Source organism: Hordeum vulgare, chromosome 3H (genome assembly GCF_904849725.1).
Source record: "Hordeum vulgare subsp. vulgare chromosome 3H, MorexV3_pseudomolecules_assembly, whole genome shotgun sequence".
Lineage (NCBI taxonomy): Eukaryota > Viridiplantae > Streptophyta > Magnoliopsida > Poales > Poaceae > Hordeum > Hordeum vulgare.
The window spans coordinates 148,632,154-148,776,332 of NC_058520.1; positions in this window are offsets into that span (position 1 = coordinate 148,632,154).

Here is a 144,179-nt window from a genome sequence, read left to right on the forward strand (position 1 = left end):
CAGCAGACTAAAGATCTTCCAAGGAAATTGCATGTGCGTGATGTTGACTTGCGATCCACACGGTCACCAGCATAATCAGAATCAGAATATCGAACGAGGGTTAGATTTGCGCCCTTGGGCACCATAATCCTAGTGTTGGTGTGTGAGCTAGATATCGAAGAATACGTTTCACAGCCTTATGGTGTGATTCCTTCGGTTTTGCTTGAAAACGAGCACACATGCAAAAAATAAGCGTAATATCTGGCCTAGATGCAGATAGATACAATAAGGAGCCAATCATAGAATGATATACCTGTTGATCAAAATCTTTACCATTTTCGTCAGTGCAGAGGTGGCCGTTGGTAGGCATAGGTAACTTGGCACCTTTGCATTCATGCATGCCGAAGTTCCTCACAACATCCTTGAGGTATTTCTCTTGAGATATGAAGATGCCATTGCGTAGTTGATGAATTTGCAATCCTAAGAAGAATTTCAACTCCCCCATCATGGACATTTGATATTTTTCACCCATCATGTAGGCAAATTCATCACTGTAATGTTTGTCAGTACAACCAAAAATAATATCGTCGACATATATTTGGCACACAAATAGTTCATTGTCATAGGATTTTGTGAAAAGAGTAGGATCAAGTGAACCGGGTTTCAAGCCTTTCTTCATGAGGAATTCCTTCAATGTATGATACCACGCCCGAGGGGCTTGCTTGAGGCCATAGAGTGCCTTTTTGAGTGTGAAAACTTTGTCAGGGTGCTTCGGGTCCTCAAAACCTGGGGGCTGAGCAACTTATACTTCTTACTCAAGCTTACCATTGAGGAATGCACTTTTCACATCCATTTGATATAGATTAATATTATGATGATTATCATAAACAAGTAGTATTCGAATAGCTTCAAGTCTAGCAACAGGTGCAAAAGTTTCATCCAAGTCAATTCCTTCAACCTGTGTGTAGCCTTGGGCTACAAGCCGTGCCTTGTTCATCACTACCCGACCATCCTCATCTTGCTTGTTTTGGTAGATCCACTTGGTGCCGATGATATTGTGCTTGCGAGGATTTGGTCTTTTGATGAGTTCCCACACGTCATTTAGCTTGAACTGAAGAAGTTCATCTTGCATGGCTTGAATCTAGTCAGGTTCCATGAAGGCTTCAGAAACTTTTGAGGTTTCTGTGATAGACAAAAAATAGGAATGCCCACAAAAGTTAACTAAATGTGAAGCTTTTGAGAAAGTGAGAGGACCTGGCGCATTTAAGTCATCGAGGATTTTCCAAGTTCCACTTCATTTGCAATCCTTGGATGAGCTGGTTGAAGACTTTGGTTGGGCTAAGGAATTTGATCTGGAGCATTTTCCTCAAGTACAACTTCTTGAGTTTCATCAGTGTTGGGTACGATTTCTTCAACAAGGGGTTGTTCCTCAGTAGGAATGATATCTTCAATGGCTTTGATCTTGATGGCTTCCTCAGGAGTCAATTTATCTCGCACAGGTGGCAGTTGCTCTCTTTGCAAGCCGTTAGTTTCATCGAACCGCACATCTACTGTTTCAACAACCTTGTTGCGATAGGTGTTGAAGACTCTGTAGGTGTGCGAGTCCTTTTCGTAACCAAGCATAAAAACCCCATGTGCTTTTGGTGCAAACTTTGAGCTATGACGAGGATCTCTAATCTAGCATCTTGCACCGAAGACTTTGCAATAACTTACATAGGGTTTCTTATCAGTGAGGGTTCATATGAGGTTTTCTTGAGGAATTTCTGAAGATATACCCTATTGATCATGTGGCAAGCAGTGTTGATTGCTTCAGGCCAGAAGCAACGAGGAGTCTGATATTCTTCAAGCATAGTCCATGCCATTTCAACCAGAGTCATGTTCTTGCATTCAGCGACGCCATTCTGTTGAGGAGTATAAGGAGTCGACAATTCATGAGTAATACAAAGTTCATCAAGATAATCATCAAGACCATTATTTTTGAATTATGCCCCATTATCACTCCTGATGTGTTTGATCTTGATGCCGAAGTTTGTTGAGGCCCTTGAGGAAAATCGTTTGAAGACTTCCTGCACTTTAGTTTTATATAAAATGATGTGTACCCAAGAATAGCGAGAATGGTCATCAACGATGACAAAGACATGTAGTGATGATGCATTGGTTAGAGTAGCATAATGAGTAGGTCCAAACTGATCCATGTGAAGCAATTCAAATGGACGAATAGTAGTCATGATAGTCTTCAGGGGTGTTTGGATCTGGTTATTTTTCCAGACTCACAAGCATCATAGAGATAGTCTTTGAGGAATTTCATAGATTCGATGCCAATGACATGTTTCTTCTTTGCCAGTGTGTGCAAATTCCTCATGCCTGCATGACCAAGTCGTCGATGCTATAGCTAGCCTTCTGAGCTTTTTGCTAGGTTCAGGTCTTGTAGAAAAATCAACAATATACAAATCTCCTCTCCTAGAGCCTTCGAAGACTTTGGATTTGTCATATTCCATGATGAACACACATCTATATTTTCCAAAGATGACAATCATATCAAGATCACGAAGAATTGAGACTGGCATGAGGTTAAACCCAAGGGATTCGACAAGCATGACTTTGTCCATGTGCTGGTCCTTGGAGATAGCCACTTTACCAAGTCCCAATACCTTGCTTTTACCTTTATCAGCATAAGTGATTTGCTTGAGTGGTGATGGACTCAGTGGGATATTCATCAACAAGCTTTTATAACCAGTCATGTGATTTGTCCAACCACTATCAAGAACCCACTCTGTATTCTTGGGTTTGTCATCCTGCAGATGAATTAGTACAGCTTACCATCTCATATGCTTTAGATTTGAAGAATATGATATCAATGTCATCACACAAGAATTTCATCATAAATAGTAAATTTGAGGACGAGTGAAATGTTATCATTTCATCATTTTAGCTTGCGTCCAATCAAGCAATTTCCTCAGGTCTCCAGCAAATTCTTCAGATGATGATTTTCATCTGGAGACCTGACCTCAGTAGTAATTAGTTCAATTTCTTCACCACCCACATTTGAAGGGGTGGCAAAGAGTTCATCATCCTACGAGCACCATATGAGAATGGAGGCATTGAAGCTAATGCACTTCTTTTCACAGTGGGGGGTTAGAGTACTCAAATGAATAGGCAGAGAAATTCTTTGAGGACTTATGAACAAAATGATTTGAGGAATAACGCTCATATTCATGTCCCTTGTAGTTTCCCTGCATATCAGAAGCATTAGTGCGAGAACGACCATAATATTGACCATTTGAGGAATTTGATCCTCGTGAAGACTTTGGTCCACCTGACGAATTTGGTCTGGGGTTCTGGTTCTTCACAGGTGGTCTCATGAGGACATTCACGTGAAGAATTTCCAAGCAACTTTTGGGGACCCAGATTTTCCTCAGGGGCGGTCCATTCCTGGAGTTAGTTCCAATAGATCGAGCAAGTACTTCAAGAGATTGATTTTTGATCAGTTTGTAGTTGGAGTCAAACGACTCATTAGAGGAATAGGACGTTTCACATGCAAAGCCTGTTAGAGTGGATAGATCAATGGGAGTGCCTTTAGCAGCGACCCATGAGGTTTTGGGGTACTGCTCAGGTTTCGAGTATGATCCATCAAATTTCAATTTCCTCTCGAAGGCAATGCCTTCTTTCCTCGGGTTCCTGTTCAGAATCTACTTTTTGAGCACATCCCAAAGGGTTTGATGCCCTTTGAGACTTTGGTATATGCCTGTCACATACAATTCCTTCAACTTTGCATTTTCATGAGTAGCATTTGTGGTTTCTTCAACTAAAGAATTTGATACCACAAGAACAGTTGAAGAATTTGTAGAGATAGAAGCATTTGATAATTCTGGTGAAGAATTAGCAGTTTCACGCTCGATGCATTTCATAAATGGTGCAATGAATTTAACTTGAGCGGTACTGATATGTTGAGCAAGCAATGAATCATTTTCCATTCGAATATCATCATGAGACATTCTTAACTTTTCAAGATCATCCTTCCTTTGAAGAAATTCATATGAAATTTTCTCATGATCAGCCAAGAGTGAACCATAACGATCTTGAAGACTATCAAATCTAGAGTAAAGACTTTTTACGTCTCGAGTGAGGACTTGAGTACGATTCATTTCATCGTTCAACAGATCATCGCCTCTGTCAAGCAGTTTCTGAAGCTTTTCAATGGCACTTTGTTGCTTAGTGGAAATGTTGGCAAGTTTATAGTAACTCGGTTTTTGATAATAATCAGGTTCAGAGTCACCAGTATCATAGGAGGAAGTATCGTTTGGTACCTTCGAACCTTTTGCCATGAAGCAATAGGTTGGAGCGAAGTCATCAGCATATTCATCAGTGTAGATAACATTGTCATTTTCTTCAAGGTTGAAGATTGACTTGTGGACGAATGTGGTAGGGAGTGCAAGACTTGCCACACCAGACTCTAACTCCACTTCAGAACCTTCCTCTTCATCACATTCCTCAGATTCTTCTTCAGAATCCATTTCCTTGCCAATAATTTCCCTAGCCTTTCTGAAACTGGTCTTCTTGTGCGATGAGGACTTGAAGATGAGGATTTTAAAGATTTCTTCTTCTTCTTCGAGTCATCAGAACTTTCATCCTTGTATTTCTTCTTTCTTCATTCTTTGACCCAGCGAGGAAAATCAGCAATATAGTGACCAGATTTCTTGCATTTGTGGCAGGTTCTTTTCTTATAGTCCTCAGATGAAGATTCTAATTTCCTCGTATCCTTTCTTTAAGATTTACCGAACTGGCCATGTTTAGTGAACTTCTTGAATTTCCTATTGAGCATTGCAAGTTCATGTCCAAGTTCTTCAGGGTCACCAATGTTGCAATCTGAGTCTTCTTCTTCAGATGAGGAAATAGCCTTAGCCTTCAGCACACGAGGTCTTGAGTAGCTTGGTCCATACATATCTTTCAAGTATATCAGCAGGGTCAAGCATCTTGTAGTCTCTCTGTTCTTGAATCATCAGAACCAGTGTGTCAAATGATGCATCAAGAGATCATAGCAGTTTCTTCAAAACTTCATGGTCAGTGATGTCTCTAGCTCCCAGTGCTTGCAGTTCATTTGAGATGTCAGTGAGGTGATCAAAGTTATCTTGGCAGCTTTCGTGCTCAAGCCTCTTGAAGCGATTGAAGAGATTGCAAAGAACATCGACACGAGAGTCGTGTTGTGTTGAGACACCCTCACTGACTTTGGACAGCCTATCCCAGATAATCTTTGTTGTGCCCAAATCACTCACTCTACCATACTGACCTTTCTTCACATGGCCACAGATGATAATCTTCGCTTGCGAGTCAAGTTGCTTGAACTTCTTCAAATCAGCGACAGAGATAGTAGCAGTGATGGAGGGAATACCATTTTCCACAATATATCATAGATCATTTTCAATTGCTTGGAGATGCATTTGCATCTTGGTCTTCTAGTAGGGGAAGTCCTTTCCTTCAAAGGTAGGACATCCTGCAGTAAGCTTGATCAAACCTGCGGTCGACATAACTAAAACTTCACAAGGTTAAACCAAAATCACACAGAACAAGGGAATACCTTGCTCTGATACCTATTGAAAGTGCGTTATATCGACTAGAGGGGGGTGAATACGAGATTTTTATAATTTCATCACTGAGGAAATTCCTTGTGAGGAAAGTCCTTAGTCATGAACTGAGTGCATCAGAAATAGTACAGCCGTAAAGGATCAGGTGTGCAAAAACATCTACACCAAAGTACTCGATGACATTGCAGAGACTCGGTTTGCACAGTTCGCAAGTATAGAGTAAGCAGGTGAAGATTAACTCAAGTGAAGAATTTGAGGTTGAGGAAATTCACAGAAAATCTTCACACAAATTCTTCAAACAATAAATATGAAAGTCTTCAACATACAATTGAGGAAATGAAAGAGTTGAAGAAATAGAACTCGTAGCTCGATGAAGACAGTTGTTGATGACCCAGTTCCAACTGTTGTGACACTTGTACGTCTGGTTCGGAGTGGCTTGGTATTGAAACCAAAGGACACACAGTCCCGGAACCCACAGCCCCTGTCGTATTCTCCATGATATAAGTACACACAGTCCTCGCCCAACACTCGTGGTAAGTCTTCAGGGCATACTTCCAAACCCTCACAAACTCGGTCACCCGGCGATCCATAATTGAGTGTTGGATGCTCTAGACCATGACGCCTAACCGTTTGGAGGATACACAGTCCACAAAGGTAATAAGCCTCGGTTCCACACATGAACAAATTCTTAAGTGATGCTCAATCACTTGGGTTTTGGTTTGGGTTTGGTGTTTGGGGTATTTTCTCACTTGAAGCTTTTCTCTTGAAGGCTCTGAGGAACTTGGGTTTCTCTAAATGACTAGCGTTAGTTTATCTCGGAGCAGCCAACCAGCAAGTGGTTGTGGGGGGCGGCTATTTATAGCCTGGGAGCATCCCGATATGATTTGACATAAATACCCTTAAATAATATGACCGTTGGGTGGATAAGATCGGTGAGGTGGTGCGTGGCGCGGCAACGGTCGGAACTTTCAGCTGTGGAAGTCCTCATGTCTCACGTATTCCTCACTTTGAGGCTTTGGTATATTTAGGGTTGGGTTGAGAATCATGAGGAAAATCATTCCATTGTTTAACCTCGACCCCCTTTAACAATACAGCGTTCCTATGACTCAAGTGTAAAGAAAATGAAACACAAAGAGTAAATCTTCAAGCTTCAAAGTCTTCAGAGTGTTTTTCTTCAGGGCACACTGAATTCCTCATCTTCAGTATCTTCATGAGGAATATCAATTTCTTCACAATTTCTTCGCCATCAAAGTCTTCAAGGAATGACCAAAGTCTTCACCCGAAGACATTCCTTTTTAGGGGTCGATATTCATCAAATAACTCAAACTCGTCATCGACTTATAGAGCCTGTGTATACTTACGAACATATCAGCCTCTTAACCTATAAGTCTTCAAACCACCAAAGTCACTAAGGGGCACTAGATGCACTTACAGTCATGTAATTTATAAATTTGGTATGTGCAACCTCTTAATGTAAAGGAACGTCACTTTATAGTGCCCCTTATATTTGCAACCTTTACTATGCGGTCTGGACTTTTATTTCTTTGCCATCACAGGGTCGTACAACGCTTATTTTTCCTTACAATAAAAGATCATACATATTTAGGAGAATTTTTTATTGCTTTTTGCACCGATGAAAACTTACTTGAAGGATATTATTCAATCCAAAGGTTGGTATGGTGGACGCTCATGGCAAGAAACTGGGTTTAAGGGTTATAGATTAACAAGTAGTATCTCGACTTAGTGAGAATTATTGGGCTAGAAAAAGATCCTAGACAAGCACCACATGTTAGAGGATCCATGACAATATAACTTCTATTTGAATGTAAACAAACAAAACTCATTACGGTGTCTTCCTTGTCAACATCAACTATTTGACCATGGAGAAAATATTTGATGGGGGCTCACAATCATAAAAGATGTCCAAGATAGTGTATTATTATGTGAATATTCTCTACTCTTTCATAATTTTTCATGAATTATATGAGTGACTAACACTATGTTTGTTAACTCGGATAATGTTCAACAAGCATACTTCTTTTTATGTGAAGTCATTACTCCCCATGGGATTAGCACATGATCTTTTTATTTCTTTATGTTTCATTACTATGATTTATGCATGAGAGTAAATCAAACAAATTCCAACTAATATTTATTATATAAATCTCACACTCGGTTACACAGATAGATAGATCACAAAGCAAACACTCTAAGCAAAACAATGCTAAACTTTCATTGTTATAAATCATGAAAAAGCTAAGGATCAAAATTAGATAGACGATGATGTAAGAGTGATGGTCATACGATACCTCGGCATGTCCCCCAAGCTTGGAATAAGCTAGGGTTGGTGCCCATATCGATATACTCAGGTGTCCTTGTTAGGTGATGGTGGTGATAAAGTGATCTTCTTAGCAATGATGTTATTTTGGATATGGATCTCCTCCTTAAGTTTATCAACCTCTCGCTTAAGGTATAAGTTCTCCTTGTGAAGTTTGTTGGTGACAATCATTGTTCCTTCCATCAAAGTATGGACTTTACTAGTGGAGGCAGCAGTGGAATCTACCTGCATATGATGATAAGGGGTAAATCGATTGACCACCCATAAGGATCTGAGACATAACTCTCCCCTTCTGAATTTTGCAATGACATATTGCTTCTAAATCAGTCACAAAAATAGAGTGAAACAAGAACACACGGAAAACTCGCTATGCGGTGGTCAAAACATACGAGGTTATATATAAAAAATCAAGGTTAGAATATGAGTCTAGGAAGGAAACGGAACCGGGGTGGCACACGAGGAGCTTCGAAGCCATCAGGGAGCGCCCACGGGGTGGTAGTGCCATGTTGCCTTGGGACTCCCTCATGGGTCCCCTCGACAGGTTTTTATTTTTGTAATTTTTCTAATATTCCAAAACTGACAATCGAATGTTTGGAGTCGGTTTACTTATGGTATCACATACATATCCCTTTCCAAGGTTTTGGAGTGTTCTGGAAGGTCTCATGTATTCTTACGATATCATCACTTGGATAATATTAGTTTCAACATTAATGGGCATACCTGAGATATAATATTCAATTTTTTCATCATTAAGCACCACTACTGTAGGATGGTCGAAAGACGCACATCAATCGGAGACCCTTCGACGAAACTATGTGGGATGCATGAATCACAAACAATATAGTTCAAGCTCCGTCCCCAATGACATGAACTATGTGCGACAGCGGATCCATCAAACATGATTTAGAAAATATTTGCATGTGTGATATGTCTCCAATATATCTACTTTTCCAAACACTTTTCCTCTTGTTTTGGACTCTAATTTGCATGAATTGAATTGAACTAACCTGGACTGATGTTGTTTTTAGCAGAACTACCTTCGTGTTATTTTTCTGTAGAAATAAAAGTTACTGGAGTTGAACAAAGTTGAGTTTAACTTTTCTAGTAATTATAAGGAATTATGATGCAAATATCCACCATTGGGGTGTCCCTATAGACCACGAGGCAACATGTCGCTACCACCCCCCTAGCCGCACCCTTTTGTGTCGTGGGACCCACGAGGCTCCCTGACCCTATTTCCAATCCTATAAATTCACTTATACAGAAAAAATAGGAGAGTAGTTTTCATTGCGATCTACAAGATCGATCCATCACCCCCTCCTGTTCTTCCTCGGGAGGGCTGATCTGGAGTCCGTTTGGGGCTCCGCACAGGGGGATTCGTCACCGCCGTCATCACCAACCCTTCTCCATCAACTACTCCATTATGCTCACCACTGGTATGTTGGAAATATGCCCTAGAGGCAATAATAAATTAGTTATTATTATATTTCTTTGTTCATGATAATCGTTTATTATCCATGCTATAATTGTATTGATTGGAAACACAATACTTGTGTGGATACATAGACAAAACACTGTCCCTAGTAAGCCTCTAGTTGACTAGCTCGTTGATCAAAGATGGCCAAGGTTTCCTGGCCATAGGCAAGTGTTGTTACTTGATAACGGGATCACATCATTAGGAGAATCATGTGATGGACTAGACCCAAACTAAAAAACGTAGCATGTTGATCGTGTCATTTTGTTGCTACTGTTTTCAGCGTGTGAAGTATTTGTTCCTATGACCATGAGATCATATAACTCACTGACACCGGAGGAATGCTTTGTGCGTATAGAACGTCGCAACGTAACTGGGTGACTATAAATATGCTCTACAGGTATCTCCGAAGGTGTTAGTTGAGTTAGTATGGATCGAGACTGGGATTTGTCACTCCGTGTGACGGAGAGGTATCTCGGGGCCCACTCGGTAATACAACATCACAAACAAGCCTTGCAAGCAATGTGACTTAGTGTAAGTTGCGGGATCTTGTATTACAGAACGAGTAAAGAGACTTGCCTGTAAACGAGATTGAAATAGGTATGCGGACACTGACGATCGAATCTCGGGCAAGTAACATACCGAAGGACAAAGGGAATGACATACGGGATTATATGAATCCTTGGCACCGCGGTTCAAACGATAAGATCTTCGTAGAATATGTAGGACCCAATATGGGCATCCAGGTCCCGCTATTGGATATTGACCGAGGAGACTCTCGGGTCATGTCTACATAGTTCTCGAACCCGCAGGGTCTGCACACTTAAGGTTCGACGTTGTTTTATGCGTATTTGAGTTATATGGTTGGTTACCGAATGTTGTTCAGAGTCCCGGATGAGATCACGGACGTCACGAGGGTTTCCGGAATGGTCCGGAAACGAAGATTGATATATTGGATGACCTCCTTTGATTACCGGAAGGTTTTCGGAGTTACCGGGAATGTACCGGGAATGACGAATGGGTTCCGGGTGTTCACCGGGGGGGCAACCCACCCCGGGGAAGCCCATAGGCCTTGGGGGTGGCGCACCAGCCCTTAGTGGGCTGGTGGGACAGCCCAAGAAGGCCCTATGCCCCATAGGAAGAAAATCAAAGAGAAAAGAAAAAAAAGGAGGAGGTGGGAAAGGGAAGAAGGACTCCACCTTCCAAACCAAGTTGGATTCGGTTTGGAAGGGGAGACCTTCCCCCCTTGGCTCGGCCGAACCGCTTGGGGGTCCTTGGACCCCAAGGCAAGGCTCCCCCTCTTCCCCCTATATATACGGAGGTTTTAGGGCTGATTTGAGACAATTTTGCCACGGCAGCCCGACCACATACCTCCACGGTTTTACCTCTAGATCGCGTTTCTGCGGAGCTCGGGCGGAGCCGTGCTGAGATAAGATCATCACCAACCTCTGGAGCGCCGTCACGCTGCCGGAGAACTCATCTACCTCTCCGTCTCTCTTGCTGGATCAAGAAGGCCGAGATCATCGTCGAGCTGTACGTGTGCTGAACGCGGTGGTGCCGTCCGTTCGGCACTAGATCGTGGGACTGATCGCGGGACGGTTCGCGGGGCGGATCGAGGGACGTGAGGACGTTCCACTACATCAACCGCGTTCACTAACGCTTCTGCTGTGTGATCTACAAGGGTACGTAGATCGAATATCCCCTCTCGTAGATGGACATGCGACGTAGGTCTTCGTGCGCGTAGGAAATTTTTTGTTTCCCATGCGACGTTCCCCAACAGTGGTATCAGAGCTAGGTTCATGCGTAGATGTCTTCTCGAGTAGAACACAAAAGTTTTTGTGGGCGGTGATGTGCGTTTTGCTGCCCTCCTTAGTCTTTTCTTGATTCCGCGGTATTGTTGGATCGAAGCGGCTCGGACCGACATTACTCGTACGCTTACGAGAGACTGGTTTCATCGCTACGAGTAACTCCGTTGCTCAAAGATGACTGGCGGGTGTCAGTTTCTCCAACTTTAGTTGAATCGGAATTGACCGAGGAGGTCCTTGGATGAGGTTAAATAGCAATTCATATATCTCCGTTGTGGTGTTTACATAAGTAAGATGCGATCCTACTAGATACCCATGGTCACCACGTAAAACATGCAACAACAAAATTAGAGGACGTCTAACTTGTTTTTGCAGGGTATGCTTGTGATGTGATGTGATATATTGGATGTATGAGATGATCATGTTGTAACAGTTAAGATCGACTTGCACGTCGATGGTACGGCAACCGGCAGGATCCATAGGGTTGTCTTTAAACTAACGTTTGTGCTTGCAGATGCGTTTACTATATTGCTAGGACGTAGCCTTAGTAGTAATAGCATGAGTAGCACGACAACCCCAATGGCGACACGTTGATGGAGATCATGGTGTGACGCCGATGACAAGAAGATCGTGTCGGTGCTTTGGTGATGGAGATCAAGAAGCGCATGATGATGGCCATATCATGTCACTTATTAATTGCATGTGATGTTAATCCTTTTTGCACCTTATCTTGCTTAGAACGACGGTAGCATTATGAGGTGATCTCTCACTAAAATTTCAAGACGAAATTGTGTTCTCCCCGACTATGCACCGTTGCGACAGTTCTTCGTTTCGAGACACCACGTGATGATCGGGTGTGATAGACTCAACGTTCACATACAACGGGTGCAAAACAGTTGCGTACGCGGAACACTCGGGTTAAGCTTGACGAGCCTAGCATGTGCAGACATGGCCTCGGAACACATGAGACGGAAAGGTCGAGCATGAATCGTATAGTTGATATGATTAGAATAGAGATGCTTACCACTGAAACTATTCTCGACTCACGTGATGATCGGACTTGAGATAGTGGATTTGGATCATGTACCACTCAAATGACTAGAGAGATGTACTTTTGAGTGGGAGTTCTTAAGTAATATGATTAATTGAACTAATTGTCATGAACATAGTCTAATGGTCTTTGTGAATTACGATGTAGCTTGCGCTATAGCTCTACTATTTTTATATGTTCCTAGAGAAAATTTAGTTGAAAGTTGATAGTAGAAAACTTTGAAGAGGATTGTCCTCGTTGCTGCGCAGAAGGCTTATGTCCTTAATGCACCACTCGGTGTGCTGCACCTCGAGCGTCATCTGTGGATGCTGTGAACATCCGACATACACGTTTCTGATGACTACACGATAGTTCAGTGCAAAATACTTAATGGCTTAGAAGCAAGGCACCGAAGACGTTTTGAAACGTCACGGAACATAAGTGATGTTCTAAAGAGATGAAATTGTGATTTCATGCTCGTGCCCTTGTTGAGAGGTACGAGACCTCCGACAAGATTCTTTGTCCACAAAGTAAAGGAGAAATGCTCAATCGTTGAGCGTGTGCTCGGATTTTCTGAGTACGACAATCACTTGAATCAAGTGGGAGTTAATCTTCCAGATGAGATAGTGATGGTTCTCCAAAGTCACGGCCACCAAGCTGTGAGAGCTTCGTGATGAACTATAATATATCAAGGATAGATACAATGATCCTTGAGCGATTCGCGATGTTTGACACTGCGAAAGTAGAAATCAAGAAGGAGCATCAATAGTTGATGGTTTGTAAAACCACTAAGTTTCAAGAAAGGCAAGGGCTAGAAGGAATACTTCGTGAAACGGCAAAACAGTTGCTGCACTAATGAAGAGACCCAAGATTAAACCCAAACCCGAGACTAAGTGCTTCTGTAATGAGGGGAACAGTCACTGAGACGGAGCAACTCTAGATACTTGGTAGATAAGAAGGCTGGCAAAAGTCGAAAGAAGTATATTTGATATACATGATGTTGACGTGTACTTTACTAGTACTCCTAGTAGCATGAGGGTATTGGATACCGGTTCGGTTGCTAAGTGATTAGTAACACTAAATGAAAGCTACGGAATAAACGGAGACTAGCTAAAGGCGAGGTGACGATTCGTGTTGGAAGTGTTTCCAAGGTTGATATGATCAAACGTCGCACGCTCCCTCTACCATCGGGATTGGTGTTAAACCTAAATAATTGTTATTTGGTGCTTGCGTTAAGCATGAACATGATTGGATCGTGTTTATTGCAGCACGATTATTCATTTAAAGAGAATAATGGTTACTCTATTTTCTTGAATAATCACCTTCAATGGTTTATTGAATCTCGATCGTAGTGTTACACATGTTCATGATATTGGTGCCAAAAGATACGAGGTAATGATGATAGTACCACTTACTTGTGGCACTGCCGCTTGAGTCATGTTGGTATAAATTGCATGAAGAGGCTCCATGCTAATGGATCTTTATACTCACTTGATTTTGAATCACTAGTGACATGCAAATCATACCACATGAGCTAGGCCTTGTTTTCATTGAGATGAAATAAGATAGTAACTTGTTGGAAGTGATACATTTTGATGTATGCAGTCCAATGAGTGCTGAGGCACGCAGTGGATATCATTATGTTCTTACTTCAATGATGATTTGACTAGATACCAGAGTATTTGCTTAATGAATCACAAGTCTGAAATATTGAAAAGTTCAATTCTGTTTCGAAGTGAAGTTCGTCGTAACAAGAGGATAAACTGTCTACGATATGATCATAGAAATGAATATCTGTGTTACGAGTTTTGGTACGCAGTTAAGACAATGTGGAAATTGTTTCGCAGTTCATGCCACCTAGAACATCATAGTGTGATGATGTGTCTGAACGTCATAGCCACACACTATTTGGTATGGTGCATGCTATGATGTCTCTTATCGAATTACCACTATCGTTTATGGGTTAAGCATTAGAGACAACCGCATTCACTTTAAATAGGGCACCACGTATTTCCGTTGAGATGACACAGTATAGATCGAGGTTTAGAGAAATGTAAAATGTCATTTCTTGAAAGTTTGGGGTTTCGACACTTATGTGAAAAAGTTTTAGTCTGATAAGCTCGAACCCAAAGCGGATAAATGCATCTTCATAGGATATCCAAAAAAATTGGGTACATCTCCTATCTCAGATCCGAAAGCAAAGTGTTTGTTTCTAGAAACGGATCCTTTCTCGAGGAAAGGTTTCTCTCGAAAGAATTGAGTGGGAGGGTGGTAGAACTTGATGAGGTTGTTGAACCATCACTTCGACCAGTGTGTAGCAGGGCGCAGGAAGTTGTTCGTGTGGCGCCTACACCAATTGAAGTGAAAGCTGATGATGGTGATCATCGAGCATCGGATCAAGTTACTACAAGCCTCGTAGGTTGACAAGGTCGGGTACTACTACAGAGTGGTACGGTAACCCTGTCTTGGAGGTCATGTTATTGAGCAACAGTGAACCTACGAGTTATGGAGAAAGCAATGGTGGGCCCAGATTCCGACAAATGGCTGGAAGCCATGAAATCCGAGAGAGGATCCATGTATGAAAACAAAGTGTAGACTTTGGAAGAACTGCTTGATGGTCATAGGACTATTGAGTAAAGATGGATCTTTAAAAGGAAGACAGGTGATGATAGTGATAAGTCACTATTAAGAAAAGCTCGACTTGTCGCAAAGATGTTTCCGACAAGATCAAACAGTTGACTATGATGAGACTTTCTCACTCGTAGCGATGCTAAAAGTCTGTTAGAATTATGTTAGTAGTTGCTGCAGTATTTATGAAATATTGCATGTTGGATGTCAAAACATTGTTTCCTCGACGGTTTCCTTGAGCAAACATTGTATGAGATACAACCATGAGGTTTTGTCGATCCTAAAGATACTAGCAAGTATGCAAGCTCCAGCGATCCTTAAATGGACTGGTGCAAGCATCTCGGAGTTGGAATATACACTTTGATGAGATGATCAAGGATTTTTGGTTTGTACAAGGTTTATGAGAAACTTGTATTTCCAAAGAAGTGAGTGGGAGCACTATAGAATTTCTGATAAGTATATGTGGTTGACATATTGTGGATCAGAAGTAATATAGAATTTCTGTAAAGCATACAAGGTTGTTTGAAAGGATTTTTCAAAGGAATACCTGGATTGAGCTACTTGAACGTTGAGCATCAAAGATCTATGGAGATAGATCGAAAGCGCTTAATGTAAGTTTCAACAAGATGCATGCCTTGAGAAGTTTTGAAGGAGTTCAAAATAGATCAGCAAAGAAGGAGTTCTTGGTTGCGTTGTAAGGTGTGAATTTGAGTAAGACTCAAAACCCGACCACGGCAGATAAAGAGAATAGACGAAGGTCGTCTTCTATGCCTTAGCCATAGACTCTAAAGTATGCCACGCTAAGTACCGCACCTGATATGTGCCTTGCAGCAAGTCTGTTGAGAGGTACAGAGAGTGATCCATGATTGAATCACAAGCAGCGGTCAAAATTTATCCTTACTAACTGATGGACTAAGGAATTTTTCTCGATTATGGAGGTGGTTAAAGAGTTCGTCGTAAAGGGTTACGTCGATGTAAGCTTTGACACTAATCCGAATAACTATGAGTAGTGAAACGGATTCTTATAGTAGAGTAGATATTTCGAGTATTTCCGAATAGCACATAGTAGCAGCATCTATAAGATGACATAAAGATTTGTAAAGAACACATGGATCTGAAAATTTCAGAACCGTTGACTAAAACCTCTCTCATGAGCAAGACGTGATCAGACCCCATAACTATATGGGTGTTCGATTCGTTGGAATCACATGGTGATGTGAACTAGATTATTGACTCTAGTGCAAGTGGGAGACTGTTGGAAATATGCCCTAGAGGAAATAATAAATTAGTTATTATTATATTTCTTTGTTCATGATAATCGTTTATTATCCATGCTATAATTGTATTGACTGGAAACACAATACTTGTGTGGATACATAGACAAAACACTATCCCTAGTAAGCCTCTAGTTGACTAGCTCGTTGATCAAAGATGGCCAAGGTTTCCTGGCCATAGGCAAGTGTTGTTACTTGATAACGGGATCACATCATTAGGAGAATCATGTGATGGACTAGACCCAAACAAATAAACGTAGCATGTTGACCATGTCATTTTGTTGCTACTGTTTTCTGCGTGTCAAGTATTTGTTCCTATGACCATGAGATCATATAACTCACTGACACCGGAGGAATGCTTTGTGTGTATCAAACGTCGCAACGTAACTGGGTGACTATAAAGATGCTCTACAGGTATCTCCGAAGGTATTAGTCGAGTTAGTATGGATCGAGACTGGGATTTGTCACTCCGTGTGACGGAGAGGTATCTGAGGGCCCACTCGGTAATACAACATCACCCACAAGCCTTGCAAGCAATGTGACTTAGTGTAAGTTGCGGGATCTTGTATTACGGAACGAGTAAAGAGATTTGCCGGTAAACGAGATTGAAATAGGTATGCGGATACTGAGGATCGAATCTCGGGCAAGTAACATACCGAAGGACAAAGGGAATGACATACGGGATTATATGAATCCTTGGCACTGAGGTTCAACCGATAAGATCTTCGTAGAATATGTAGGATCCAATATGGGCATCCAGGTCCCGCTATTGGATATTGACCGAGGAGTCTCTTGGGTCATGTCTACATAGTTCTCGAACCCGCAGGGTCTGCACACTTAAGGTTCGACGTTGTTTTATGCGTATTTGAGTTATATGGTTCGTTACCGAATGTTGTTCGGACTCTCGGATGAGATCACGGAAGTCACGAGGGTTTCCGGAATGGTCCGGAAATGAAGATTGATATATAGGATGACCTCGTTTGATTACCGGATGGTTTTCGGAGTTACCGGGAATGTACCGGGAATGACGAATGGGTTCCGGGTGTTCACCGGGGGGGCAACCTACCCCGGGAAAGCCCATAGGCCTTGGGGGTGGCGCACCAGCCCTTAGTGGGCTGGTGGGACAGCCCAAGAAGGCCCTATGCGCCATAGGAAGAAAATCGAAGAGAAAAGAAAAAAAAGGAGGAGGTGGGAAAGGGAAGAAGGACTCCACCTTCCAAACCAAGTTGGATTCGGTTTGGAAGGGGAGACCTTCCCCCCTTGGCTCGGCCGAACCCCTTGGGGGTCCTTGGACCCCAAGGCAAGGCTCCCCCTCTTCCCCCTATATATACGGAGGTTTTAGGGCTGATTTGAGACAATTTTGCCACGGCAGCCCGACCACATACCTCCACGGTTTTACCTCTAGATCGCGTTTCTGCGGAGCTCGGGCGGAGCCCTGCTGAGATAAGATCATCACCAACCTCCGGAGCGCCGTCATGCTGCCGGAGAACTCATCTACCTCTCCGTCTCTCTTGCTGGATCAAGAAGGCCGAGATCATCGTCGAGTTGTACGTGTGCTGAACGCGGAGGTGCCGTCCGTTCAGCACTAGATCGTGGGACTGATCGCGGGACGGTTCGCGGGGCCGATCGAGGGACGTGAGGACGTTCCACTACATCAACCACGTTCACTAACGCTTCTGTTGTGCGATCTACAAGGGTACGTAGATCGAATATCCTCTCTCGTAGATGGACATCACCATGATAGGTCTTCGTGCGCGTAGGAAATTTTTTGTTTCCCATGCGACGTTCCCCAACATGGTAGTGAGTAATTACTTTGTAATCTCGTTGGTCGGTGATGGGTGTGGGTAGAATTGATCATGTAATCGAATTAATTTGATAGACTTGTTCCCTAGTATCCACTATGTTATGAGATTAATGTTGCCATGACTTTTCTATGCTTAATGTGTGTCACTAAGGCCCAACTGCCATGATCTCAGATCTGGACCTATTATGTTTTCATGAATATAAGAGTGATTTGGATCCTATCTTGGAATTTGTATGCACCTATTACGTTTCTTGGTCCGCATACCCCAAGGTGACAATAATTGGGATTCTTTCCGGTGATTGCCGTAGTTTGAGGAGTTCATGTATTCATCGTGTGTTAATGCTTCGATCCGGTTCTCTATTAGTTGGAGAACTTAATATCGCTTAGTTTACAATAGGACCCCATTGCCATGGGAGGGTAGGACAAAGATGCCATGCAAGTTCTTATCACAAGCACGTATGACTGCATATGGAATACATACCTACATTCTGTTGATGAATTGGAGCTAGTTCTGTGTCATGCTAGTGTTTAACTATTAGATGATTGAGGTCATCCATATGTTTCCATCATTGCACCATTGCTTACACTTTACATATACTAAATCCTGCTAAGTCACTATTGTTGCTGTCAGTGTCATCACTACTATCAAATTGCTGATGTTACTACTGTTACAAAACTGCTCCTATCACTATTACTGCTACTACTATAATTTGTCGTGCTATTAAACCATTGCTGGAGAGAGATATTCTAGGTGTGGTTGAATTGACAACTCAACTATCAAGGCTAATAAATATTCTTTTACTCCCATTGTGTCGAATAAATAAATTAGGGTGAAATTCTACCCATGAAGACTGTCACGATACCAGATACTTGTGGCACCGTTGCCGAGGAGCATAGCTATATTTATTGTGTTAACTTGAGGATACCAATTGATACTATGAAGAACCTGAAATATACTTGAACTAAGATCGTTCCCTCTCGTACGAGAGGAGGTAAGGAACTGCATCTAGCTCTTCTTTTGATACACCTACTATTTTGAATCAGTTTATTACACCACCGCATGTTGCTTGTTTTGATATATCGCTTGAACATGATGATGTCACTTCTAAAATCAATGATATTGTTGCTATATTTGATGAAACTGAAACAGTGCCACTGAATTAATTACTTGATGCTCATATTGCTAAGGCTAGAGAACTTGAAAATGCTGAAACTGATGAGGACTTTGAATCACCTACTAAGCTCACTTCTATTTATGGGCCTACTAGGAGCAACCTGAAAGACTCTTTCTTCCAAGAGCTTGTGAGTCTCAAGCACCAACAGGGTACTCGGTGGCTTGTGTCGGGCGACTTCAACCTAGTTTATCGGGCCCGAGATAAGAACCGTGTGAATGTTGATCGCTCCCTCTTGGTGCGCTTCTGAAACACACTCTCTTCGTGTGAGCTTAAAGCGATCCATCTACAGAACAGGAAATATACTAGGAGTAATGAGCAAGCAAACCCGACTTTGAGCAAGTTAGACACATTTTTCTGCAATGAGGATTGGGACCTAGATTCCGGCACACACATTCTTCATGCTCTATCATCCTCTGTTTCAAACCATCATCCACTCCTCTTGGCTAGCGCCAGGGAACCAAAACGACCCATATCTTTTCGATTGGAAAACTTCTAGATTAAAATGCCTAACTTCAAGAAGGTTGTCCATGATGCTTGGTCTCAGGACATGAGCCACTAATGACCCACAAGCGTATGGGATCGCAGCAGTTTTCGAGGGTAGAGTATTGAACCCAAATTTATTGATTCACTCACAAGGGGAAGCTAAAGAATATTCTCAAGTATTAGCAGCTGAATGTGTCAGTTTCAACCACACCTGAAAGATTAGTGTCTGCAAGCAAAGTATGAGTAGCAAGGTAGTATGATAGCAACGGTGCCAGAAAAATGCCTTGGTTGACGGGATGTTAGTACCACTTACCTAGCCTCGGCTACGACGCCAACAAAGTCTTGCAACAAGTAACAGCGGAGTAGTAAGGAACAGTAGTAGTAGGAGCAGCAAAGTAACAAGTAACATCAGTAGTGACAGCAGCAGCAAAGTGGCCCAATCCCTTTCGTAGCAAGGGACAAGCCTAGCCAAAGTAACGTAGCGAGGACCATTAGTAAAAGACTCGTAGGCAGTGGATCGGTGATGGACGAGTATGATGGATGTGATTCATCATGTAACAACTATAACACGGAGAGATATGTGGCTAGCTCCCATTCGTCAATCTAATGTAGGCATGTATTCCGTATGTAGTCATACGTGCTTAGGGAAAAGAACTTGCATGACACTATTGTCCATCCCTCCCGTGGCAGCGGGGTCCTAATGAAAAGTACGGGATACTAAGGTTCTCCTTTTATAAAAGAACCGGACCAACGCATTAACACGCGGTGAATACATGTACTCCTCATACTATGGTCATCTCCGGGAGTGGTTCCGGCTATTTTCACTCTGGGGTTGCCGGGTCATAACACATAGTAGGTCACTACAACTTGCAAGATAGGATCTAAAACACACATATATTGGCGGCAACATAATAAGTTCAGATCTGAAATCAAGGCACTTGGGCCCTAGTGACAAGCATTAAGCATAGCCAAGTAGTAGCAACATCAATCTAGAACACAATGGATACTAGGGATCAATCCCCATCAAGAACTAACTCGATTACATGATAGATCTCATCCAACTCATCACCGTCCAGCAAGCCTACGGTTAGATTACTCACGAACGATGAAGAGCATCATGGATTGTCGATAGAGAAAGGTTGATGATGACGATGGCGACGATTTCCCCTCTCCGGAGCCCGAAACGGACTCCAGATCTGCCCTCCGGATGAAGAACGGGATGTGGCGACGCCTCCGTATCGCAAAACATGATGAAACCTTCTCCATGATTTTTTTTCCAGGCGAAACAGAAGACATAGAGATGAGATTGGGGGCGGTGGTGCCACGTGGGCCCCATAAGCCTGCATGGCACGGCCATAGGGGGTGGCCACGGCCTGTGGGCTTGTGGCCCACTATCACGCCTCCTCCGGTGGATCTTTGCGCAGGTATTTTTATTTTATTCCCCAAAAAATCTCCGTAAATTTTCAGGACATTCTGAGAACTTTTATTTCTGCACAAAAACAACACCATGGCAATTCTGCTGAAAACAGCGTCAGTCCGGGTTAGTTCCATTCAAGTCATGCAAGTTAGAGTCCAAAACAAGGGCAAAAGAGTTCGGAAAAGTAGATACTACGGAGACGTATCAACTCCCCCATGCTTAAAGCCTTACTTGTCCTCAAGCAACTCAGTTGACAAACTGAGAGAGACAAAAGAAAAACATTGAAGAACTATGTTTGATCGTGTTGTTGCAACTATTTCTAACTCACAACCAGAATTTCAGCAACATCACAATCAAACACATAAGCAAATGACATCTAGGTCTCACGATAAACTCATATCAATGGCATAATCAACAAGCGAGCAAATAATAATAAGCCTCAAGTGTCAACACTTCAATCAAAACAACATGAAGCAGTACGAATAGATGGTATCTCGCTAGCTCTTTCTGAGACCGCAAATCATAAATGCAGAGCACCTTAAAAGACCAAGGGCTGACTAAACATTGTAATTCAAGGCAATGAAGATCCAGTCATAGTCATACTCAACACAGTTAAAAGCAAAGCATAAAAATGAAAGAGGTGCTCTCTAATTGGTGCTTTTGTAAGAGGAGGATGACTCAACAGGAACATAAATAGACAGGCCCTTCGCACAGGGAAGCATTGATTTGCAGAGGTGCCAGAGCTCAAGCTTTGAAAACAAGGATAATAATTTTGGGTGGCATGCTTTCATTGTCAACGCAATGACTAAGAGTTCTCAACATCTTCCACGCTACACATGCTATAGGCGGTTCCCAAACAGAAAAGTAAAGTTTTGACTCCCCCACCACCAATCAATCACACTCCACGGCTAGCCGAATCCTCGGGTACCGTCCATACCAACATCAATCCTGGGGGAGTTTTGTGTGCAATTATCTTTTCGATTTGAGTATGGAACTGGTAATTCAAATTACCGGCCCCTTTCTCGTGCATGATAGTGACTAAACACATATCGAGGATAAAACGCCTAGCATGGAAGATACCAATAGCCTCCTGTCACCACATGAGTGGTCCGGGCATGCAAAACAGATTATTTCTTGAAGATTTAGAGAGTGGCACATGCAAATTTACTTGGAACGGCAGGTAGATACCGCACATAGGTAGGTATGGTGGACTCATATGGCACAACTTTGGGTATATGGAAGTGGATGCACAAGCGGTATTCCCGCTGAGTACAAGTGAAGGCTAGCAAAAGGCTGGGAAGCGACCAACTAGAGAGCGACAACGGACATCAAAATGCATTGAGATTAACTAACATTGAGTGCAAGCATGAGTAGGACATAAATCACCATGAACATGAACATCATAGAGGCTATGTTGAATTTTTTCAACTACATGCGTGAACATGCGCCAAGTCAAGCCACTTGAAACATTCAACGGAGGATACCATCCTATCATACTACATCATAGTCATCTCAACATTCATGTTGGCAACCAAGACAAACCATTATGAGCTCCTAGCTAAATAAGCATGGCATAAGAAACTATGATCTCTAAGTTGTCATTGCAAACATGTTTCTCTCACAACAAAGCTGAATCAGGCATGATGAGCTAGTCATATTTACAAAAACAAAATAGATCGAGTTCATACCAGCTTTTCCAAGCTCAGTCACTTCATCATATATCGTCATTATTGCCTTTCACTTGCACGACCGAACGATGTGAACAATAATAAGTGTGCTCGTGCATTGGACTACTGTTGAAATCTACAGGCAAACACAAAGGAGAAGACAAAGTAATATGGCTCTTTGAAAGCTAAACAGGTATGCATGCAAGAGCCACTAAACATTGTAACCAATATCTTCTACCTTGACCCAAAGAAAAAGAAAACTATCTACACGGGAAAGCTCCCAACAAGCAAATAGAAGAAAAGAAAATATTTTTGGGTTTTCTCAAACTAGACAGACACACGAAAAGAAAATGAGAAAAATAAAAATAAACTAGCATGGATGATACAGTGGCAAAGTGTGAACACCGACTAACAAAGTGAAAGCATAAGCAAGAATGTAAAGTTGGTGAGAAACACGTACTCCTCCAAGCTTAGGCTTTTGGCCTAACTTGGTCTACTCCCAAGGATGGTCCTGGCGAAACCCAAAATCATAATCGGGGTTATACGGGAGCGCTGCAGCCACTGCCTGAATAGCTGCCTCATGGAGACGAGCAGCCATCGCCTCCATCTCATACTCTTCTGCCTCTCCTCTGGTTATGTAATATCCTTGTTTTATCTGAAAGTCAAAGAAGGCAGGAGCAGGAAGGGTAATATGGAAAACACGCTATCGGTTAAATATCAATCAGTATAGGAGGAATTCATCATCCCTCTCAAGGAACTGGTAGCGTGTCATAGCGACGCGGTCAAGGAAAGGTGTATGGAGCGGGGGATCTCCTTTGCGGATGGGTACTCCAAGGAAATTTGCTATGCGAGTGGCATAGATCCCACCAAAGAAATCCCCTTCAATAGCATTCTTATTCAGCCTCCTTGCTATAATAGCACCCATGTTGAAGCTTTTGTCACCCGTCACTGCGCTCTTAAGGATACTAAAGTCGGGTGCGCAGAGCTGACAATGCTCAATCTTGCCATTAATTCATCTGCATATGAAGAGGGCAAAGCAACACAAGGCAGGAAAATGAATACTCCCCATGGTAGCTTGTGTAATGTCTCTAGTTTCTCCAACCGTAATACCAGCGCAAAAATCTCTAACCGAAGATTTAGGAGGATCATTGAGGTTACCCCAAATAGGTATTTTGCAAATTCTACTGAAATCCTCTAAATCCATAGTATATGATTTATCATAGAGATCAAACAGTACCGACGGCTCACGGTTGACCTCAATGATAGCAAAAGAGGCAGTGGGAGCAACATATTGTTCACATTTATCGGAGATGAATTCTTCGAGTCCGACATTGCGAACAAATGCATCAAACTCATCTTTGAAACCTGCCTCAATCATAAATTCATCGGAAGGTCATTCACATGGTTGTACCTGCGCGTCCCTAGGTTGGTAAGGATTAGGCTGCCAAATCGCAAGACGGGGACCTCTCTTTCTTGAGGAACCACCATGATAGTTTCTCCTGAACATCTTCCTTTTCTAAAATTTTCAGTGACCCAAAGGAAAGGCGAACAAGGTTCAACTAAACTTGTAGCAACTACTCCCACAAGTGCCTAGAGACCATATTACGCATCAAAACTACTTGGGACCAGCTAGAATCAGCATGCAAAGCTTAAGAACATGGTCACCAAGGAAGCAAAAATACGCGGAGTATAAGGCACTAGAGAAAAAACTAATTGGACCAATGGAGGAGTCACTTACCAAGGAGTAATTTCCCCAAAACAGTTCGGAGAATGGTGATTTGACCAAAGAGCTCGAAAATCCTAGCAAGAGTAGCAAGAACACGGGTTTGAGCTGCAAAACAATTTTTTTCGGAGGTAGGAGAAGCAGATGGGAGCAAGAATGAGTGGAGGGGGTGCCTGTGGGCCCCACAAGCCTGGGTCGCGCGGCCAGGGGGTACCCGCGCCCCTAGGGCTTGTGGCCCACTGGTGTGGCCCCAGACAGACTCTTTGTCCCAGTATTTTTCAAATATTCCAGAAAAAATCGTACTAGATTTTCATAGCGTTCGTAGAACTTCTATTTTCGGGGTATTTTTCCACCGGACGCTAAAATAGAAAACAAGGAAAACTAAACTAAACCTATCATTTTTCTTCTAAGCAACCTAAAGTGAAAGCTTGGAACAGAGGTTTGTGACTCCTCGATTCATCCATCTCATCGTCATCGAAAGAAATCCGTCAATGGGTTGATCAAGCCTCCTCGACAAAAAAAAAATCGAATCGCCACAGAGAACGGAGAATTTTTGAAAAGTCACTAGGTCACCTCAATGGGGATGTGTATCTCCCTAACAAGCAAATCATACTTCATCTTGACATGAGGAACAGGGCATTCAAACCTCCCGATAAGAACCGATGAAGTTTTTTCGATAGCATTGATGCAATGTACTCGATATTGTTTCTTTGGAAAGTGCACCTATGCTCATTACCGTTGACATGGAAAGTCACATTGCCTTTGTTGCAATCTATAACAGCCCCTCCAGTGTTTAAAAAGGGTCTTCCGAGGATGACAGCCATGGCATCGTCATCGTGAATATCCAAGATCACAAACTCTGTTCAAATAGTGGTGTTAGCAACCACAACAGGCACATCCTCGCAAATGCCGATAGGGAAAGTAGTTGATTTGTCGGCCATTTGCAGAGAGATTTCAGTGCGTTTCAACTTATCCAGTTCAAGTCTACGATAAATAGAGAGAGGCATAACACTAACACCGGCTCCAAGGTCGCATAAAGCAGTTCTAACATAGTTACCTTTAATGGAGCAAGGTATAGTGGGCACACCAGGATCACCTAGTTTCTTAGGAGTTCCACCCTTGAAAATGTAATTGGCAAGCATGGCGGAGATCTCAAGATCAGGTATCCTCCTCTTATTAGTCACAATATCTTTCATGTACTTAGCATACGGAGACATTTTGAGCATATCTGTCAAACGCATCTGCAGAAAGACAGGTCTGATCATCTCAACGAAGTGCTCGAAATCCTCATCATCCTTTTTCTTGGATGGTTTGGGAGGAAATGGCATGGGTTTCTGACCCCATGGCTCCCTTTCTTTACCATGCTTCCTAGCAGCGAAGTCATTCTTATCGTATCTCTTATTCTTAGGCTGTGGGTTATCAAGATCAGGTTCAATCTCCACATCCTTATCGTTGCTAGGTTGATCATCAACATGAACATCACTATTGATATTATCATTAGGCTCATATTCATCACCAGATTGTGTTTCAGCATCAGAGACAGAGGCATCGTTTGGACTCTCAGGTGTACCGGCAACAGGGTTGCTAGCGTGCAGGTTCCGATCATCTTTCTTCTTCTTTCTAGGATGACTAGGTGCATCAGTGCTAACTCCTTGAGACTCTTGTTCTACTCTCTTTGGATGACCCTCAGGATACAAAGGTTCCTCAGTCATTCTACCGCCTCTAGTAACGACTCTGACAAAATTGTCATTCAACTCATTGAGCAAGTCATTCTGAGCTTTAAGTACTTGTTCTACTTGAGTAGTAACCATAGAAGCATGTTTACTCAGAAGTTTAAGATCATTGACATTTCTTTCCACACAAGCACTTAAATGACTAAGCATACGAGCATTCTTTTCCAATTGTCTGCTAACATAATCATTGAAACTTTGTTGTTCGGCAACGAAGTTATCAAATTCATCCAAGCATAAGCTAGCAGGTTTATCAAAAGGAATATCACTCTCATCAAACCTACGCAGAGAATTTACTTCTACTACCTGTATTGGGTTATCGAGACCATGGATCTCTTCGATAGGTGGTAGATTTTTGACATCTTTGGATTTAATGCCTTTCTCTCGCATAGATTTCTTGGCTTCTTGCATATCTTCAGGACTAAGGAATAAAATACCTCTTTTCTCCGGAGTTGGCTTAGGAGGTGGTTCGGGAATAGTCCAAGCATTCTCATTGCACATGATATTATTCAATAGAATCTCAGCTTGTTCTATGGTTCGTTCCCTAAAATCACTACCGGCATAACTATCTAGGTGTTCTATAAAAGCATCGGTAAGTCCATTATAGAATATATCAAGTATTTCGTTCATCTCAAGAGGGTGATTAGGCAAACATTCAGTAGCTGGATGAGCCTGCAGGGTAACGTAGCATAAATTCAAAAAAATTCCTACGCATATTCAGATCTTCCTATGGAGAGACCAGCAACGAGAGAGGGGTGAGTGCATCTTCATACCTTTGAAGATCGCTAAGCGGAAGCGTTACTAGAACGTGGTTGATGGAGTCATACTCGCGGCGATTCAGACCGCGGTGTGACTCCGATCTAGTGCCGAAATACGACACCTCCGCGTTCAACACACGTGCAGCCCGGTGACGTCTCCCGCACCTTGATCTAGCAAGGAGGAGGGAGAGGTTGGGGAAGAACTCCAACAGCATGACGGCATGGTGTCGATGGAGAGACGAGGTCTCCCGGCAGGGCTTCACCAAGCACCGGCAGAGAGGAAGAGAAAGAAGGGCAAGGCTGCGCCGAGGGAGAGGGAAAAGTCTATCTCCAAAAGCCCAAAAGTTCCCACTATATAGGAGGAGGGGAGGGGGTTCCACCCCTAGGGTTCCCACCCTAGGTGGTGCGGCAGCCCCCCAGATGGGAGGTGCGGCGGCCAGGGCAGGGAGGAGGGGTGGCGCACCCCTCTGGTGGGCCTTAGGCCCACCTGTGCTAGGGTTCCCCCCCTCTCCTCTCTTCCTGCGCCATGGGCTGAGTGGGGGGGCGCACCAGCCCACCTAGGGGCTGGTTCCCTTCCCCACTTGGCCCATCTAGCCTCCCGGGGTCGTTGCCCCCTTTCGATGGACCCCCGGGGCCACCTCCGATGGTCCCGGTGGTCCTGATACGTTACCCGTGACGCCCGAAACACTTCCGGTGTCTGAAACCAACCGTCCTATATATCAATCTTTACCTACGAACCATTCCGGAGCTCCTCGTGACATCGGGGATCTCATCCGGGACTCCGAACAACTTTCCATAACCTCGTATAGCAATTCCCTATAACCCTAGCGTCATCGAACCTTAAGTGTGTAGACCCTACGGGTTCGGGAGACAGGCAGACATGACCGAGAAACCTCTCCGACCAATAACCATCAGTGGGGTCTGGATAACCATGGTGGCTCCCACTTTCTCCATGATGATCTCATCGGATGAACCACGATGTCAAGGATTCAATCAATCTCGTATACAATTCCCTTTGTCTGTCAATATAGAACTTGCCCGAGATTCGATCGTCGGTATACCTATACCTTGCTTAATCTCGTTACCGGTAAGTCTCTTTACTCGTTCTGTAGCACGTCATTGTGTGACTAACTCCTTAGTCACATTGAGCTCATGATGATGTTTTACCGAGTGGGCCCAGAGATACCTCTCCGTCACACGGAGTGACAAATCCTGATCTCGATTCGTGCCAACCCAACAGATACTTTCGGAGGTACCCATAGTGCACCTTTATAGTCACCCAGTTACGTTGTGACGTTTGATACACCCAAAGCACTCCTACAGTATCTAGGAGTTGCACAATCTCACGGTCGAAGGAAAAGACACTTGACATTAGAAAAGCTTTAGCATACGAACAATACGATCTAGTGCTACGCTTATGATTGGGTCTTGTCCATCACATCATTCTCCCAATGATGTGACCCCGTTATCAATGACATCTAATGCCCATGACCAGGAAACCATGATCATCTATTGACTAACGAGCTAGCCAACTAGAGGCTTGGTAGGGACACATTGTGATCTATTTATTCACACATGTATTATTGTTTCCCGTTAATACAATTATAGCATGAACAATAGACGATTATCATAAACAAGGAAATATGATAATAACCATTTTATTATTGCCTCTAAGGCATATTTCCAAGAGTGTGCCACTTTCACTAGAGTCAATAATCTAGTTACATTGTGATGTATCGAACACCCATAGCATTGTGGTGTTGATCATGTTTTACTCGTGGAAGAGGTTTAGTCAACGGGTCTGCAACATTCAGATCCATGTGTACTTTACAAATATCTATCACTCCACTCTAGACATGGTCCTGGATGGAGTTGTAGCGGCATTTGATGTGCTTCGTCTTCCGGTGAAACCTGGGCTCCTTGGCTATGGCAATGGCCCCAGTGTTATCACAGAAGAGTGTCATTGGACCCGACGTGCTTGGAACCACTCCAAGGTCGGTGGTGAGCTCCTTCATCCAAATTCCTTGATGAGCCACTTCTGAAGCAGCTATGTACTCCGCTTCACATGTAGATGCTGCCACGACTTCTTGCTTGCTGCTGCACCAGCTCACTGCCCCAACATCCAAAACATATACGTATCCGGTATGTGTCTTAGAGTCATACGGATCTGTGTCGAAGCTGGCGTCGGCGTAACCCTTTACGACGAGCTCTTCCTCACCTCCATAAACGAGAAACATTTCCTTAGTCCTTTTCAGGTACTTAAGGATATTCTTGACCGCTGTCCGGTGTTCCATACCGGGATCACGTTGGTACCTCCCTACCAAACTTATGGCAAGGTTTATATCAGGTCTGGTACACAGCATGGCATACATTAGAGAGCCTACGGCTGAAGCATAGGGGACAATACTCATCTTTTCTCTATCTGCTGCCGTGTTCGGCGACTGAGTCTTACTCAATCTCATACCTTGCAAAACTGGCAAGAACCCTTTCTTTGAGTTTTCCATATTGAACTTCTTCAATATCTTGTCAAGGTATGTACTTTGCGAAAGACCTATGAGGCGTCTCGATCTATCTCTATAGATCTTGATGCCTAATATGTATGCAGCTTCTCCAAGGTCCTTCATTGAAAAACTCTTGTTCAAATAGGCCTTTATGCTCTCCAACATTTCTGTATTGTTCCCCATCAATAATATGTCATCCACATACAGTATGAGGAAAGCTACAGAGCTCCCACTCACTTTCTTGTACAGACATGCTTCTCCGTAAACCTTTATAAACCCAAACGCTTTAATCACCTCATTAAAGCGAATCTTCCAACTCCGAGATGCTTGCACCAGCCCATAGATGGAGCGCTGGAGCTTGCACACTTTGTTAGCACCCTTAGGGTCGACAAAACCTTCTGGTTGCATCATATACAACTCTTCCTTAAGGTTCCCGTTAAGGAACGCTATTTTGATGTCCATTTGCCAAATTTCATAATCATAAAAGGCGGCAATCGCTAACATGATTCGGACTGATTTCAGCTTCGCTACGGGAGAGAAAGTCTATTCGTAGTCAACTCCTAGAATTAGTCGAAAACCCTTTGCGACAAGTCGAGCTTTATAAACGGTTACATTACCGTTTGCATTAGTCTTCTTCTTGAAGATCCATTTATTTTCTATGGCTCGCCGGTCATCGGGCAAGTCCACCAAAGTCCATACTTTGTTCTCATACATGGATCCTATCTCGGATTTCATAGCTTCAAGCCATTTGTTGGAATCCGGGCCCGCCATCATTTCTTCATAGTTCGAAGGTTCACCGTTGTCTAACAACATGATTTCCATCACAGGGTTGCCGTACCACTCTGGTGCGGAGCGTGCCCTCGTGGACCTTCGCGTTTCAGTAGTAACTTGATCCGAAGCTTCATGATCATTATCATTAACTTCCTCTTCAGTTGGTGTAGGCACCACAGGAACAACTTCCCGTGTTGCGCTACTATCCTGTTCGAGAGGGGGTGTAATTACCTCATCAAGTTCTACCTTCCTCCCACTTACTTCTTTCGAGAGAAACTCTTTCTCTAGAAAGGATCCGTTCTTGGCAACAAAGGTTTTACCTTCGGATCTAAGATAGAAGGTATACCCAATAGTTTCCTTAGGGTATCCTATGAATACGCATTTCTCCGCTTTGGGTTCGAGCCATTCTGGTTGAAGTTTCTTCACATAAGCATCGCAGCCCCAAACTTTAAGAAACGACAACTTAGGTTTCTTTCCAAACCATAGTTCATACGGTGTCGTCTCAACAGATTTAGACGGTGCCCTATTTAAAGTGAATGCTGCAGTTTCTAATGTGTATCCCCAAAATGATAGCGGTAAGTCGGTAAGAGACATCATAGATCGTACCATATCTAATAAAGTGCGATTACGACGTTCACACACTTCGTTGCGTTGCGGTGTGCCAGGCGGCGTCAGTTGTGAAACGATTCCACACTTCCTTAGGTGTGTGCCAAACTCGTGACTCAAATATTCACCTCCACGATCAGATCGTAGACACTTAATTTTTCTGTCACGTTGATTCTCGACCTCACTCTGAAATTCCTTGAACTTTTGAAATATCTCAGATTTGTGCTTCATCAAGTAGATATACCCATATCTACTCAAATCATCAGTGAGAGTGAGAACATAACGATAGCCACCGCGAGCTTCAACGTTCATTGGACCACACACATCAGTATGTATTATTTCCAATAAGTCGGTTGCTCTCTCCATTATTCGTGAGAATGGAGTCTTAGGCATCTTTCCCATGAGGCACGGTTCGCATGTGTCAACTGATTCAAAGTCAAGAGACTCTAATAGTCCATTTGTATGGAGCTTCTTCATGCGCTTAACGCCGATATGACCAAGGCGGTAGTGCCACAAGTATGTGGGACTATCATTATCAACTTTACATCTTTTGGTACTCACACTATGAATATGCGTAACATCACGATCGAGATTCATCAAGAATAAACCATTCACCAGCGGAGCATGACCATAAAACATATCACTCATATAAATAGAACAACCATTATTCTCTGACTTAAATGAGTAGCCGTCTCGCATTAAGCAAGACCCTGATACAATGTTCATGCTTAAAGCTGGTACTAAATAACAATTATTAAGGTTTAAAACCAATCCCGACGGTAGATGTAGAGGTAACGTGCCGACAGTGATCACATCGACCTTGGAGCCATTCCCGACGCGCATCGTCACCTCGTCCTTTGCCAGTCTCCGCTTATTCCGCAGTTCCTGCTTTGAGTTGCAAATGTGAGCAACAACACCGGTATCAAATACCCAGGAGCTACTATGAGCGCCGGTAAGGTACACATCAATAACATGTATATCACATATACCTTTAACGTTGCCGGCCTTCTTGTCCGCTAAGTATTTGGGGCAGTTCCGCTTCTAGTGACCCTTTCCCTTGCAATAGAAGCACTCAGTCTGAGGCTTGGGTCCATTATTTTTCTTCTTCCCGGCATCTGGCTTACCGGGCGCGGCAACGGCTTTGCCGTCTTTCTTGAAGTTCTTCTTACCCTTGCCCTTCTTGAAACTAGTGGTCTTGTTGACCATCAACACTTGATGTTCTTTCTTGATTTCTACTTCTGCAGACTTGAGCATTCAGTACAACTCGGGAATGGTTTTCTCCATCCCTTGCATGTTGTAGTTCAGCACAAAACCTTTGTAGCTTGGTGGGAGAGACTGGAGGATTCTGTCAATTATAGCATCATCCGGAAGTTCGACTCCAAGTGAAGTTAGACGACCGTGTAACCCAGACATTTTGAGTATGTGCTCACTGACAGAACTATTCTCCTCCATCTTATAGCTAAAGAACTTATCGGAGACTGCATATCTCTCGACACGGGCATGAGCTTGAAAAACTAGCTTCAGCTCTTGGAACATCTCATATGCACCGTGTTGCTCAAAACGCCTTTGGAGCCCCGTTTCTAAACTGTATAGCATGTCACACCTAACCAAAGAGTAGTCATTGCTCCGCGTTTGCCAGACGTTCAGAATGTCCTGGGCTGCTGCGGGAGCGGGAGGGTCACCTAGCGGCGCATCAAGGACATAAGCCTTTTTAGCTGCTTCAAGGATGAGTTTCAAGTTGCGAACCCAGTCCGCATAGTTGCTACCATCATCTTTCAGCTTGTTTTTCTCTAGGAATGCATTGAAATTGAGGTAGACCTTGGCCATCTACAATATTTATAAAGACAACTTTTAGACTAAGTTCATGACAATTAAGTTCATTTAGTCAAATTAAGTATGAACTCTCACTTAAATCGACATCCCTCTAGTCATCTAAGTGATACATGATCCATGTTGACTAACCCGTGTCCGATCATCATGTGAGACGGACTAGTCACCATGGTGAGCAACTTCATGCTAATCGTATTCAACCATACGACTCATGTTCGACCTTTCGGTCTCTTGTATTCGAGGTCATGTCTGTACATGCTAAGCTCGTCGAGTCAACCTAGGTGTTTCGCGTTTGTAAATCTGGCTTACACCCGTTGTATGCGAACGTTAGAATCTATCACACCCAATCATCACGTAGTGCTTCGAGACAACGATCCTTCTCAACGGTGCACACTTAGGGGAATACGTTCTCGAAATTTTAAGAGGGATCATCTTATTATGCTACCGTCGTTCTAAGTAATAAGGTGCAAACATGATAAACATCACAATGCAATCATATAGTGACATGATATGGCCATTATCATCTTTACTCTTTCGATCTCCATCTTCAGGCATCGCATGATCATCATCGTCACCGGCGTGACACCATGATCTCCATCATCATGATCTCCATCAACGTGTCTCCGTGAAGTCGACACGCCAACTACTACTATCACTACTACTATAGCTAACCGTTAGCAATGAAGTAAAAGTAGTAAGCACATGGCGTTGCATCTCATACAATAAATTAAGACAACTCCTATGGCTCCTGCCTGTTGTCATACTCATCGACATGCAAGTCGTGAAACCTATTACAATAACATGATCATCTCATACATCATACATGCAACATCACAACTTTTGCCATATGACATCACATGTCAAACCCTGCAAAAACAAGTTAGACGTCCTCTAATTGTTGTTGCAAGTTTTACGTGGCTGATTTGGGTTTGTAGCAAGAACGCTTTCTTACCTATGTGACAGCCACAACGATTATATGCCAAAGCTATTTACCCTTCATAAGGACCCGTTTCATCAAATCCAATCTGACTAGAGTAGGAGAGACAAACACCCGCTAGCCACCTTTATGCACGGTGTGCATGTCTGTCGGTGGAACCAGTCTCACGTAAGCGTACGTGTAAGGTCGGTCCGGGCCGCTTCATCCCACAATACCGCCGGAAAAGATTAAGACTAGTAGCGGCAAGCAATTGAAAAATCATCGCCCACAACCTTTTGTGTTCTACTCGTGCATAGAATCTACGCATAGAAAACCTCGCTGTGATACCACTGTAGGGTAACGTAGCATAAATTCAAAAAATTTCCTATGCATATTCAAATCTTCCTATGGAGAGACCAGCAACGAGAGAGGGGTTAGTGCATCTTCATACCTTTGAAGATTGCTAAGCGGAAGCGTTACTAGAACGTGGTTGATGGAGTCGTACTCGCGGCGCTTCAGATCGCGGTGTGATTCCGATCTAGTGCCGAACTACGGCACCTCCGTGTTCAACACATGTGCAGCCCGGTGACGTCTCCCGCACCTTGATCCAGCAAGAAGGAGGGAGAGGTTGGGGAAGAACTCCAACAGTACGACGGCGTGGTGTCGATGGAGAGAAGAGGTCTCCCGGCAGGGCTTCGCCAAGCACCGACAGAGAGGAGGAGAAAGAAGGGCAGGGCTGCGCCGAGGGAGAGGGAAAAGTCTATATCCAAAAGCCCAAAAGTGCCCACTATATATAGGAGGAGGGGAGGGGGGTGCCACCCCTAGGGTTCCCACCCAAGGTGGTGCGGCAGCCCCCCCAGATGGGAGGTGCGGCGGCCAGGGCACGGAGGAGGGGTGGCGCACCCCTCTGGTGGGCCTTAGGCCCACCTGCGCTAGGGTTCCGCCCCCCCCCCCTCTCCCCTCTTCCTGCGCCATGGGCAGAGTGGGGGCGCACCAGCCCACCTAGGGGCTGGTTCCCTTCCCCACATGGCCCATCTAGCCTCCAGGAGTCGTTTCCCCCGTTCGGTGGACCCCCGGGGTCACCTCCGGTGGTCCCGGTGGTCCCGGTACGTTACCGGTGACGCCGGAAACACTTCCGGTGTCTGAAACGATCCGTCCTATATATCAATCTTTACCTCCGGACCATTCCGGAGCTCCTCGTGACGTCCGGGATCTCATCCGGGACTCCGAACAACTTTCTATAACCTCGTATAACAATTCCCTATAACCCTAGCGTCATCGAACCTTAAGTGTCTAGACCCTACGGGTTCGGGAGATAGGCAGACATGACCGAGACACCTCTCCGGCCAATAACCATCAGCGGGGTCTGGATACCCATGGTGGCTCCCACTTGCTCCATGATGATCTCATCGGATGAACCACGATGTCAAGGATTCAATCAATCCCGTATACAATTCCCTTTGTCTGCCGGTATAGAACTTGCCCGAGATTCGATCGTCGGTATACCTATACCTTGTTCAATCTCGTTACCGGTAAGTCTCTTTACTCGTTCCATAGCACGTCATCGTGTGACTAACTCCTTAGTCACATTGAGCTCATGATGATGTTCTACCGAGTGGTCCCAGAGATACCTCTCCGTCACACGGAGTGACAAATCCCGATCTCGATTCGTGCCAACCCAACAGATACTTTCGGAGGTACCCGTAGTGCACCTTTATAGTCACGCAGTTAAGTTGTGACGTTTCATACACCCAAAGCACTCCTACGGTATCCGGGAGTTGCACAATCTCACAGTCGAAGGAGAAGACACTTGACATTAGAAAAGCTTTAGCATACGAACAATACGATCTAGTGCTACGCTTAGGATTGGGTCTTGTCCATCATATCATTCTCCCAATAATGTGATCCCATTATCAATGACATCTAATGCCCTTGACCAGGAAACCATGATCATCTATTGACTAACGAGCTAGCCAACTAGAGGCTTGCTAGGGACACGTTGTGATCTATTTATTCACACATGTATTACCGTTTCCTGTTAATACTATTATAGCATGAACAATAGACGATTATCATGAACAAGGAAATATGATAATAACCATTTTATTATTGCCTCTAGGGCAGATTTCCAACAGAGCCTCCCCCAAGCTTGTGGGAGACTCTCTTCCTCAGCTTGAGCAAAGTTGTATATTTCCTGCAAAGTAGCTTGCTTCTTATGGGCAGGGAAATATTTCTCAGAGAAGTAGTAGACCATATCCTGGGGGCTACGCACACAACCAGGAGCAAGAGAAGTGAACCAGGTCTTAGCATCATCCTTTAGCGAGAAAGGAAACAGCTTGAGTATATAGTAGTGGCGGATCTTTTCCTCACTAGTGAATAGGGTGGCTATATCGTGCAGTTTGGTAAGATGGGCTACAACCGTTTCAGATTCATAACCATGAAAAGGATCAGATTCGACCAGAGTGATTAACTCAGGTTCGGCAGAGAATTCATAATCCTTATTGGTCACAAAGATAGGCGAAGTGGCAAACTTCGGTTCGTATTTCATCCTAGCATTCAGATATTTTTCTTTCCACTTGAGGAGAATTTTATCAACATCATAGCTATCCTTACATGCAAGAAAGTCCTCAGCTATCTCTCCCTCCATAACATAGCACGTATCAGGCATAATAGGCATAGTAACAGGTTCTACTTCGATAGTATCAGCAGTTTCAGAAGTATCATCACATCTAGCAGCAGCTCTAGCAATACGTGCATCAAGGAATGCACCAAGTGGCAAAGCAGTATCATGCATAGCAGGCATAGTATCAAGCATAGCATCATCAGGCATAGTATCAAGCATAGCATCATCAGGCATAGTATCAAGCATAGCATCATGGACCGGAGAAGTAGCATCATCAAGCACAGGCGACATATCAAGATTTCTAGCAGGAGGCGAAGTCGCAAACTTACTCAAAACTGAAGGTGAATCAAGTGAAGAGCTAGATGGCAGTTCCTTACCTCTCCTCGTAGTGGAAGGCAAGATTTTAGTTCTTGGATCTTTCGGATTCCTCATAGTGATCAGCAGACATCAATCCCAAGTGACTCAGAGAATATAGTTGTGCCTCCCCGGCAACGGTGCCAGAAAAAGCCTTGATGACCCACAAGTGTATGGGATCGCAGCAGTTTTCGAGGGTAGAGTATTCAACCCAAATTTATTGATTCGCTCACAAGGGGAAGCTAAAGAATATTCTCAAGTATTAACAGTTGAACGTGTCAGTTTCAACCACACCTGAAAGATTAATGTCTGCAAGCAAAGTATCAGTAGCAAGGTAGTATGATAGCAAAGGTGCCAGAAAAAAGCCTTGGTTGACGGGATGTTAGTACCGCTTACCTAGCCTCGGCAATGGCGCCAACAAAGTCTTGCAACAAGTAAAAATGGAGTAGTAAGGAACAGTAGTAGCAGCAGCAGCAAAGTAACAAGTAACAGCAGTAGTGAGAGCAGCACCAAAGTGGCCCAATCCCTTTCGTAGCAAGGGACAAGCCTAGGCAAAGTAACGTAGCGAGGACCTGTAGTAAAAGACTCGTAGGCAGTGGATCGGTGATGGATGAGTATGACGGATGTGATTCATCATGTAACAGCTATAACACACAGAGATATATGGCTAGCTCCCGTTTGTCAATCTAATGTAGGCATGTATTCTGTATGTAGTCATACGTGCTTGGGGAAAAGAACATGCATGACATCTATTGTCCATCCCTCCCATGGCTACAACTTAGTAGGTGACTACAACTTGCAAGATAGGATCTAAAACACACATATATTGGCGACAACATAATAGGTTCAGATCTGAAATCATGGCACTCGGGCCCTACTGACAAGCATTAAGCATAGCCAAGTAGTAGCAACATCAATCTAGAACATAGTGAATACTAGGGATCAATCCCCGTCAAGAACTAACTCCATTACATGATAGATCTCATCAAACTCATCACCGTCTAGCAAGCCTACGATGAGATTATTCACGAACGATGAAGAGCATCATGGAGTTGACGATGGAGAAAGGTTGATGATGACGATGGCGACGATTTCCCCTCTCCGGAGCCCGAAACGGACTCCGGATCTGCCTTCCAGATGAAGAACAGGATGTGGCGGCGCCTCCGTATCGCAAAACGCGATGAAACCTTCTCTCTGATTTTTTTTCAGGCGAAACGGAAGATATACAGGTGAGATTGGGGGCGGTGGTGCCACGTCGGCCCCACAAGCCTGCATGGCGCGACCATAGGGGGTGGTCGTGGCCTGTGGGCTTGTGGCCCACTGGCATGCCACCTCCGGTGGATCTTTGCGCAAATATTTTTCTTTTATTCCAGAAAAAATCTCCGTAAATTTTCAGGACATTCCAAGAACTTCTATATCTGCACAAAAACAACAACATGGCAATTCTGCTGAAAATAGCGTTAGTCCGGGTTAGTTCCATTCAAATCATGCAAGTTAGAGTCCAAAAAAAGGGCAAAAGAGTTCGGAAAAGTAGATACGACGGAGACGTACCAGCCACTCAGAGCCATACCAGGTCCTTTTCCATAAGGTTAAATGAACAAGTCAATGCCTTCGCTAATGGAGCAAGTCCATTTTCTCTAACCATAAAATCCAACTTCACATGGCTCTTGAGATCATAAAAATAGGATCATGTCGATGGGCGAGCGAAATCTGAGAAAGGACCTTAAGAGGAAGGTGGTGTACTTGGCGGTCCCCGAGCGGGCGAGGAAAATACAAAGCTCGAGAATCAAATTGCTCAAAGAAGGGGATGCAAATACACGTTTCGTTCACCTTCGCATCAACCATAGATGAAGAAAGAATTTCATCCACCGTCTTAAACAAAATAACGGTTGAGTCACAAGTCATGATCACAAGAAAGATATTGTCCACGCCCATTTTATAAAAGCTCTTGGGAAGGCCCCCGCGCTCCAGGGACTTCAACTAGGACTGCATCTCGCCAACTACCTGCGACCTCTTGGAGCTCGGAACCGCTTTCATTGAGGTGGAGGTTCGTGTTGCGATTAACGAGCTACCTGGAGACAAAGCACCAGGCTCGGATGGATTCATCGGAGTTTTCTTCAAAGAATGTCGGGTCATCATAAAGCCAAATATCATGCATGCGATCAATAGTTTTTCAAATCTACATGTGAGCAACCTTCACTCGCTCAACTCGGCCAACATCGCTCTTATCCTGAAAAAATATGGTGCGAAGGACATCACCGACTTTCGGCCTATCAGTATCATCCACGCGATTGGTAACATCATTGTCAAGATGATGGCCACTAGGTTGGCCCTCAAACGCCCGTACTTGTCTCCCACACGCAAAGTGCTTTTAGCAAGAAAAGAAGTATTCACGACAACTTTATGTATATGTTCGCAACTTGGCACGGCGCTTCCACCATACCAAATCCCCAATTCTCCTTCTAAAGTTAGACATCAAGAAAGCCTTTGACTCGGTTAGATGAGATCACCTCATGGATTTTCTGCGCCATCACCACTTTTGGATCCGGTTCTGTGATTGGATATCCTCCCTCCTTTCCACGGCATCCTCCAGAGTCCTTCTGAACGGTATTGCGGGAGACCCTATCAAGCACGGTTGCGGGCTGCACCAGGGGGGCCCTCTCTCCCACTTATTCTTCGTCTTTGACATTGACCCCCTCCACCGGATTCTTGCCAAGGCTACCGCGCAAGGCAATCTGCATCCTCTCTGTGGCAATCCTATCCGGGCCTCCTTATATGCTGATGACACGGCCATTTTCGCCGCTCCTATCAAAGATGATATCCAATTCCTGGCTTCAATGTTGGCTGCCTTTAGTGATGTCACTGGATTAGTCACCAACTATAGCAAGAGTTTGGTCGCACCCATCCGTTGTGCCAACATTGACCTTGACGACATCCTTCAGGCATTCCCAGCGGTCTGGTCCACTTTTCCGGTGAGGTACCTTGGCATCCCCCTGTCAGTCACAAGGCTCGCGCATATTAACTTTGAGTACCTCGAGGAAAAAATTGCAAGCAAACTCCCGCCTTGGCCGGCCCTACATGTGGCTGCCCCCGAACACATTGTGCTGGTCAAATCCGTCCTCACGGCCATTGTGATATATCACCTCACCCCTCTGGAGCTCCCTGCTGAAGTTTGGAAAAAGATTGATAGTCTACGATGTGCCTACCTCTGGGCTGGTTGTGACAAGCTGTCCAGTGGAATGTGTAAGGTCAACTGGGAACTGGTGTACAACCCAAGATTTTCGGTGGCCTGGGTGTGCTTAACCTCGAGAAATTTGCGACTGCCCTACGCCTTCACTGGCTATGGTTTGAATGGGCGGACCCTCCCAAAACATGGGCGGGGATGGAAATAGCCCTGGGAATCATCTTGGCTTAATGATCTTAGACCTAGAGATGTGGCTCGAGAGATCATCAAGACATATAAAAAGAAGGCGTGCTTGGTGAGCAAGGCTCTGGATAACAACTTCTGGATCCGGCAAATTGACACTAGTGAGGGGCTCACTTTGACTTATATCCAGCAATTCCCTTTGGAAAATAGTTGAGGGTGTGGCTCTCAATCCTGATAGGAAGGAAACTATATCATGGAAATTCACTTCCGATGAAGAATATTCTACGGCTACAGCGTAAATGACGCAATTTGCGGGCCTCGTTCACAACCGAACTTCGCCCATGATATGGAAGAATTGGGCCGCTCTGAAGTGCAAGTTCTTCGCGTGACTTATCATACAAGACCGTGTGTGCATAGTGGATGGACTACAACGGCAAGGATGGCCAAATTATGATCTTTGCCCTCTCTGCAAGCAAAGTCAAAAATCAACCGTCCACCTACTATTCCAATGTATATTCACGGCCCATATATGGAACGAGGTTGTTTCTTGGCTTGACATGCAAGACCACTCGCCACTGACTAGGTGCAATGAAGGCACTGTGCATGACTGGTGGCTGAAAACGATCAACGCGGGAGGGCATATCAAGAGAGCAATAGCCTCCGTTTTGATGTTGGTCTCGTGGGGAATTTGGAAGGAGCGGAATGCTAGAATCTTCCGTAACACGGCTTCACCAATCACAATGGTTGTCGACAAAATCAAAGAGGAGACCCATGTTTGAACGGTGGCGGGAACCCAAACACTTGAGAGTAATCTTGTAATTTGCCGCTCTGCCGCTTATGTCTCTAACTCATTCTTAATTAAGAAAAATGATAAGTCTTTTGTCTTGTTTAAAAAAAAGCTTGAAAAGCTAGATTTAACCCCTTGCTGGAGTAGTATTTTGTTTGATATAGTTTGGAGTATTGTGAACGGTTTAAATAGATTTTAAGCTAGTGCAGTAGTTTACAACTTATCGATTTGGTTAATCATGTTCCCCGCAAAAAAAAAAAGATCTGGTTAATCGTGCTCGATTTGTCATTTCATCTCTACACAAGCAACGATCAATCCGAGTCAACGGCGACCTGAACGTGTCGTGTCGGTCCTCCTAACGTTCCAAGGAGAAGGGTGTCATGTGTAACGAGGATCTTCTTACTTAGCCTCTGTTCGGCAGCCCGCCACCAAGCGGAGCACGCAGAGCGTCCTGTTAGCAGCTTCTCAGAATATAACTAGATGTCACTCCGCTCCGATGTGGAGTTGCGGAGCGGAGAGAGTCCGAACAGTCCCGCAAGGCATAATTTCCAAGTTTGACGAAGAAGGTCCTTGGTTTGCAGTCGGCTCGAGCGCTTTGAATTTTATTTTTCTTGTCTGGACTCAACGCCAATCGAGCGTGCATGTGGACCGCAATCCAAGCTGCTGAGAGGCAAATATTCTCGCGACAATCCTCGTCGCCTTGCTTTACAGCTGCTGTCTGTGTCATTCTTCGCGCATGACCCATGTGCCCGGAATCTACGTGCGAACCGCAACGCATCACGGCGAGGATAGACACCGCTAATTGGAGCTGGAGACGTTGTCGTGCCCTGTCTGCCAGGTCCTTGCTTGGCCATGTGAGGGAGTGCATCGATCAGTTTGGATGCGTTAGGTTCTGTGATGCCGTGGCTACGGTTTACACACTGCTTTGTCGACTTATTATCGCCCGATATTCTTGGGCCTAATAACATCATCCAATGTTTTCTTTTCGTGGGAATTCCAAAAAAAAAAAAAACAAGAGAACTCTCCATCCATTCAGCAAGCCAGGACAATAAGAAAACATAGGAATAACAAAAAATAATCCATATTCATAAAACTTAACGACGGCTACAAACATTAGAGCAAGCCGAAGGAGAGCCTCCATCATCGCCCCTTCAGAACGGATCCATCCGAAACTTGTTATAGTAGATAATTAGAAAGTTGTGGTGTTAAGATCTCACAGAACCAACACTCCAGAACACGCAACTGTCGCCAATAAAAAAAAGTATATATTGAAAAAATACAACCTGCAGATGCATGAACCAAGACGAACAAAAACTAGATCCAAACATATTCACGAACACCAGAACCGACCGAATCCTGTGAGATATGTGGGAGACGCACTTCCAAACGCTCTCCGACGACGCCAGACGCATCATCGAAACGAGGACTAGACGGGCACGATCTTATTTCATCTTCAGAGAACTATCGTTGTCTTGAATAGAACACAAACGGTAAACAAAGTTATAAAAACAAAGCAAGATCCCTCCAGTCGGCAAGGATCACGGTCATGTGCCTCCATCTAGGGCCACCGGAGATGATTCGGACCTACGCGCGGATGAGAGGCAAAGGAACCATATGCTTCTTTTGCTAGAGGGAGCGGCAATTGATTCTCTTCTTGGCAAATGTACAGGAATTTCATTTGTTAGGGCATGTATAACGATTGCTAAGATAGTTTTACCTTAAATCTGAAACTTAATCTATACATGAGAATAAAAAACCAATGTACAATGAGTTATCTCCTATTTTTATCTTTATTAACTAGATATATTTAAATATGCGGTGAGAGATGTTCGAGTGAGATACATAAAAGCATCACAATTGTGTAGTCATTAGCAAGAAAATAATCACACCTTTTAAAAATTAGCAGAAAACTACCATATAATGAGCTGAAAACACTATTTTTGCATAGAAAACATTGATCTCTCGCTGAGCGCGTTTTGACCTTGACTATGTCAGGTTGGACCGGCTTGTGAGGCCGAGTTGGCAAAATATCTGCATGGACAATTGACTTGGTCTTTCTCCTCCTAGGCAACACACGAAATCCCCAACCCACGAGGGCATGACCCCTCCAACTCCTGCGCAAAAATGATAGACTCAGGGGCGCCAGATTTCGGTGAGACTCATCCCCGACACGCTTACCCCACAAACCCCTGCGCAAATCCGGCGAGCTGGGACGCCCCCCTAATCATTTCACCTGCAGCGGTTGCGAGGGGCCAACCGATATTGGTCAATTACTATTTTATGGGTCAATATTGGTCGAAGTTCATGAAAACATCAACTAATTATGCCCTAGAGAAACATAACAATTTTGTTCGTCATATGATAGTAACAGAAGGTCAAATTTGAAGTTTTGGTGTTGCTGACAACAACAAACTTTAATTGAGTTGGTTATTGGGGTATATAGTGATCACCACGACTTGTGTTTGAGTTCCTATTCGTGCACTAACCAAAGTATCAACATTAGCGATCATCCAGGCATAAAAGTCCACGGATAGAAAATCACAAGAGACAGAAGAAAAAAATGGACGTGGAAGGGTCAAGAAGACAAATCGGGAGAGAGAAAGAACTAGATGGGGGGAAGAGCGGGACAGGGAAGAGAAGAGCATGACATGGAAGAAAATAATTCGTAGGGCGACTCATGCGCACGTCTGATCTAGATCGTCGGGCAGTCGAAACGTTCAGAGGTATGACTACAATCATAACATTCGCCATTTACTATTTTCATTGAGATAATTATCTTTGATAGGATATGTCATATCAAGAAGTGGAATTGGTTGAATCAGGTTGTGCTTGAGTGTGTTCCTTCTTATAGCTCCTTCTACAATTTTTCATAGTGGGTGCTAATACCCCCGGATCTCGGGTATGATGTCCCGGTCTGGGGAACGGAGGATGATAATGAACAGGAAGTACAAAGACACAGATTTACCCAGGTTCGGGTCCTTTCAAAGAGGTAAAACCCTACATCATGTTTGTATTATATTGATTGTGGATGGGGTACAAAGTACAGATGATCTACCTCGAGGTCGTGTTCTAAACTCTAAACCTGTATTTGTGCCTCCCATGACTAAACCGCTCGGCTTATATAGGCACTGGGGGTATCTAGGGTTTACATATGGTCGGTTATGAGCTAGAGATTTCTTTTTCCAGTGCGCCATGGTCTACTGCCTCGGGAGTGCTTCCTTCAATAGTTGATGGGTCATCGGCCCCACCCATAGACGAGAGGCCGACCTGGTGAGCAGTCCTTAATCCCGGATATAGTCAGTAGCCTCTGAACTGGTCTTCGAAGTTAAGGACACTAGTGCCCTCCTCGGAATAGCTTCTCCTTCTTATGGTCTTTGGCTTGGCAAGCGAGTCTCCTCCTCGTTAGCTCGTATTCAGATCCGGGGCCTGCCTTCGTTATCTTCAGCAATTTGTATGGGTCTAAGAATTAACATTTCTTGGACTAGCAGGTGTTTTATAAACATGATTTTCTAGAAGTCCTAGTGGTGGGCTATATTAGTAATTCATAGCAAGGATCCACCATGTCACCTTTGTTCACACCTTTAAGTATTCCTCAATTTGTGTTACTCAAGCGCTTGGGGAACAAACGGACTAATGGTTGGATACTCAAATGTCCCTGTTCTACAATGGTATATATAACTAGCAACAAGAGTAATAGGCTTCTTTCATCATCGAGTGCCTTTTCGCATCCTATATCAACACAACTCTTTCTCGGTTGCCTGTTCGAGACGATCAACAATGGTTGCTGCACCTAGTTCATCAAAGCATCCAAACAACCCTCTCGAAGGTGACTCGATGAGTTGCTTTGTCACCTGTTCTGCAACCAAATCGGCTCGCAACACAAGGGTATTTGCCATTTCCGGATTTCGCGCCAACCCGCTGAGGGTTAGTGTCTATAGACAACAAGGTGCATGCGGATAATTACCCGATGCTGCATTGGGAAAAACAAATGTGCTTCGTCCCCTTTCTCCTTCAGGGTCTTGGTTTTCCAATTCATCCCTTCCTGAGGTGTCTCTTCGAGTTTTATGGGATCAAGCTCCATCACCTCTCTCCAAATTTGATTCTTCATATCGCTAGTTTCGTCACTCTTTGTGAAGCTTTCCTGGGTTGCGAGGCTCACTTTGGACTATGGCAGCAATATTTGCCTTATCCCCTCATTCCCGAGATGGTTCCTTTCACGAGGTTGGAGGAGCCGAAGTGTGCAAGATTACCACGGCCGGATATCTCCATCGCACCCCCAAGGAGGACATCAATGCGTGTGCGTCGGAGTGGTTTTATATGGACATTATATTACTTGAAGACCCGGGCCGACCAGGGCTCCCCTCTTCTCCGTCATGGTGCCAAAAAGCGGTATAACTAGCGATCGGGGAATAATTCTCCAGAAAAACACACCGAAGTGACTCGACTAGCCGCTCAAGTCTTATGTCGTGGTCATAACAAGATTACCATCATCAACGTGATGCCAGTGACCATTAGCCGAGGAGCTCAACCACTCTAACAACACGTTCATCCCTTGTGTAAATTCAACGGGTCTGACAACGCCACCATAGCCGTGAGGAAAGGCGTCAAGAATCACACAACCCTGGCTTCTGCATTGGAGGGTATATACAAGGGAGAAAAAGAGGATTTTGCCCGACGGCGATTTTTCGATGGCATGTCCTCCCACAAGCCCGTCGAAGCGGTAAAGCTTTCTTACTTACACACCTTGTCAAACCAAACAATAGGTTTATACTTCTGACTAGTTTCAAGATATCCGAACAGGGGTGGAGACATTGGATCACGACGGTGAGCTTTCTAGATCCACAACCGGAGTCTTATGTTCGTGAAGATGATCATGGGTTTGATGAGGACCCGTAATTATCACTCTTTTTTAAGGATGGGGTTTTCTTCAAAGGGAGCATCGATGGTTCCCTCGTGGCGCTGCTCCTTGATCCTTTAGGGATGCTATAGTTGGAAAAATTACCTAGAGGCAATTATAAAGTGATTATTATTATATTTCCTTGTTCAATTTAATCGTTTATTATCCATGCTAAAATTGTACTTATTGGAAACTAAAATACATGTGTGGATACATACACAACACACTGTCCCTAGTAAGCCTCTAATGGACTAGCTCATTGATCAAAGATGGTCAAGGTTTCCTGTCCATAGACATGAGCTGTCATTTGATAATGGGATCAAATCATTAGGAGAATGATGTGATGGACAAGACCCAAACTATAAACATAGCATATGATCGTGTAAGTTTACTGCTACTGTTTAATGCATGTCAAATTATCTGTTCCTATGACCATGAGATCATGCAACTCCTAGACAATGGAGGAACGCCTTGTGTGTATGAAACGTCACAACGTAACTGGGTGACTATAAAGGTGCCCTACAGGTATCTCCGTGGGTGTCTGTTGGGTTGGCATGAATAAAGACTGGGATTTGTCACTCCGTATGACGGAAAGGTATATATGGGCCCACTCGGTAATACAACATCACAATAAGCTTGCAAGCAATGTGACTAAGGAGTTGATCACGGGATCTTGTATTACGGAATGAGTAAAGAGACTTGTCGGTAACGAGGTTGAGCTAGGTTGTGAGATACCGACGACCGAATCACAGGAAAGTAACATACCGAAGGACAAAGGGAACATCATACGAGTTTGATTGAATCCTTGACATTGAGGTTCAACCGATGAAATATCTTTGTAGAATATGTAGGAGCTAATATGGGCACCCACGTCCCATTATGGGTTATTGACCGGAGAGTGTCTCGGTCTTATCTGCATAGTTCTCGAACCCCCAGGGTCTACACACTTAAGGTTCGGTGACGATATAAGCATAATTGAGTCATAGTGTTGGTGACCGAAGGTTTTTCAGAGTCCCGGATAAGATCCCGGATGTGGCGAGGAACTTCAGAATAGTTCGGAGGTGAAGATTGATATATAGGATGAAGATCATCGGAGTCCAGAAGTGTTCCGAGGCATACCAAGGTATTCATGGAGTGCCGAAAGAGGTTTCAGGAGGCCCCGATAATTGTTGGGGGGGCTCATGAGACAAGGAGTGGGGGCACCGCAGCCCACCAGGGGGATGGGTGCAGCCCCTCTCCCCATCCCACTTTGGCCAAAGTCGGGGCGGTGGGCCTCCTGGGGGCGTAGCCAACCCAACTTTGGTGGCAAGGCACCCAAGTGGGGGGGGTCGCCCTAACCCTAGTCGCCGCCTCCCCCTTCCCTTGGCCGGCAGCCCCTAGGGGGTAACCCTAGGGCACCCTCCCTTCTCCCTTCCTCCTATATATAGAGAGGTAGATAGGAGGCAGACACACGACAATCTTGTCGCGCCGGTGCCCCTCCTATCCCTTGCAGTTTCTCTCCTCCATAACCCCACGGCGAAGCCCTGCTGAGCTGTCACCACGAACACCTCACCACGCTGTCGTGCTGTCAGAGGACTCGGGCTACTACTTCACCATCGCTCGCTGGATCGAGGAGGTGAAGGCATCACCAAGTTGTACGTGTATTGAACGTAGAGATGCCATCCGTTCAGCACTTGATCAAGAGATAGCGGGACGGTTCGTGATTGGATCGCGAAGACGTACCACTACATCAACCGCGTTCTTGAACACTTCCGCTTAGCAATCTACAAGGGTATGCAGATCCAATCTCTCCACTCGTAGATGGTCATCACCATGGATAGATCTATTTGCACATAGGAAATTTTTTTGTTTCCCATGCAACGTTCACAACAGTGGTATCAGACCTAGGTTTGTGCGTAGATGGAATCTCGAGTAGAACACAAAGGAGTTTGTGGGTGTTGATATTCAGATTGCTTCCCTCCTTTGCCTTTTCTTGATTCCGCTATATTGTTGATGAAGCGACCCGGAGCAACTTTACTCGTCCACGTACGAGAGACCGGTTCCATTGACAGACATGCAACTTGTTGCAAAAAGTTGGCTGGCGGGTCTGTGTTTGTCCTACTCTAGTTGAAACGGATTCAACAAAATGTGGTCCTTGTAGAAGGTTAAATATCAACTTGCATATCATCGTTGTAGTTTTGCGTAGGTAAGAAACGTTCTTCTTAGATACCAATAGCAGCCACCTAAAAATTGCAACAACAAGTTAGAGGATGTCTAACTTGTTTTTGCAGGGTATGCATCTGATTTGATATGACCAATGACATGATGTGATATATTTGATGTATGACATGATCATGTTGCAATAGTTAATATCGACTTGCATGTCGATGCTACGGCAATCGGCAGGAGCCATAGGGTTGTCTTTAATTATTGTATGACCTACGTGTCACTCATTAAGCGTTATGTGATGCTTTGCTTTATCGCTAAATGGTAGCAATAGTAGTACAACCATGGTTGGCACGACAACCTCGATGGCAGCACAATCATGGAGATCATGATGATAATGATCATGGTGTGGCGCCGGTGATGATGGAGATCATGCGAGAGTTTTGGAGATGGAGAGCAAAACCACAAGATCATGTCCATATCATGTCACTTATTATTTGCATGTGATGTTAATCATTTTATGCACCTTGTTTTGCTTAGGACAATAGTAGCATTATAAGGTGACCCCTCACTAAATTTCAAGATAAAATTGTGTTCTCCCCGAGTGTGCATCATTGCGGGAGTTCATCGTTTTGGGACACCACGTCATGATCGGGTGTGGTAAACTCTACGTTCACAAACAACGGGTGCAAGACAGTTTTGCACACGTGGAACACTCGGGTTAAAATTGACGAGCCTAACATGTACAGACATGGCCTCAGAACACAAGAGACCGAAAGATCTAACATGAGTCCTATAGTTGATATGATCAACATGAAGATATTCACCCTTGAAACCAGCTCGTGTCACGTGATGATCAGACTTGGGCTGGTGAATTTGGATCATGTGCCACTCGAATGACTAGAGGGATGTCAATTTTAGTGGGAGTTTTTAGTAATATGATTAACTAAACTCATTATCTTGAACAATAGTCTAATTTTTTTTTTGCAAATTCATGTTGTAGATCAATTGCTCGCACAGTAGCACCCCTGAATTTTAATGCGTTCCTAGAGAAAACTAAGCTGAAAGATGATGGGAGGAACTTTGTTGACTTGGCCCGTTATCTGAGGCTTGTCCTCATGGTTTCCCAAAAGAACTATGTCCTTGATACACCGCTAGGTGACATGCAACCCCAACCGGCGACCCAGATGGCAGTCGCGTCTGGATGACTTCTCAGTAGTTTAGTGTGCGATATTGTATGGCTTAGAACCGGGACTTCAAAGACGTTTTGGATGTCATGGAGCATATGAGATGTTCCATGAATTGAAGTTTATCTTTGAGAAGAATGCCCGGATCGAGAGGTATGAGACCTCCGATAAGTTCTATGCTTACAAGATGGAGGAGAACGGGTCTGTCAGTGAGCATGTACTCAGAATGTCTTGGTATGCGAACCATCTGGATGAGTTGGGAATTGCTCTCCCGCCAGAGGCGATCACTGACAGAGTTCTCCAATAACTGCCACCTAGCTACAAAAGCTTTGTGCTAAACTACAACATGCAAGGGATGAATAAATCAGTCACCGAGTTGTTTGCGATGCTGAGAGTCGCTCAGTCAGAAATCCAGAAGGAACATCAAGTGTTGATGGTCAATAAGACCACCTGTTTCAAGAACAATGGAAAGTGCAAGAAAGGGAACTTCAAGAAGAGTGGCAAAGCTGCTGCCTCTCCCGTGAAGAAACCCAAGGGTGGTACCAAGAAAGAAAGAGAGTGCTATCATTGCAAGGGGACTGGTCACTCGAAGCGGAACTGCCCCAAGTATCTAGCGACAAGAAGGCGACCAATGCCAAACAAGGTATATATGATATACATGTTATTGATGTGTACCTCAACAACCCTCGTTGTAGTGCCTATGTATTTGATACCGATTTGTTGCTCACATTTGCAACTCAAAACAGGAAATGCAGCATCGACAAAGGTTGACAAAGGATGAAGTGACGATGAGCATGGGAAATGTTTCCAAGCTCAATGTGATCGTCGTCGGCATGCTCTCAATTCGGTTACCATAGGGTTAGTGATGAACCCGAATAATTGTTATTTTGTGCCTGCATTAAGCATGAACATTATATCTGGATCTTGTTTATTGCGAGATGATTTCTCATTTAAATCAGAGAATAATGGTTGTTCTATTTATATGAGTAATATCTTCTATGGTCATGCACCGGATGTGAGGGGTTTATTTTTATTGAATCTCGATAGTGATGACATGCATGTTCATAACATAGATGCCAAAAGATGTAGAGTTGATAATACCAATTTCTTGTGGCACTAGCGCTTGGGTCATGTTGGTATAAAGCGAATGAAGAAACTCCATGTTGATGGACTTTTGGAGTCACTCGATATTGAATCACTTGACACATGTTAACCATGCCTCATCGGAAAGATGACCAAAATTCGGATCTCCGGAACAATGGAGTGATCAAGTGACTTATTAGAAATCATATATACTGATGTGTGCGGTCCGATGAGCGTTGAGGTGCACGGTGGATATCATTATTTTGTCACCTTCACTGATGATTTGAATAGATATGGTTATATTTACTTAATGAAACACAAGTCTGAAATGTTTGAAAAGTTCAAGCAATTTCAGAGTGAAGTGGAGAATCATCATAACAAGAAGATCAAATTCCAACAATCTCATCGAGGAGGACGATATCTGAGTTATGAGTTTGGCACTCAGTTAAGACAATGTGGAATTGTTTCACAGTTGACTCCGCCTAGAACACCACAGCGCGATGGTGTGTCTGAACGTTGTAATCGTACTTTATTGGATATGGTGCGTTCTATGATGTCGATTGCCGCTTTGCCATTATTATTTTGAGGCTATGCATTCGAGACACCTGCATTCACTTTAAATAGGACATCGTCAAAAACCGTTGAGGCGACACCGTATGAACCGTGGTTGGTAAGAAACCAAAGATGTCATTTATTAAAGTTTGGGGATGTGATATTTATGCCAAAAAGCTTCAGCTTGAAAAGTTGGAACCCAAATCGGAGAAATGTGTCTTTCATAGGGTACCCAAAAGAGACAGTTGGGTACACCTTCTATCTCAGATCAGAAGGTAAAGTGTTTGTCGCTAAAAACGGAACATTTCTTGAGAAAGACTTTCTCTCGAAAGAATTGAGTGGGAGGAAGATAGAACTTGATGAGGTTGTTGAACCTTTACTTCAACCAGAGAGTAGCACAGCGGGGAAAGATGTTTCTGTGGAGCATGCACTAGTTGAAAAGGAAGCCAATGATGATGATCATGTAGCTTCAGATCAAGTTGATATCGAACCTCGTAGGTCAACGAGGGCACACACCGCTCCTGAGTGGTAAGGTAACCCTGTCTTGACGGTCATGTTGTTGGACAGCGATGAGTCTACAAGCTATGTAGAAGTAATGGTGGGCCCGGATTCCAATAAATGGTTAGAGGCCATGAAATCCAAGATAAGATCCATGTATGAAAACAAAGTGTGGACTTTGGAAGAATTACCTTAAGGGATAAAGGCCATTCAGAATAAATGCATCTTTAAGAACAAGACGGATGCTGATGGTAATATCATTATCTATAAAGCTTGACTTGTGGCAAGGGGTTTTTAACAAGTTCAAGGAGTTGACTGTGATGAGACTTTATCACCCATAGTGATGCTTAAATCCGTCAGAATCATGTTAGCAATAGCTGCATTTTTTATTCTGAAATTTGGCAGATGGATGTCAAAACAGCGTTCCTTAACGGTTTCCTTAAGGAAGAGTTGTATATGATGCAACTTGAAGGTTTTGTAGATCCAGAGAATGCTAACAAAGTGTGCAAGCTCTAGTGGTCCATTTATGGACTGGCGTAAGCATCTCGGAGTTGGAATCAACATTTTGATGGGGTGATCAAGGCGTTTGGGTTTATACAAGTTCATGGAGAAGCTTGTATTTATAAGAAAGTGAGTGGGAGTTGTATATCATTTCTAATATTATATGTGGATGACATATTGCTGATTGAAAACAATATATAATTTTTGGGAAGCATAAAAGATTACTTGAACAAGAGTTTTTCAATGAAGGACCTAGGAGAAGCTTCTTACATATTAGGCATCAAGATCTATAGAGATAGATCGAGGCGCTTAATAGGAATTTCACACATCACATACCTTGACAAAGTTTTGAACAAGTTCAATATGGAACAATCCAAGAAAATGTTCTTGCTTGTGTTGCAAGGTGTGAAGTTGAGTAAGACTCAATGCCCAGAGACCGCAGAAGATAGAGAAAAGATGAGTGTCATCCCCTATGCTTCAGCTATAGGCTCTATCATGTATGCAATGCTGCGCACAAGACCTAATGTTAGCCTTGCCGATATATGGCGGGAAGGTTTCAAAGTGATCCACGAATGGAACACTAGATAGTGGTCAAGAATATTATGAAGTACCTAAAAAAGACTAAGGAAATGTTTCTCGTGTATGGAGGTGATCAAGAGCTCGTCATAAAGGGTTACGTCAATGCATGCTTTGAAACTGATCCGGATGACTCTAAGTCGCAAACCAGATACATATATATTCTCAATGGGGGTGCACTAAGATGGTGCAGTTCCAAGCAAAGCATGGTAGCTGATTCTACATGCAAACTGGAGTATATAGCTGCCTCGGAGGTGGTTAAAGAAGGTATCTGGATGAAGATTTCATGACAGATATTGGAGTTGTGCCAAGTGCATTAGATCCAATGACTCTCCTCTGTGACAACACTAGTGCCATTGCTTTAGCCAAGGAACTAAGGTTTTCACAAGAGGACCAGACACATAAAGCGACGCTTCAATTCCATCCACAATTACTTCAAGGAGGAGGACATAAATATTTGCAAAGTGCACATGGATCTGAATGTTGCAGACCCGTTGAGTAAACCTCTTCCACGAGCGAAACATGATCGACACCAGAACTGTATGGGTGTTAGATTCATTATAATGTAAATCACATAGTGATGTGAGCTAGATTATTGACTCTAGTGCCAATGGGAGACTATTGGAAATATGCCCTAGATGCAATAATAAAGTGATTATTATTATATTTCCATGTTCAAGATAATCGTTTATTATCCATGCTAGAATTGTATTGATTAGAAACTAAAATACATGTGTGGATACACAGACAACACACTATCCCTGGTAAGCCTCTAATGGACTAGCTCGTTGATCAAAGAAGGTCAACCTTTCTTGACAATAGACATCAATTTTCATTTGATAACGGTATCACATCATTAGGAGAATGATGTGATGGAAAGACCCAAACTATAAACTTAGCATATGATCGTGTCAGTTTACTGATGTTGTTTTATACATATCAAAGTATCTCTTCCTATGACCATGAGATCATGCAAATCCTGGACACCGCAGGAATGCCTTGTGCGTATCAAACATCACGACGTAACTAGGTGACTATAAAGGTCCTCTACAGTTATCTCCGAGGGTGTCTATTGGGTTGGCGTGAATCGACACTGGGATTTGTCACTTTGTATGACGGAAAGGTATCTCTAGGCCCACTCGGTATTACAACATCACAACCAGCATGCAAGTAATGTGACTAAGGAGTTGGTCACGGGATCTTGTATTACGAAATTAGTAAAGAGAATTGTCGGTAACGAGATTGAGCTAGGTATGGAGATACCGATGATCGAATCTCGAGCAAGTAACGTACCAAAGAACAAAGGGAATAGCATACGGGATTGATTGAATAATTGACATTGAGGTTCAACCGATGAAAGATCTTCGTAGAATATGTAGGAACTAATATGGGCATCCAGGTTCCGCTATTGGTTATTGACCGGAGAGTGTCTCGGTCATGTCTGTATAGTTCTCGAACTCGTAGGGTCTACACACTTAAGGTTCAGTGACGATATAAGCATAATTGAGTCATGGTGTTGGTGACCTAAGGTTGTTTGGAGTCCCGGATAAGATCGTGACGAGGAACGCCGGAATAGTTCGGAGGTTAAGATTGATATATAGGATGAAGGTCATCGGAGTCCAGAAGTGTTCCGGGAGTACCAAGGGATTCACAGAGTGCCGAAAGAGGTTTTGGGAGGCCCCGACAATTGTTGGAGGGGCTCATGGGCCAAGGAGAGTGGGCACCACAGGCCACCAGGGGGCCGGGCGCAGCCCCTCTCCCCATCCCACTTTGGCCGAAGGCACCCAAGTGGGGGGCCACCCTAACCCTAGCCGCCGCCTCCCCCTTCACTTGGCCGCCGGCCACTAGCGGGTAACCCTAGGGATCCCTCCCCTCTCCCTTACTCCTATATATAGAGAGGTAGAGAGGGGGAACTACACGACAATCTTGCCGCGGCGCTGCCCCTCCTGTGTGTTGCAGTTTCTCTCCTCCATAACCCCATGGCAAAGCCCTGCCGAGCACTCACCACGAACACCTCACTATGACGTCGTGCTATAGGAGGACTCGAGATGCTACTTCACCATTGCTTTCTGGATCGAGGAGGTGGAGGCGTCACCAAGTTGTACGTGTGTTGAATGCGGAGGTGCCATCCGTTCGGCACTTGATCGGGAAATCATAGAACGGTTTGTCATTGGATCGTGAAGACGTACCACTACATCAACCGCGTTCTTGACGCTTCCGCTTAGCATTCTACAAAGGTATGTAGATCCAATCTCTCCACTCGTAGATGGTCATCACCATGACTAGATTTGTCTGCACATAGGAATTTTTTTATTTCCCATGCAACGTTCCCTGATAACCCACTAGTATAAGGGACCACAACAGTTTTCGAGGGTAGAGTATTCAACCCAAATTTATTGATTCGACACAAGGGGAGCCAAAGAATATTCTCGAGTATTAGCAGCTGAGTTCTCAATTCAACCACACCTGAAATACTTAATATCTGTAGCAAAGTAGTACGGAAGTAACAGTAATGGTGGCAAACGTGACAGTAGCAGTTTTGAAGTGATCGTAACAATAGCAGTGGAAAAGTAACTTAGCAAAGATCAATATGTGGAAAGCTCGTAGGCAATGGATCAGTGATGTATAATTATGTCGGATGGCATTCATCATGCAACAGTCATAACATAGGGTGATACAGAACTAGCTCCAATTCATCAATGTAATGTAGGCATGTATACCATATATAGTCATATGTGCTTATGGATAAGAACTTCCATGACATCTTTTGTCCTACCCTCCCGTGGCTATGGAGACCTAATGGAAACTAAGGGATATTAAGGCCTCCATTTAACAGAGAACCAGACCAAAGCATTAGCACTTGGTGAATACATGAACTCCTCAAACTACTGTAATTACCGGAAAGAATCCTAGTTATTGTCACCCTGGGGGATGCGGATTATTTCTCGTAATAGGTGTCTATAACTTGCAAGATAGGATCAATAACACATATATATTCATGAAAACATAATTGTTTCGGATCTGAAACCATGGCACTCGGGGCCTAGTGACAAGCATTAAGCATAGCAAAGCCACAACATCATCAATCTCAGAACATAATGGATACTAGGGATCAAACCCTAACAAAACTAACTCGATTACATGATAGATCTTGTCCAACACATCACCGTCCAGCAAGCCTATGATGGAATTACTCACTAACGATGGAGAGCATCATGAAATTGGTTATGAAGGATGGTTGGTGATGACGACGGCATCGATTTCCCCTCTGCGGAACCCAAATCAGACTCCATATTTGCCCTCCTGAGGAAGAACGGGAGGAGGCGGAGGCTCCGTATCGTAAAACACGATGAACTCTTATCTCTGATTTATTCTCTACGGATAGGAATATATAGGACTGGAAACGAGGTCGGTGGACCTATGGGGGGCCCACAAGCCAGGGGTGCACACTTGGGGGGCGCCCTACAGGCTTGTGTCCAGGGGGTGGCCCCTCTCCGGTAGAATCTTTCGCCAGTATTTTTTATTAATTCCAGAAATATTCTTCGTAAATTTTCAAGTCAATCCAATAACTTTTATTACTACACAAAAATAACACCAAGGCAATTCTGCGAAGAACAACGTCATTCCGGGTTAGTTCCATTCAAATCATGCAAATTAGAGTCCAAAACAAGGGCAAAAGAGTTTGGGAAAGTAGATACGTTGGAGACGTATCAACTCCCCCAAGCTTAAACCTTTTCTTGTCCTCAAGCAATTCAGTTGATAAACTGAAAGTGATAAAGAAAAACTTTTACAAACTATGTTTGATCTTGCTGTTGTAAATATGTCTAACTTATATCCAGATCTTCAGCTAAGATTATAGAGTAACCACATTCACAATAATATATAGGTCTCATATTTACTTTTATGAATGGCATAATCAACTAGCGAGCAATAATAATAAGTCTCGGATGACAACATACCAAAACAATCATAATACAATGTGATAAACTGGTATCTCGCTAGCCCTTTGTGTGATCGCAAAACATAAATGCAGAGCACCTCCGATGAACAAGGACTGAATAGACATTGCAATTCATGGTAAAAGAGATACAATAATACTCATACTCAATATCAATTAATAGCAAGGCATACAGATGACGGGGGCCCTCTCTAGCTGGTGCCTTTTTATAAGAAGAGGATGACTCAACAATAGAGTAAAATAGATAGGCCCTTCACAGAGGGAAGCATTGATTTGCAGAGGTGCCAGAGCTCAAGCTCTTAAAACAGGGATGAATCAAAATTGTGAGTGGTATGCTTTCATTGTCAGCATAACAACTAAGACTTCTCAATATCTTCCATGCTAAATACATTATAGGCAGTTCCCAAACAGAATAGTAAAGTTTTTACCCCCCCCCCCCACCAATCAATCACATTCCACGGCGGGACGAATCCACGGGTACCGTCCATACAAACAACAATCCTGGGGGAGTTTTGTTTTATTAAATTTGATTTCACTTTTGAGCATAGAACTAGGCATCTCGATTACCAGCCACTTTCTCGTGAATGATAGTGAATCAACACATATCTTGAGAATAACCCACCTAGCATGGAAGATACCGATAGCCCCTAGTCACCACTTGAGAGATTCGGGCATACAAAACAGAATATTTATTTGAAGGTTTAGAGTATGGCACATGCAAATTTACTTAGGACGGCAGGTGAATACCGCATATAGGTAGGTATGGTGGACTCATACGGAACAACTTTGGGTTTATGGAAATGGATGCACAAGCAGTATTGCCGCTTAGTACAAGTGGAGGCTAGCAAAAGACTCGAAAGCGGCCAATTACAGAGTGACAACAGTCACAAACATGCTTTGAGATTAACCAACATTGAATGCAAGCACTAGTAGGATATAAATCGCTATGAACATAAACATCGTGTAGGTTATGTTGGTTTTGTTTCAACTACATGCGTGAACATGTGCCAAGTCAAGCCACTCGAATCATTCGGAGGAGGATAACATTCTATCATACTACATCACAACCATTTTAATATGCATGTTGGCACTCAAGAAAAAACTATTATTCACTCCTAGCTAATTAAGCATGGCATAAGTAACTATAATCTCTAATTGTCATTGCAAACATGTTCAATCCATAACGAGCTGAATCCAGAACGATGAGCTAATCATATTTACAAAAACATGATAGGTCGAGTTCATACCATCTTTTCTCCACCTCCGTCACTTCATCATATATCGTCATTATTGCCTTTCACTTGCATGACCGAACACTGTGAAAAATAATAATAAGAGTGTTCGTGCATTGGACTAAGCTGGAATCTGCAAGCAATAACTCAAAGGAGAAGACAAGGTAATATGGAATCTCTTACAAATAAATGATAATGAATATGAGAGCCACTCAACATGTCATTGTGGTCTTCTCATTACGACCAAAGAAGAAAGAAAAACTATTTACACGGGAAAGCCCCCAACAAGAAAAAGAAGAATGAAAAATCTTTTGGGTTTTCTTTTAACACTACAACTAAACAAACTAGAAGGTAAATCTAGAACTATTTTTTGGATTTTCTCAATGTTAATGAAACACACAAGAAGAAAAAAAAAAGAAGAATTAAACTACCATGGATAGTACAATGAAAAAGTATGAACACCGACAACTGGAATGAGTGTGTGAACATGAATGTAATGTCGGTGAGAAATATGTACTCCCCCAAGCTTAGGCTTTTGGCCTAAGGTTGTCTAAGGCCCTGGCTGGAAATAAGCCTCTCGTGGATACTCCGAAGGATACAGAGGGTTCCACTAGTTTGTCAGCTCCTGCTGCTCCCACTGAAAAACTAGAACTTGATACGGATCGAGGGCTGGTGCGGGCTTAGGTGCTAGGGGTTGCGATAGGCCCCAATAATTGTAAATGTCCTCGGGCATAATAGTGTACTTTCCTGCATGGATATCGAACAAAGAAGGAGAAGGCAAAGTAATAATCTCACACATACCCTCACTAAATACTAAGTTGTAAAGCAGCCTCTTATCATTGTGTTTGTTAATAAAATCATGTTCTACCATCGTGTCATAATCTAAATATCTTGTAGGAAGTAGCATTTCCTCTTCCTCATCAAGCCTAATAGGTATATCAAAGTGTTGAGCTAAACGAGATGCATAGATACCTCCGAATGTAGGGCTCTTCGAACGGTTTAAATTAAAAAATTGAGCCATTATAACGCGGAGACTAAAAGTTCTATCGGCATGTAAAGCATGGCGTAGAATAGTGAGGTCGGGAGCACTGAGGCTTCCACTCTCACCGCGACCAACTAAACATCTCCCTGCAAATAATGAATAATAACGTAGAACAGGAAAATGTACGTTGGCCGCTCTTGCCTTTGACACCCCGCTTTCTTCCCCTATAGTGATTGCGGGAATAAAATCCTCCATGCCTCGACGTGGTTCACTGATGCTGCCCTCAAAAGGAAATTTGCAAACATTGACAAAAAATCATAAAGTGACATTTCCTTAGGCACATCATATAAATGAAATTCTACCATGGGAGGATTCTTCCTAGGATAGAAGTGAAAATTTTGCATGAAATTATTAGTAAGTAGGAGATACTGGTCACACTTATCGTTGAGGAAGTTGGTGATTCGTGCATTTCCTGCTAGATAGTAAAAATCTTCATAAATTCCGGCCGCCCTCAAGAATGCCTCACTTGGCCATTCACATGGTCGAACTTTCGTGGTGTGAGGAATATTGTACCTAGGCTTCTTATTTTCATTTTCTTTAAAACCCCGGCTTGAAGAGCCTCTTAACAATCTCCTCATCCTTTCGTTTTCTGAAAAATAAATCTGAAATTTTTAGTGACTCCACATAAAAATGAACAAACTCAATTAGAACTTATAGCAACTAATCCCACAAGTGCCTAGAAGCTATATCATGCATCAAAACTACTTGGGGCCCTACAAATTTGACATGCAAGTTCAGGAACAAGGTCACCACAGTAGCAAGATTTTGCAATATATAAAGCAATAGAACAAAAAGTAATTGCAGCATTGGAGGAGTTAGATCCGATGATCGGTACTCTAAAATATTTTGTGAATGGAGCTTTGAGCAAAGAGATCGAAAATGGCAACAAGATGAGCTAAAACACGGGTTTGAGCAATGGTGGGATTTTTTATGGGCGAAGAAGGAGTGGATGGGTACTGGAATAAGTGAAAGGGCCCAAGTTGGGACCCACAAGCCAGAGGGCGCGCCCTGCAGGCTTGTGGCTCACTGGTGCAGCCCCCTGATGTGTTCTTAATACCGGAAATTCTTAATTAATCGACAAAAATCATACTCATTTTTCAGGGAGTTCTATGAACTTCTATTTTTCAGGTCATTTTTCTATTGTACGGTTAAAATGGAAAACAGAGAATAAAAGTTGGGTACGAAAGGTTGTGCTTTCTAAATTCATCCATCTCATTCCCGTCAAAAAGAATCCATCAATAAGGTTGATCAATTCTTATTGACAAACTTTTTTGAATGACATGGAACCGGAGAACTTTCGAATAACGCTAGGTTATTTGAATGGGGATATGCATGTCCCCAACAATAAGTATATCATATTTCTTCTTGGCAGTAGGAAGAGGGAATTGAGAGTCTCCAATAATGAACGTTGGAATTTTTTCAATGGAGTTGATGCTATGAACTTGCGATTGTTTCCTCGAAAAGTGTATCGTATGCTCATTACCATTAACATGAAAGTGGCATTGCCTTTGTTGCAATCAATAACAGCCCCTGCAGTATTCAAAAAGGGTCTACCAAGGATGATCGACAAACTGTCATCCTCGAGAATATCAAGAATAATAAAGTCCGTTAAAATAGTAACGTTTGCAACCACAACAAGCACATCCTCACAAATGCCGATGGGTAAAGCAGTTGATTTATCAGCCATTTGAAGAGTGATTTCAGTAGATGTCAATTTATTCAAGTCAAGTCTATGATATAAAGAGAACGACATAACACAGACACCAGCTCCAAGGTCACATAAAGCGGTTCTAACATAACTTCCTTTCATGGAGCATGGTATAGTAGGTACTTCGGGATCTCCTAATTTCTTTGGTATTCCACCCTTAAAAGTGTAATTAGCAAGCATGGTGGAGATCTCAGCTTTCGGTATCTTCCTTTTATTAGTAACAATATCTTTCATGTACTTAGCATAGCGAGACATTTTCAGAATACCAGTTAAGCACATACGTAAGAAAATAGGTCTCAGCATTTTAGCAAAGCGCTCAAAATCCTCATCATCCTTTTTCTTGGATGGTTTAGGAGGAAAGGGCATGGGTTTCTAAACCCATGGTTCTCTTTCTCTACCATGCTTCCTAGCAGCAAAATCTCTTTTATCATATCTCTTATTCTTAGGTTGTGGGTTATTAAGATCAACAACAGGTTCAATCTCCACATCATTGTGATTACTAGGTTGAGCATCGACATGAACATCATCATTAATATTATCACTAGGTTCATCTTCATTACCACATCGTGTCTCAGCATAATAAATAGAGATATCATTTGTGTTTTCATGTGACTCTATATCAGGTTCACTAGCAACATGACAAGTCCTATCATCATTCTTTTTCTTTTCATTAGAAGGACAAGGTACATCAATATTAACTATGTGAGATTCTTGCTCAATTCTCTTAGGGTGGCTCTCAGGATACAAAGGTTCCCGAGTCATTCTACCATCTCTAGTCACAACTCTAACAGAATGATCATTGTTCTTACTAATCATCTCATTGAGCAAATCATTTTGTGCCTTAAGTACCTGTTCTACTTGAGTAGTTACCATGGAAGCATGTTTACTACTAAGCCTAAGGTCATTAACAGTTCTACTCATATAATCACCCAAGCGATCAAGAATGTAAACATTATGCTTCAATTATCTACTAACATAAGCATTGAAATTCTTGTTTAGCAACAAAGTTATCAAATTCGTCCAAGCATTGGCTAGCATACTTATTATAAGGAATAACACCTTCATCAAATCTACGAAGAGAATTTACCTCTACTACCTGTGTCGGGTTATCAAGACCATGCATTTCTTCAATAGGTGGTAAATTCTTAACATCTTCAACTTTAATACCATTTTCTTTCATCGATTTCTTTTCCTCTTGCATATCTTCAGGACTGAGGAATAGAATACTTCTTTTCTTCGGAGTTGGTTTTCGAGGAGGTTCGGGAATAGTCCAATCATTATCATTGCTCAACATATTATTCAATAGTAGTTCAGCTTGTTCAACATTTTGTTCCCTGAAATCAAAACCAGCACAACTATCTAGGTGGTCCATAGAAGCATCAGTTAGTCCTTTATATAAGATATCAAGTATATCATTTTTATTAAGAGGGTGATCAGGCAAGGCATTAAGTAACTGGAAGAGCCTCCCCCAAGCTTGTGGGAGACTCTCTTCTTCAATTTGCACAAAGTTAAATATTTCCTGCAAGGCGGCTTCTTTCTTGGGTAGGAAAATATTTTTGAGAAGTAGTAAGTCATATCCTGGGGACTACGCACACAACCAGGAGCAAGAGAATTAAACCATATCTTAGCATCACCCTTTAATGAGAACGAAAACAGCTTGAGAATAAAGTAATAGCGATTTTTTTCTCATGAGTAAATAGGGTGGCTATGTCATTCAATTTAGTAAGGTGTGCCACAACAGTTTTAGATTCATAACCATAAAAAGGATCAGATTCTACCAAAGTAATTAACTCATGATCGACCGAGAATTCATAATCCTTATGAGTAAAACAGATAGGAGAAGTAGCAAACTTGGGATCATATTGCATTCTAGCATTCAAAGATTTTTCCTTCCACTTGCATAGCAATTTATTAAGATCATCTCTATCCTTACAAGCAAGAAATTCCCTAGATACTTCTCCTTCCATAAAGTAACCCTCAGGTATATTAGGCAATTCATATCTAGGAGAGCAAGGTCTAGCAGGTGAATCATAGTGTTCAGTTTCATCAGATTCAGCAATATTATAAGTTTCAGCATTCACTCTAGCAATTTGTTCATCAAGAAATTCACCAAGTGGCACAGTAGTATCAAGAAAAGTATCATCATAAGCATCATGCATAGCATAAGTAGCATCATCAATTACTTGCGACAAATCAAATTCAGTAGCAGGTGGTGTTGTCGCAAATTTACTCATAACAGACGGTGAATCAAGTGCAGAGCAAGATGGTAGTTCCTTACATGCCCTCATAGTTGAGGGGTAGATCTTGGTTTTAGCGTCTTTCAGATTCTTCATAGTGATCAATAGATATAAATTCCAAGTGACTCACAGAATAAAGTTATACTCCCGGCAATGGCGTGAGAAAAAGATCTTGATAACTCACAAGTATAGGGGATTGCAACAACTTTCGAGGGTAGAGTATTCAACCCTAATTTATTTATTCGAAACAAGGGGGGCAAAGAATATTCTCGAGTATTAGCAGATGAGTTGTTAATTCAACCACACTTGAAATACTTAATATCTGCAGGAAATTATTTAGTACCAAAGTACTATGGAAGTAACGGTAACGGTGGCAAACGTGATAGTAGCAGTTTTGTGGCGATCGTAACATTAGCAACGGAAAAGTAACTGAGCAATGATCAATATGTGGAAAGCTCGTAGGCAATGCATGAGTGATGGATAATTATGTCGGATGGAATTCATCACGCAACAGTCATAACATAGGGTGATACCGAACTAGCTCCAATTTATCAATGTAATGTAGGCATGTATTCCATATATAGTTATACGTGCATATGGATAAGAACTTGCATGACATATTTTGTCCTACCCTCCCGTGGCAGCGGGGTCCTAATGGAAACTAAGGGATATTAAGACCTCCTTTGAATAGAGAACCGGACCAAAGCATTAGCACTTAGTGAATACATGAACTCCTCAAACTACGGTAATCACCGGAAAGAATCCCACTTATTGTCACCTTGGGGGATGCGGATCATAACTCGTAATAGGTTTCTATAACTTGCAACATAGGATCAAGAACACATATATATTCATGAAAACATTATAGGTTCAGATCTGAAATCATGGCACTCGGGCCCTAGTGACAAGCATTAAGCAAAGCAAAGTCATGGCAACATCAATCTAAGAACATAATGGATACTAGGGATCAAACCCTAACAAAACTAACTCAATTACATGATAGATCTTGTGCAACCCATCACCGTCCAGCAAGCCTACGATGGAATTACTCATGAACGATGGAGAGCATCATGAAATTGGTGATGAAGGATGGTTGGTGATGACGACGACGTCGGTTTCCCCTCTCCGGAGCCCAAATCAGACTCCAGATCTGCCCTTCCCAGGAAGAACAGGAGGTGGCGCCGGCTCCGTATCGTTATACACGATGAACTCTTCTCTCTGATTTGTTTCTCTCTGGAGATTAATATATAGGAGTGGAAACAAGGTTGGTGCAGCTACACGGTCCCCACAAGCCAAGGGGCGCGCCCTGCAGGCTTGTGGACACGGGGTGGCCCCTCGCCGGTAGATTATTTCGCCAGTATTTTTTATTAATTCCAAAAATATTCTCCATAAATTTTCAGGTCCATCCGAGAACTTTTATTTCTGCAAAAAATAAAACTAAGGAAATTCTGCTAAAATTAGCGTCAGTCCGGGTTAGTTCCATTCAAATCATGCAAATTAGAGTCCAAAACACGGGCAAAAGAGTTTGAAAAAGTAGATACGTTGGAGACGTATCATTCCCCAAGAGCTACTCTCCTCTAAGGTGAGTGCCCCGTGTGCTCCGTCATGAAAATGACCTGTCGACCCTACGACTCAGAAGACTAGCACTTTAACTCCTCCCGAGAAGGTCCGTCGCTCCAAGCGTCGCAAAAGTAACCAGACCCTTCAAAGGTATCCATTCGGGGTTGACACAACTAGGCAGCAAGCCATCATAACCATTGTTCCTCCCATCACTTCCGCGTAAATTGACATAAGTAGGCTATAAGAATTGAAATATTATATCCTTGCTTAGTTGGAGGAGAGATATGAGGAGAGAGAAGAGAAGCGGGCTCTTGGTGAGTGGCGAGCTGCAGCACGAGACCCAAGACACTTTGTGAGATTGTAAGGTTGGCCAACTATTACTAAAGTAGTACACATCTAAAATTTACTATTGTATATGCCGGCTATTAGGTTGGCTTTATATGACATCGCAACTTTTTATAACCGATTGTTGGTTGTATTATTAACCATGCTTTAAGTGTCCTTCTCAAAATATATATTTTGCAATTAATATGTCGCTTCTTTTTAAAACTCAACTCTATGTCCTGCATGCAACATATTCACGCCTGCTGCAAATGTCTCACGACCTAGACACATACATTCCTATTTCGAAGACAGACTCACAACAACCGCCTTCGCCCGAAGTGCCCCAAGGAGACCCCCAAGCGGAGTCCTCGCCGGTGTATTCGGTGACCTCCTCCGAGGTTGTAAGTTTAATGCGTCATCAGGGGAGTAAGGTGTCCTTGGAACATCCTGCCTTTACTGATCAAGAGTTTAATGCTCCCAAATCCATAGACGCTTGTAGCAGAGCTGCTCGAGTGGGTCTTAAGGATGAAGTGGACGTATTAGTGCTACTTCCCAAATAACAGCGCCAGAAATTGACACGTTGACGGAGACTTGCTTGCGTTGGTTTTTCCCTTGGAGAGGAAAGGGTAGCACAGGAGCACTAAGTATTTCCCCCAGTTTGAGAACCAAGGTATCAATCCAGTAGGAGAATCTCGTCAAGTCCAGAGTACCTGCGCAAACACAAAAGAGCTTGCACCCAACGCTATAAAGGGGTTACCAATCCCTTCAAGATTGATTGCAAAGTGAGATCTGAAGGCGGAAAGTGCAACAAAGTAAAAGAGTAAGGCTGAAAATATGGTGTGAAGTAGACCCGGGGGCCATAGTTTTCACTAGAGGCTTCTCTCAAAATAGCAAATATTACGGTGGGTGAACAAATTACTGTCGAGCAATTGATAGAACCGCGCAAAGTCATGACGATATCTAAGGTAATGATCATACATATAGGCATCACGTCCGAGACAAGTAGACCGATACTTTTTGCATCTACTACTATAACTCCACACATCGACCGCTATCCAGCATTCATCTAGTGTATTGAGTTCATGACGAACAAAGTAATGCCTTAAGCAAGATGACATAATGTAGAGGGATAAACTCAAACCAATGATGAAAACCCCATCTTTTCACCCTTGATGGCAACAACACGATACGTACCTCGCTACCCACTGGGTGAGGTCACTGCACGGTATGAACCCAAAACCAAGCACTTCTCCCATTGCAAGAATCATAGATCAAGTTGGCCAAACAAAACCCACAACTCGATGAGAATTACAAGGATATGAAATCATGCATATAAGATATCAAAAGAAACACAAATAATATTCATAGATAATCTGATCATAAATCTACAATTCATCAGATCTCGACAAACACACCGCAAAAGAAGATTACATCAGATAGATCTCCATGAAGATGATGGAGAACTTTGTATTGAAGATCCAAGAGAGAGAAGAAGCTATCTAGCTACTAGCTACGGACCCGTAGGTCTATGGTGAACTACTCTCACATCATCGGAGAGGTCATGGTGTTGATGAAGAAGCCCTCCGTATCCGAATCCCCCCTCCGGCAGTGCACCAGAACGTGCCCGAGATGGGATCTTGCGGAGACAGAAGCTTGCGGCGACGGAAAAGTACTTTCGATGATCTCCTGATTTTTTCTGGAATTTTTGGGAATATATAGGCGAAAGACCTAGGGTAGAGGAGGCGCAGGGAGCCCACAAGTCTGGGAGGCGCAGGCCACCCCCCTGGCCGCGGCTAGGCGGCTTGTGGGGTCCCTGGTGGCCCCTACCTTGGTTCTCAAGTTCCCCGATCGTCTTCTGTTTCTGAAAAAATCTTTTTGGAAGTTTCGTTCCGTTTGGACTCCGTTTAAAATCCTCCTCCGAAAAGGGTCAAAAACACGGAAAAAATAGGAGCTGGCACTTGGCACTGAGTTAATAAGTTAGTCCCAAAAAAGATATAAAAGGCATACAAAACATCCAAAGTTTGACAAAATAATAGAATAAAACCATCAAAAATTATAGATACGTTGGAGACGTATCAATTGGCCACACGTCTTCATGTATTTTTTCCGCGGTCATTACAAATGCTTTAACGAGCATAGTGGTCTTTGAGAGGAACTAATGGTCGCTTATGAGAGAAGAAAACATGAGCTATCGGATGTCATGTTCCAAAGCATGGACATGTCCAAGGACCCTCGGCTGCAAAAAATAGCATGAATCCGAGTAGCCCCCAAGACACGAGTTGTATAGTTATACCCTACATGGGGATCGACAAGTTTTACGTATTAAGTTTCTTGATTTTCAGGAGAGCGAAGCCCAGTATCCCTCCAGCGCTTAATTTGGAAATGAGTGACCGACTTAGAGCAACTCTAGCAGACCCCGCATTCGTCCGGCCCGTAAAACGTGTTTGCAGTTCGTGTAAAACAGCTTTTGTGGGCTGGCTCGGGCTGGCACAGATGCATACCGCCCAAACGGACCCGTAAAATAGCATATTCGCGGAATATGCTTTGGTGGGGAAAAGCGAAGGGCTGAAATGTCCCCCCATCAACCGCTTTCGCTCATATGCGGGGCACCGCAACGACGAGGTGGAAACCCGTGAATACGCGGGTTGGGGCCAAGATTTTGCTGTGCCCCGCAAAAATATGTGCGGACCGGGGCGAGATGCGGGGTTTGATCGGACAGGTTTTCCCGCCCCGACCCGCATTTTGACGGTTATTTTCCGGGTCGGGGCGGGATGCGGGGTCTGCTAGAGTTGCTCTTAAGGATATGTATTTTGCTAATAAACTGAACCTCTCTTCTTAATCCAGATCTATTGGCAAGAGAATAAAAAACTTGTAAAAGAGCTGGAGTTGTCAAAAACCAAGTTTAGCGCCACGGTAAGCTTGGTAAGTGCTTCTAACGCAGTTTAGGTGCAGAACATATTTTCTACATGCTTGTTCAGCTAAGTCTGTTTTAATAGTAGCAGAAACCATAGGTCAGCTTGAGAAGGAACTAAAGCACGCGTGAGAAGCCATACGATATGTTAAAGTGAAACAACTAGAACGCCACCACATTCTCACTAAACGAAATGAATAATACAATCAGCTCAAGGCCTAGAAGGAGCGGCAAGCACTAGGAATTAAAAGATGACAGGCTCAACTAGCCACATCTCACGATCAAACCAAGGAAATTCATGAAATGGCATGGGGATTCAGGAGGTTTCAAGAGGAAAATTCCCGGAAGGATCAGAAACCTCACACAACGTCGGGCGCCCATTTGGTAAGAGGGGTTTGCTTAGCTGAATCCCCTTCGTTCCCCTTCAATCCCTTCCTCTCCATGTGTTTCAGGACCCTCCTCGAGGGACTGGTGGAAGCAAAGCCCCGAGGATTTGAGAGGATTGGGTGGAAGGAAGGGATTCACCAAATCCACTCAAATCCCCTCCTCCCCAAACCTCCCCAATCCACTTCTACCAAACAAAGCCTAAGGCCTTGTTTAACACAAGTGGTTTTCAATCCCCCAAGGAGGTGGGGATTTCAAGGGATTTGGTGAATCTTCCTCTTCCACCCAATCCCCTTGAATCCCCATTGCACGAGTTCCACTAGTCCCCCCTAGATGCTTCAAAACCCTGTGAACTGAGAGGGATTTTGGTGGTTCAGAGGGGTTTGTACATCACAAACCCTTTGTATCAAATGAACTCTAGGGGAATTTTGGGGTTTTCTTTCCCTGCGGGGATTATCCCCTCTGAACCCCTCCAACCCCCTTGTGCCAAACGAGGCCTAAAGGAGCTCGACACCATTTTCAAGCGTGGAAAGTGTCTGTGTGTCAGGAATGTGCTCGAGAAGCGTGGAAATGGTGAAGACACGCTATACCCTCATGGACACCGAGAAGGTTGCAAGGGTCGACTCCAAGGGAGCTGACCGGAAGGAGATACCTACCAACTTAAATTATGAAAATGTGATGTCGGTTGCTCGGTTATGTGAGCAGGTCTGCTCCCTTGATTATGTATGTCATTTCATTTGTTGTACTCAAGTCTGTGTTGTATACATTGTTAACCATCCATATGCTTCAACCTCCTCGGCAAGGAGCCGAGGAGTGTTCCTCTTTTCGACCGAAGCAGTGGTCAGTGGGGCAACACTTTGAAAGGGACAAGGCAATCCGGCCATGAAGGTCAAAACAAACGTCTTGTGGAGAGTTATGTGATATTACTATTTAGGCCAGTGCTCTGCACCGGCGCGCCGGCCGAAACTTTCGGCCGGCCGCGCGCGGACCGCACGATCCACCGACCCCGCGCGTCCTCACCGTTAGATCTCCATGCAACATTTTTTCTCCTGATGCAGCAAATTTCGACGCGATGCAGTAATTTTTTTAACGGTTGCAACAAAAAATAAAATTTGTACCAAAAAAATATCTACGTGATCGTAGCAAAATAAACGAAGTTGATGGTGTGTGGTAGCAAAGTCAAACGCCGGTTGTAACAAATATCAACATGACCGTGCAACTTTTTTAGTGAACGGTTGCAGCAAAAAATAATACCGGTTTTAGCGAAAATTAACACGGTTGTAGAAAAAGTAAAAAGCATCGATTGTAACGAAAAATCCGACGAACTGGAGTTGCAACCAAACGTATATGCAGCTTTTTATTGAACAAATGTAGCAAAAAAACGCTAGCAGAAAATATGACGCTGGTTGCAACAATTTAAACGAAAAAGCCAAGTCAGCGGGCGCGTGCGGTCGCGTGCGGCCGGCCGAATGGTTCGGCCGGTGCACGGGCCAGAAACATTTCCCTACTATTTAACGTAGTTCTTCTATGAGTTGCTCTTCTCCGGCTTCATGTTAATCACGATTCCGTAAATCAACATTGATCTACATACTTAAAAGTCGTTTTATCATGCATGTGTACCTAGATTTTATTTATAAAGGGGATATAGATCCTTGGCTGGGTCCTTTGAAAATGGAAAGAATTTTCAGTTTCTTCATTGCCGACCAATTGTTTTCTAAGAACCGCTAGCTTTCGGCTTCACCCATCTGAGGTACTAACCCGGTTAACCCGGAAGTAACACTCATAGAGATGCTCCCTTTACCCTTTAGCTAAACTTGTCAGGAATGAAAGGGGTAAGCACTAGAGCCAGGAAACCCAGCTTGACAAAAAATCTCAAGTCAAATTGATGCATATGACGGCTTTATAATGTTTATGTTGGAAGGTGGCATGCATATAACAAATATGTATGCTGAAGAAATATTGTGACAAGCCCCTGGTGCAGTATGTTGGACGCTCTTAAACGTGTTCTGAAGTAAGGTAAACACACCTCGGTTGAGGATGAACACTGCTTGTTGACACACACACACACACATATATATATATGTGTGTGTCTCTCTCTTTCTCTCTCTTTATATATACTAGCAAAAGGGTCCGTGCGTTGCAACGGGAAAAAAAATACCACACGCTTTTAATCTTTTTATAATCATTTTGATTTATTAAAATAATAAGCTAACTAACTAATGTAGTCAGTCCTATCCTATTTTATCGAGAAATCAATCCGTCCATTGTTAATTCCACCATGATGAGAAATTGAGCGGGAAAAGGAAAGCAAAACAAAGAGGCTACGTGAATTGATCAATGGACTGTTATCTTATTTAACTCATGGGGTAGAGAATGTGGGATGAGATGACAAACTGAATGTGGTGTTCCATTGTCTGTCTCTGCAACAATGCAATCTTACATTCAATACATTCATTCATCAGCAAACAAATCCTCACAAAACAATTTTTTTGCCGGTGCTTGGCACATGGTTGGAGGCATGGGAGGGGATCTCACCAGATGATGAGTTCCTGCCGGAGGAGGGGATACGATGAGGGGAGCAAGGGTTAGGCGCCTCTATCTGGCCATAAGGAGTCGTCGTTGCCGCACCATAACCTCGGAGTTCCCCGTGTGAGCCATGGAGGCCCGCCTCCACCTGCAAGTACTTCTCTCCGCCGCGCCTTATCCGCGCGCCGCCGCCGTTCTGCATCGAGCAGACGCATCATCCCCAGTCACTGTAGCTGTCGCGTTGATTTGATCCAGAAGCTGTGCTCGAGCGCCGAAACGGGGGCAGCAAGCGGGCAGAGGTACGGCCGCGGAGGCGAGTGGGTTGAGATTGACAGCAGTGGTGGTTGAGGTCGGCCGCGGCGGCGAGTGGTGTGGCAGCGGCCTGGGTATAGGCCAGGATGGACCAGGGTCGACGCGATGCGCTCGAGCGCCGCAACGGGGGCAGTGAGCAGGGAGAGGTACGGCCGCGGAGGCGGGTGGGTTGAGGTCGACCGCGGTGGCGGTTGAGGTCGACCGCGGCGTCGGTTGAGGTCGACCGCGACGGCGAGTGGTGTGGCGGCGGCCTGGACACAGTCCAGAGTGGCCCAGGGTCGACGGGAGGAGGCGATGCGTACGGGTATAATTTTTGCAGCGAATCGTTTTTTCCTTTTACGTTGCAGATAAATGATGGAGCACGAGTTGAATAACAAAAATTACAGGGACATTTTTATAAAAATGCCGCAGTGGGTTTTCCGACGGAAGCAATAGCCACTTTATTATTAGGTATAGATATTTATATGAATACGTCAATCGAAACCGACTCCCCAAACTTTGGTAACTCCAACTTCAATTTTATATATATATGGTCGCGCTATTCGTCATCGTGGATGAGGAATAGTTATTCTTCACCCCCTTCTATTTTAACATTAATTCATCGTAATTTTTTGTTCCGTAAATTTTGTCTTATTTCATACGCAAAAATAAACCATAAAAATATATAATCAACGTAAAAATATTTTATGTCACGTAAAATTACGAACATACAAAAATATTTTAAAAAGTACAATAAATTCAATTTTTACTAGTCTTGTGACCTATATTTTTGTTTTTTCTTTTTTAAAATTTTACATAGTGATTCAATATAAATGTAATATTTGTATTCCGAATGTAATTTATTCGTAAATTTATCATAAGATTATCTCGGGTGAAGAATAAACTATTATGAACCCTGGGTGATGAATAGAGTTTCTATATATATATATGTATATATATATATACATATATATATATATATATTCGACAAAGCTTTGCTAAGCCTTTATAAGTTTATCAAAGAAGCACAATGAAAGAAAATATATTAATAGTATGCCCAATAAATTGATTTAATGTCATTATGAGAGAGAAGTGATTTTAACTAACTAGCCGATGATAGCTTATAGCAAATGAATTTCAAAAGGGAATACTTCTATTTAACCGTAGAAATGTCGAAGCCCAACAACATTCCATGGGTTCAGATCTAGTAGGCTGTCCTTAGAATCTCGAATGAAATATGCTCCTCAGGTGAGTACCTTGTCAATTATAAATGTCCCCTCCTGTTTAAGTGATAAATTATGATTTTGCTTCTTTGTATGGTGTGGTAGGACCAAGTCACCCACATTAAACTCCTTTGCTCGGACCTCCTAGCTAAGATAACACCCTGCCAATTGTTGATAAGAGGTGGAACATGTTCGAGCTACATCGTGCTCTTCCTCAAGGGCATCCAGGTCATGTTTCATATCGGGCTCGGCCTCCCGTTCTTTATACCTGCGTACTCGGTCGTTAATGAGATCCCTCGGAATAATGACCTCAGCCCCCTAAACCATAAAAGGCGTATATTTTATGAATCTATTAGGCATGGTGCATAAGGCTGCCCGTAATGGTAGTAACATAGGTAGTATCATGCATGTCAACTTAGCAATTTCGATGAAGTGACATAGAATTTAATGAAGAAAGAGGGGGGTTGAGTATCATATCATGATGCCGTATCATATTAAATGATGTGCTACTATGTGTTTTGCATGGCAATAAATGAACCATCCTATGGTACTAACATATAATACTATGTACGGATGTGGTATCATACACTAGTATCATATGTATGATACTAGTATATGATACTACCCATTACAACCAGCCTAAGCCCCATATTATGGAGTTAAACTCCTCCGCCCACTTACCATCACCCTTATTTTAGTATCAAACTAGCCGTGGATTGATGCCACTTAATATTAGAAGTTAGCTCATTTGACCTTTTCATTCGACTAGGGGTGGTATACCAAAGCATAGTCAAGTTTAATGCCCATGTTAGCACACCAAGCCTTTACTTCCTTTGAAGTAAATTTGGAACCAATGTCCGTAATGATGTTATCGGGGGCATCGTCACTGTGCACCACGCCAGAGATGAAATCTAGCCCCGGCCCTACTTTTGCCGAGGTCACAGGTTTTGCCTCTATCCACTTTGTGAACTTGTCTACCATTACTAGTAGGTATTCTTGCGTTTAGTCCCTCCTCGAAGCGGGTCGACCATGTCAAGACCCGAGACCACAAATGATCAGGTGATCGGAATAGTTTGTAAGGTTGTAGCAGGCATGTGACTTTCGTAAGAGAAATCTTGGCTGCCAATACATTCTTGTACCAGGTCCATAGCATCCACTCTGGCGGTAGGATAATAAAACCCAACTCGGAAGGCCTCGCTGACCAAGTTCCAAGGTGCGACATGATGGCCTCCCATGCCGAAGTGAATTTCCGAAAGGAGCTATGTACCTTCCCCCTCAGATATACACTGTTGGAGCACGCCCGTAATAATGTGTTTATACAATTCTCCTTCATGGGTTTTATATGCTTTGTATTGTCAAACGATACTACTTGCATGCTGATATGTCTCCGTTGTATCTATAACTTTTGATTGTTTCATTCCAATATCCTTCTATTTTCACGTAGTTTTGGCAACAATTGATATCATTTCCTGGACTAACATATTAATCTAGTTCGAGTGTCAGTTCATGTTTTTGCATGTTTTTGTATTTTCCAGAAAATCCATATCAAACAAAGTATAAACACGATAAATTTTATAGAGATTGTTTATGGAATATATTTGATTTCCTGGCACAAGAATCAATAGAAGAGGAGGCCCACACGTTCACAAGGCAGGGGGCACGCCCTACCCCCTTGGGCATGGGATTCCCCCTAGTGGCCACCTCATACGTGAGTCAGAGTTCTCCTTGGAGCACAAGGAATCTTCTATCGAGAAACAACTTGTGTCAAAATCTCAGCCCAGTTGGAGTCGTGGATCTTCGGCTATAAAAGATTGGTTTTTGACCAGAAAGGGTTGCAGAAAAAAAGAAGAAACAGAGAGAGAGAGAGAGAGAGAGAGAGAGAGAGAGAGAGAGAGGGAGAGAGAGAGAGAGAGAGAGATCCAATCTCGGAGGGGCTCCTCCCCTACGAGAACCATGGCGGCCAAGAACCAGAAGAGAAATCGTTCTCCCATCTAGGGAAAAGGCCAAGGAAGAGGAAGAAGGAGGGGGTCTCTCCCACTAGCACCGGAGCACTGTCGGGGGAACCATTGTGACAGAAACAACTTCACTGTCGTTATCACCAACTATCTCCCCCTCTATGTAGTAGTGTAACCCTTCTTTTCCTGCCGGAATCTCCACTTGAATATGGTGCTTTATGCTTCATATTATTAAACGATGATGTGTTGTCATCCTATGATGTTTGAGTAGATTCATTTTTTCCAACGGTTAATTTACGATCATGATTAGTTTGAGTTGTATGGTTTATTATGGCATTGTCTTATAATATCTCCCGCGCCGCACACACATGGGGGATTACTATTGTAGGGTGTCGCAATATGTCCAAGATTCGCCTATAGTTGGTTGCGAGAGTGACACAAACTTAAATACAAGTAAGGGAATTGTGGCATATGGGATAAAGGGGATTTTATACTTAAGGATATCTTTGGGTATACCTTAATGATCTTCAGTAGTTGCGCATGCTTGCTAAAGTTCCAATCATAAGTTAATGTGATCCAAGTATGAAATGTGTGTTAGCTTATGAATCTCCCTCATATAAAATTTCAACTACGTTGACCGGTCTAGTTATCAATTGCCTAGGGACAAATCCTTCTCCTGTGTTACAAAAAGCTCTCTACTAAATCAAACTAACTTAGTTGGTCTTTGTCCAAACAACCCCTAAGTTTTATTTATGTGTTCTTTATTTTCTTGCGAACCTATCCAATTACACCTACAAACTAGTTTTATTTCATGTACTAGGTAAAGTGAACATTCTTGCGCGTAAATTTATATCGGTGGTCGATAGAACTTGAGAGAATATTCATTGTACCTTTAGCTCCACGCTGGGTATGACACTCTTATTTATCGGAAAGTCTACAAACAATCCCCTGCACTTATGGGTGATCACATTCGTTTGATCCTCGGGTAGCTCCTTGTTTTTTTACTTATGCAAGGAGATGCATGGTCCATGGCACGATTATGGCGGTGATCTCATGAGCCAAGGTCTCTTCAATTTCTGAGGCCCCAATTATTTTTTCATCTTGCTCAATAGCCAGAGGGGTGACTCTTCAAATATCAGTGTGTTTGACTGTCTGATCTCCTTCTTTCTAGGTTACCGATGGTTTGAATAATCGCTGAAGAAAGGTGTTCTCTAGAACTGGGTCACAATTAACGCCCATCCTCGCAAGAATATTAGTAGCTTGATTGTTGTCTCTAGGGACATGGCGTAATTCTAGACACTCGAATCCGGCCAAAATCGTTAAGACTGCGTTGACATAAGCCATCATATTTGGATGCTTTGCATCAATTTGTATGTTAACCTAAGAGATAGCAAGATTGGAATCTCCTTGGACCTCGAGGCACTGGATTCCCATAGAAACGGACATCCGAAGCCCATGCACCCGTGCTTTGTATTCAGTTGCATTATTAGAATCATTGTACATGATTTGTGGCACGTACCTCACATTATCACGAGTTGGCGATGTGGGGACCACTCCTCCTCCTGAGATAGCTAGCATTTTGGAGCCATCGAAGTATATTATGCAATGAGATTAAGTGTTGTGCCTTCTAGGGAGCTCGACTTTCATCCGTTCTGCTAAGGAATTCACCAATACTTGTGACTTAATAACCAGTGTGGAAAATATGTGATTTTGAAAGGCAGGAGCTCAGCTGTCCATTTCACAATTCTACCTATGGCATCATAGTTTTTTATTATATCATTGAGTGGTACTTCCAAGGCCACCATAATTGAGCACTCTTGAAAGTAGTGACATAGTTTTCGAGATGCCACAAAGACTGCATAGGCTATCCTGGGGTAATGAGGCTCAGTAGTTTTACATGGGGTAAGTACCTCGCAAACGTAGTATACATGACATTCACCTGAAGTTTATGTCCCTCGACCTCGCGTTCGACAACGAGGACTGCGGTAACGAGTTGGCTTGTTGCTGAGATGTATAACAACATTGGCTCACCAGCTCCGGGCGGCGGCTAATACGGGGTTGGTAGCAATAAGTTCTTTGATTTCCTCCAATCTCGTAGCCACCTCGATTTGATTTTTTTGGTCTGCTTAAGCAATTTGTATAGAAATAGGGCTTTTTATCCTAGTCGGGAGATGAAATTAATTAGGGCAGTAATGCAGCATGCTAGGCTTTGGAAATGTTTTAGTTCTGTAGGGACTTCATGCCGGGCAAGAGGTTGGATCTTATCAGGGTTTGCCTCTGTTCCTCTATGGAAAACAATAAAGACGAGCAACTTGTCTGATCGCACGCCGCAGATGCACTTCTCCGGATTGAGCTTTATATTATATGCTCTAAGGTTATTGAAAATTTTTTGGTCACCCCGCCTAGTTTTGACAACCACGTCATATACATATGCCTTGATTTGTTTTGCTGATCTAGGGCTCCACACATGTTTGAATCATACGCTCGTATGCTGCGCCCGCATTTTTTTGCTGAAGGGCATCATATTAAAAGAGAATGGATCAGGGGGTTATGAAAGTTGTGGCCCAACATATCAACTTTTCCAAACACTTTTGCCCTTGTTTTGGACTCTAATTTGCATGATTTGAGTGAAACTAATCCAGACTAACACTGTTATCAGCAGAACTGCCATGGTGTTGATTTTGTGCACAAATGAAAGTTCTCGGAATTGGACAAAAAAATTGAAGAATTTTTCAAGAATATATAAAAACACTAGAGCAAGATCCATCGAAGGCGGCCACTAGCTGCTCCCAAGGCAACAAGCGCGTCCACCCCCCTAGAGAATGCCCTGTTACCCTGGGAAACCCACAGTTGGTCCACCGACCCTAATTCTAGGCATATAAATTCCTATTTCTAGAGAAATAATAGGATAGAAGATTTCATTTCGTTTTACAAGACAGAGCCGCATCTACCTCCTATTCTTCCTCGATAGGGCAAGTCTGGAGTTCGTTTAGGGCTCTCGAGAGGGGAATTCATCGTTGTCATCATCACCAACCCTTCTCCATAAACACCCGCATGATGCTCACCATCGGGGGTGTATATTTCTATATTGCAAGTTGTATGCACCTATTATGTTTCATGATCTGCATACCCCAAGCTGACGATAATTGGGATTCTTTCCGGTGATTACCGTAGTTAATGGAGTTTATGCATTCACTAAGTGTTAATGTTGTGTTCTAGTTCTCTATTAAAATGAGGCCTTAATATCCCTTAGTTTGCTTATGGACCCCGTGCCACGGGAGAGTTGGAAAAAAGATGACATGCAAGTTCTTATTATAAGCATGTATGACTATATAGAGAGTTCTTATTACATTTATGAATTAGAGCTAGTTCTGTGTTGCTCTAGTATGTAACTTTTACATGATGAATGTTATCCAATATACATATCCATCATTGATCCAAACGCCCACAGTTTAGACGTACGACTCATATTATTGCTGCTACTTTTGTTATAATCACTACAAAGCTACTGTTGTTAGTGCTACTATTGGTACTACTATTTTGACTGCTATTAAACTTTTGTTGCAGAAGGAAATCTCACGTGTGGTTGAATTGACAAATCAACTCCTAAGAAAAATAAATATTATTTGGCTCCCCTTGTGTGGAATCAATAAATTAGGGTGTACTACTACTTGTAAATACTATTGCGATCCCTTATACTTGTGGGTTCTCAAGACTATTTTCTCGCGCCGTTGGCGGGTAGCATAGCTCTATTTGTTGTGTTCACTTGAGGATATCAAATTTTCACTATGAAGAACATGAAAGATACCAGAAGCAAGTGTTGTACATATGCCCTAGAGGCAATAATAAATTGGTTATTATTATATCTCCTTGTTCATGATAGTCATTTATTATCCATGCTAGAATTGTATTAATTGGAAACTCAAATACAAGTGTGGATACATAGATAACACATTCTCCCTAGTGAGCCTCTGAATGGCTAGCTCGTTGATCAAAGATGGTCAAGGTTTCCGGACCATAGACATGAGATGTCGTTTGATAATAGGATCACATCATTAGGAGAATCATGTGATGGACAAGACCCAAACTATGAACGTAGCATATGATCGTCAGCTTATTGCAATTGTTTTCTTCATGTCAAGTATTTGTTCCTATGACCATGAGATCATGCAAATCCCGGACACCGGAAAAAGGCCTTGTGTGTATCAAACGCACAACGTAACTGGGTGACTATAAATGTGCTCTACAGGTATCTTCGAGGGTGTCTATTGGGTTGGCGTGAATCGAGACTGGGATTTGTCACTCCGTATGATGAAGAGGTATCTCTAGGACCCACTCGGTAATACAACATCACAAGAATCTTGCAAGCAATGTGACTACAGAGTTAGTCGCGAGTTCTTGTATTACAGAACGAGTAAAGTGACTTGCCGGTAAAGAAATTGAACTAGGTATGGAGATACCGACGATCGAATCTCAGACAACTAACATACCGATAGACAAAGGTTATAGTATACGGGATTGATTGAATACTTGACATCCTGGTTCGACTGATAAAGATCTTCGTAGAATATGTAGGAGCCAATATGGGCAACCAGGTCTTGTTATTGGTTATTTACCGGAGAGTGTCTCAGTCATGTCTGCATAGTTCTCGAACCCTTAGGGTCTGCACACTTAAGGTTTCGTAACAATTTGGTATTAATGAGTTATGTGTGGTAGTAACCAAAAGTTGTTCGGAGTCTAGGATGAGATCTCGGACGTCACGAGGAGCTCCGTAATGGTCTGAAAGTAAAGATTTATATATGGGAAGTCATATTTTGGCTACGAGAAAAGTTTCAGGTTTTTCCGATATTCTACCGGGAAGCTTCTAGAAAGTTCCTGAAACATTCAGAGGAGTCCGAAGGCCCAACAAGGGTTCCACCATGTCCCAAGTATTTGCATGGGCTCAGGGGAGACGTCATGGCCTTATTGGGCCAAGCTCACAAGTCCCTCAAGGCCCATGCAGTTGGGAAAGGTGGAAAGTCCACCTTTGTCTGGAAGGGAAGGAAGGGGACTAGGATTCCACATCCTCTCCCCTTGGCTGCGCCCTAGGGCTTGGAGGGGTTGTTCCCCACATCCCTCCACCTATATATAGAGAGAGGAGGGGGCGCACCAAGATCAAACACGAAGCCCTTAGCGCCCCTCTCTCTCCCTAGATCGTTTTCTCCTCCTTTTGCGGTTTCGATAGCGCTAGGCGTAGGCCTGCCGGGATAGCACCACCACAACCGCCACCACGCCATCGTGTTGCCGGAGAACTCATCTACTACTCCACCCTTGCTTGCTGGATCGAGGAGGCGGAGACGTCTTCGAGCTATACATGTGCTGAACGCGGAGATGTCGTCTGTTCGGTGCTTGATCGGGAGTTCCTTAGATGGATTGTGATTGGATCACGGAGACATACCACTACATCAACTGGATTAACGCTTCCACTTAGAGATCTACAAGGGTATGTGGATCCAATCTCTCCTCTCGTAGATGCTCATCACCAAGGATAGATCTTGTATGCACGTATGAAATTTTTTGTTTCCCATGGAACGTTCCCTACCAGTGGCATCATGAGCTAGGTCTATGCGTAGATGACATCTCAAGTAGAACACAAAAGAGTTTGTGCGCTTTGATATTCAGATTACTTCCCTCCTTAATATTTCTTGATTCGGCGGTACTGTTGGATGAAGCGGCCCATACCAACCTTACTCGTACGTTTACGAGAGACCGGTTCCATCGACTCACATGCAACTTGTTGCATTAAGATTGCTGGCGGGTGTCTGTTTCTCCTACTTTAGTTGAATCGGATTTGACAAAGACGGTCCTTGGAGAAGGTTAAATAGCTACTTGTGTATCACAGTTGTGGTTTTGCGTAGGTAAGAATCGTTCTTGCTAGATACCCGTAGCAGCCATGTAAAACATGCAACAACAAATTAGAGGACGTCTAACTTGTTTTTGCAGGGTATGTATGTGATGTGATATGGCTAATGACATGATGTGATATATTTGATGCATGAGATGATCATGTTGTAATAGTTAAATATCGACTTTCATGTCGATGCTACGGGAACCGACAGGAGCCATAGGGTTGTCTTTAAATATTTTGTGTTTGGTGATGCTTTACTTTATCGCTAAGAGGTAGCAATAGTAGTACAATCATAGTTGGCGCAACAACCTCAATGGCATCATGATGATGGAGATCATGGTATTATGTCGGTGATGATGGAGATCATGTCGGTGCTTTGGTGATGGAGATCAAGAAGTACAAGAACATGGCCATATCATGTCACTTATGATTTGCAGTGATGTTACTCCTTTTTCAGTGAACCTTATTTTGCTTAGGACGACCGTAGCATTATAAGGCGATCCTCACTAAAATTTCAAGATAAAATTGTGTTCTCCCCGAGTGTTCACCATAATGACAGTTCGTCATTTCGAGACACCACGTGATGATCGTGTGTGATAGACTCTACGTTCACATACAATGGGTGCAAGACAGTTTCGCACATGCGGAACACTCGGGTTAAACTTGGCGAGCCTAGCATGCAAAGACATGGCCTCGGAACACAAGATACCAAAAGGTCGAACATGAGTCATATAGTAGATATGATTAACAAAGATATGTTCACCATTGAAGCCAACTCAACTCATGTGATGATCGGACATGAGTTGGTGAATTTGGATCATGTGTCACTCGAATGGCTAGGGGATGTCAATTTGAGTGGTAGTTCTTAAGTAATATGATTAATTGAACTTATTATCATGAACATAGTCAAAATGTCTTTGCAAATTATGTTGTAGCTTGTGTTGTAGCTCTACTGTTTTTGATATGTTCCTAGGGAAAACTTAGTTGAAATATGATAGTAGCAATTATACGGACTGGGTCCGCAAAGTGAGGATTGTCCTCATTGCTGCACAGAAGGCTTATGTCCTTAATGCACCGCCCGGTATGCTACCCCTGAGCGTTCTCTCTAGATGTTGCAAACATCGGACATACACGTTTTTTGATGACTACGTGATAGTTCAGTGAGTAATGCTTAGCATCTTAGAATTGAGGCGCCCAAGACATTTTGAACGTCATGGAACATATGAGATGTTCCAAGAGCTGAAATTAGGATTTTAGACTCATGCCCCTGTTGAGAGGTATGAGACCTCTGAGAAGATTCTTTGCCTGCAAAGTAAGGGAGAAAATCTCAATCGTTGAGCATGCACTCAAATTGTTTGGGCGCTACAATCGCTTGAATCAAGTGGGAGTTGATCTTCGAGATAAGATAATGATTGACATTGTTCTCCAAAGTCACTACCACCAATCTACTTAGCTTCATGATGAACTATAACATATCAGGGTTAGAGTTTATGATCCCTAAGCTATTTGTGATGTTTGACACCACAAAAGTAGAAATCAAGTAGGAGCATCAATTGTTGATGGTTAGTAAAACCACTAGTTTCAAGAAGGGCAAGGGCAAGAAGGGATACTTCATGAATGGAAAACTAGTTGTTGCTCTAGTAAAGAAACCCAAGGTTGAACCCAAACCCGAGATTAAGTGCTTCTGTTATGAGGGGAGCGATCACTAAAGCGTAACTACCCTAGTTACTTGGTAGATGAGAAGGCTGGCAAAGTCGACAAAAGTATATTGGATATATGTAATATTTATGTATACCTTACTAGTACTCCTAGTAGCACCGGGGTATTAGATACTGATGACCCACAAGTGTAGGGGATCTATCTAGTCCTTTCGGTAAGTAAGAGTGTTGAACCCAACGAGGAGCAGAAGGATCTGACAAGTGGTTTTCAGCAAGGTATTCTCTGCAAGCACAGAAATTATCGGTAATAGATGGTTGTGTGGTAAGATGATTCATAGCAAGGAGCAAGTAACAATAGTAAAAAAGGTGCAGCAAGAGGGCCCAATACCTTTTGTAGCAAGGGACAAGCCTGGACAAACTCTTATAGGAGGTAAAGCGCTCCCGAGGACACATGGGAATTTCTGTCAAGCTAGTTTTCGTCATGTTCATATGATTCGCGTTCGCTACTTTGATAGTTTGATATGTGGGTGGACCGGTGCTTGGGTGCTACCCTTACTTGGACAAACATCCCACTTATGATTAACCCCTCTCGCAAGCATCCGCAACTACGAAAGAAGAATTAAGACTAAGTCTAACCATAGCATTAAACTAGTGGATCCAAATCAGCCCCTTATGAAGCAACGCATAAACTAGGGCTTAAGCTTCTCTCACTCTAGCAACCCATCATCTACTTACTACTTCCCAATGCCTTCCTCTAGGCCCAAATAATGGTGAAGTGTTATGTAGTCGACGTTCACATAACACCACTAGAAGAAAAACAACATACAATGGATCAAAATATCGAACGAATACCAAATTCACATGACTACTTATAGCATGACTTATCCCATGTCCTCAGGAACAAAAGTGACTACTCACAAAGCATAATTATATTCATGACCAGAGAGGTATTGAATAGCATCAAGGATCTGAACATATAATCTTCCACCGAGTAATCCAACTAGCATCAACTACAAAGAGTAATTAACACTACTAGCAACCTTACAAGTACCAACCGGAGTCGCGAGACGGAGATTGGTTACAAGAGATGAAATAGGTTTTGGAGATGAGATGGTGTTGATGAAGTTGTTGACGGAGATGAGTCCCCTTCCGATGAGAGGAGTGTTGGTGATGACGACGATTTCCCCCTTCGTGAGGGAAATTTCCCCGCCAGGACGACCCTGCCGGAGCTCTAGATTGGTTCTGCTCAAGTTCCGCCTCGTGGCGGCGGCGATTCCTCCCGAAAGCCTCCTCTTGACTTTTTCTGGAACGAAACCATCCTTATAGAAAAAGAGGGGAGCCAGAGGGCCAACAGGGAGCCCACAAGCCCCCTAGGCGCTGCCACGGGGGTAGGCCGCGCCTAACAGGCTTGTGGCCTCCTGGTGGCTCCCCTCTAGTAGTTCTTCCGCCCAGTATTTTTTATAAATTCCAAAATAATTCCTCGTTGATTTTCATGTCTTTTGGAGTTGCGCAGAATAGGTATCTCAAACTTGCTCCTTTTTCAGGCTGGAATTCCAGTTTCCGGCATTCTCCCTCTTCATGGAAACCTTGCAAAATAAGAGAGAAAACACATAAGTATTGTACCGTGAAGTGTAATAACATCCCATAAAGCGTTAAATATCAACATAAAAGCATTATGCAAAATGGACGTATCAACTCAACCAAGCTTAGACTTCGCTTGTCCTCAAGCGGGAACCGAGATCAATAAATATGCCCACATGTTTAGAGAGAGAGAGGTGTCGACAAAACAAGATATGGACATGCAGGCATCATGATCATAATTAGAACATCAATATCATCATATAATCTCTCATGCTAAAGTGATAATTCCTTCACAAAGTAAAGTATGGATCAAGAACCTTATTGAGCACTAACAACCAATAGCCTTTAGTCATTGAAGCAATTGCAATTTATCATAACATCGGAAAGAGTCAAATGAGAGCTTGTAAAGCAAATCCACATACCCAATCATTCTTTGGTCTTCTACAATTGCTACAACTCACGTGGTACTCATGAGATCAAAGTTTCAGTCGGACACAGAGAAAGATAGGGGCTTATAATTTCGCCTCCCAACTGTTTACCTCAAGGGTAATGTCAACAATAATAATTCACGAATACCTACTTCCAAGTTGACATATGAATATAAATATTTCCCTAGCATATGACGTTAGCCAATATACAGGCAAAATAAGGAATTGGTGTAGATCACCATGACTCTTTCAAGGGGAAAAGTAAAGGTACAAGATAGGCCCTTCGTAGAGGGAAGAATAGGTTGTCATGCATTTTGGGGGTTTGGATGTGTGTCCTCTTAGTGTGAAGGAACGTCACTTTATATTGCCTCCTGTGATAAAGAACTTTATTATGCAGTCTGTCGCTTTTATGTCTTCCTCATCACAGGTTCGTACAAAGCTTATTTTCCACACACTAATAGATCATACATATTACGGAGCAGTTTTTATTGCTTGCACCGATGACAACTTACTTGAGGGATCTTATTCAATCCAAAGGTAGGTATGGTGGACTCTCATGGAAAACTGGGTTGAAGGTTTATGGATGCACAAGTAGTATCTCTACTTAGTGCGGAAGTTTTTGCTGATATGAGGTGGAAGCAATCATCACATGCTAAAGGATCTCTAGTCATATAATCATTGTTCGGAACCAAGCAGACATAATTCATTATGTTGTCTTCCTTGTCCAACATCTACTTCTAATCATGTAATAGTTTAATGAGTGTTCATAATCGTAGACGGTGTCAAAGATGATATATTTATATGTGAACCTCTCCTTCTTTATTACTTCCTATTAATTGCAGCAATGACCAAGGTCTACGTTTGTCCACCTACAACAAGTTTCAATCAACATTCTTTTTATATGTGGAGACATCACTTCCCATAAGATCATTACATGATATTTCATGTTTTTGTTCTTTTATCATTCTTTTCTTTAGATCATGGCATGAAGCAAGGCCCTTAACTAAAACACTCTTTATTATATGACTCACGAACTCGAATACATCGGGGGTGACACAAAGCAAAATTCAAGCCTAAAACACTAAGGACTTTATTCTACTAGAGAAAGATAAAACCAAAAAGGATCGAACTAAGAAAAAGGTAAAGGCAAAAGATGTGATGATGATACGATACCGGGGCAACTCCCCCAAGCTTGGCACAAGCCAAGGGGACTGCCCATACCCGTGCTTAGTTGTCTTCCTTTGGAGGTGATGGTGGTGGAGTTGTTGCAACCTAGGTTTGATCCACCATCTTCCAAGGCATAGGTTCTCCATCATGGAAAGATGATCGAGTCTCCGGAATCCTCAAATCTGCAGCCAACCATATTGATTTAAATCTATACTCATACTCACAGTTTTGGTTCTGCAGGTCATAGATCTGGGCTTGGAGGTGATCAATTCTGTCATAGAGCCTGGAGAGGTGTTTCCCGATGTCATTGGCATCGATCTTGTGCTTGTTGGTGAACTCCGTGATCATCATGTGGTTGGCGTTGAGTCCGCGTTCCACCATCCCTTGGCACTTGAATACTTGCTGCTCCATTGCTTCGAGCCTCGCCTCCATGCTTCCGATCTTCTTGGGCCCCTCAACATCACAGATGTGCAGCACCCCCTCACGCATCTCGATAGATTGACGGTGTTGCAGCACTCCCGCGAGGTAGGGATTGATGACCTTCTCGAAGAACTTGTCCTTTGGAGCTTTTGGGGACGCCATAGCAATCTAGATCTGTCTCCACAGCAGCTCAAAACGAAAACAGAGGAAATTTGCGTGATACGAGGGTCAGACCTTTCGGGAGAATATATAATGATTTTTTCCGACCAGAAGGAGTACTCCGCAAGAAAACGGTGTCCAGGAGGCACACAAGGTGGTCAGAAGCCCCCCAGGCTCGGCCAAGGGGGTGGCTCGCGCCTGGTTGGCTTGTCGCCTCCTCGTTCGCTTTCCGGACTACTTCAAAATTTTCTATTTTTCTAAAAATTCCAAAACGGAGAAAATTTCCTACTAGAAAAGTTTTGGCTTCGGTTTACTTACCGAATCACATACCTCTTCGTTTTCGGAGTCTCAAACACGCTGATAAATATCCCTTATGTACTCCTTCGGAGTTATGGTATTGATAATATTGCTTTCAACATTTATGGGAGTACCTGAGATATAGTGCTTGATTCTTTGCCCATTTACCACTCTCGGAAAATTACCTTCCGTGTTGTTGATCTTGATGGAACCAGAACGATATACTTACTCAACAATATAGGGACCTTCCCATTTAGAGAGAAGCTTGCCTGCAAAAAATCTTAAACGAGAATTATATAGCAAGACATAATCACCTACATTGAACTCACGTTTTTGTATCCTTTTATCATGCGACCTCTTAACCTTTTCTTTGAACAACTTGGCATTTTCATATGCCTGAGCTCTCCATTCATCAAGTGAGCTAATATCTAATAACCTCTTCTCACCAGCAAGTTTGAAATCAAAGTTGAGCTCTTTGATTGCCCAATAAGTCTTATGCTCTAGCTCAAGAGGTAAATGGCATGCTTTACCGTCAACCATTTTGTACGGAGACATGCCCATGGGATTCTTATAAGCAGTTCTATAAGCCCACAGTGCATCATCGAGCTTCTTAGACCAATTCTTTCTAGACCTATTAACAGTCTTTTACAGAATTAGTTTAATCTCTCTATTACTTAACTCTACTTGACCACTGGACTGAGGATTATAGGGGGATGCAACTCTATGGTTCACATCATACTTAGCAAGCGTTTTACGGAAAGCACCATGAATGAAATGTGAACCACCATTAGTCATCAAATATCTAGGGACTCCAAATCTAGGGAAAATAACTTCTTTAAGCATCCTAATAGAGGTGTCGGGATCAACACAACTAGTTGGGATAGCTTCTACCCACTTAGCAACGTAATCAACAACACCTAGGATGTCAGTATACCCGTTGGATTTTGGAAAAGGTCCCATATAATCAAAACCCCAAACATCAAAAGGTTCAATGACAAGTGAATAATTCATAGGCATTTCCTGACATTTACTGATATTACCTATTCTTTGACATTCTTCACAAGACAAGACAAACTTATGAGCATCCTTGAAGAGAGTGGGCCAATAGAAACCTGATTGCAATACCTTGTGTGCAGTTCTATCTCCCGCATGATGTCCTCCATAAGCCTTGGAGTGACACTTTTGAAGGATATGTCCCTGTTCATGCTCAGGTACACAACGTCTAATAACACCATCTACTCCTTCCTTATAAAGGTGAGGATCATCCCAAAAGTAATGTCTCAAATCAAAGAAGAATTTCATCTTTTGCTGGTATGTAAAACTAGGTGGTATATATTTGGCAATGATATAGTTTGCATAATCAGCATACTACGGTGTACTACATGAAGCATTGATGACATTCCGGAAAGCTATCATCAATAGGTTGTGGGTCATCAAGAACATTCTCCAACCTAGACAAGTTATCTGCTACGGGGTTCTCAGCACCCTTCCTATCAACAACATGCAAATCAAATTCTTGTAGCAAGAGAACCCATCTGATAAGTCTAGGTTTAGCATCTTTCTTTTCCATGAGATACTTAATAGCAGCATGATCAGTGTGAATAGTAACCTTGGAATCAACTATGTAAGATCTGAACTTTTCACACGCAAAGACGACTTCTAAAAATTCCTTTTTCGTAGTAGCATAGTTTCTTTGGGCATTTTCTAGAGTTTTGCTAGCATAGTGAATAACATTCAACTTCTTATCAACTCTTTGTCCTAGGACAGCACCAACAGCATAATCACTAGCATCACACATGATTTCAAAAGGTAAGTTCCAATCAGGTGGTTGAACAATAGGCGCAGTTATCAAGGCCTTCTTAAGTATTTCGAACGCTTCATCACAATCATCGACAAAACCAAAAGGAATATCCTTTTGCAAGAGATTGGTAAGAGGCCTAGAAATATTAGAGCATTCTTTAATGAACCTTCTATAGAAACCAGCATGACCAAGGAAACTTCTTATACCTTTGATATCTGTAGGGCATGGCATTTTCTCGATCGCATCAACCTTAGCCTTATCAACTTCAATACCTCTTTCAGAAATTTTATGTCCTAAGACGATGCCTTCATTAACCATAAAGTAGCACTTCTCCCAATTCAAGACAAGATTGGTATCTTTACATCTCTGCAAAACTCGATCAAGGTTGTTGAGGCAATCATCAAAAGAAGACCCGTAAACGGAGAAGTCATCCATGAAAATCTTAACAATCTTTTCACACAAGTCAGAGAATATAGACATCATACATCTTTGAAAGGTAGCGGGTGCATTACATAAGCCAAAAGGCATACGTTTGTAAGCAAAGGTACCGAAAGGGCAGGTGAAAGTGGTTTTCTCCTCATCAGATTGTGGAACTGGTATTTGGGACAAACCAGAATATCCATCTAGAAAGCAGAAGTGTGTGTGTTTAGACAGTCTTTCTAGCATTTGGTCGATAAAAGGCAAAGGGTAATGATCTTTCCTAGTGGCTTTATTCAATTTCCTAAAACCAATCACCATCCTATAGCTAGTAATAATCCTGTGTGGGATCAATTCATCCTTATCATTAGGGACAACGGTAATACCTCCCTTCTTAGGGACGCAATGCACCGGACTTACCCAATCACTATGAGCAATATGATAGATAATACCTGCTTCCAGGAGCTTTAGTATTTATTTTCTTACTACCTCTTTCATCTTAGGATTTAATCTCCGTTGATGATCGGCAACTGGTTTGGAAACAGGATCAGTTTTAATTTTGTGCTGGCATAGAGTGGGACTAATGCCCTTAAGATCGTCAAGAGTATATCCAATAGTAGCACGGTGCTTCCTCAGAGTTTTCAATAATTTCTTCTCTTCATGCTGTGAAAGGCTAGCACTAATGATAACATGATATATCTCTTTTTCATCAAGATAAGCATACTTAAGAGTATCAGGCAACTGTTTAAGCTCGAACACAGGATCACCCTTTGGTGGGGGTGGATCTCCAAGTAGTTCAACAGGCAAATTATTCTTAAGGATAGGATGTTGTTCAAAGATAACTCTATCTATCGCATTCCTTTCATCCATATGCATAACATTTTCATGCTCAAGCAAGTATTGCTCTAAAGGATCGGTAGGAGGCACAGCAATAGAAGCTAGAGAAATAATTTTCATCCTTACTAGACAACTCTTTTTCATGAGGTTGTCTACCAAGCTTGGAGAAACTGAACTCATGTGACACACCTTCAAAGCCAACAGTGACAGTTTTCTTCTCACAGTCAATATGAGCATTGATAGTATTGAGAAAAGGTCTGCCAAATATGATGGGACAAAAGCTATCTTGTGTGGTAGCAAGAATGAGAAAATCAGCAGAATACTTTGTTTTACCACACAAGACTTTAACATCTCTAACAATTCCCAAAGGGCAGATAGTATCTCTATTGGCAAGATGAATAGTGACATCAATAGGTTCCATCTTAACAGGTGCAATCTCGTCTTTAATTTCATCATATAAAGATTGAGGTATTGCACTAACACTAGCACCCACGTCACATAAACCATGATAACAATGATCTCCTATCTTAACAGAAACAACAGGTGTGCCAACAACAGGCCTATGTTTGTCTCTAGCATGAGGTTTAGCAATTCTAGCAGCATCTTCACATAATTGAATATCATGGCTCTCAACAATGTCGGACAGGAGATCTTTGATAATAGCAATGCTAGGTTCAACTCTAATTTGCTCAAGGGGTGTAGATGTTCTAATGTAGCCTCTACGAAACACAGTTGAAGCTTTAGAATGATCCTTTATCCTAACAGGGAAAGGTGGTTTCTCAATGTAAGCACTCGGAACAATAGGATCATTATAAGCAATGACTTTCTCTTCAACTGGATTGGGTTTAACTACATTGACTTCTAAGGGAGGATGATATTTAAACCACTTCTCTTTAGGGAGATCAATATGAGCAGCAAATGATTCACACGAAGAAGCTACTATCTCAGAGTCAAGTCCATACTTAGCGCTAAAATCACAAAAAGTATTTGTTTCGACGAAGGATTAAACGCAATCAAACTTGAGATTCATACCTGACTCCTTACCTTCTTCAAACACCCAATCTTCAGAGTTGCGTTTAATTCTTTCCAATAAATTCCATTTGAAGTCAATATCTCTCTTCATCAAAGAACCAGTACAAGAAGTGTCAAGCATGGTGCGATTATCATGAGAAAGCCGAGCATAAAAGTTCTGAATGATAATTTCTCTCGAGAGCTCATGGTTGGGGCATGAATATAACATTGATTTAAGCCTCCCCCAAGCTTGAGCGATACTTTCTCTCTCATGAGGCCAAAAAATATAAATATAATTCCGTTCACGATGTACCAAATGCATAGGATAAAACTTTTGATGAAATTCCAATTTCAATCTGTTGTAGTTCCATGATCCAGTATCATCACATCGCCTATACCATGTCAATGCTTTATCCCACAAAGATAAGGGAAATACCTTCCTCTTGACCTCATCCTCGGGCAAACCTGCAAGCTTAAATAAACCACAAACTTCATCTACATAGATTAGATGCAAGTCGGGATGTGATGTTCCATCTTCTGTAAAAGAATTAGCCAACACTTTCTCTAGCATACCCGAAGGAAATTCATAGCAAGTATTTTCAGTAGGTGCAACAGGTTGAGGAGCAACTCTTTGTGCTTCCGTTCGAGGTGAAGATACCCTGAACAAGCTCCTCAAAGGATTAGTTTCCATAGTGACAAGTGACAATAAATTTCAGCACACTCAATAAATGTTTCCTTACCAAATTCCACTTACCAAAGGCGCTTCACTCCCCGGCAACGGTGCCAGAAAAGAGTCATGATGACCCACAAGTGTAGGGGATATATCGTAGTCCTTTCGATAAGTAAGAGTGTTTTTCAGCAAGGATCTGACAAGTGGTTTTCAACAAGCTATTCTCTGCAAGCACTGAAATTATCGGTAACAAATAGTTGTGTGGTAAGATGATTCGTAGCAAGGAGCAAGTAACAATAGTAACAAAGGTGCAGCAAGATGGCCCAATCCCTTTTGTAGCAAGGGACAAGCCTGGACAAACTCTTATAGGAGGTAAAGCACTCCCGAGGACACATGGGAATTTCTGTCAAGCTAGTTTTCGCCATGTTCATATGATTCGCGTTCGCTACTTTGATAGTTTGATATGTGGGTGGACCGGTGCTTGGGTGCTGCTCTTACTTGGACAAACATCCAACTTATGATTAAGCCCTCTCGCAAGCATCCGCAACTACGAAAAAAGAATTAAGACTAAGTCTAACCATAGCATTAAACTAGTGGATCCAAATCAGCCCCTTACGAAGCAACGCATAAACTAGGGTTTAAGCTTCTCTCACTCTAGCAAACCATCATCTACTTACTACTTCCCAATGCCTTCCTCTAGGCCCAAATAATGGTGAAGTGTTATGTAGTCGACGTTCACATAACACCACTAGAGGAAAAACAACATACAACGCATCAAAATATCGAACGAATACCAAATTCACATGACTACTTATAGCATGACTTATCCCATGTCCTCAGGAACAAAAGTGACTACTCACAAAGCATAATTATATTCATGACAAGAGAGGTATTGAATAGCATCAAGGATCTGAACATATAATCTTCCACCGAGTAATCCAACTAGCATCAACTACAAAGAGTAATTAACACTACTAGCAACCTTACAAGTACCAATCGGAGTCGCGAGACGGAGATTGGTTACAAGAAATGAACTAGGGTTTGGAGATGAGATGGTGCTGATGAACATGTTGATGGAGATGTGTCCCCTATGATGAGAGGAGTGTTGGTGATGATGACGGCGACGATTTCCCCCTTCAGGAGGGAAGTTTCCCCGGCACGACGACCCTGCAGGAGCTCTAGAATGGTTCTGCTCAAGTTCCGCCTCGTGGCGGCGGCGATTCCTCCCGTAAGCCTCCTCTTGACTTTTTTCTGGAACGAAATCCTCCTTATAGAAAAAGAGGGGAGCCAGAGGGCCAACAGGGAGCCCACAAATCCCCTAGGCGCGGCCAGGGGGTAGGCTACGCCTAGCAGGCTTGTGGCCTCCTGGTGGCTCCCCTGTGGTACTTCTTCCGTCCAGTATTTTTTATAAATTCCAAAATAATTTCTCGTTGATTTTCACGGCTTTTGGAGTTGCGCATAATAGGTATCTCAAACTTGCTCCTTTTTCAGGCCAGAATTCCAGTTGTCGGCATTCTCCCTCTTCATGTAAACCTTGCAAAATAAGAGAGAAAAGGCATAAGTAGTGTACCGTGAAGTGTAATAACAGCCCATAAAGCAATAAATATCATCATAAAAGCATGATGCAAAATGGACGTATCAGATACCGGTTCAGTTACTAAGTGTTAGTAACTCAAAATTATAGCTATGGAATAAACTGATACTAGCAAGGGTGTGGTGACGATGTGTGTTGGAAGTAAATCCAAGGTTGATGTGATCAAACATCACACGTTCCCTCTACCATCGGGATTAGTGTTGAACCTCAACAAATTTTATTTGGTGTTTGCGTTGAGCATGGGCATGGTTAGATTGTATTTATTGCAATATTATATTCATTTAAAGAGAATAATGGTTACTATGTTTACTTGAATAATACCTTCAATGGTCATGCACCTAATATGAATGGTTTATTGAATCTCGATCGTAGTGATACACATGTTCATAATATTTATGCCAAAAGATACAAAGTAGTAATGATAGTACCGCTTACTCCTGGCACTGTTGCTTAAGTTATTTTGGTATAAAACGCATGAAGAAGCTCCATGCAGATGGACCTTTGGACTCACTCATTTTTTATCATTTGAGACATGCGAGCCATGCCTATTGGTGTAAACGCATGAAGAAACTACATGTAGATGGATTGTTTGAACACACTTGATTTTGAATCACTTGAGACATGCAAAGCATGCAACATGGGCAAGATGACTAAAAACCTCATCTTCGTGTGATGGAACGAGCAAGAAACTTATTGGAAATAATACATGTTGATGTATGTGGTCCAATGAGTGTTGAGGCACGCAGTGGATATCTTTATGTTCTTACTTCACTTGTGATTTGAGTAGGTACAAGTGTATTTGCTTGATGAATCACAAGTCTGAAATATTGAAAAGTTCAAGCAATTTCAGAGTGAAGTTAAAGATCGTCGTGACAAGAGGATAATATGTCTACTATGTGATCGTGGAGGTTAATATATACTTGAGTTGCATTTTGGTATACATTTAAGACAATGTGAAAATTGTTTCACAACTCATGCCACTTGGAACACCATAGTGTGATGGTGTGTCCGAATGTCATAGCCGCGCCCTATTGGATATGGTGCATACTATGATGTCTCTTATCGAAATACTACTATAATTTTTGGGTTACTCATTAGAGACAACCACATTTACTTTAAAATAGGGCACCACGTGATTCTGTTGAGATGATACCATTTGAATTATGGTTTGGAGAAACCTAAGCTGTCGTTTCTTAAAGTTTGGGGCTATGATTTTTATGTCAAAAGGCTTCACCTGATAAGCTCAAACCCAAAGAGGATAAATGCATCTTCATAGGATACCCAAAATAGTTGGGTATACCTCCTATCTCAGATCCAGAAGCAAAGTGTTTGTTTCCAGAAATGGGTCCTTTCTCGAGAAAGAGTTTCTCTCGAAACAATTGAGTGGGAGGATGGTGGAACTTGATGAATTTATTGAACCATCACTTCAACCAGAGAGTATTAAGGTGCAAGAAATTGTTCGTGTGGTGCCTACACCAGTTGAAATGGAAGATGATGATGGTGATCATGAAGCTTCGGATCAAGTTACTACCAAACCTCGTAGGTCGACAAGGACACGTAGTACTCCAGAGTGGTACAGTAATCCTGTCTTGGAGGTCATGTTGCTGGACAACAATGAACCTACGAGCTATGGAGAAACGATGGTGGGTCCGGATTCTGATGAATGGCTGAAGGCCATGAAATCCGAGATAGGATCCCTGTATGAAAACAAAGTCTAGACTTTGGAAGAACTACTTGATGGTCGTAAGGCTATTAAATAGAAGTGGATCTTTAAAAGGAAGACAGACAATGATGGTGAATGTCACCATTTAGAAAGCTCGACTTGTTGCAAAGAGGGTTCCGACAAGTTCAAGGAGTTCACTATGATGAGACTTTCTCACCCGTAGCGATGCTAAACTCTGTTGGAATTATGTTAGTAGTTGCTCCATTTTTCAATTATGAAATCTTGCAGATGGATGTCAAAACATTGTTTCCTCGAAGGTTTCCTTGAGGAAAGGTTGTATGTGATACAACCAGAAGGTTTTGTCGATCCTAAGGATGCCGACAAGTATGCAAGCTCCAGCAATCCTTCCATAGACTCGAGCAAGCATCTCAGAGTTGGAATATATGCTTTGATAAGATGATGAAAGTTTCTGGGTTTGTACAAAGTTTATGAGAAACTTCTATTTCCAAGAAAGAGAGTGGGAGCACTATAGAATTTCTGATAAGTATATGTGGTTGACATATTGTTGATCAAAAATAATGTAGAATTTCTGGAAAGCTTAATGGGTTGTTTGAAAGGAGTTTTTCAAAGGAAAACCTGGATTGAGCTACTTGAACATTGGGCATCAAGATCTATAGAGATAGATCAAGACGCTTCATATAACTTTCAACGAATACATACCTTGACAAGATTTTCAAGGAGTTCGAAATGGGTCAGTCAAAGAAGGAGTTCTTGACTTTATTGTAAGGTGTGAATTTGAGTAAAACTCGAAGCCCAACCACAGCAGAAGAAAGAGAAAGGACGAATGTCCTCCCCTTTGCTTTAGCCGTAGGCTCTATAGTATGACATGATGTGTACCGCACCTAATGTGTGCCTTGCCATGATTCTGTCAAGGGGTACAAAGAGTGATCCAGGATTGATTCACTGAACAATGGTCAAAGTTATCCTTAGTAACTAGTGGACTAAGGAGTTTTTCTTTATTATAGAGGTGATAAAAGAGTTTGTCGTAAAGGGTTATGTCAACGCAAGCTTTGACACTAATGCGGATAACTCTGAGTTGTAAACCGGATTCATATAGTGGAACAGTCGTTTGGAATTGTTCCAAGTGAAGCGTTGTAAAGTACACACGGATCTGAATGTTTCAGACCTATTGACTAAAAATCTCTCTCACAAGCAAGACATGATCAAATCCCGGAACTATATGCGTGTTAGATTCATTACAATCACATAGTGATGTGAACTAGATTATCGACTCTAGTGCAAGTTGGAGACTGTTGTAAATATGCCCTAGAGGCAATAATAAACTAGTTATTATTATATCTCCTTGTTCATGATAATCATTTATTATCCATGCTAGAATTGTATTGATACGAAACTCAAACATATGTGGATACATAGATAACACACTCTCCCTAGTGAGCCTCTGAAGGACTTGCTCTTGGATCAAAGATGGTCAAGGTTTCCTGAATATAGAAATAAGATGTCGTTTGATAACGGGATCACGTCATCAGGAGAATGATGTGATGGACAAGGCCCAATCTATGAACGTAGTGATCGTGTCAATTTATTGCTATTGTTTTGTGCATGTCAAGTATTCGTTCCTATGACCATGAGATCATTCAACTCCCGGACATCGGAGGAATGCCTTGTGTGTATCAAACGTCACAATGTAACTGGGTGACTATAGGTGCTCTACAGGTATCTTCGAAGGTGTCTATTGGGTTGGCGTGAATCGAGCTGGGATTTGTCACTCCGTATGACGGAGAGGTATCTCTAGGGCCCACTCGGCAATACAACATCACAAGAAGCTTGCAAGCAATGTGACTAAGGAGTTAGTCACGAGATCTTGTATTACGGACTGAGTAAATAGACTTGTCGGTAAGGAGATAGATCTAGGTACAGAGATACCGACGATTGAATCTCGGTAAAGTAACATGCCCATAGATAAAGGGAATAGTATACGGGATTGATTGAATCCTTGAGATCGTGGTTCGATCGATAAATATATTCGTAGAATATGTAGGAGACAATATGGGCATCTAGGTCCCACCATTGGTTATTGACCAGAGAGTGTCTCGATCATGTCTACATAGTAATCGAACCCATAGGGTCTGCACACTTAAGGTTTGGTAACGATTTGGTATTAATGAGTTATGTGTGGTTGTAAACAAAAGTTGTTCGGAGTCCCAGATGAGATCCCACACGTCACGAGGAGCTCCCGAATGGTCCGGAGGTAAAGATTTATATATGGGAAGTCATATTTTGGCTACTGGAAAAGTTTTAGGTTTTTTCGGTATTGTATCGGGAAGCTCCTAGAAGGTTCCGAAAACTTTCAGAGGAGTCGAGAAGTCCATCAAGGGTTCCACCATGTCCCAAGGGTTTTCATGGGCTGAGGGGAGACGTCATGGCCTTATTGGGCCAAGCGCACAAGTCCCTCTAGGCCCATGCAGTTGGGATAGGTGGAAAGTCCACCTCTATATGGAAGGGAAGGAAGGGGACTAGGATTCCACCTCCTCTCCCCTTGGCTGCACCCTCGGGCTTGGAGGGGCTATTCCCCACGTCCCTCCACCTATATAGAGAGAGGAGGGGCGCCCCAAGAGCACACACGAAGCCCTTGGCGCCCCTCTCTCTCCCTATATTGTTTTCTCCTCCGTTTGCGGTTTTGATAGCGCTAGGCATAGCCCTGCTGGGATAGCACCACCACAACCATCACCACACCATCGTGTTGCTGGAAACTCATCTACTACTCCACCCTCGCTCGCTGGATCGAGGAGGCGGAGATGTCATCGAGTTGTACATGTGATGAACACGGAGGTGCCATCCGTTCGGCACTTGATTTCGGGAGTTCATGGGACGGCTAGGGATTGGATCGCGAAGACATACCACTACATAAACCGTGTTCTTTAACGCTTCCACTTAGCAATGTACAAGGGTTTGTGGATCCGATCTCTCCTCTCGTAGATGCTCATCACCATGGATAGATCTTGTAGGTGCATAGGAATTTTTTTGTTTCCCATGCAACGTTGCCCAATAGCAAGATCATACCCTCTAAGACGATGGGAGGTAAGGAACTGCCATCTAGCTTTGTTTATGATTCACCTAGTATTGTGAACTATCGTATGACGCCTCCACCTGTTATTCAATCTGATACTGCTTCTACTATGGAGGATGTGTATGATGATACTACTACTATGATTGATAAAACTGAAATTGTGCCACTTGGTGAATTGCTTGATGCTCACATTGCCACATCTATAGAAACTGAAAATGTTGAAACTGATGAAAATTATGATTGACCTATTATGTGTAGCTCTCCTAAAAGATATGATATGCCTGATGTACGTGAGGGTTATGTTATGGATGGGGAGACAACTAGAGACTCTCTTGCTTGTCATGATAGAGATGCTTTAAAAAATTGGCATGTAAACTGAAAGAAAAATCTATGTTGGAGAAAATTAAACATGACCCTAAATTTGCTACTTCTCCTATATGTGTTACTTATAAGGATAATGAATTATCTGTTCATACTTAGTTAATTACCTTAGTATAATCTGATTTTGTTGGCCAAGTGGAACCAGGGGTACCACAGACCATTTGTCGCCCGGGTCAGGAGGCGATGTTGGGCTTGCCCGAGAAGGATGATCCCCCTCTTTCCTCTCCCAAAGATTTGCATCGCAAGGGGCAGGGCCCTCCGACGCGAGGCTTGATGATGTCGAGGCGGCTTGGTGTGCGCACATGCCTCATGAGGCCTCCCCTCACGGGGCAGCTTCGCGTGGCAGTTTGTGTGGGACCAGCTGCAAGGCGCGTCCCTCGCTATAGAGATAATTACCCTAATGTCATGGAACAGATAGAGGTGGAGAGCTGGATAGTTTCCATTCTTGTGATAAGGGAGGCATTGTAGCCCGCCTCCCCGAAAGCAGGTCCCAAAGTATTTCCCTTTTGTTGTAAGGAGATCAAGATGGATTAGTGTGACAAGATGGAGGTCTTCACTGGCCAGACTTCGGCTGTCCATTGCCCAACGGTAAGAGGTGTGTCCGACCACGTGTTGTCCGTGATCATCACAAGTTTCATGTGGTTTATCTTGCATAGATATTTTTGACAGTTCCTTGATGGATGAGTTTCATAGATCATCAAGATCTCATATTTGTTGGACGACGGTGCCTTGTGCTCATTGTACAATACGCGGCTATCTAGGAAGTCGAGACCTTCCTTTACCACTTGCTTAAGAACACAACAAGCTCAAAGATTGTGAGTTGGGTTCATGCTTAATAGAACAGCGTGAATTGAGCGTGGTCCTCGGGATAATGTCGAGTTGTTTCCTCTTCTGTGATGGCTCATTTCTATGTTTATCTGCTTTCAAGCCTCTCCAGCATTGGTCGAGGCAAATGTGCCTATCATGATTTACTGCTTCAACTCGGATAACGTCCCTTTTCTCTATTTGTGTCAACCAGGCGTCTTCCATGACACAAAACCTTGATACTATATCTGATAGTTCGTAGAATGTTCTGACCATCTTTGGGCAAGCGCATTGTAGATGCTCTCGTCTTGGCAGTTATATCGAAAAGCTGCCAAGGATTCTGTGTCCCAATAATCTAGGATTTTGTTTTTGACGAATAAAAACCTCATCCAGAATTGTCAAACTATCTCCTTAGGTTGCTCTATGACGTATGGGCTTGTAGGGCTGACAATGCAGCCGTATGTTACTTGTAAATTCCCTTGGGGTTTTCCCCTAAGGGCATGTACAATGGTTTAGACGGCAGCTATCTGTAACTACTTGACACTTCACTTACAGACGGCTAAACAGACATCTTGTACAATGAGCCGTCTATTTGACTGTCTACTACTGCACAATGCACGCATGCATCCATGATAGCTTCTGTATGCAAATGAGATCACACATAAATTACATGATGGTAACATGTGTATACGTGAACTATATAATTATTAATAAATTACACTCAAATTGGCATAGAATTATTAAATATCGAAATCAATAATGAAACAATTAACACATACAAAATTATTCAAACTATTTGTAATTATTCACTTAAATTGGTACAAAATTATGATATATGGCGATCATTAATGGAAAAATAATACATAAAAAATTATTTAAACTAGTTACAATTATTCACTCATCCCCAAACTTCTACCAAATATGCTCGACCAACTCCTGCTTCAGTTTTAGATGTGTTGGTCGTGCACGAATAGAGGAATTCCTTTGTAGCACATTTGTAAAGCAGATGTTGGGACCACGATTGACCTCTGGCGGTAAAGCAAAACATGTTCCAGGATTCTCATTCAAATCTAAAGGGACGTGAACCATGTCCCCCTCATCTTCGATAATCATATTATGGAGAATGATGCAAGCTTCCATGATTTTACCGACCGAAGCACGCTTCCATAACTTTGCAGGACGTCGCACGATGTTAAAACGGGATTGCAACACTCCAAATGCCCGTTCAACATCTTTCCTTGCCCCTTCTTGATGTCGTGCAAACAATTTGTCAATCTCTATCTGCGGTAGTGCTATAGTCTTCACGAATACAGCCCATTCTGGATAAATACCATCTGCAAGGTAATAACCCTGATTATATTGCCTTCCATTGACAATGAACTATACCCGTGGAGCTTCCCCTTTCAACTCTTGGACAAACAAAGGTGACTTGTTGAGCACATTTATATCATTGTTTGAGCCGGCAACACTGAAATAAGCATGCCATATGCGAAGGTCGTAAGAAGCAACTGCTTCAAGGATCATAGTAGGAACACCGTGATCACCACGAGTAAATTGTCCTCTCCAAGCATTAGGGAATTTCTCCCATTGCCAGTGCATACAATCGATGCTCCCTAACATGCCAGGGAATCCACGAGATTCACCAATTTGAAGCAAATGTTCCACTTCATCACATCTTGGGGCCCTCAGATACTCTTGACCAAACATGTCAATCACCCATTGTGCGAACATCCCCAAGCATTCTAAAGTAGTGCTTGCAGCTAACATCAGTACCTCATCAAGTTGGTCCGCGGAGGTTCCATACGCTAACATGCGGATTGCGGCTGTACACTTTTGCAGAGGTGTGAGCCCGGGTCGGTTGGTGGCATCTGTTCTATGAGTAAAATAAGGATCCCATGCGCCGAGAGCATTCACAATTCGTAAGAACAAAGGCCTTCTCATGCGAAACCTTCTACGGAACATCTCATCGGTGTACATTGGATTTTCAGAGAAGTAATACTGCACGAGGTTCTGATGGGCTATTTCACGAATCCTATATATGTACCTTCTCGTGCCGCTTCGACAGACAGATTGCTCAAAATTTTGTTCCTCGAACCTGGTGATCGACCTATCAGTGAGACGCTCATCTATCCTATCAATGACTCGTTCAAATATTCTTGCTCCACTGTGAAGACTTCCCATGTGTCGATGTCTTCGACTCGGCCAAAATTATTCAAGTTATCATCCTCATTACTGGAAGATGAAGAGTCAGATTTATGCGACATGTCGTGTCGTTGAGGTCCTACATGAGTTTAGAAATTTAGTATGTCAAATTTTGTTACTAGGGTTACTTTACAAAGTACTAAGACAAAATTTCTGAAACAAACTTTGTTCTATCTTCCCTATGATAATATCACACGCTACATGAATATGCAATTTATACTATATTCAAATTGACCCAGTATTAGTAAATCACATAGAAAAACAAGCCTGTATGTGCCAATCACAAACAATAACACGGAAAATCTCAAATTTCCTCTATTCATCATGATAATATAATGCAATGACTTACAAATTATTATCAGAAGCCCAAAAGGTGTTGTAGCGATCTACACAACACAGCAACGAACACACTTTGGAGGTGTATCCAGAGAACAAACAGGGAAGATGTTGATGGAAGAGAGGAAGAGGTAAGATGCCCGTGTGGGCACTGAATTTATGTGCAATAGAAGGTAGGTACGTGAGTGAAGTAGTCCAGGTGGTCAGCTACCTGATCCGAAATTTTCTCTATGGAAGACTTGACTTGCACCTAGGGAAGAGGTGAATTAGTTCCACACATGCACGCACTGACGGAGTAAAGATACACATTACTTTCTTCCATGCAATCTTTGACTATCACCGGCAGAAGAGATGAATTAGTTCCACATATGCAGGGTACTATAGACCAAGTGAAAGTAGACATAACTGCACTGGATGCTAGCGCATCCAAAGGGGTACCAAATCAAACTTCAGTGTAATTTCAGGCAAACACATGTTCTTTCAAAAGCAAACTTGACAGGTTCAGCGAAATACATAAAACGACATGCAATCTAAAGTATGTAAACATAGAAAACTTCTACTAGGTCTTCAGATACACAAATTAAAGACTGGAAATAAAGCAAACCATCTAACTCTTTCTTCACGTGTCAGTCCGTAATCAGTAAGGACGAGCCTATGTACCAAATAATCTCTCTCTCATAACCTCCAGTGTCTTCACAAGCTCATTTTTCATTTCATTTGTCATTCCTATTGTATCCTGCACAAGGAGCACTCTATAAGCTCTCATCATTTCAGCCTCCTTTTCATGCTTCTTAGCCTCAATGTTGTCCTTTGCTGCAAGGGCTGACAGCCGTGCTGTCTCCGCCGAGAGCCTTGCTACCTCAAGTTTCTCACTAGAGGAACGTTGCTGCATTTCTATCATATCCCTACGAGTTTTCTTAGCTTCCTCGTGAGTGGCTACCAATTTCTCGAGCAACTCCATATCAGCTGCAACCTCATTTGACTTACCTTTGCCATTACATTCTTTCTTGGATTTTTTTATTCCAGGTGGGCGTGGAATATCTTCAGCGTCTTCTCGAGTGGAAGTATGCTTTCCCATCTCCCCTGTTTCTGGCATCTTTCTTTTCTTTGATTGCCCGAGCCACTCATTGTATGTAGTCCATTTCATGTGCTCATTAACAGCCCACCAACAATCCATGTGATGGAACTGTGCTGTGTAGTCAGATTCATAGAATGCGTGTGCTTTCTCCAACAACTGGGCGTCCGACTGTCCACTCGCATATATGGCAGAAGCCTTGGTCCAACAACAATGGAACTGGAAGACTAGCTTATTAAGAGTATGCCAATGGTCTTTTGCTTGCTTCACCTGTCTTCTTCGATTTTTTGGAGTGGTGTTGTTGTAGACATTAGTGACATCTCCCCAATACTGATCACTCTTCTTATTGTTGCCATTAATTGGGTCAGTAGAGCAACGTAACCAGGCACTCATCTACAATTTCAACAAAGTTCATGAGTGCTCCTGCTGACATAATAATTTAGATTATCAAATATGTGTACACAGAAAACTTACCAATCTTACATCCTCCTGCAATGTCCATGCAAGTCGCTTCTCAGTCCTCTTATCTCCATCCTCTGCATTCTCAACACTGATTGTTTGTTGTGAACCAGAAGGTTTAACTGGAGTTCTTGGCTTGCAAATTGATGGTGATGGTTGTGGTGCTGGACATGGAACATAGTGTGAAGGACCACTAGAGTAATGGTGATGCTGCAACATGGCCTGCTGATTAAGCGGCTGTTGTGGAAGAGGGTAACTTGAAGGATTTCCCAAATAGCATACGAAATCACCCGGCGGACGGGGATCCACACCCCTGAAAAATAACATGGTCATGCTGTAGGCCAAGCTTTGATTTTCTACATTCATGAACTATTTAACTCAAGGCTTGCTTTTTTCCATTTTTATTGAGTTTTCATATTTGCAGAACATGTACAGGTTACTTACAAACTAGTTATCCCACAAGATCTTGTTGATGTCTAAACATGTACAGGTTACTTACAAACTACTCATAATTACAGAACATGTATGTACAGGTTATCCCACAAGATCTTTAGAAACTGGCCTAACACCTACAGATTATCCCATAAGATCTTCTTGATTTCTAAACTGAAAACTGAGATGGATCATACCAATTTAATATTGGGGACAAGAACTCGGAGGCAGCGGCTGCAGCGTTCCATGCCTGCTTGTCCATTGGCGGAGCCTGAGGCGAGGAAGAGGCCGCTCTGAAGTGGGGAACAGCGGCTCCTTGCTCGGCGGTGGTGACCTGCTCAGGCTCCCACGGCGGCGGCGGCGGTGGCGCAGGGATCCGCATGCATTGGCGTCCCATCCTCTCCAGAGCAGAGAAAAGGCTACACAAGGAGTTCGATCTGGAGGAGGGGAAGTGGAGGATGAGCAAATCGTGGAGAAGAAGGCGCGCTCGATCTGATTTCGTTGGCGCGCGAGAACAAGAGTTCACGAGAGAAGGAAACCTGGTTCGCGGGAAAGGGGAATATCTGGTTTCCCGCGGAAGAAGGCACGCTCGATCCAGATGCAACCCACCGTTGACGACACCCTCGTACAACAGGGAAAAGCTCGTCTGTAACGAGCGACTTGCACGGGAATAGATCGTCGTTAATTCTGCAGACAGACTCGATTTCTTTCTTTTTTTTCTTTCTTCCATATCATTTGTTTTCCTACGTGTCAGGTGTTACAGACGGCTGACTGTACCCCAATGTACATGCCCTAAGAAGAGAGGATTGTAGCACAGTAGAGATAAGTATTTCCCTCAGTGAGAACCAAGTTTACCGAACCAATAGGAGGACCATGAAAATGCCCATCGTCAGCACCTACACACAGAATAGCAAACACTTGTACCCTACGCGGGCAAGAGAGTTGTCAAGTCCCTTGAACTTATTACTTGCAAGTATTAAGTAGTGATAGATAAATAATATAAATATAAAATAAATTAGCAGAAATAAAAATACAGAAAAAAATTAGTGTATTAGTAATGTAATTTGTGAAGACTAGGTACGCATAGTTTTATTGCGCTAAAGGCTTCTCTCTCGAAGATAGCATACGGTGGATAAACAAATTATTGTTGGGAAAGTGATCGAAAAGAGCATAGTTATATCATATTTATTCACGTCAATGATCACACATATAGGCATATAGTCCATAAGCATGTAGATCGAATCCTTCATGCATCTACTATTGTTACTCCACTCATCGACCGCTATCCACCATGCATCTAGAGTATTAAGTAAAAACATAGTAATGCTTGAAGCAAGATGACATGATATAGACAAAGTAAACTCAACTAATATGAATAAACCCCATCAGTTTGCCCTTAATGGAAGCAATACAATACGTGTCATGTCCCTCCTGTCACTGGGATTGAGCACCGCAAGATTGAACCCATCACAACGCATCACTACCATTGAATATAAATCAATCTAGTTGGCCAAACCAAACCGACAGATCAGAGAGAAATACAAAGCTATCATAATCATGCATATATATAACCAGCAAAGATTCAATATATTTTCATGAATAATCTGAACATAAACCCATAATTCATCGGATCCTAACAGACACACGACAAACAGGATTACATAGGATAGATCACCACGGGAATCACTATGATCTTTGCATTGAAGAACATAGAGAGAGATAGCCCTCTAGGTACTAACTATGTACCCATAGGTCTATGGTAGACTACTCACACATCACCATGGGAGCAGCAAGGTTGATGTAGAGGCCCTCCGTGTTTGATTCCCCCTTCGACAGGCCACGGGAACAGGGCTCCAGATGGGATCATGGTAGAACAAAAGGTTGAGGCGGCGAAAAAAGTATTTCGGGTGTCTATGTGGTGTTGTTCCAACATATTAGGATTTATAGGAGCAGAGTTAGGTCAAGAGGCGTAAGGAAGTGGTCCCAAGCCATCGGGGCACGACCTCCCCCTCGGTGCGCCCTATTGGCTTGGCGCTACCTCCTGTGGCGTCTAGTCTTCTTGTGAAGCTTCCAGGTCTTATTTTTGTCCTGAAAATCTCATCAAATTTTTTGTTTCATTTGGACTTCGTTTGGTACTGATTTTCTGAAAAGCCAAAAACATGTGGAAAATAGTAATTGGCACTAGGTACTAGGTTAATAGGTGTCGGGGTTTTCTCACGGTAGATGTCCTCGTGAACGGACTTAGTGGTGAGGCCATCGTCATAGTGTGGCGACTCGAAGGGGTTGATTGGGAACGAGAGATGGATTTACCTAGGTTCGGCCCCTACAATGGAGGTAAAATCCTACGTCCTGCTTTGGTGTCTATATTGATGGAGATCTCGACTACAAGGATGCAGAATCAGTAACCTAGCTCTCAAGGGTTTCTTACTTGATCTTTTTGCCCCGAGGGCTCTCCTTTATATATAGGTAGAGGCCTTGAGTTTTATAACAGAGTCCGGGTCGAATAGGTACCCGTGGTCTACTACAAATCTACTATGTATTTCTTCCCATGTTAGGAAAGCTTCGGCCATCCCTTTCCTTGTAGGTCTTGAATCGTCGTCTTCTGATATTGGGATGCACGATGGCTTGTTGCATAAGCCCTAGCAGCCAATCTTCTTATTTATCCGCTGCGGCTTGACCAGGCCCCATAGGGCGGCTTATATCCTCGGGTTATATCCCCGACAATAGGCTATTTCCCAAAAATGGTATAAAACATCATATAAATGCATATAGAGCATCCAAGATTGATAATATAATAGTATGGAACAATCAAAATTTATAGATACATTGGAGACATATCACCATATTTGCCGAATCACATATTAGATTTGAGCTCCACGCTTTACTCGATCGGTCATGCTCGCAATCCTCTATCACGTGGCACGCCGGTACTTGGACCATACATGCTTAAGTGTCCTCGACCGGCTCAGTGGAAGCAGTAGGAGACCCGATTATGGGTTCATGATCGCCTAGCCTCAGGTCTGGAAAGATGGGAGGTGCTACAACATGGTCCTAACCTTTGGCTGACCCGAGATCTTGCGTTTCTGGTGTAAGAGATAAACCGACATAGATCTGATCGTTGGCCGCCCATGCAAATGGACCTGCATGGGCCACCAATGTCCGTGCTAAAACTAGCGGATCTTAGGTAGGGGCTCCCAAGCTAGTGATTGGAGTACGATGATGAACAGGAAGTAGGAAGACACATATTTACCCAGGTTCGGGTCCTCTCAAAGAGATAAGCCTTAAACTTGTATTTGTGCCTTTAAAGACTAAACCCCTCGGCTTATATAGGCATCAAGCGGCGGGGGGGGGGGTATCTAGGGTTTACACATGATCGGCTACAAGTTAGGGATAAACATGCCAAAAATTCAAACAAGCCTTAAAGTACATGTCTAGTCTTCACAGGTTTCCATCTCTATTACACCGAGGGCCACTGCCTCGGGAGTCCTTTCTTCAATAATTGATGGGTCACCAGCCCGGCCCATAGACGACACGCCGACCTGGTGATCATCCTTTAATCCCGGACACCATCACCAAGTCGCCACCACCCCCACCCCGCGACCTAGTACTTAAAGCTCCATGTGTCGGCTCGTCCTTGTTGCTCGTCGGCTCAGCAGTTGCCGCATTGGTGCCCCGCGTGATTCCGCCCCTTTTGCAACACCTCGTGCTTTAGGTTCCAACAAATCATCTTGCAGGTCATAGCATCCTCCCGCCGGTTGTTGCTCCGTTCTAGCCATCATCGTAGCCGATTGCAACAACAACAAGTCACTACTGCAGTGACGTCCTAAGCAAATAATTTTTAGCCCCTTTTAGTGACAGAGTTTCAAATCACCACATTTTGTGTGTGGATGATAGGGGGGTCCATCGCACACGCTACCAAAACTGTTTGTAGTTTGGGGTACATCTCACACAGTTCAACACAAAAATTGTGTGCAATTTGGAATATCATCACACATGGTTATTACACAAAAAAATATATGTAATGCATGAGTCATTGCACATGATTAAAAATAAAAGACAGTTTGTGATCCAAATGCCATCACACACAATTAGATCCAAAAGACTTTGTGCAATGTGAGATATTAACGACGCGTTAATTAGTCCTAAAATCAGCTAGAGAGTAACTAGTTTACTATGATCATGTTTTCACAAACAAACATAATGCAAAAATACACGTTCAAAATCCACTATATGATTTTTTTTTTCAAGCTTTGTCATACAACATACTCCCTCTGTTCCAAAATATAAGCCTTTTCAGAGATTTCATTAGGAGTCTACATGCGGAGCAAAATGAGTGAATCTACATTCTAAAGTATGTCTATATACAACCGTATGTAGTTTACTAGTGGAATCTCTAGAAAGACTTATATTTAGGAACGAAGGGAGTATAAAAATACAAATTTACTATCTCATATCACACGACAGTCAACCCATACAACTAGCAATCACATCTAATTACATCATAAAGCTTCATTAGTCTCTTATTAATTGTTGACATCAACGGCAAAACCTTCTCATCTTTCTTATTGTATCTTATCCTTACAAATCAAGAGAAAAGGGTGACAAGGTCAAAAAAGTGCATCATTATACAGAGCAACGATTCGGCGCCGAGGCTTAGTTGCACCTTTGATGAATAAAAATATCAAAAAAATACTAGAAAAATTCAAGAAATTCCAAATTTGTTTTGCATGGTAGAGAATTTGGTGCGCGAGGTGCCCTCGAAATTTCAGAACATTTGGACATTTGAGTATCCCTGGGAAAAAAAGACAAATTTAGGATGTTTAAAAATGTTTATTATTCTGTATTGTTTTGATCCAAATTGTCTTTTTTGGTGATAGCTACTTATATGTCTAAATGAGCTGACATTTTGAGCGTACCTCACACACTAAATTATATACGATGCAAAAATGAATTTTTTTGAATTTTATTTTTGTTTTTGATGATTTTTTTATATTACATACTCAAGTATCCTCCTTGGAATTAGTTCTTACACTAGTTATGCATATTTGTTTTTCAAAAAGGATTGCAACAGAAAGTTCACAACTTCACAAGAGACATTTTATGATTAGTTAGATGCTTTAGGGAATCTTAATGGATGAGAACAATCAAGAATCGATTAGATGGCTAGATACATCATACTTAGACATAGAAAACAAGATTAGGTTACTACTATTCGGCAAGCTAGCTAGCAGCGAGCTGGTGGATGGATTCTTGGAAAGAGATACACGGAAAGCTAGCTTACATAGCCATGAACTGCGCCTCCATGACGTTACCTTCCGGGAATTTCGATTGAACCCATTGAAGAAGTTGTGCTACAGGATAGAGATCCCAGAGTTGAACTTTCGATTTATGCTCGTGCTTGCATCTATGCCCGATGACGAGCCACATGGCGTCCAAGGCACCCGCTTCTCGCACGGTCGCCCGATGCTGAGCGCTCCCCATCCCGTTGTATCCTGCTCCTAGTCAGAGCATGGAGCAGGCGTCGTCCGCCCTACCAGCCATGGCAATGAAGAAGTGTGTGTCATGTTCGTGGTTCTACAAGAGGTCTGATTGATGACAGCTAGATATATGTGTGGATGTGGTACATTACGTGGTGAAGAGATAAGGCTAGATAGTTTTCTTGTGTGTGGAGTACGGACGGATGGATTCATGCCATGTCATCGATCCAAGACTTCAATCTCTTCACCAACAAGAATTCAGTACACACATGTGTGCTTTTTTGTCATTTGACTTTTTCCCTTACACCATAAAAAAAATCTGAAAACCTTCTCGATATTTTACTAGTATACTAAGGTCATATTTTTACACCATGCCAAGTTCATATTTATTAGACATAATTTACATTTTATAAAATTAAAATACCAATAAACTTTGTGTTCACGGCTCATTTTTGCCATATAGATATTTGAATTTTATATTTATTTCTTGTATGAGGCATACACATATATTGAGTGCCCTAAATATAATTTTTCAAATTATTTTTGTATACTATTTTCTGTACTCGTAGTTCAAATTGGAATGTATCCGTTAAATGACTGGAAATGCAGTTAATGACTCAAATAAAAAAAGAAAAATATAAGTTCGCCATCAACTTGGTGCATTCAGTCTCGAAACTATGATCGTTCCTTGAAGGTTGTCTGATTTTAAAGGATATACATCAAAAAAGATGTGAAATCTTCTCAAAAAAATTCACATCGTAGTGAGGTCATATCATTACACTATGCCTTATGCCACATTTTGTATTTTCCAACGTTCATTTACAAATTTTATAATTTAATCACCAATAAACTGCATGTTCATGGTTAATTCTTGCCACATATGTTTTATAAATTTATATTTTTTTCTTGTACAAGACATACAAATATACTCAATACCCTAAATATGATTATTATTTTCAATCATTTTTGTGTACTATTGCATGCACTCATAGTTCAAATTTGAATTATATCCATTAAATAACTGGAATGCAACTAATGACTCAAATATAGAAAATGAGCTTTGAAAAATGTCAAATTTGACCTTGGAGGATTCTATGGTGCATGTTTAGTGTAGAAAAAATTAAAGTCAAAAGGCGAAGGAAAATGTTAGTTCGCCTTCAAACATATCGTGAAATCATTATTCTGCCAAAACATAATAATTTCAGACATCACACATGGTTTTATTTATGAAAGTGTGTGCATGCTAGACTACATCGCACATATATAATGTATGCAAAAAATGTGTGCAAGACATCATACACATTTGCATTTTTAACACCGTGTACAATGATATACTACATCACACACACTTTTTGTAAAACCTGTGTTCATGGCATTACACACGGCTACATTATAATATATGTGTGCAATGATAGAGTACATCACACACACATCATTTGTATAAACCGTGTGTAAAGCCTCACACATGTTTATGTTTTTCCAAACCGTGTGCAATAATAGGCAATATCACACACAATTTTTTAAAATTGTATGTGCGACATCGCACACAATTATTATTTTCAAAATGTGTGTAACTTTATGACATTACACATGTTTTTTGTGATGTTACATCGCACACGCTATGACGTACATGTTGGGGAACGTTGCATGGGAAACAAAAAAAAGATCTACACACACGAAGACCTATCATGATGATGTCCATCTATGAGAGGAGATTTGGATCTACGTACCCTTGTAGATCGCATAGCAGGAAGCGTTAAGAAACGCGGTTGATGTAGTGGAATGTCCTCACGTCCCTCGATCCGCCCCGCGAACCGTCCTGCGATCCGTCCCACGAACCGTCCCGCAATCCGTCCCACGAACCGTCTCGCGATCCGTTGCACGAATCGTCTTGCAATCTGTCTCACGGTCCGTTCCGATCTAGTGCCGAACAGACGGCACCTCCGCGTTGATCACACGTACAGCTCGATGATGATCTCGACCTTCTTGATCCAGAAAGCAAGACGAAGAAGTAGATGAGTTCTCCGGTAGTGTGACGGTGCTCCGGTGGTGGTGAAGGATCTACTCCTGCAGGGCTCTGCCCGAGGTCCGTAGAAATACGATCTAGAGGTAAAACTAAGGTGTCTAGATCTGAGTTGCACGTGGCAAAAGTTGTCTCAAATCAGCCCTAAATCACCAGTATATATAGGAGGAGAGGTGGGGAGACTTGCATTGAAGGCCAAGGCCCTCTAGGTGCGCCAGCCAAGGAGGTGGAGGAATCCTCCTCCAATCCTAGTCTAACTAGGATTGGAAAGTGGAGTCCTTCTCCACTTTCCCACCTTTTTTTCTCTTGGTTTTTCTCCTTCTGGCGCCTAGCCTCTCTTGGGCTGTCCCACCAGCACACTAAGGGCTGGTGCGCCACCCTCAAGGCCTTGGGCCACTCCCGGGTGGGTTGCCCCCCTCCCGGTAAATACATGGAACCCATTCGTCACTCCCCGTACATTTCCCGTAATGTATGAAAACTTTCCGTTAACCAAATGAAGTCATCCTATATATCAATCTTCGTCTCCGTACCATTCTGGAAACCCTCTGACGTCCGTGATCTCATCCAGGACTCCGAACAACATTCGATAACCACGCATATAACTCAACTATACTAAAACATCGCCGAACCTTAAGTGTGCAGACCCTGCGGGTTCGAAAACTATGTAGATATGCCCCGAGGTACTCCTCGATCAATATCCAATAGCAGGACCTGGATGCCCATATTGGATCCTACATATTCTCTGAAGATCTTATCAGTTGAACCTTAGTGTCAAGGATTCATATAATCCCGTATGTCATTCCTTTTGTCCTTCGGTATGTTACTTATTTCCCTAGATTTGATCGTCGGTATGCGCATACCTATTTCAATCTCATTACCGGAAAGTCTCTTTACTCGTTCCGTAATACAAGATCTCGTTACTTACACTTAGTCACATTGCTTGCAAGGCTTGTGTGTGATGTTGTATTACCAAGTGGGCCCCGAGATACCTCTCCGTCACACGGACTAACAAATCCCAGTCTTGATCCATACTAACTCAAGGAACACCTTCGGAGATACATGTAGAGCACCTTTATAGTCACCCAGTTACGTTGTGACGTTTGATACATACAAGGCATTCCTCCAGTGCCAGTGAGTTATATGATCTCATGGTCATAGGAACAAATACTTGACACGCAGAAAACAATAGCAATAAAATGACACGATCAATATGCTACGTATATAATTTGGGTCTTGTCCATCACATGATTGTCCTAATGGTGTGACCTCGTTATCAAGTGACAACACTTTCCTATGGTCGCGAAACCTTGACCATCTTTGATCAACGAACTAGTCAACTAGAGGCTCACTAGGGACAGTGTGTTGTCTATGTATCCACACATGTATTTGAGTTTCCAATCAAGCATGGATAATAAACGATTATCATGACCAAGGAAATATAATAATAAATAATTTATTATTGCCTCTAGGGCATATTTCCAACAGTCTCCCACTTGCACTAGAGTCAATAATCTAGTTCACATCACCATGTGATTTAAACGAATCCAACACCCATATAGTTCTGGGGTCTGATCTCGTCTTGCTTGCGAAGGAGGTTTTAGTCAACGGTTCTGAAACTTTCAGATCCGTGTGTGCTTTAAAAATATTTATATCATCTAATAGATGCTGCTACTACGTGTTATTCGGAAATACTCCAAATATCTACTCTACTATACGAATCCCTTTTACTACTCATAGTCATTCGGATTAGTGTCAAAGCTTGCATCGACGTGACTCTTTACGATGAACTCTTTAACCACCTCCATAATTGAGAAAAATTCCTTAGTCCATTAGTTACTAAGGATAACTTTGACCGTTGTTCACTGATTCAATCCTGGATCACTCTCTGTACCTCTTAACAGACTTGTGGCAAGGCAGACATCAGGTGCGGTACACAGTATGGCATACTGTAGAGTCTACGGCTAAGGCATAGGGGACGACCTTCGTCCTTTCTCTTTCTTGTGTCGTGGTCGGGCTTTTTGAGTCTTACTCATATTCACACCTTACAACACAGCCAAGAACTCTTTCCTTGCCGATCTATTTTGAACTCCTTCAAAAACTTGTCAAGGCATGCATTTCATTTGAAAGTTCTATTATACGTTATGATCTATCTCTATAGATCTTGACGCTCAATGTTGAATTAGCTCTATCCAGGTCTTCCTTTGAAAAACTCCTTTCAAACAGCCTTTTATGCTTCATAGAAATTCTACATTACTTACAATCAACAATATGTCAACCACATATACTTATCAGAAATTCTATAGTGCTCCCACTCACTTCTTTGGAAATACAAGTTTCTCATAAACCTTGTACAAACCCAAAATCTTTGATCATCTCATCAAAGTGTATATTCCAACTTCGAGATGCTTGCACCAGTCCATTGAAGGATCGATGGAGCTTGCATACTTGTTAGTATCCTTAGGATCGAAAAAACCTTCTGGTTGTATCACATACAACCTTTCCTCAAGGAAACCGTCGAGGAAACAATGTTTTGACATCCTCTGTGCAATATTTCATAAATAATGCAGCAACTACTTACATAATTCCAACAGACTTTTAGCATCGTTACGAGTGAGAAAGTCTTATCATAGTCAACTCTCTGATCTTGTCGGAAACATCTTTGTGACAAGTCGAGCTTTTCTTAAGGGTGAATAGTCACCATCATCATCTGTCTTCCTTTTAAAGATCCATCTTTACTTAATAGTCTTACTTCCATCAAGTAGTTCTTCCAAAGTCTACACTTTGTCTTCATACATCGATCTTCTCTCGGATTTTATGGCCTCCAGCCATTTGTCGGATTCCGGGCCCACCATCGCTTCTCCATAGCTCGGAGGTTCATTGTTATTCAACAACATGGCCTCCAAGACACGGTTACCGTACCACTCTATAGTAGTACCCGACCTTGTCGACCTACGTGGTTTGTAGTAACTTGATCGAAGCTCAATGATCACCATCAAGAGCTTCCACTTCAATTGGTGTAGGCGTCTGATACGTCTCCATCGTATCTACTTTTCCAAACTCTTTTGCCCTTGTTTTGGACTCTAATTTGCATGATTTGAATGGAACTAACCGGGACTGACGTTGTTTTCAGCAGAATTGCCATGGTGTTGTTTTTGTGCATAAAACAAAGTTCTCGAAACGTCCTGAAAATTTACGGAGATTGATGAGTAGGATGAGATCTATCATGTGATGTATCATGTGATCGAGTTAGTTTTGACGGGAATTGATCCCAAGTATCCACTATGTTCTGAGACTGATGTTGCTACTACTTTGCCATGCTTAATGCTTGTCACTAAGGCTCGAGTGCCATGATTTCAGATCTGAAATTATTATGTTGTCACCAATATATGTGTGTTTTAGATCCGACCTTGCAAGTTGTAGTTACCTACTATGTGTTATGACCCGGCAACCCCGGAGTGACAATAACCGGAACCACTCCCGGTGATGACCATAGTTTGAGGAGTTCATGTGTTCACCAAGTGCTAATGCGTTGTTCCGGTTCTTTATTAAAAGGACAACCTTAATATCATGTAGTATCCTTTTGGACCCCGCTGCCACGGGAGGGATGGACAATAGATGTCATGCAAGTTCTTTTCCCTAAGCACGTATGACTACACACAGAATGCATTCCTACATCACATTGACAAACGGGAGCTAGCCACATATCTCTCTGTGTTATAACTGTTGCATGATGAATATCATCCAAACGAATCACCGACCCATTGCCTACGAGTTTGTCCCACTGTTGCTGCTATTGATACTTTCTACTGATGTTACTTGCTACTGTTTCTACTTGCTACTATTGTTACTTGCTACTGTTGCTACTTGCTACTACTGTCACAACTGTTGTTCCTTGCCATTGTTGTTACTCGTTACACTGCTGCTACCTGCTACAATTCTGGTTCGCTCGGCGTTGACGGGAAAAGACAATTTCTGTCAACGGGCAACTTCTGGCGCCATTGATACGACAGTTAGGAATAGTCTGCGGTCAACAGATCGTTTCTGACACCGTTGTTATCATACTACTTTGCTCCTGATACTTTGCTTGAAGATACTAATCTTTCAGGTGTGGTTGAATCTTACACATTCAACTGCTAATACTCGAGAGTATTCTCTCACCTCCTGACTGGCGTACCAACATATTTGGGTCGAATACTCTACCCTCGAAAACTGCCGCGAACCCACGCGCTGGTGGGCCATTGCAAGACAATTGCTAATTGTTGAACAATTGTGAGCAGTTCTGGCTCTGTTGTCGCGAAGGCATCAAGTCAGGGACTCGTCAACAACATTCTTCTAGTGCCGTTGTCGAGGACTGATAAGTAGCATTTTTCTGGCGCCGTTACCGGGGAGGTATTGCTATATTATCTGATCCACTATGGATTTATATCTGCTAATCACTATGAAGAATCTGAAGGATCCAAAAACCAAAGTCTTGCCCTCAACTACGAGGGGAGGTAAGGAAGTGCCATCTAGCTCTGCACTTGATTCACCTTCAGTTATGAGTAAGTTTGCGACATCACCTCCTGCTAGAAATCTTGATATGTCGCATGTGCTTGATGATGCTTATGATGCTACTATGCTTGATGATGTTATGCCTGATACTGCTAGAGATGCTATGCTTGATACTGCTAGAGATGCTATGCTTGATACTGCTAGAGATGCTATGCTTGATACTGCTATGACTGATACTGCTAGAGATGCTATTTTGCCTGATGATTCTATGCTTGATACTGCTTTGCCTGATGATGCTAGAGATGCTATGCCGGATACTACTTTTCCTGATGTGCCACTAGGGGTATTCCTTGATGCTCATATTGCTAGAGTTACTGCCAATGCTCGTGATGCTTCTGAAAGTGCCGATACTATTGAGATAGAACGTGTTTTTGCTCCTGGTAGATCTAGCTCTCCTAGATATGAATGGCTTGATATACCTGAGGGTTACGTTCTGGAGGGAGAGATAGCTGAGGATTTTCTTGCGTGTAAGGATGCCTATGACGCTGAGAAATTACTTCTCAAGTGGAAGGAAAAATCTCTGAAAGCTAGGATGAAATACGACCCGAAGTTTTCCACTTCACATATCTTTATCACCGATAAGGATTATGAATTCTCTGTCGATCCTGAGATAATCTCTCTAGTCGAATCTGATCCTTTCCACGGTTAAGAATCGGAGACGGTCGTAGCCCATCTTACCAAACTACACGATATAGCCACCCTTTTCACGAGTGAGGAGAAGATCTGCCACTACTATATTCTTAAGATGTTTCCTTTCTCTCTAAAGGATGACGCTAAAGCCTGGTTCACTTCTCTTGCTCCTGGATGTGTGAGTAGTCCCCAGGATATGGTCTATTACTTCTTTGAGAAATATTTCCCTGCCCATAAGAAGCAAGATGCCTTGCAGGAAATATACAACTTCGCTCAACTCAAAGAAGAGAGTCTCCCACAAGCTTGGGGGAGGCTCGTCCAGCTACAGAATGCGTTGCCTGATCACCCTCTTAAGAAGAACGAGATACTTGATATCTTCTATAACGGACTTACCGATGCTTCTAGAGACCACCTAGATAGTTGTGCCGGTTGTGTTTTTAGGGAACAAACTGTAGAACAAGTTGAGACTCTACTGAATAACATCTTGATCAACGATAATGCTTGGACTATTCCTGAACCACCTCCTAAGCCAACTCCAAAGAAAAGAGTTATTCTATTCCTCAGTCCTGAAGATATGCAAGAAGCCAAGAAATCTATGCAAGAGAAAGGCATTAGATCTGAAGATGTCCAAAATCTACCACCTATCGAAGAGATCCATGGTCTCGATAACCCGATACAGGTAGTAGAAGTAAATTCTCTACGTAGGTTTGATGAGAGTGATATTCCTTTTGATAAACCTGCTAGCCTATGCTTTGATGAATTTGACAACTTTGTTGCCAAACAACAGAGTTTCAATGATTATGTTAGCAGTTAGTAGACATTTGGAACAAAGTACTCGTATGCTTAGTCATTTAAGTGCTTGTGTAGACAGAAATGTCAATGATCTGAAGCTCCTGAGTAAACATGCCTCTATGATTACTATTCAGGTAAAACAAGTACTTAAATCTCAGAATGACCTGCTCAATGAATTAAATGACAACTCTGTCAGAGTCATTACTAGAGGAGGCAAAATGACTCAGGAACCTTTGTATCCTGAAGGTCATCCTAAGAGAATCGATCAAGACTCTCAAGGAATTAATGCAGATGCACCCATTCATCCTAAGGAGAAGAAGAAGGATGATAGAAACCTGTATGTTAGTTCACCAAATACTGTCACACCTGAAGAACCAAATGATATTTCTGCGTTTGATGCAGAAACACAATCTGGTGATGAACAGGAACCTGGTGACAATATGGACAGCGATGTTCATAATAATGCTCAACCTAGCAATGATAAGGATGTTGGGGAACATCGCATGGGAAACAAAAAATTTCCTACGCGCACGAAGACCTATCATGGTGATGTCCATCTACGAGAGGGGATGAGTGATCTACGTACACTTGTAGACCGTACAGCAGAAGCGTTAGTGAACGCGGTTGATGTAGTGGAACGTCCTCACGTCCCTCGATCCGCCCGCGAACTATCCCGCGATCAGTCCCACGATCTAGTGTTGAACGGACGGCACCTCCGTGTTCAGCACACGTACAGCTCGACGATGAGCTCGACCTTCTTGATCCAGCAAGAGAGATGGAGAGGTAGAAGAGTTCTCCGGCAGCGTGACGGCGCTCCGGAGGTTGGTGATAACCTCATCTCAGCAGGGCTCCGCCCGAGCTCCGCAGAAACGCGATCTAGAGGAAAAACCGTGGAGGTATGTGGTCGGGCTGCCGTGGAAAAGTCGTCTCAAATCAGCCCTAAAACCTCCGTATATATAGGTGGGAGAGGGGGGACCTTGCCTTGGGGCTCGTCGGCCGAGCCAAAGGGGGGAAGGACTCCCCCCCAAACCGAGTCCTACTTGGTTTGGTGGGTGGAGTCCTTCTTTCCTTTCCCACCTCCTCCTTTTTTTTCTTTTCTCTTTGATTTTTCTTCTAATGCGCATAGGGCCCTTTTGGGCTGTCCCACCATCCCACTAAGGGCTGGTGCGCCACCCTCAAGGCCTATGGGCTTCCCCGGGGTGGGTTTCCCCCCCCCCCCCCCGGTGAACTCCCGGAACCCATTCGTCATTCCCGGTAACTCCGAAAACCTTCCGGTAATCAAATGAGGTCATCCTATATATCAATCTTCGTTTCCGGATCATTCCGAAAACCCTCGTGACATCCGTGAACTCATCCGGGACTCGGAACAACATTCGGTAACCAACCATATAACTCAAATACGCATAAAACAACGTCGAACCTTAAGTGTGCAGACCCTGCGGGTTCGAGAACTATGTAGACATGACCCGAGAGACTCCTCGGTCAATATCCAATAGCGGGACCTGGATGCCCATATTGGATCCTACATATTCTACGAAGATCTTATCGTTTGAACTTCAGTGCCAAGGATTCATATAATCCCGTATGTCATTCCCTTTGTCCTTCGGTATGTTACTTGCCCGAGATTCGATCGTCAGTATCCGCATACCTATTTCAATCTCGTTTACCGGCAAGTCTCTTTACTCGTTCCGTAATACAAGATCCCGCAACTTACACTAAGTCACATTGTTTGCAAGGCTTGTGTGTGATGTTGTATTACCGAGTGGGCCCCGAGATACCTCTCCGTCACACGGAGTGACAAATCCCAGTCTTGATCCATACTAACTCAACGAACACCTTCGGAGATACCTGTAGAGCATCTTTATAGTCACCCAGTTACGTTGCGACGTTTGATACACACAAAGTATTCCTCCGGTGTTAGTGAGTTATATGATCTCATGGTCATAGGAACAAATACTTGACACGCAGAAAAACAGTAGCAACAAAATGACACGATCAACATGCTACGTCTATTAGTTTGGGTCTAGTCCATCACATGATTCTCCTAATGACGTGATCCAGTTATCAAGCAACAACACCTTGTTCATAATCAGAAGACACTGATTATCTTTGATCAACTGGCCAGCCAACTAGAGGCTTGCTAGGGACAGTGTTTTGTCTATGTATCCACACATGTAAATGAGTCTTCATTCAATACAATTATAGCATGGATAATAAACGATTATCTTGATACAGGAATTATAACAATAACTATATTTATTATTGCCTCTAGGGCATAATTCAAACAGTCTCCCACTTGCACTAGAGTCAATAATCTAGCCCTCACATCATCATGCGAATTACATTGTAATAAATCTAACACCCATACAGTTCTGGTGTTGATCATGCTTTGGCCGTGGAAGAGGTTTTGTCAACGGGTCTGCTACATTCAGATCCGTGTGCACTTTGCATATATTTACGTCCTCTCCTTCGACGTAGTCGCGGATGAGGTTGAAGCGTCGTTTGATGTGTCTGGACTTCTTGTGAAACCGTGGTTCCTTTGCTAAGGCAATGGCACCCGTGTTGTCACAGAACAAGGTTATTGGATTCAGTGCGCTTGGCACCACTCCAAGATTCGTCATGAACTGCTTCATCCAGACACCCTCCTTAGCCGCCTCCGAGGCAGCCATGTACTCCGCTTCACATGTAGAATCTGCTACGACGCTTTGCTTGGAACTGCACCAGCTTACCGCACCCCCATTAAGAATAAATACGTATCCAGTTTGCGACTTAGAGTCGTCCGAATCTGTGTCAAAGCTTGCATCGACGTAACCTTTTACGGCGAGCTCTTCGTCACCTCCATACACGAGAAACATCTCCTTAGTCCTTTTCAGGTACTTCAGGATATTCTTGACCGCTGTCCAGTGATCCACTCCTCGATTACTCTGGAACCTACCTGCCATACTTATGGCCAGGCTAACGTCCAGTCTAGTGCACAGCATTGCATACATGATAGAACCTATGGATGAAGCATAGGGGACGGAGCGCATATGATCTCTATCTTCATCAGTTGCTGGACCCCTTCTTGGACGGTTCCATTTTGAACCTCTTCAAAACTTTATCAAGGTATGTGCTTTGTGAAAGTCCTATCAGGCGTTTTGATCTATCCCTATAGATCTTAATGCCTAGAATGTAAGCAGCTTCTCCTAGGTCCTTCATAGAGAAACTTTTATTCAAGTAATCCTTTATGCTCTCCAAAAACTCTACGTTGTTTCCAATCAGCAATATGTCATCCACATATAATATTCGAAACGCCACAGAGCTCCCACTCACTTTCTTGTAAATACAAGATTCTCCAACCACTTGTATAAACCCAAATGCTTTTATCACCTCATCAAAGTGTTTGTTCCAACTCCGAGATGCTTGCACCAATCCATAAATGGATCGCTGGAGCTTGCACACCTTGTTAGCATTCCTAGGATCGACAAAACCTTCGGGTTGTATCATATACAATTCTTCCTTAAGGAAACCGTTAAGGAACGCTGTTTTGACATCCATCTGCCAAATTTCATAATCAAAAAATGCAGCTATTGCTAACATGATTCTGACGGAGTTAAGCATCGCTACGGGTGAGAATGTCTCATCGTAGTCAACTCCTTGAACTTGTGAAAAACCCTTTGCCACAAGTCGAGCTTTATAAACGGTCACATTGTCGTCAGCGTCCGTCTTCCTCTTAAAGATCCATTTGTTCTGAATAGCCTTGCGGCCCTCAGGCAGTACCTCCAAAGTCTACACTTTGTTCTCATACATGGATCCTATCTCGGACTTCATGGCTTCTAGCCATTTGTTGGAATCTAGGCCCACCATTGCTTCTTCATAATTTGCAGGTTCATTGTTGTCCAACAACATGATTGACAAGACGGGATTACCGTACCACTCTAGAGCAGCACGTGGTCTCGTCGACCTGCGTGCTTCGATAGAAACTTGAACCGGAGTTTCATGATCATCATCATTAACTTCCTCCTCAACCGGCGTCACAACGACAGAGGTTTCCCCTTGCCCTGCACCACCATCCAGAGGGATGAGAGGTTCGACAACCTCATCAAGTTCTATCTTCCTCCCACTCAATTCTCTCGAGAGAAACTCCTTCTCGAGAAAAGCTCCGTTTTTAGCAACAAACACTTTGCCCTCGGATTTGAGATAGAAGGTGTACCCAACTGTCTCTTTTGGGTAACCTATGAAGATGCACCTTTCCGCTTTGGGTTCCAGCTTTTCAGGCTGAAGCTTTTTGACATGAGCTTCACATCCCCAAACTTTAAGAAATGACAACTTTGGCCTTTTGCCATACCACAGTTCGTATGGTGTCGTCTCAACGGATTTTGATGGTGCCCTATTTAAAGTGAATGCAGTTGTTTCTAATGCATAACCCCAAAACGATAACGGCAAATCGGTAAGAGACATCATAGATCGCACCATCTCTAATAAAGTACGATTACGACGTTTGGACACACCATTTCGCTGTGGTGTTCCAGGCGGTGTCATTTGTGAAACAATTGCACATTGTCTTAAGTGAGCACCAAACTCGAAACTCAGATATTCACCCCCACGATCACACCGTAGGAACTTGATCTTCTTGTTACGATGATTTTCAACTTCACTCTGAAATTGCTTGAACTTTTCAAATGTTTCAGACTTGTGCTTCATTAGGTAGACATAACCATATCTACTCAAATCGTCAGTGAAGGTGAGAAAATAACGATATCCGCCGCGTGCCTCTACGCTCATCGGACCACACACATCGGTATGTATGATTTCCAACAAGTCACTTGCACGCTCCATTGTTCCGGAGAACGGAGTTTTAGTCATCTTGCCCATGAGGCATGGTTCGCACATGTCAAGTGAATCAAAGTCAAGTGACTCCAAAAGTCCATCGGCATGGAGTTTCTTCATGCGCTTTACACCAATATGACCTAAGCGGCAGTGCCACAAAAATATGGCGCTATCATTGTTAACTCTAACTCTTTTGGTCTCAATGTTCTGTATGTGTGTATCGCTATCAAGATTCAATATGAACAATCCTCTCACATTGGGTGCATGACCATAAAAGATGTTACTCACAGAAATAGAACAACCATTATTCTCTGACTTAAAAGAGTAACCGTCTCGCAATAAACAAGATCCGGATATAATGTTCATGCTCAACGCAGGCACTAAATAACAATGATTCAAGTTCATAACTAATCCTGATGGTAACTGAAGTGAAACTGTGCCAACGGCGATTGCATCAACCTTGGAACCATTTCCTATGCGCATCGTCACTTCATCTTTCGCCACCCTTCGTCTATTCCGCAGTTCCTGTTTCGAGTTGCAAATATGAGCAACAGAACCGGTATCGAATACCCAGGCACTACTACGAGAGCCGGTTAAGTACACATCAATAACATGTATATCAAATATACCTGATTTTACTTTGGCCGCCTTCTTAACTGCCAGATACTTGGGGCAATTGCGCTTCCAGTGACCCATACCCTTGCAATAGTAACACTCTGTTTCAGGCTTAGGTCCAGCTTTGGGTTTCTTCGTTGGATTGGCAACAGGCTTGCCGCTCTTCTTTGAATTACCCTTCTTTCCTTTGCCGTTTCTCTTGAAACTAGTGGTCTTATTCACCATCAACACTTGATGCTCTTTACGGAGTTCAGACTCTGCAACTTTCAGCATCGCAAACAACTCACCGGGTGACTTGTTCATCCCTTGCATGTTGTAGTTCAACACAAAGCCTTTATAGCTTGGCGGTAGTGATTGAAGGATTCTGTTAGTGATAGCTTCTTGCGAGAGTTCAATCCCCAGCTCAGCTAGACGGTTTGAGTACCCAGACATTTTGAGCACATGTTCACTGACAGACGAGTTTTCCTCCATCTTGTAAGCATAGAATTTATCGGAGGTCTCATACCTCTCGATCCGGGCGTTCTTCTGAAAGATAAACGTCAACTCCTGGAACATCTCAAATGCTCCATGACGCTCAAAGCGACGTTGAAGTCCCGTTCTAAGCCATACAAGACTGCACATTGAACTACTGAGTAGTCCTCCTTACGTGCTAACCAAGCGTTCTTAACACCCTGATCAGCCGTAGCGGGTGGTTCATCTCCTAGCGCAGCATTAAGGACATAATCCTTCTTCCCAGCTTGTAATATTAGCTTAAGATTAGGAGCCCAGTCTACAAAGTTGCTTCCATCATCTTTCAACTTAGCTTTCTCTAGGAACGTATTAAAATTCAGGGTGACTGTCGCGTGAGCCATGATCTACAACACAAATATATTCAAAGTGGACTTAGACTATGTTCAAGATAATTAGAGTTTAACTTAATCAAATTATACGCTAAACTCCCACTCAAAAAGTACATCTCTCTAGTCATTTGAGTGGTTCATGATCCACTTACACTAGCTCAAGTCCGATCATCACGTGAGTTGAGTATAGTTTCAGTGGTAAGCATCCCTATGCTAATCATATCATCTATATGATTCATGATCGACCTTTCAGTCTCATGTGTTCCGAGGCCATGTCTGCACATGCTAGGCTCGTCAAGCTTAACCCAAGTGTTCCACGTACGCAACTGTTTTGCACCCGTTGTATGTGAACGTTGAGTCTATCACACCCGATCATCACGTGGTGTCTCGAAACGACGAACTGTAGCAACGGTGCACAGTCGGGGAGAACACAATTTCGTCTTGAAATTTTAGTGAGAGATCACCTCATAATGCTACCGTCGTTCTAAGCAAAATAAGGTGCATAAAAGTATTAACATCACATGCAATTCGTAAGTGACATGATATGGCCATCATCACGTGCTTCTTGATCTCCATCACCAAAGCACCGGCACGATCTTCTTGTCATCGGCGCCACACCATGATCTCCATCAATGTGTCGCCATCGGGGTTGTCATGCTACTCATGCTATTACTACTAAAGCTACATCCTAGCAAAATAGTAAACGCATCTGCAAGCACAAACATTAGTATAAAGACAACCCTATGGCTCCTACCGGTTGCCGTACCATCGATGTGCAAGTCGATATTATCTATTACAACATGATCATCTCATACATCCAATATATCACATCACATCGTTGGCCATATCACATCACAAGCATACCCTGCAAAAACAAGTTAGACGTCCTCTAATTTTGTTGTTGCATGTTTTACGTGGTGACCATGGGTATCTAGTAGGATCGCATCTTACTTACGCAAACACCACAACGGAGATATATGAGTTGCTATTTAACCTCATCCAAGGACCTCGTCGGTCAAATCCGATTCAACTAAAGTTGGAGAAACCGACACTTGCCAGTCATCTTTGAGCAACAGGGTTACTCGTAGCGATGAAACCAGTCTCTCGTAAGCGTACGAGTAATGTCGGTCCAAGCCACTTCAATCCAACAATACCGCGGAATCAAGAAAAGTCTAAGGAAGGCAGCAAAACGCACATCACCGCCCACAAAAACTTTTGTGTTCTACTCGAGAAGACATCTACGCATGAACCTGGCTCATGATGCCACCGTTGGGGAACGTCGCATGGGAAACAAAAATTTTCCTACACGCACGAAGACCTATCATGGTGATGTCCATCTACGAGAGGGGATGAGTGATCTACGTACCCTTGTAAACCGTACAGCAGAAGCGTTAGTGAACGCGGTTGATGTAGTGGAACGTCCTCACGTCCCTCGATCCGCCCCGCGAACTATCCCGCGATCAGTACCACGATCTAGTGCCGAACGGACGGCACCTCCGCGTTCAGCACACGTACAGCTCGACGATGATCTCGGCCTTCTTGATCCAGCAAGAGAGACGGAGAGGTAGAAGAGTTCTCCGTCAGCGTGACGGCGCTCCGGAGGTTGGTGATGACCTCGTCTCAGCAGGGCTCCGCACGAGCTCCGCAGAAAAGCGATCTAGAGGAAAAACCGTGGAGGTATGTGGTCGGGCTGCCGTGGAAAAGTCGTCTCAAATCAGCCCTAAAACCTCCGTATATATAGGTGGGAGAGGGGGGACCTTGCCTTGGGGCTCAAGGAGCCCCAAGGGGGTCGGCCGAGCCAAAGGGGGGAAGGACTCCCCCCCAAACCGAGTCCTACTTGGTTTGGTGGGTGGAGTCCTTCTTTCCTTTCCCACCTCCTCCTTTTTTTTCTTTTCTCTTTGATTTTTCTTCTAATGCGCATAGGGCCCTTTTGGGCTGTCCCACCATCCCACTAAGGGCTGGTGCGCCACCCTCAAGGCCTATGGGCTTCCCCGGGGTGGGTTTCCCCCCCCCCCCCCCCGGTGAACTCCCGGAACCCATTCGTCATTCCCGGTACATTCCCGGTAACTCCGAAAACCTTCCGGTAATCAAATGAGGTCATCCTATATATCAATCTTCGTTTCCGGATCATTCCGAAAACCCTCGTGACATCCGTGAACTCATCCGGGACTCGGAACAACATTCGGTAACCAACCATATAACTCAAATACGCATAAAACAACGTCGAACCTTAAGTGTGCAGACCCTGCGGGTTCGAGAACTATGTAGACATGACCCGAGAGACTCCTCGGTCAATATCCAATAGCGGGACCTGGATGCCCATATTGGATCCTACATATTCTACGAAGATCTTATCGTTTGGACTTCAGTGCCAAGGATTCATATAATCCCGTATGTCATTCCCTTTGTCCTTCGGTATGTTACTTGCCCGAGATTCGATCGTCAGTATCCGCATACCTATTTCAATCTCGTTTACCGGCAAGTCTCTTTACTCGTTCCGTAATATAAGATCCCGCAACTTACACTAAGTCACATTGTTTGCAAGGCTTGTGTGTGATGTTGTATTACCGAGTGGGCCCCGAGATACCTCTCCGTCACACGGAGTGACAAATCCCAGTCTTGATCCATACTAACTCAACGAACACCTTCGGAGATACCTGTAGAGCATCTTTATAGTCACCCAGTTACGTTGCGACGTTTGATACACACAAAGTATTCCTCCGGTGTTAGTGAGTTATATGATCTCATGGTCATAGGAACAAATACTTGACACGCAGAAAAACAGTAGCAACAAAATGACACGATCAACATGCTACGTCTATTAGTTTGGGTCTAGTCCATCACGTGATTCTCCTAATGACGTGATCCAGTTATCAAGCAACAACACCTTGTTCATAATCAGAAGACACTGACTATCTTTGATCAACTGGCCAGCCAACTAGAGGCTTGCTAGGGACAGTGTTTTGTCTATGTATCCACACATGTAAATGAGTCTTCATTCAATACAATTATAGCATGGATAATAAACGATTATCTTGATACAGGAATTATAATAATAACTATATTTATTATTGCCTCTAGGGCATAATTCCAACAAAGGATGTGGAGATTGAACCTACGATTAATCCTGATAACCCACAACCTAAGAGATATGATAAGAATGACTTCACTGCTAGGAAGCATGGTAAAGAAAGGGAGCCATGGGTTCAGAAACATATGCCCTTTCCTCCTAAGACTTCCAAGAAAAAGGATGATGAGGATTTTGAGCGCTTTATTGAAATGATAAGACCCGTTTTTCTGCAGATGCGGTTAGTTGATATGCTCAAAATGTCTCCATATGCCAAGTACATGAAAGATATCGTGACGAATAAATGGAAGATACCAGATCTTGAGATCTCCACATGCTTGCCAATTACACTTTCAAAGGTGGAACTCCTGAGAAACTTGGTGATCCCGGAGTGCCCATTATACCTTGCTCCATTAAAGGAAACTACGTAAGAACTGCCTTATGTGACCTTGGAGCCGGTGTTAGTGTTATGCCTCTCTCTCTTTATCGTAGACTTGAACTGGATAAGTTGACACCCACTGAAATCTCTCTGCAAATGGCCGACAAATCAACTGCTTTCCCTGTTGGCATTTGCGAGGATGTGCCTATTGTGGTTGCTAATACCACTATCTTAACAGACTTTGTTATCTTGGATATTCCCGAGGACGATGCCTTGGATGTCATCCTCAGAAGACCCTTTTTAAACACTGCAGGGGCTGTTATAGATTGCAAAAAAGGCAATGTCACTTTCCATGTCAACGGTAATGAGCATACCGTACACTTTCCGAAGAAACGATATCAAGTACATTGCATCAATGCTATCGAAAAAACTTCATCGATTCTTATTGGGAGCTTTGAATGCCCTATTCCTCGTGTCAAGATGAAGTATGAATTGCTTGTTGGGGAGATTCATATCCCCATTGAGGTAACTTAGTGGCTATTCGAAAATTCTCCGTTCTCTCTTGCGATTCGAGAAAGCTTTGTCATAAGGATTTCATCAACCCCATTGGCGGATTTCTTTCGATGACCATGAAATGGATGAATCAAAGAGTCACATACCTCTGCTTTAAGCTTTCATTTTCTTTTGCTTCGAAGAAAAATGATAGATTTAGTTTAGTTTTTCCTGTTTTCTGTTTTAGCATCCATGAGAAAATTACCCCGAAAATAGAAGTTCTCCGATGGTCCTGAAAATCTAGTATGATTTTTTCTGGAATATTTGAAAAATACTGGGACAGAGAGCTGGCTTGGGGGCCACCCCGGTGGGCCACAAGCTCTGTCACCGCAGCCTACCCCCCTGGCCGCGGCAAGCAAGCTTGTGGGGCCCACAGGGCCCCCCTCCACTTATTCAAGCTCCCATCCTCTTCTTCTTCCTCCAGAAAAGATTGTTTCGCAGCTCAAACCCGTGTTCTTGCTCATTTGGCTGTGATTTTAGTTCTCCTTGCTCAAAGCATCATTCTTTGGACCGTTTTGGGGAAATTACTCCTTGGTAAGTGACTCCTCCATTGGACCAATTAGTTTTTTCTCTAGTGCTTTATCCTTCGCGTATTCTTGCTACCTTGGTGACCCTGTTCTTGAGCTTGAAATGTTGATTTTAGCTGGTCCCAAGTAGTTTTAGCGCATGATACAATCTCTAGGTGCTAGTAGGAGTAGTTTCTACTAGTTGGGTTAATCTCTATTCACTTTTCTTTCGAAGTCTCTAAAAATTTCAGAATTTTTCATAGCTAGAAAAGGAAAAAAGATGAGGAGGTTCTTGAGAGGATCTCCAAGCTGTAACCCCAATGAGGATGAGAAGAATCACCCAAGTACGTGGTTCTTCGAGTCACAGAAGTTCGAGCGTGCGAGTGGCCAAGTGATGAATTTTTACACGCCACCGGGCTTTATGAAGACTTTTATTACTTGGTGGAGAACGCAGGTCTTACCACGTTCGTTGAAGATAAGTACTCACAATACCTCCTCCTCACCAATATTTTCGTTCAAAGCTTCAACTTTTATCCGAGGAAGAATCCTCCCATGGTTGAGTTCATGTTGTACGATATCCCCCAGTGCATGACACTACAGGACTTTTGCAATGCATGCAAATTACCTTATGTTGGGGATATTCATGATCCTCATCCACGGGACTTGGAAGATTTCATAGGTACTATTGCTGTTGGAGAGGAGAGAGGAGTGTCTCGCGCTAGAATTGCTAGCATACATTTTTCCTGTGCTTCGGTACTTCTCATTATTTGTGGGAAAATGTTTGATTGGCCGTGGGGAGGCTGGATCACTTAGCTCTCCAGACCTTGGGGTTTTGCGCGAATGCCTTTATAGCACTAAGACTTATAGCCTAGGTGCTATAGTAGCTCAGCGGTTGAACACAAACCGTTCCAAAGGTGTCGTCTATGGAGGTATCTATGCTACTCGTCTTGCTAGACACTTTGAGATACCTATTAGACTTCGCGAGGAAGAAGAGATGCTTCTTCCTGAGAAATATTTGGATTATGACAACATGGTTCGCCATGATTTTCTAGATAGAGATGCTAGTAGACGGATGATTTATAACCTGGTATTTAGTCAGGGTACTCGAGAGACCATTACTTTGCCTGCTCCTTCTTTGTTCGATCTTCATGCAGGCAGGTATACTATTATGCCTTGAGAAATCTACGCATATTGGGGCTTAGCCCAACCACAGGTGCCAGTGCTCGAGCCGCCAGTCGAGTACCAGACGCCAGTTTATTAGTGGGAGCCACAGGAGCTCACACAGCAGTGGCATCCACTGTCCGCTCCGGAGTACCCCGGAGCTGGATATTTCCCTCCTTGGGAGTAGACCAAGCTAGGCCAAAAGCCTAAGCTTGGGGGAGTACGTGTTCTCACCGACCTTACATTCATGCTTATGCTTTTACTCTGTTCGTCGGTGTTCACACTTTGCAACTGTATTATCCATGCTAGTTTATTTTCGTTTTCTTGTTTTCTTGTTTTGTGTCCTTTTGAGAAAACCCAAAAATATTTTCCTTTCTTATTTTGCTTCTTGGGAGCTTTCCCGTGTAAATAGTTTTCTTTTTCTTTGGGTCAAGGTAGAAGATATTGGTTACAATGTTTAGTGGCTCTTGCATGCATACATGTTTAGCTTTCAAAGAGCCATATTACTTTGTCTTCTCCTTTGTGTTTGCCTGCAGATTCAGCTTAGTCCAATGCACGAGCACTCTTATTATTGTTCACATCGTTCGATCATGCAAGGGAAAGGCAATAATGATGATATATGATGAAGTGAATGAGACTGGAAAAGCTGGTATGAACTCTATCTATTTTGTTTTTGTAAATATGACTAGCTTGTCGTCCCAGATTCAACTTTGTCGTGAGAGAACCATGTTTGCAATGACAACTTAGAGATCATAGTTTCTAATGCCATGCTTATTTAGCTAGGAGCTTATAATGGTTTGTCTTGATTGCCAACATAGATTTTGAGATGACTATGATGTAGTATGATAGGATGGTAATCTCCTTTGAATGATTCAAGTGGCTTGACTTGGCGCATGTTCATGCATGTAGTTGAAACAAAATCAACATAGCCTCTATGATGTTCGTGTTCATGGTGATTTATATCATGTTCATGCTTGCATTCCATGTTAGTCAAACTCATTGCATCTTGATGACTGTTGTCGCTCTCTAGTTGGTCGCTTCCCAGTCTTTTGCTAGCCTTCACTTGTACTAAGTGGAATACTGCTTGTGCATCCACTTCCATAAACCCAAAAGTGTTTCCATGAGAGTCCACCATACCTACCTATTTGCGGTATTTACCTGCCGTTCCAAGTAAATTTGCATGTGCCGTTATCTAAACCTTCAAGAAATATTCTGTTTTGCATGCCCGAACCGCTGATGTAGTGACATGGGGCTATTGGTATCTTCCATGTTAGGTGTGTTATCCTCAACATGTGTTTATTCACTGTCATTCACGAGAAAGGGGCATGTAATTGGAATGCCCAGTTCCACGCTTAAATCGAAAACATAACTGTAAAACCAGACTCCCCCTGGATTGATGTTAGTATGGACGGTACCCGAGGATTCGGCTAGCCGTGGAGTATGATTGATTGGTGGTGGGGGAGTTAAAACTTTACTTTTCTGTTTGGGAACCGCCTATAGCATGAGTAGCGTGGAAGATATTGAGAACTCTTGGTCATTGCATTGATAATGAAAGCATGCCACCCAAAATTATTATCTCTGTTTTCAAAGCTTGAGCTCTGGCACCTCTGCAAATCAATGCTTCCCTCTGCGAAGGGCATGTCTATTTATTTTCCTGTTGAGTCATCCTCTTCTTATAAGCACCAATTAGAGAGCACCTCTGTCATTTTTATGCTTTGCTTTTGATTGATATTGAGTATGACTATGACTGGATCTTCGTTGCTGTGAATTACAATGTTTAGTCAACCCTTGATCTTTGAAAGTGTTGTGCATTTATGTTTTGCGGTCTCAGAAAGAGCTAGCGAGATACCACCTATTCATATTGCTTCATGCTTGTTTTGATTGAATTGTTGGTATCTGAAACTCATTATTATTTGCTCGCTAGCTGATTATGCCATTGATATTAGTTTACCGTGAGACCTTTGTGTCACTTGCTTATGTGGTTAACTTGTGATCTTGCTGAAATTCTGGTTACGAGTTAGACATAGTTGCAACAACAAGATCAAACAGACTTTGTCAAAGTTTTTCTTTCTCTTTCAGTTTGTCAACTGAGTTGCTTGAGGACAAGCAAGGTTTTAAGCTTGGGGGAGTTTGATACGTCTCCACCGTATCTACTTTTCCAAACTCTTTTGCCCTTGTTTTGGACTCTAATTTGCATGATTTGAATGGAACTAACCCGGACTGACGTTGTTTTCAGCAGAATTGCCATGGTGTTGTTTTTGTGCACAAATGAAAGTTCTCGGAACGTCCTAAAAATTTACGGAGAATTTTTCTGGAAAATATGAAAAATACCTACGCAAAGATCCACCGGAGGGGATGGGCCAGTGGGCCCCAAGCCGTGTTGCCGCGGCCACCCCCCTCGCCGCGGCAACCAAGCTTGTGGGGCCCACGTTGCTCCGCCGCCCCCAAACTCAGCTCTACAAATTCACTTTCGCCTAGAAAAAAAATCAGAAGAGAAGATTTCATCGCGTTTGCGATATGGAGGCGCCGCCACATCCTGTTCTTCATCTGGAGGACACATCTGGAGTCCATTTTGGGCTCCGGAGAGGGAAAATCGTCGCCATCGTCATCATCAACCTTATTCCCTCTCCAATTCCATGAAGCTCTTCATCGTTCATGAGTAATCTATTTGTAGGCTCGCTGGGCGGTGATGAGTAGGATGAGATCTATCATGTGATCGAGTTAGTTTTGACGGGGATTGATCCCTAGTATCCACTATGTTCTGATATTGATGTTGCTACTACTTTGCCATGCTTAATGCTTGTCACTAGGGCCCGAGTGCCATGATTTCAGATCTGAAATTATTATGTTGTCACCAATATATGTGTGTTTTAGATCCGATCTTGCAAGTTGCAGTTACCTACTATGTGTTATGACCCGGCAACCCCGGAGTGACAATAACCGGAACCACTCCCGGTGATGACCATAGTTTGAGGAGTTCATGTGTTCACCAAGTGCTAATGCGTTGTTCCGGTTCTTTATTAAAAGGAGAACCTTAATATCCTATAGTATCCTTTTGGAACCCGCTGCCACGGGAGGGATGGACAATAAATGTCATGCAAGTTCTTTTCCCTAAGAACGTATGACTACACACGGAATGCATGCCTAAATCACATTGACGAACACGAGCTAGCCACATATCTCTCCGTGTTATAACTGTTGCATGATGAATATCATCGAAACGAATCACCGACCCATTGCCTACGAGTTTGTCCCACTGTTGCTGCTATTGATACTTGCTACTGCTGTTACTTGCTACTGTTTCTACTTGCTACTGTTGTTACTTGCTACTGTTGCTACTTGCTACTGATGTCACTACTGTCGTTCCTTGCCACTGATGTTACTCGTTACACTGCTGCTACCTGCTACAATTCTGGTTCGCTCGGCGTTGACGGGAAAATACAATTTTTGTCAACAGGCAACTTCTGGCGCCATTGATACTTCAGTTAGGAATAGTCTGTCGTCAACATATCGTTTCTGACACCGTTGTTATCATACTACTTTGCTGCTGATACTTTGCTTGCAGATACTAATCTTTCAGGTGTGGTTGAATCTGACACATTCAGCTGCTAATACTCGAGAGTATTCTTTCACCTCCTGACTGGCGTACCAACAAATTTGGGTCGAATACTCTACCCTCGAAAACTGTCGTGAACCCACGCGCTGGTGGGCCATTGCAAGACAATTGCTAATTGTTGAACAACTAGCAGCAGTTCTGGCATTGTTGTCGCGAAGGCATCAAGTCAGGGACTCATCAACAACATTCTTCTAGTGTCGTTGTCGGGGACTGCTAAGCAGCGCCATAGGAACATCTTCCTGCACCCTGCTACACACTGGTTGAAGTGACGGTTCACTAACCTCATCAAGTTCCACCACACTCCCACTCAATTATTTTGAGAGAAACCTTTCCTCGAGAAAGGACCCATTTCTAGAAACAAATACTTTGCTTCCAGATCTGAGATAGGAGATGTATCCAACTGTTTTGGATATCCTATGAAGATGCATTTATCCGCTTTGGGTTTGAGCTTATCAGACTGAAACTTTTTCACATAAGAGTCGCAACCCCCAAACTTTCAAGAAACGACAACTTAGGTTTCACCAAACCATAGTCTATACCGTGTCATCTCAATAGAAATACGCGGTGCCCTATTTAAAGTGAATGCGGTTGTCTCTAATGCATAACCCATAAACGATAGTGGTAGTTCGATAAGAGACATGATAGTATGCACCATATCAAAATAGTGTGTGGCGACGTTCGGACACATCATCACACTATGGTGTTCCAGGTGGCATGAATGCGAAACAATTTTCACATTGTCTTAACTGCGTACAAAAAATTCGTAACTCAGATATTCATCTTTATGATCATATCGTAGACAGTTTATCCTCTTGCCACGGCGATCTTCACTCTGATATAGCTTTGAACTTTTCAATATTTCAGACTTGTGATTCATCAAGTAAATACTCATGTATCTACTTAAATCGTCAGTGAAGTAAGAACATAACGATATCCACTGCGTGCCTCAGCACTTATTGGACTGCACACATCAAAAATGCATTACTCCCAACAAGTTACTCTCTTGTTTCATGTGGCATGATTTGCATGTCTCAAGTGATTCAAAATCAAGTGAATCCAAATGATCCATCTGCATGGAGTTTCTTCCTGTGTTTTACACCAACATGACTCAAGTGGAAGTGCCATAACTAAGTGGTACTATCATTATTACTTTGTATATTTTGGCACCAATATTATGAACATGTGTAACACTACGATCGAGATTCAATAAACCATTGAGGGTAATTATTCAAGCAAATGGAATAACTATTATTCTCTTTAAATGAATAATCGTATTGCAATAAACATGATCCAATCATGTTCATGCTCAACGCAAACACCAAATAACAATTATTTAGATTTTACCACCAATCCCGATGATAGAGGGAGTGTGCGATGTTTGATCACATCAACCTTGGAAACACTTCCAACACATATCATCACCTCGCCTTTAGCTAGTCCCCGTTTATATCGTCGCTTTCGTTTCGAGTTACTAATCACTTAGCAACCGAACCGGTATCCAATACCCTCGTGCTACTAGGAGTACTAGTAAAGTACACATCAATATCATGTATATCAAATATACTTCTGTTAAATTTGCCAGCCTTCTTATCTACCAAGTATCTAGGGTAGCTCCGCCGCAGTGACCGTTCCCCTCATAACAGAAGCACTTAGTCTCGGGTTTGGGTTCAATTTTGGGTTTCTTCATTAGAGCAACAACTGGTTTGCCGTTTCATGAAGTATCCCTTCTAGCCCTTGCCCTTCTTGAAACTAGTGGTTTTATTAACCATCAAGAATTGATGCTCCTACTTGATTTCCACTTTCGCAGTGTCAAACATTGCGAATCACTCAAGGATCATCATATCTATCCTTGATTTGTTTATAGTTCATCATGAAGCTCTAGCAGCTTAGTGGCAGTGACTTTTGGAGAACCATCACTATCTCATCTGGAAGATTAACTCCCACTTGATTCAAGTGATTGTTGTACTAAGACAATCTGAGAACATGCTCAACGATTTGAGCTTTTCTCCTTTACTTTGTAGGCAAAGAATCTTGTTGGAGGTCTTATACCTCTCAAAAAGGGCACGAGCATGAAATCTCAATTTCATCTCTTTGAACATCTCTTATGTTCTGCGATGTTTTCAAAACGTCTTCGGTATATTGCTTCTAAGCCATTAAGTATTGCACACTGAACTATCATGTAGTCATCAAAGACGTGTATGTCAGATGTTCGCAACATCCACAGATGACGCCTGAGGTGCAGCACACTGAGTGGTGCATTAAGGACATAAGCCTTCTGCGCAGCAATGAGGACAATCCTCAGTTTTATGGACTCAGTCTGTAAAGTTGCTACTATCAACTTTCAACTAAATTTTCTTTAGGAACATATAATAACAGTAGAGCTATAGCTCAAGCTACATCATAATTCGCAAAGACCATTAGATTGTGTTTATGATAATTAGTTCAATTAATCATATTACTTAAGAACTCCCACTCAAAAAGTACATCTCTCTAGTCATTTGAGTGGTACATGATCCAAATCCACTATCTCAAGTCCGATCATCACGTGAGTCACGAATAGTTTCAGTGGTAAGCATCTCTATGCTAAGCATATCAACTATACGATTCATGCTCGACCTTTCGGTCTCTTGTGTTCCGAGGCCATGTCTGCACATGCTAGGCTCATCAAGCTTAACCCGAGTGTTCTGCGTGTGCAACTGTTTTGCACCCGTTGTATGTGAACATTGAGTGTATCACACCCGATCATCACGTGGTGTCTCGAAACGACGAACTGTAGCAATGGTTCACAGTCGAGGAGAACACAATTTCGTCTTGAAATTTTAGTGTGAGATCACCTCATAATGCTACCATCGTTCTAAGAAAAATAAGGTGCATAAAAGGATTAACATCACATGAAATTCATAAGTGACATGATATGGCCATCATCATGTGCTTCTTGATCTCCATCACCGAAGCACCGGCACGATCTTCTTCTCACCGGCGCCACACCATGATCTCCATCAACGTGTCGCCATCAGGATTGTCGTGCTACTTATGCTATTACTACTAAAGCTGCATCCTCGCAATATAGTAAGCGCATCTGCAAACACAAACTTAGTTTAAAGACAACCCTATGGCTCCTGCCGGTTGCTGTACCATCGACGTGCACGTCGATATTAACTATTACAACATGATCATCTCATACATCCAATATATCACATCACGTCATTGGCCATATCATATCACAAGCATACCCTGCAAAAACAAGTTAGACGTCCTCTAATTGTTGTTGCATGTTTTACGTGGCTGCTATGGGTATCTAGTAGATCGCATCTTACTTACGCAAAAACGACAACGGAGATGTGCAAATTGCTATTTAGCCTCTCCAAGGACCGCCTCGGTCAAAACCAATTACACTAAAGTTGAAGAAACCGACACCCGCGAGTCATCTTTATGCAACGAGGTTGCATGTCAAGCAATGAAATCAGTCTTTCATAAGCGTACGAATAATGTCGATTCGGGCCGCTTCAATCCAACAATACCGTCGAATCGAGAAAAGACTAAGGAGGGCAGCAAATCGAACATCACCGTCCACAAAACCATTTGTGTTCTACTCGAGATTACATCTATGCATGAACCTAGCTCTGATACCACTGTTGGGGAACGTTGCATGGGAAACAAAAAATTTCCTACGCACACGAAGACCTATCATGGTGATGTCCATCTACAAGAGGACATTTGGATCTACGTACCCTTGTAGATCACACAGCAAGAAACGTTAAGAAACGTGGTTGATGTAGTGGAACGTCCTCACGTCCCTCGATCCGCCCCGCGAACCGTCCCACGAACCGTCCTGCGATCTGTCCCATGAACCGTCCCGCGATCCATCCCACGAACCGTCCCACGAACCATCTCGCGATCCATTGCACGAATCGTCTTGCGATCCGTCCCACGATCCGTTCCGATCTAGTGCCGAACGGACGGCACCTCCGCGTTCAGCACACGTACAGCTCGACGATGATCTCGGCCTTCTTGATCCAGCAAGAAAGACAGAGAAGTAGATGAGTTCTCCGGCAGCGTGAAGGTGCTCCGGTGGTGGTGAAGCATCTATTCTTGCAAGGCTCTACCCGAGCTCCGTAGAAATACGGTCTAGAGGTAAAACTATGGTGTCTAGATCTGAGTTGCACGTGGCAAAAGTTGTCTCAAATTAGCCCTAAATCACCAGTATATATAGGGGGAGAGGTGGAGAGACTTTCCTTGAGGGCCAAGGCCCTCTAGGTGCGCCGGCCAAGGAGGTGGAGGAGTCCTCCTCCAATCCTAGTCTAACTAGGATTGGAAAGTGGAGTCCTTCTCCACCTTCCCACCTTTCTTTTTTTCTCTCTTGGTTTTTGTCCTTTTGGCGCCTAGCCTCTCTTGGGCTGTCCCACCAGCCCACTAAGGGTGGTGCACCACCCTCAAGGCCTTGGGCCACTCCCGGGTGGGTTGCCCCCCTCCCGGTAAATACCCGGAACACATTCGTCACTCCCGGTGCATTACCGGTAATGCCCGAAAACTTTCCGGTAACCAAATGAAGTCATCCTATATATCAATCTTCGTCTCCGGACCATTCCAGAAACCCTCGTGATGTCTGTGATCTTATCGAGGACTCCAAACAACATTCGATAAACACGCATATAACTCAACTATACTAAAACATCGTCGAATCTTAAGTGTGGAGACCCTGCGGGTTCGAGAACTATGTAGACATGCCCCGAGGTACTCCTCGATCAATATCCAATAGCGGGACCTGGATGCCCATATTGGATCCTACATATTCTCTGAAGATATTATCGGTTGAACCTCAGTGTCAAGGATTCATATAATCCCGTATGTCATTCCTTTTGTCCTTCAGTATGTTACTTGCCCGAGATTCAATCGTCGATATCCGCATACCTATTTTAATCTTATTACCGGCAAGTCTCTTTACTTGTTCCGTAATACAAGATCTCGTGACTTACACTTAGTCACATTGCTTGCAAGGCTTGTGTGTGATGTTGTATTACCGAGTGCGCCCCGAGATACCTCTCCTTCACACGGAGTGACAAATCCCAGTCTTGATCCATACTAACTCAACAAACACCTTCGGAGATACCTGTAGAGCACCTTTATAGTCACCCAGTTATGTTGTGACGTTTGATACAGACAAGGCATTCCTCTGGTGCCAGTGAGTTATATGATCTCATGGTCATAGGAACAAATACTTGACACGCAGAAAACAATAGCAATAAAATGACACGATCAATATGCTACGTATATAATTTGGGACTTGTCCATCACATGATTCTCCTAATGATGTGATCCCGTTATCAAGTGACAACACTTGCCTATGGTCAGGAAACCTTGACCACCTTTGATCAACGAACTAGTCAACTAGAGGCTCACTAGGGACAGTGTGTTGTCTATGTATCCACACATATATTTGAGTTTCCAATCAATATAATTTTAGCATGGATAATAAACGATTATTATGAACAAGGAAATATAATCTATCTATACCTATACTAATTCTAGACTCCCTAAAAATTCCCACGTAAATTAGATTTTACGAGCCGTTCATCCAGCGTGGGACCGAATTATTACGATGTAGATCCAACCTTAAAATCCCGAGGAAAAAAAAGATTTTGTCAGCACTAAAAAAAGAAAAGGAAAAAATTTATCTCAATCTATAGCTATACCAGTTATTACGTTAGATCTTTTGAAAATATAATAACTGCCTAAAAATTACCACATCCATTTCACTGCTTCTCCTAATCTATCACGACTCTTTCTTTTCTATAGTTCCCCTTCTTAATATCTCACATCTCATGCTGTCAAAAAACAAATATCTCACATCCCATATCTCACGACTCTCCTTCCTCAATTTTCTAGGTCAGCAAAGGAAAAAAAAGAATCACGATCTCAAAAGCCGAGCCATCCTTGGCGGTGACCGTCTTCTCTACCGATATGATGGCAGTTCCTCATCGTCTATAGCTCTCAGGCGGCGATCTCAGAAGCCTATACCATGGCGGCGATCTCAGAAGCCTATACCATGGCATGACGCCTTCTGCCAGCACTCCTCCATTGCTACATGCCTAGACACAATCATCCTCAGGAAAGGAGCACCAGTTGCAAAGACCCTCAGGTTAGATCTTACAAACTGCCATGCCAAGTCAGTCATCTATGCTCTCTCATGACCTCATCTTTCTCATGTGTTCTGCTGCAAATTTGTGCATATAACTCCATGGCTCTCTCCATATTAGGTCGCCACGTCCATATTTACTAATGTTTCTTCTTGCATCACGTGGAGATGGAACTGTCAAAAGCAAGCATTATCTAGATCAATTCGTTTTCATCCTATTATACTTGGATCTGATTTCTGTTTCTCATGTCTATTCATAATAAAACGTCAATGATTTTGGTCCCTTTTTCAGGGTTCCTTTCTCAGATTGCTTTTCTCCTCATAATATATGAGTTCTGATGTTCTATGCATGCATCTTTCATAATATTACAATCTCTCCACCCTTAGGTTTAAAATATGTATGATTGCTTTTCTGCGAGGACTGTTCGGGTTGTGTCTTGGCCTTGAATTTGATGAACGATAATCAGTTCTTTGGTGAGACGCCCAGCTGTAGGTGGTTGAAGGATATATCACAAGGCATCGACTGGATGTTCATCGTGTCCAATATATTCAGATCATGTGATACAGAGCCAAGAACGGAATAGCTAGCAGAATAGCCAGTCCAAAATTGAGAAGATTTTTCGTTGGGCATCACACTGCCAAACATTCATAAACTTATTATGACATCATTGACTATGTCAGGTTAGTGAAGAATCCTTGTGAAAAATGATGACCACCTAACTGGATGGGTTGTGTACCATAGAGCATGGGTGGCCCGGAGTTAGCATCAACCTCCCCGTTGCTTCTATAAAAATAAGAACTTCTCTGCTGCTTCTTATCTCATGTGAAAGGCATATGCCAGTACACAACAATGTTGCCCAGTGAAGGTACGAATACATGTGAATCTTCTTACAATTTAATCTTGACATTTTTTAATGATTGTCTATTCTGCTTCTAATCATGATGATGTCCAACATAGTTTTAAATAGCCCGTTATAGCCCCGCTATAGCCTCGCTATAGCCTTTTCAGCAAGGTGTTGCTAAATGGTATCATGTACAAATATGCCGCTATAGCCCGTTATAGCTGATCATGTACAAATGTTTTTATTCACTGGGTTCTATAGTTAATCGGGTTTTCATAGTATTATTTTGTCTGAATCAGCATGATCTAATAAGGAAACTCATAATAGTCTTCCATGAGAAATGCTAGATATCACAAAAACTCATTTCAGTACAGTTAATATCTGCTTCTCCTTGTATATGTACCAATATCAGAAGTTTGAAATGTGAAACGCTCACAAAGAACTCTCCTGCCAGCAATGATGACATCTTAGCATAAAAACAGTGGCAACCTCAACACAATTTAGTATGGTGATGACATGTCCGTGTCCATTTATATATATGGTTGATACTCACGAGAGTTAGTATCTCCTCCTCATTATATATGTAACAATGTGTCTATAGTTTTAAATAGATGAAGTTAGCGAACATCTTACTTCATACAGACCTCATGGCCATTTAGAATATAATATTCTTATGGTGTGTTTGGCTGTTATTTTCTGAAATTTTGTAGCATTATCTATCATAACTTTCTCTTGCTCTCCACAAAATTTATGTGGTTGATTATTTGACTAAAGTATTGTTAAAAGCAAAAAATTGATTAAGGTTTGGCCTGTCTTTCGTTCCAAATAGTATAACTTGGTATCTTCCGGTGAATGGATAAGGAAATAATAGAAGCAAAAATAGAGATCCGCATAGATAAGCAAAACTTCTGAATTTATATTTGATCTCATAGCCGCTTATTCTCTTGATATATTTATATTTTAGCTCGCAGAGCCACTTACTTATGTGGATATATTTATATTTTAGCTCATAGCCACTTCTCTTGATATATGGCTGAACTGGTTTTGTGTCAATAAAATTTGATGTAATTTTTTATGACCTTTTATTCACTGGGCGCTAGCTACGCAGGTCATTCATTTAAATATGCCTTGGGTTAAGCATTCACATTCAATTAGAATTGGTCGTAGGTTCATCAACGGTAGCAGTGTGAAATAAATAATAGTTTAAAAGTAATACTCAATATTTTATGTCATTGCAAATTTGCAATTAAAATGATTTATTTCACACCATTACGGAGAATAGTTATTCCTTTAGTGGACTTTCGTGAGAAAACTATATGTGCTTTACTTGTGGATAAGGCCTTCATATAATTACACGGCAAAGAAAGGCTTTCATATCATTTAATATTTGGCAGAGCAATTTCGGGTCAGCTAGCTCCTTATAGAAGATTTATCATAAGAAATGTATGCCGGTTTGGATATACTACCTCCTTTTGGGTCTACAACCCACACATATTTTGTGTTCAAGTATTAATTACCATCTTCTAGACAAGTAGAAGTTACTTTAGATAAAAAAAATCATTTGCATTCATAACAAATACATTTATCTGAGAAAAAATCTTAATAAATCTTGGCCTATACATATATTTGAAGGATAACATTCTTATAAAGTATCACTCTAATGTTATTGTATTTTATCATCGATATGTTTGTTTGTTTCTCAATTTTCCTTTATTAATTTATATTTTACAATGGTATATTTCCTAACCAATTGGAATCTTCTAGATGACATAGGTCCACTTGATACCGCAATATATAATTTAATGATCTTAGTCTATGTAATTCTTGGTAGGAATTCTCTTGCGATGAGTCTGATTTCATGAATAAGAACTATTTCCATACCAATATAGAATAGAATTGCTCACAAGTCTATCATTGAAGGAACAAGGTTGTCCATACAAACTTTACATCATCAAGGAAAGAAACTGACCAAATTTAAATTATAGCACCGATTATCAATCAAAGTTGCATATGCAAGCGCTCTTTATACATGTTGCATAATCCATGGACGCAAAATAGAAAAGAAAATCAAAACATATTAAATTTTATATTGATTTGAGTGTGAGACACTGCAAATGTACAAAAACTACAAAATCAAATGAATGGTTCTCTTATAATGTATAATTAGTAGAATTTGAAATTATCAGGTGTTCCACATGTGTTATGATCTAAACAAGATTCAAAAGTTATAAATGGTTTGAGGTTTTTCATATATATTAATTTCGAAACTAGCCCGTGTGAATGCACGGGTTGGCGACTAGTAATAACTAATTTATTATTGCCTCTAGGGCATATTTCCAACAGTACATGGCAAACCGTTTTGTAGAAAGCTCTTCGATACATGTGTTGTTTTTTAACCATCTTACAATAGTGAGTGTCGATTCCAGTGTGTGGGTGGTGCAGTTGCAGCACCTGTGGGTTGTGGTCACCACTCGAACCTGGAGTGGTTCCCCGTGGGTTGCAGTAACCATGGTGCTGTCGCGCGAGGTCACAGCTCGTCATGGACGGCTGTAGCTTGCATCGATGCCATTTGTAGCTTCCACCAACGTTGGTTGCAGCAAAAAACATCATTGCGAGATCAGTGCATCATGTAATAGATGTAGCAATTGACAACGCCAATAGTAGCAAAACACAAAAGAGTGGTACGAACAAAAGTGGTACACTGGTTTCACGAAAGCAAAACATGGTAGCAAAATTTTGCTTGGTTCCAGCAAAATACGATGATGGTGGTAGTAAATTGGTACACAACTTCTACCAAACAAAGATGGTAGCACAAATTTTGTTGGTTCCAACATAAAATGAAGATGGTGGTAGAAAATTGTTATACCGATTCCAACAAACGATAAAACATGGTAGCGAGGAAAATTGGTTGATCCAGCAAAAACAAAAGACAATTGTTGAAAAAATTGGGGTTGCTGTCAAAAAATTTAAATAGTCATCGGGTCACCAACACTTCTCAACGTGGTTCCAACACCCTGAACGTCGGCCGCCGCGGGTCTCATGCACTTGTCGCCACCGTCTCCAGCACCAGTTGGTGATGGTTGCAACCCTTGTCACCCGTTGAGGGGAGGAGCCATAGTCATCGCGGGATAAAAGAAAACAAAAAGTGGATGAGAGCGACAACCTATTGTCGATGGCGGAGGATAAACACAAATGAAGGAAAAAGGGAAGAGTGATGTTCATGACGTCAAAGAGATGTGTTTGTGGTGAGGAAGAATGAGTGGGTCTCGTCGTCCCCTAAAAGATAAGGTAAAGGGGATATGGTCGGACATAATCTTTTGCCGTTATTTTTAGCCTTGTAAATATTTTACTTTTTGCTATCATTATATGAAAATTATGATTGTTCTACTACCGTTTCAAAAGCAAAACGAAATGTTGCTCTCTCGTATTCTTATTAGGCAAACACGTCAACCTATGTAAGACCCCGTATAATGCCCCGACCAGCAAAATAATCGTTAAAATACGAATCGGGACGGAAAATGTTGTAAGACAAGACCCTTCAAACGCGTCTGGCCCGTAAAATATTTGCGGGGCGCGGCCAAAGTTCGCCCTCAACCTTCAGATTCACGGGGTAGGAGACCGACCCGAGCACGCTCCTTATCCGCAACGAGATTTGGCGCGAGGGAAATTTCCGCGCGACTGTTCCCTGCTCCCCCCTCCTTCGCAGCCGTTGCCCCTCCCACCGTGTGCTCCGGACCTTCTTCCCCGCCATTCTTCACCGCCATGGAATCCTGCCAGCCGGCGAATCTCGTCAACGTGGAGGTCGCGCACGTGCAATCCCGTCCGGCGGATCTCGTCGTCGGCCATGTCGCCCCCGCCGTCGCCCTAGTCACCAACGCGCTAGCCGCAAGCGGCAAGGCAACGTTGCCGTGCAGGGTGGCATTCCGGCTAGCCCAGCCGGAAGGGTAGTCGCGTCGGGCGCCGCCGCTGCTGCGCGATCTGCACGGCCGCCGACAGGGAAGATGAGCAAGGTTTCAGACGTGAAGCAGAAGAAGGTTCCTGCGAAGAAACCTCCGGCCACTTCATTTGCCCCGGCGACACGTTCCCCGGTGGTGCCTTTCTACGGCGCTGTTTCCACCGCAAGCGAGGTGTTCGATGAAAGGGTCGGAAGGTATGCATCTTCGCTCACTTATTTTTGCTTCAATTTCTTGCCATTCTGGTAGGTGGTGATGTGCTTTCACTCAATGTAGTGGTGGTTCGAATAATGTTGCTGCCGAGTTCGTGAACTTGTTGGCCACCCATGCAGTCGACACCGATCAAGGCCGAGTCGCTGGTTTCGATTACAATGAATTGGAGGGTGGCGTTGATGACCACGATGGTGAAGATGAGGTGGAGGAGGTAGATGATGGGACGTATCAGCAATCGCAAGGGAAAAAGCGTGAGCTCGAACAACTATACGATCTTGGAAGATCAAATCTTGATCAAGGCTTGGAGTGCGCTGTATATGGATCCTTGCACGGGTGTGTCCCAAACCGCCAAGACGTATTGGCAAAGAATTGAGGATCAATACTTCCAATTCATGGCCAAGTATCCTAACAGGACAGCCTCGGACCTTTCGGTCACTCCAAGGTCGTTCGGACGTGATCAAGCCGACTTGTAGCCATTGGATAGCTTGCTTGGAACAAGTTCACAATGGTCCTCCAAGTGGAACCGTCTAATCCGACTATGTGAGTTGGTTCATGTCAAAATGGTTCCATCAGTTTGCATAATGTTAATTGGTTCCATTAGTTTGACTTTGTTTTAATTGTGGAGGAAAAAATTGCCCAACAGTGATACAAAGACATGGATGCTTCTGAAGGTAAAAAATTTAAACTAGAGCATTGTTTGGAATTACTAAAAAACTATGACAAGTGGACATTGATTGACAGAGAATCTCCATGGAAGAGAGGTTCATTTATGGACATGGATGAAGATGAAGATGATGATGGCCCAAGAAACTTGAACAAGCTCGATGATGAAAAAAATACAAAGAAGAAGATCAGAAGGGAACACGAAGCATTGACCTTGCGAGACAAGATAGATTCCATGCTGCGATCAAATAAGGTATTGCTAGCAAAGTCTTTGGAGGATGCTTGCATATTACAATGGCGGCGATGATTTCGGTACCGGAGTAGGAACAAGTGCACACGATGGATTCGGGGGCGGTGGTGACCTCGATTGTGCAGACTGAAGAACGACCAGGATGCATGAAGCCCTTTTCCGTTTGTCTTTTAAACTATGCTTTCATTTCGCGCGCGAACTATGTTTCATTGTTTAAATTCAAACTTATTTGCTAGAATCGCTGTCAAATTCCAACTATGTTTTATTTGGAGGTTTTCCAGTTTGCGGGTCGACGCGGTGGCGCCCGAGTAGTCTCCGCATTGACGATTCGTATAACAACATCTTCTGCAAATATCCTTTTATACGGATCCGTTTTGGGGGTCTTCCTTTGTCCACATCTGCGTCGGTCCGTAAAAAACATTTTTCGCAAACTTTAACGATTTTTGCAGGTCAGCATTATATGGGGTCTGATAAGAGATGATCTAAGAGAAACTCCAACAGGCCGACCCAAACGGACAACGATTTTGTCTGCTTTTTGTCCGTTTGGGTCGGTCGCCCGCCCGGCGTCCGCCCTGTTTTAGATATGGGTTGGGAGCGCGTCCAATGCGCTGACCCATATGTGTCGGCGTGGCCGTCTGGCCGCCCTATTTTGCATGCTTTTCATAGTTTGAATCGAAAAATAGCATAGTTATTACAAGTCGAATAAAAATAAAAATGTCTCACATGGTTCATACATAGTTTTGCTAATGAATAAAAGAAGATAAATCTATTGGTTGCCAAATGTTGGGGAACGTTGCATGGGAAACAAAATATTTCCTACATACACGAAGACCTATCATTGTGATGTTCATCTATGAGAGGGAGACCGGATCCACATACCCTTGTAGATCGCTAAGCATGAAGTGTTAAGAAACGCAGCTGATGTAGTGGTACAGCTCCGTGATTCAAATCACCGTCGTCCCACGATCCGTCCCGATCTAGCACCGAACGGACGGCACCTCCACGTTCAGCACACGTACAGCTCGATGACGATCTCCGCCTTCTTGATCCAGCAAGAGAGACGGGGAAGTAGATGAGTTCTTCGGCAGGGTGACGGCGCTCCGGTGATGGTGATGATCTATTCCTACACGGCTCCGCCTGAGCTCCGCAAATATCCGATCTAGAGGAAGAACTACGAGGTATAGGTTTGAGTTGCACGTGGAAAAGTTGTCTCTCAAAAACCCTAAAACCTCTAGTATATATAGGAGGAGGGGAGGGGCTAGCCTTGGGGCTCAAGGGATCCCCTAGGGCGCCGACCGAAGTGGAGAGGAGGACTCCAACTCC